The 125,432-nt window shown below is 47.1% G+C and overlaps 1 protein-coding gene across 1 annotated transcript; it reads right to left on the bottom strand.

Moving 5' to 3' along the window:
* Positions 1-6,776: 6,776 nt before the first annotated feature.
* On the bottom strand, positions 6,777-96,824 carry LOC147117081 (patched domain-containing protein 3-like). The gene is made up of 4 exons (XM_085987701.1): positions 95,914-96,824; positions 73,707-73,828; positions 73,463-73,608; positions 6,777-12,256 (listed from the first exon to the last, which is right to left on the bottom strand). Exons 1-4 carry the CDS (start codon positions 96,631-96,633, stop codon positions 10,725-10,727), a joined length of 2,520 nt encoding a protein of 839 aa, XP_085843827.1. The 5' UTR covers positions 96,634-96,824; the 3' UTR covers positions 6,777-10,724.
* Between the last annotated feature and the right edge of the window lie 28,608 nt (positions 96,825-125,432).

Below are 125,432 nucleotides of genomic sequence, written 5' to 3'. Positions count from 1 at the left end.
AGTAGAAATAGAAGGATATTTCAGATGAATACGTGGCTAGAGGAATGGTGCAAGGGGGAGGGATTCAAATTCCTGGGACATTGGAACCGGTTCTGGGGAGGTGGGACCAGTACAAAATGGACGGTTTGCACCTGGGCAGGGCCGGGACCGATGTCCTAGAGGAAGTGTTTGCTAGTGCTCTGGGGGAGGGTTTAAACTAAAATGGCAGGGGCTTGGGAACCTGAGCGGGGAGACAGAGGAAAGGGAAACAAGGATAAAAGCAAAAGACAGGAAGGAGAAAAACAAAAGTGGCAGTCAGAGAAATCAAGGGTTTAAATCAAACATGGCCACAGTAAATAATAATTCTAAAAGATCTAAGAGCGTTAAAAAAACAAGCCTGAAGGCTTTGTGTCTTAATGCGAGGAGCATTCGTAATAAGGTGGATGAATTAGCTGCGCAAATAGAGGTAAACGAATATGATATGATCGGGATTATGGAAACATGGCTCCAGGGTGGCCAAGGCTGGGAACTCAACATCCAGGGGTATTCAATATTCAGGAAAGATAGGCAAAAAGGAAAAGGAGGTGGGGTAGCATTGCTGGTTAAAGAGGTGATTAACACAATTGTAAGGAAGGATATTAGCTCTGATGATGTGGAATCTGTATGGGTAGAACTGAGAAATACCAAGGGGCAGAAAACGTTAGTGGGAGTGGTATATAGACCTCCAAACAGTAATGCCGAGGTCGGGGATGGCATTAAAAGGGAAATTAGAGAAGCGTGCAATAAGGGCACGGCAGTTATCATGGGTGACTTTAATCTACATATAGTTTGGGCTAACCAAATTAGTAACAATACTGTGGAGGAGGAATTCCTGGAGTGTATACGGGATGGTTTCTTGGACCAATATGTCGAGGAACCAATTAGAGATCAGGCTATCTTGGACTGGGTATTACATAATGAGAAAGGATTAATTAGCAATCTTGTTGTGTGAGGCCCCTTGGGTCGGAGCAATCATAATATGATAGAATTCTTCATTAAGATGGAGAGTGAAGTAGTTGACTCAGAGACTAGGGTCCTGAATTTAAATAAAGGAAACTACGTTGGTATGAGGCGCGAGTTGGGTAGGATTGATTGGGGAATGTCACTCAAAGGGTTGACGGTGGATAGGCAATGGCAAACATTCAAAGATCGCATGGATGAACTACAGAATTTGTTCATCCCAGTTTGGCATAAAAATAAAACAAAAAAGTGTCTCAACCATGGCTAACAAGGGAAATTAGGGATAGCATAAGATCCAAGGAGAGGACATATAAATTGACCAGAAAAAGCAGTAAACCTGAGGATTGGGAGCAGTTTAGGATTCAACAAAGGAGGACAAAGGGATTAATTAAGAGGGGGAAACTAGAGTATGAGAGTAAGCTTGCAGGGAACATAACAACTGACTGTAAAAGCTTTTATAGATATGTGAAGAGAAAAAGATTGGTGAAGTCAAGCGTAGGTCCCTTGCAGTCAGAATCAGGGGAATTTATAATGGGGAACAAAGAAATGGCAGACCAATTAAATACATACTTTGGTTCTGTCTTCACAAAGGAGGACACAAATAACCTCCCAGTGATGTCAGGGAAAATAGGGTCTAATGAAAGGGAGGAACTGATAGAAATCAGTATTTGTAGGGAAATGATGTTAGGGAAATTGACGGGATTGAAGGCCAATAAATCCCCAGGGCCTGATAATCTACATCCTAGGGTACTTAAGGAAGTGGCCCTAGAAATAGTAGATGCATTGCTGGTCATCTTCCAAAATTCGATAGACTCTGGAACAGTACCCATGGATTGGCGGGTAGCTAATGTTACCCCACTATTCAAAAAAGGTGGTAGAGAGAAAACGGGGAATTACAGACCGGTAAGCCTGACATCGGTAGTGGGGAAAATGCTAGAGTCCATTATAAAAGATGTAATAGCAGAGCACTTGGAAAACTGACCGGATCGGACAAAGTCAACATGGATTTACAAAAGGTAAATCGTGCTTGACTAATCTACTGGAATTTTTTGAGGATGTAACTGGTAAAATAGATAAGGGAGAACCAGTGGATGTGGTGTATTTGGACTTTCAAAAGGCTTTCGATAAGGTCCCGCATAAGAGATTGGTGTGAAAAGTTAAGGCACATGGGATTGGGGGCAAGGTATTGATTTGGATAGAGAACTGGTTAGCAGACAGAAAGCAAAGAGTTGGAATAAACGGGTCTTTTTCCGAGTGGCAGGCAGTGACTAGTGGGGTACCGCAGGGATCGGTCCTTGGACCCCAGCTATTCACAATATATATTAATGATCTGGACAAGGGTACTAGGTGTAATATCGCCAAGTCTGCAGATGACACAAAGCTGGGTGGGCGTGTGTGCTGTGAGGAGGATGCCGAGAAACTCCAGTATGATTTGGACAGGTTGGGTGATTGGGCAGAAGCATGGCAGATGCAATATAACGTGGATAAATGTGAGGTTATCCACTTTGGTGTCAAAAACAGGAAGGCAGATTATCGTCTGAATGGCAATAGATTGGGAGAAGGGGAAGTGCAACGAGACCTGGGCGTCCTTGTGCACCAGTCGCCGAAGGTAAGCATGCAGGTGCAGCAGGCGGTTAAGAAGGCAAATGGTAGGTTGGCCTTCGTAGCGAGAGGGTTTGAGTACAGGAACAAGGATGTCTTGCTGCAGTTGTACAGGGCCTTGGTGAGGCCACATCTTGAGTATTGTGTGCAGTTTTGGTCTCCTTATCTGAGGAAAGATGTTCTTGCCATGGAAGGAGTGCAGCGAAGATTCACCAAGCTGATACCTGGGATGGCAGGAATGACGTATGAGGAGAGATTGGGTCGATTGGGCTTGTACTCGCTGGAGTTTAGAAGAATGAGAGGAGATCTCATTGAAACTTATAAAATTCTAACAGGACTAGACAGACTAGATGCAGGAAGGATGTTCCCGATGGTCGGGGAGTCCAGAACCAGGGGTCACAGTCGAAGGATAAGGGGTAAGCCATTTAGGACAGAGATGAGGAGGAATTTCTTCACCCAGAGAGTGGTGAACTTGTGGAATTCTCTACTGAAGAAGGCAATAGAGTCCAATTCATTAATTATATTCAAGAAGGAGTTAGATATATTTCTTAAGGCTAAGGGGATCAAGGGATATGGAGAGAAGGCAGGAACAGGGTACTGAATTTGGATGATCAGCCATGATCTCGTTGAATGGCGGAGCAGGCTTGAGGGGCTGAATGGCCTACTCCTGCTCCTATCTTCTATGTTTCTATGTTACCCGCCTCCTGAATGAAAATCCATCCCTTTGAGTCCAACTCCAGAATACGATTTTGGACTGAGCTGATGAATAGATAAATATAGGCTACGAGTTGATGTCCTGTGGCATTACACATGGGGAGTCAAAACTGAGTGCAGTATTTAGGTCATGCAGGGTTAGAGGGTGGTGGGGCAGGGTGCGATAACTGGTCTCAGATGTTGGAAGGGAAAGGGAAAAGGCAAGGGGAGGGCAGGGACTACGGTACAGGAAGGGGAGCGGGAAGAAGAAGGATAGGGAGAAAGGGGAGAAGAGAAAAGAGGGGAGGGGGAGAGAATGAGGTAGGTAGAGGGGAGGAGAAAATGTTGGGAGAACGGAGGCTGGGGAGAGAAAAGGGAGGAAGGTAGAGCGGGAGTGGGTGGAGGATGTTTGATTAGTGGTGATGGAACAGTTTCTGAGGGCCTGTTTTCAATTCAGTGCAGGGAGGGCCCAGCGGAGCAGCTGATGTGAGGGAAGGTGATAGCTGCCAACACAGGGATAGAAGAGCAAATACTGTGGATGCTGGAAATCTGAAATAAAATGGTGTTGCTATGGGAACCCGCATGAGTCCTAGCTATGCCTGCCTTTTCGTGGGATATATGGAACAGTCTTTGTTCCGGTTCTACTCAGGTCCCCTCCCTCACCTCTTTTTCTGGTACATTGATGACTGTATCGATGCCGTTTCTTGTTCTCGCCCTGAACTAGAATATTTCATTGAATTTGCTTCCAATTTCCACCCTTCCCTCACCTTCGCATGGTCCATCTCTGACTCTTCCCTTCCTCGACTTCTCTGTCTCCATTTCTGGGGATAGGCTATCAACAAACATTTACTATAAGCCCACTGACTCCCAGAGCTACCTGGACTACACTTCCTCCCACGCTGCTTCCTGTAAGGACTCTATTCCATTCTCCCAGTTTCTCTGTCTCCGTTGCATCTGCTCTGACAATGCCTCCTTCCATACTAGTGCTTCCAATATGGGTTCCATTTTCCTCAACCGAGGATTGACCTCTACCGTGGTTGACATGGCCCTCAACCATGTTCGTTCCATTTCCCGCCCTTCTGCTCTCACCCCTTCCCCTCCTTCCCAGAACCACGATAGGGTTCGCCTTGTCCTCACCTTTCACCCCACCAGCCATCACATTCAATGGATCATGCTCCACCATTTCCGCCACCTCCAGCGTGATCCCACCACCAAACACGTCTTCCCATCCCCTCCCCTTTCAGCATTCCGAAGGGACTGCTCCCTCTGCGACACCCTGGAAAACTTCTCAATCACCCCCAACACCCCCTCCCCTTCCCACAGCACCTTCCCGTGCAAGCGCAGGAGATGCAATACCTGTCCTTTTACCTCCTCCCTTCCCACTGTCTAGGGCCCCAAACACTCCTTCCAGGTGAAACATCGATTTACTTGTATTTCTTGCAATTTAGTATACTGTATTCACTGCTCACAATGTGGTCTCCTCGACATTGGTGAGAACAAACGCAGATTGGGTGACCGCTTTGTGGAACACCTCTGTTCAGTCTGTAAATATGACCCTGAGCTTCCAGTCGCCTGTCACTTTAATTCTCCACTCCACTCCCACTCTGACCTCTCCGTCCTTGGCCTCTTACACTGTTCCAACGAAACTTAAGGACCAGCACCTCATCTTTCGATTAGGCACTTTACAGACTTCTGAACTCAACGTCGAGTTCAACAATTATACAGCATAACCTCTGCCCCTATTTTTTCACATGGCAGCTGTTGATGATTCTGCCATTCCCATTTACACCTCTTCTAGACTCATCTTTTGTTTCTTTACTTGTCCCATTACCATCTCCTTTTGCTTTGTATTATCACACCTTTTGTCATTTACTCACTCCTGCCTTCCACCCTATCACAGACCTTCCCTTTTGATCTTTCCTCACCCCGCTTTCCCTGCCCCTGTTTAAAATCTGTTACATCCCTAACTTTTTCCAGTTCTAACGAAAGGTCATCGACCTGAAATATTAACTCTGCTTCTCTCTTCACAGATGCTGCCTGACCTGCTGAGTATTTCCAACATTTTTTGTTTTTTTAACAGGGATAGAAGAGTCATGGGGGATAATGGCCAAGACGTTGCTCAGTTGGTGGGGGTTAAATTCCCAAATTACTGTTTAGTGTGGGGTAGACTGTGCTTTTTTTTTATTCGTTTATGGGATGTAGGTGTCGCTGTCAAAGCCAGCATTTATTGCCCATCCCTAATTGCCCTTGAGGTGGTGGTGAGCTGCCTTCTTGAACCGCTGCAGTCCATGTGGTGAAGGTACTCCCACAGTGCTGTTAGATAGGGAGTTCCAGGATTTTGACTCAGCGATGATGAAGGATCGGCGATATACTTCTAAGTCAGGATGGTGTATGACTTGGAGGGGAACTTGGAGATGGTGGTATTCCCATGCGTCTGCTGCCCTTGTCCTTCTAGGTGGAAGAGGTCTTGGGTTTGGGATGTGCTGCCGAAGAAGCCTTGGCAAGTTGCTGCAGTGCATCTTGTAGATGGTACACTGCAGCCACGGTACGCCGGTGGTGGAGGGAGTGAATGTTTAAGGTAGTAGATGGGGTGCCAATCAAGTGGGCTGCTTTGTCCTGGATTGTGTCGAGCTTCTTGAGTGTTATTGGAGCTGCACTCATCCAGGCAAGTGGAGAGTATTCCATCACACTCCTTACTTGTGCCTTGTATATGGTAGAAAGGCTTTGTGGAGTCAGGAGGTGAGACACTCGCTGCAGAATACCTAGCCTCTGACCTGCTCTTGTTGCCACAGTATTTATGTGGCTGGTCCAGTTAAGTTTCTGGTCAATGGTGACCCCCAGGATGTTGATGGTGGGGGATTCAGCGATGGTAATTCCGTTGAATATCAAGGGGTGATTCTTAGACTCTCGCTTGTTGGAGATAGTCATTGCCTGGCAATTGTGTGTCGTGAATGTTACTTGCCACTTATCAGCCCAAGCCTGAATGTCATCCAGGCACTGGACAGGGGCTCCCAACATTAGGAACATTATAGGTTCTGGGGCCTGGCTACACTGCGGAAGTCAGGAGAGAAAAACTGCTTTCTGGTTTCATTAACCTCACCACCCCATTGTGTTCCCTTCACAACCCACCTCTCCTAGATTATTACACTAGTCTAATCTCACAAGGCAGCTCCAGTATTTCCTCTGCTTTTCTACTCCTGCCATTGTTTTCTCAGATCACTAGTGGCAGTTGCCCACCAAGTGGGATATGGGGCTAGGGTCATGGTGAGTGAGGTGTGCAGATAATGGTGTGTGGCATCATACCTGCCTCCCAGCATTGTAGTGGCTCAAAGTAATGATGCACTAACATGATTTGCCACCGTGCAGCCACACACTACTTGTCTTATTTTTCATCTTTAATGACAAATTAAACATAATGAAAATGCCAAATCAGCAATTTTCATGAATCTATGAAGTATTGGATTAAGAAGAAATAAGGTATTTTTTCCTCAGAGTATTCAAAATATATATTCTCAGAGGCTGGCAAGTTTTTATTTGGCAAATTTAAGAACATGTTCATGACATATGGCTTCAAAATATACAAAACTGCAGTGGACACAGATCTTCCTGATGTGCACAGGCAGTGGCTGAGACATCCCACTGGTTGTATGCATTTGGAAAATCAGCCCTATATAACAATACTGTTCAGTGGGTAAGAAATAAATGGAAGTCTTTATATTAGGCATCATTAATGTACATGTAATTCAAGTGGGATGAGTTTTAGGGAAAGCTGTTACAAATTTCAAAATTTCAGTAGTATCTGAATTCAATGCTAAATACTTTACAAGGTTACCAAACCTCTGCAAACTGAAATACAGAAATTTGCTTTCTCTTTGCAATTTTCAATGCTTATAAAAGGTGAGAGTGGGGGAGTAAAACACTTTCCATTTAGGGTACTAGCATCAGCACCAAGCAATCCCAGCTTAGGTATATCCTACGTCAGACATAGCATGATTCTGATGAAGGGTCCCAGACCTGAAACGTTAACTCTGTTTCTCTCTCCAAGAATGCTGCCTGGCCTGCTGAGTATTTCCAGCATTTTCTGTTGTTATTTTAGCATGATTAGATGTTGAACAAAGCTCCCTTTACTATTCCAGCAATGTAGCTCAGCCCTAATTGCTGTACCCAATGTGATAATTTCCATTCCCCACATTCACCATTTTATGACCTCCCATTGAGATTATCAATTAGTGCCAAATTAAGGCTAGTTTTGTGTTGGTGGCTGGATTGAGACTGCCCAAACATTCCTGTATGACCCTTACAGCTAGTACACAGGGAGACTCTCATTTCATCTCATCAGTCTGGGCTAGACTGAACCCAGATTCCAAGATGACTCACTGTGGCATCCATCCCGCAAGTTCAGAATCTGGTTACAGTTTTATTTCTGCTAACTGTTTAATCATGCAAACAAAAAGGCTCATGCTTGACAAAGTTTAATATCATTCACTAAAATTTCTTAATTTTTGTAGCTTTAATGCATAAGAATTAGCATTGTTTACAGATGCTAATTACTATTTATCCACAGAAACTGTAAATCCAAAAATGAATGCATTTATTACGGATTTAAATGAATGTGTATACAATTAGTATTTTGTAATAGTTATGCCCACTGAAAATGTATGAATGTGGTATATTAAATTAATATGTTCCTGCTAACAGTATTATATATAAAATCATATTACTATTAACACTGTGAAATTGATCATATGCAACAATGTTAAATGTTTGAAAAATTTACTTTAAAACATTAGGCGCTATGAAAATTTTAGTAAATAAAGCTGGATAGTGAGAAACTTTGAAAACCCAGTTATATCAGTTAATAAACGTTTAATGATCAAATGATGGGATGATTAGATCCTTTTTGTATTCTGCATTTAACACAAGAAATGAGCAAACATGAAATAACTTGTAAGTTAAAAAACACAACTTTGGTAATCAATTTAATAATTCATGTGGCACACACATCATTATACATATCTCCCCTCCTCCCCCAGAAACCATGACTAAGTTTATGTAAAGAAAGTAGTTGGATGGTGACAAGTGGACTGTAGGCTCTCTCTGGATGAATGAGCTAAAATGGCCATCCTCATGTGTATCTCTTTTGTGATCTTGTGTGAAATTAAAACACAATGGCCTAGAAATTCACTTGGGCGCGGGCAGCTCGCTCGCGCCCAAAAGTTAGCGCTGGGCGGGGAGGCATTAGCGCACGCCGTATATTCGTCTTCTGCACCCCAATTCGGAAGCGGGCGCTATACCAGGGTGTGCCCGCCTCCGTTTGGGGCGCTGCAACTGAATATCGGCGCGCTAGTTGCCGCAGCGCCACCCGATGCGGTGCGGCAGGCTGCGGTACTGCAGGCCTCCCCCTTCTCTTAAGGGGGAGGTGCCTGCAACGGCCGGAGCCCCGATCGCGAGTGCCGGCAAAAGAGCCTGGCACAACGGAGAAGTGCCGGGCTCCATGGAAACCAGCCGGCAATGCCGCGGGGGGGGGGTGGAGGAGGCCGGGGAAGGAGGTGCGGGCAGGCGGCCGCCGAAAAAGCGGCCGGCTGCACCTTCAGCTTTAAAGCGCCCCACTATGGCAGCAGGATGGCCCCGTTTTCTGTTCGCTGTTTGTGCCCGCTTCGGAGGAGGCGGGCGCAAATAAATATGGGGATCGGCGCGGTTTCGGGGCGTTACGGGCCACCGCGCACACCGATGACGTCATCGGTCCCGGCGCAGCGCTAACGGCTACCGCCGCCAATACCGCTGCAGTCAATTTCAGTGCTACCACCCCGCCGGCGCAAAAGACCTCTTTAGGCGCTAAGTGGGCGCAAGGCCCACTGAATTTCTAGGCCAATGCATCTTTTCATTTCATTGAAAAGTAAACATTAAGCATATGTACTATAAATTATAAATGTAAAGCAGAATGTACAAAACTAAACTAGCACACAATAGTGTAGTGGTTATGGTTCTGCACTAGCAACCATGAAGCACTAGAAAAAATGACGATGAAAGCTTCTAGATTGTTGTTAAAAAACCCAATTGATTCAATACTGTCCTTCATCCCTACTTGATCCAGTATACATGCATCTCCAGTCCCACATTACATGGTTAACTTTTAATGCTCTCATGGCACCAGTAACGGGCAATAAATGCTGCTTTGCCAACATCACACAGGTCATAACAAATAGAAATTCTCAGAACGAAAGAAGTCAATAAGAAAACAGATGTCAGAATCATTAAGTCCATGCCCTGAACCTGACCGAGAATGGTGGACGGGGCAGTGTAGAGGGAGATTAGTCTAAAGAGGAGAGAACTATAAAAGCCCTAGGTAATTAAATGCGTTACTTGTAGTTTGTGCAAAGAACAAGCTTGGAGGCCAAGAGCCCTTTTCTTGTTCCATGCTTTATGTCCAAAAGGGAAGGAAAATAATTTATGCCCAACAGATGGATAATGGTTATTAGAAAGAGAAAAATTCACAAAGGTTGTGGAATTGTATGAGAATGTTGGCTTTGTATGCAAATGTAGTGAGATTTTTGTTTCCTGATTTATTCTCCCAAGTGCATGGTATAAAAAAAGAAAAACTGTTATGTACTAAAAAAAACATAATTACTAGAAGTAATCTGGGTTAATAATTTTTAAAAAAACAATTTGGTTCTCAGCATGTGCGCCACATTTATTGCCCATTCCTAAACCAAGTGATTTGCAAGGCACTTCAGAGGGCATGAATAATTAACCACATATTTCAACAATGTCTCAGCAGCTTTTGTGGTCATTACCAGATTTATTCAATTCAATTTCACAACTTGTTATGGTGGGATTTAAAACTCACCAGTGCTAGGTTGTTAGTCCAGTTTCGTAACCACAACACTATTGTACCCTACTTTGTTTTTGTACATGCCACATTCCTTTTAATATAATGAAAAGAATAAAAGTAAGACATTAAGCTTAATTTTTGCCTTTTAATGTAATGAAAAAAATAAATGCATTGTGTTTTAACATACTAACCTCCACAAAAGATCACAAAATAAACACACAGGAAGGTGGCCATTTGGCCAATTTTAGCTTATCTATCCAGAAAAAGTCTACAATCTACTTGTCACCATCCAACTGTTTTCTTTACATAAACTCAGTCTTGACTGCTGGGGTAGGAGAGGAGATACACACAATCATGCCAATCCAGCATTGTTCAGGGCCATTGCCTGCTGCTAGCCTATCAATTACCAGTTTATTGAATTCAATTTCATAACTTGGCATGGTGGCTCTGTGGTGCTGGTGTACTAACATAACCACTAGACTACCATACCCAATATTAATCTGAACTGTTTTGGTTGTAGCTGAAATATAGTGGGTTTACCATTTCTGATTTGAATGCATACAGTTCTACTCTGGTTCTTCCCTTTACTATCCTCTATTTTGTTTTATAGTTTGTCACATTACAACTTTGGCTTGATTTGAAAAAATGTCATAAATATTGGCATTAACACAACTCCATGAATTGCACCAAAAGTTATGACAAGAAACATGATTTTAAAAAATGTCCTGAATATGTAACTTGCTGCAGCGGCCAATGCAATAACACCCGTTATAGTTGAAAGAGCTCCCTGGACAATAGGATATCCAATAGTATACAATGCATCAATAGTTCGCTCATTGGCACTTTCTCTCTCACTTGAAACAAATGCATATGAAATATGAGCTGTAAAGTCCACTGAAAAACCAATACAAATGACAAGATTAATCATAGATATAGAATCTAAATTGACACCCCAGCATGCCATAAAACCAGCCACACCCACTAAAACTGATACAATAGCAAATGTTACCCACAGACAACAGATTGGATTAGGTATTAACAATAAGGCAACAATTAGCATAGCACCAGTAGCCGCAGCTACATTCTGTATTGTGATGGATATTATAACAAGATATTGATCAAAATAGATGAATGCAGGATGGTACACTAGCAAAGGGATTTTACAGTCCTTTGCCAGCTTCCTTAATTCAATAAGCATGTTTTTCTCAGCAATTGAAGTAGTGACATCAATGGTCTGAATGAAAAAACGTGAAGCTTTAATGTTTTCGTCATTTTCTGAAAATTCAACATCTTGTTTAAATGGAGGGACAAACTGAAACAATTTAGGTAAATTTCCTATGAATGCATTTTTCTCCTTTATATCTAACCGCATCTGTTTGGAAATGTCAATGTACGCACGAAGCCAGGACTCTGACTGGTCACTATCTACATACGAGAGGTTTTCAAATCTATCCATACAGGCTTCAATTTCATCCTGAATGGTGGAATCCCAATATTCCACAGGTTCAGTGACAGCAACCATGACTCGTGGTCCATACTTTGAGAAAAAATCACTATCGTCATAGTATTTAATCACATATGAATAATCATGGGCCAGATTTCTGAGATCTATTCCTTCTTTGAGGTTTAAACAGCCATACATACTGCCAAACAAATACCCTATATACAGGACCACCACAACTCCCTTGGTCCATCGATTGGTAAGAAATGGACCGTAATAATTGTTGATAAAGGTACAAGCTTGATGTTCTAGTTCTGCACCCGTTTCTTCATTGTAAGCCCCACCTACACAACACATTGCATAGCATTTAGATTCTCCTGGTATATGATCACTTTTAACTTTTTTCAATGTCAGCCAATGCCTGTTATCATCTTCTCTTCTCCCATTCAATGCGAGAACAGCGCCAAAAAATGTAACGTTGTAAATGAAGCAAAATAGAACAGTTGTACCTGTGTAAACACAAAATGACTGCACAGATGGAAAAGGTGTCATGATGCCAATATAAAAGGCTAAAACATCAGTCAGAGTGGTGATTGTGATGGAAACAGCTGCTTCAGCGTATGCGGTCCCTACACGATCTTCAACAACATCATTAAGATTCGTTTTCTGCCAGCTGGAGAGCATAATGAACATATCGTCTACACCGATACCTGCAGATTAAAACTGTGAGCTACATTAAATCAGTCTTACATGTCATGGCTTAACACCCTTAATTGTAACCTTTTCAACATTTAAATAACTTCCAAACACACACATACACAATGGCCACACATACACAATGGCCACACATACACAATGACCACACATACACAATGACCACACATTCAACAAAGGAGGACAAAGGGATTAATTAAGAAAGGGAAAATAGAATATGAGAGTAAGCTTGCAGAGAACATAAAAACTGACTGTAAAAGCTTTTATAGATATGTGAAGAGAAAAAGATTGGTGAAGTCAAGCGTAGGTCCCTTGCAGTCAGAATCGGGGGAATTTATAATGGGGAACAAAGAAATGGCAGACCAACTAAATACATATTTTGGTTCTGTCTTCACAAAGGAGGACACAAATAACCTCCCAGAGATGCCGGGGAACATAGGGTCTGATGAAAGGGTGGAACTGAAAGAAATCAGTATTTGTAGGGAAATGGTGTTAGGAAAATTGATGGGACTGAAGGCCGATAAATCCCCAGGGCCTGATAATCTACATCCCAGGGTACTTAAGGAAGTGGCCCTAGAAATAGTAGATGCATTGCTGGTCATCTTCCAGAACTCGATAGACTCTGGAACGGTACCCATGGATTGGCGGGTAGCTAATGTTACCCCACTATTCAAAAAAGGTGGTAGAGAAAAGGCGGGGAATTATAGACTGGTAAGCTTGACATCGGTAGTGGGGAAAATGCTAGAATCCATTATAAAAGATGTAATAGCAGAGCACTTGGAAAGCAGTGACTGGATCGGACAAAGTCAACATGGATTTACAAAAGGTAAATCATGCTTGACTAATCTACTGGAATTTTTTGAGGATGTAACTGGTTAAATAGATAAAGGAGAACCAGTGGATGTGGTGTATTTGGACTTTCAGAAGGCTTTCGATAAGGTCCCGCATAAGAGATTAGCGTGCAAAATTAAGGCACATGGGATTGGGGGCAAGGTATTGACTTGGATAGAGAACTGGTTGGCGGACAGAAAGCAAAGAGTTGGAATAAACGGGTCGTTTTCCGAGTGGCAGGCAGTGACTAGTGGGGTACCGCAAGGATCGGTCCTAGGACCCCAGCTGTTCACAATATATATTAATGATCTGGACGAGGGAATTGGATGTAATATCTCCAAATTTGCAGACGACATAAAGCTGGGTGGGAGGGTATGCTGTGAGGAGGATGTCGTGAAACTCCAGCATGATTTGGACAGGTTGGGTGATTGGGCAGAAACATGGCAAATGCACTATAATGTGGATAAATGTGAGGTTATCCACTTTGGTGGCAAAAACAGGAAGGCAGATTACTATTTGAATGGTAATAGATTGGGAGAAGGGGAAGTGCAAAGAGACCTGGGTGTTCTTGTACACCAGTCGCTGAAGGTAAGCATGCAGGTGCAGCAGGCGGTTAAGAAGGCAAATGGTATGTTGGCCTTCGTAGCAAGAGGGTTCGAGTACAAGAACAAGGATGTCTTGCTGCAGTTGTACAGGGCCTTGGTGAGACCACACCTTGAGTATTGTGTGCAGTTTTGGTCGCCTTACCTGAGGAAGGACGTTCTTGCCATGGAAGGAGTGCAGCGAAGATTCACCAGGCTGATACCTGGGATGGCAGGAATGACGTATGAGGAGAGATTGTGTCGATTGGGCTTATACTCACTGGAGTTTAGAAGATTGAGAGGGGATCTCATCGAAACCTATAAAATTCTGTCAGGCCTGGACAGACTAGATGCAGGAAGGATGTTTCTGATGGCCGGGGAGTCCAGAACCAGGGGTCATAGTCTAAGGATAAGGGGTAAGCCATTTAGGACTGAAATGAGGAGGAATTTCTTCACCCAGAGAGTGGTGAACCTGTGGAATTCTCTGCCACAGAGGGCGGTGGAGGCCAGTTCATTAAGTATATTCAAGAAAGAGTTGGATATATTTCTTAAGGCTAAAGGGATCAAGGGATATGGGGAGAAGGCAGGGACCGGGTACTGAATTTGGATGATCAGCCATGATCTCATTGAATGGCGGAGCAGGCTCGAAGGGCCGAATGGCCTACTCCTGCTCCTATCTTCTATGTTTCTATGTTCATATAGAAAGGACAATGCGAGAGGCCTTACCTTACTTTTGTTTTTGATGTATTTTTTGAACCTCCTCCTTTCTCTGCTATATTGCTATTGTTTGACAAACAAAAGCTTTCCTAACAATGTCTTAAAGCTGCAGGGCATTTGTCATCTGTGCCTGTTCGCTCATCAAACAATAGTAGTTTGCTGATTTGAGAGACACAATGGGTATCCCGATGGGCATACCTCTCTATGTGCAGCAGGTTTTAGGGGAGGAGGATCTGAAAAGCCATGCCAGATGTGTTTTTGCACCTTTGACACTTCATCAGGACCCATCCTTATGCAGCCATCCATTTGTACAGGGCCAGGATATGTATCTGGACACACAAAAAAATGAAAGAACATAAAAAATAGGAGCAGGAGTAGTCCATATGGCCCCTCGAGCCTGCTCCGCCATTCAATAAGGTCATGGCTGATCCTCGACCTCACACTGCACTTTCCCGCCCGATCCCGATATCCATTGATTCCCTTAGAGTCCAAAAATCTATTGATCCCAGCCTTGAATATACTTAACGACTGAGCATCCACAGCCTTCTGGGGTAGAGAATTCCAAAGATTCGCAACACTCAGTGAAGAAATTTCTCCTCATCTTAGTCCTAAATGGCTGACCCCTTATCCTGAGACTATGCCCCCTAGTTCTAGACTCTCCAGCCAGGGGAAACAGCCCCTCAGCATCTACCCTTTCAAGCCCTCTCAGAATCTTATATGTTTCAATGAGATCACCTCTCATTCTTCTAAATTCCAGAGAGTAAAGGCCCATGTAGACCTGGGGTCCTTGTACATGAATCAAAGAAAGTTATCAAGTAGGTACAGCAAGCAATTAGGAAAGCAAATGGTATGTTAGCCTTCATTACAAAGGGATTGGAGTACAAGGGTAAAGAAGTCTTATTGCAATTATATAGAGCCTTGGTGCGACCACACCTGGAGTACTGTGTTCAGTTTTGGTCTCCTTACCTAAGGAAGGATAGACTTGCCTTAGAAGGAGTGCAACATAGGTTTACGAGACTAATTGCTGGGATGAGGGGATTGTCCTATGAGTAGACTCGGCATATATTCTCTGGAGTTTAGAAGAATGAGAGGTGATTTCATGGAAACATAAAATTCTTCAGGGGCTTGACAGGGAGGAGGTTTCTCCTGGCGGGGGGAGTCTAGAACTAAGGGTCACAGTCTCAGAATGAGGGGTTGACTGAGATGAGTAGAAAATTCTTCACTCAAAGGGTTGTGAATCTTTGGAATTCTCTACTCAGAGAGCTGTAAATGCTCAGTCTTTGAGTATATTTAAGGTAGAGATCGACTGATTTTTGGACTCTATAAGGGAATCAAGGGATACGGGGATAGTGCGGGAAGGCAGAGTTGAGGTTGAAGATCAGCCATGATCTTATTAAATGACAGAGCAGGCTCAAAGGGCCGAAAGGCCTACCCCTGCTCCTATTTCTTACATTCTTATGTTCATTCTACACAATCTCTCCTCATTAAGACAACCCTTTCACCCTAGGAATTAATCTAGTTAGCCTTCATTGCACCTCCTCTAAGGCAAGTATATCCTTCTTCATATAAGGAGACCAAAATTGTACAGTACTCCAGGTGTGGTTTCACCAAAGCCTGTACAACTGTAGTAAGACTTCCTTACTCGTGTACTCCAACCCCCTTGCAATAAAGGCCAATGTACCATTTTCCTAATTGCTTGCTGTACCTGCATGTTAACTTTCTGTGTTTCATGTACAAGGACACCCAAATCCCTCTGAACACCAACATTTAATAGTTTCTCACCATTTAGAAAATATTCTGTTTTTCTATTCTTCCTACCAAAGTGAATAGCCTCACATGTCCCCACATTATACTCCATCTGCCACCTTCTTGCCCATTCACTTAACCTGCATATATCCCTTTGCAGACTCTGTCCTCCTCAAAGCTTACTTTCCCAACTAGCTTTGTATCATCAGCAAATAAAGAAAATAACATAAGAACATACGAATTAGGAGCAGAGTAGGCCATACGGCCCTTTGAGCCTGCTCCACCATTCAATAAGATCAAGGCCGATCTTTGTCCTCAACTGCACTTTCCTACCTGATCCCCATATCCCTCGATTCCCCTAGAGTCCAAAAATCTATCTATTTCAGCCTTGAATATACTCAATGACTCAACATCCACAATCCTTTTGGGTAGAGAATTCCAAAGATTCACAACCCTCTGAGTGAAGAAATTCCTCCTCATCTCAGTCTCAAATGGTCAACTCCTTATCCTGAGACTATGCCCCCTAGTTCGAGAATCTCCAGCCAAGGGAAACAACCTCTCAGCATCTACCCTACAATCCCCTTCAGAATCTTAAATAACAACAGAAAATGCTGGAAATACTCAGCAGGCCAGGCAGCATCCGTGGAGAGAGAAACAGAGTTAACGTTTCAGGTCTGGGACCCTTCATCAGAACTGGAAAAAGCTAGAGATGTAACAGATATTAAGCAGGTGCAGGGACTGGGGGGGGGGGGGGGGGTGGTTAGGAGGGGAGGAAGGAATTGAAAGAACATATTGTAAGAGGCAGGAAAGATAAAATGTTGCAAATGTGAATGGCAAAATAATATAGCATGAAAAATGGGGGCAGGGGTTATTGTCTGAAATTGTTGAACTCGATGTTGAGCCCGAAAGGCTGTAAAATGCCTAATCGAAAGATGAGGTGCTGTTCCTCGAGCTTACGGGAGCTTCATTGGAACAATGTAATAGGCCGAGGACAGAGAGATCAGAGTGGGAGTGAAGCAGAGAATTAAAGTGACAGGCGACCAGAAGCTCAGGGTCACCCTTACGGACTGAACGGAGGTGTTCCGCAAAGCAGTTGCCCAATCTGCATGTGTTGCATCTCCTGCGCTTGCACGGGAAGGTGCCAAGCAAAGGAGAAGGGCTGTTAGGGGTGATTGAGGAGTGGACCAGGGTGTCGCGGAGGGAGCGGTCCCTTCGGAATGCTGAAAGGGGAGGTGAGGGGAAAATGTGTTTAGTGGTGGTCATTAAATCACTTTCGCCATTCAATCCACAAGCGTGGCATCATGCTCCTGCTGCTGACCTCATGGACAACCTTCAGCCACGCCTTCTTTGTTTCCCCTGCAGGTTTCTTCTTCCCATCAGTAGGGAAGAGAATTTCCCTGAGGGCCCTTACAGCCCCCAGCAGCACATGCAGGGAGGCATCACTAAAATGAGGCGCAGCCTTTGAATGTCTGGACTCCATTCTGCCAATTCTTTCTATAATACTCCCAGCTCCAAACTCCACCAAATTGCATGTTTGGCGTGTGCTTTAAATACTGGAGTTGAAATCGCCTCATGCGAGTCGTCAACACGACCGCTCACGTTAACTGGTCAAGAAACCCGGAAATTATATGGTAATGCAGTGGCTGGGTTAAAAAGCCACTGGCAAACGCGCTGCACTTACTTCCGGCCATGATACCAGCTGCCCCCCTGCTCCCAGTGCGTTACTAAATTAAAATCCAGTCCATCATATGGAGTCAGGGGTCAAGTAGCAGAATGGATAGTAAGCTGGCTACCAGACAGAAAACAGAGAGTAGGGGTTAAGGGTAGTTACTCAGACTGGCAAAAGGTGGGAAGTAGTGTTCCACAAGGATCAGTGCAGAGACCACTGTTGTTCACTATTTAAAAAAATTATTTGGACTTGGGAAACGCAAGTACCAACTCAAAATTTGCCGATGACACCAAATTGGGGGGTATAGTTAATACTGAGGAAGTCTGCGACAAAATATAGACATTAATAAACTTGCAGAATGGGTGTGTAATTGGCAAATGAATTTCAATATAGGTAAGTGTGGGGTGGTGTATTTTGGTAGGAAGAATAAGGAGGCCACGTACTCCTTGGAAAGTAAGTGTCTATATGGGGTAGCGGAACAAAGGGATTTAGGGTACACATCCACAAATCATTAAAAGTGGCGATAATAGTTAATAAGGCCATTAACAAAGCAAACAAAGCACCATGGTTCATTTCTAGATGGATAGAATTGAATAGCAGGGAAGTTATGTTAAACTTGTATAGAATCTTGGTTAGACCACACCGAGTACTGTGTACAGTTCTGGTCCCAATATTATAAAAAGAATATAGAGGCACTGTAAAAGGTGTAAAAAATATTTACAAAGATGATACCAGAACTGAGAGGTTCTAACTATCAGAAAAGACTGAACAGGCTGGGCTCTTTTCTCTAGAAAAAAAAGACGGCTAAGGGGTAACCTGATCAAAGTCTTTAAGAATATGAAGTGGTTTGATAGGATAGATGTAGAGAAGATGATTCCACCTGTGGCGGAGAACAAAACTAGGGGCCAGTTACTAATAAATCCAATACGGAATTCAGGAGAACCTTCTTTACCTAGAGAGTGTTTAAAATGTGGAACTTGTTACTTCAAGGAGTAGTTGAGGCGAATAGTATAGAGGCATTTAAGGAAATACTAGATAAGTACAGAAAGGGATAAGGGAGAAAGGAATAGAAGGTTATGCTGATAGGGTTAGATGAAGTAGGGTGGGAGGAGTCTCGTGTGGAGCATAAACACCAGCATGGACCAGTTGGTCCAAATGGCTTGTTGCTGTGCTGTAATTTCTATGCAATATAAACATTCCTGCATGTTGAAACTAAGATTCCCAAAGAACATGTAAAATCTTGCAGCCACTTCCAGGATAGGAATGGCCGTCAGTGGCTGTGAAGGGTACAATAGTGCAGCAAGCACAGAGTGAACAACTGGGAGTTTGGTAAGTTCGGTGAGTTCGGTGAAGTGGGGGAAGGAGGTGCTTGCTTTTCCTAACATCTCCCGCAGAGCTGCGGCGGACCTGAGCAGGAGCAGACCGAGGCCCGAGAGCGGGGATAAAAACAGCAGCAGACCTGCATTAACAAGAGAAAACGGCAGTGTGACGTCACAGGTAAGGCAGGTAAGTGATTGGTAGTGACTGTGGGCTAAGTTTTAAGTTAACATATAGCATATAACTAAATTTTAAAAACTAAACTTAATTTAATTAATTTAATAAACTAAACGAGGTAAATAATTTGATTAACACTAAACGACTTAATTAAATAAATAAAATAATGGGAGAACAGGAGATGTGTTGCTGTTGCAATATGTGGGAGCTTGTGGACATTTTTGTCCAGGGCAACATCTGCGGTAAGTGTCTGCGGCTCGAGGAACTTCGTCTCCGAGTTGAGGAGCTGACGTCCGAGCTGCAGACATTGCGAGACATCAGGGAGGGAGAAAGTTACCTTTTGCTCCAGGAGGCAGCCACACCCCTTAGATTAAATACTTTAGAATTGACACATGGTCAGGGACAGGAGGGTGTGACTGCGAGTGAGGCAGGTACGGGGATCCAGGAGGTAGTACTGCAGGAGCCTCAGTCGCTACAATTGTCCAATAGATTCGAGGTTCTTGCAACCTTTGTTTACAAGTGTGGGACTGCGGAGAGGACGAGCAAACTGACCTCGGCACCGTGGTACAGGAAGCCGCTCAAGTGGGGGGAGTAAAAGGAAGGTGGTTGTAGTAGGTGACAGTATAGTTAGGGGGATAGACACTGTTCTGCAGCCAGAAGCGTGAGTCCCAAAGGCTATGTTGCCTACCCAGTGCCAGGGTAAAGGACATCTCCTCCAGGCTGGAGAAGAACTTGGAGTGGGAGGGGGAGGATCCAGTTGTCGTGGTCCACGTAGGTACCAACGACATAGATAGGATTAAAAAAAAGGTTCTGCTGAGAGAGTTTGAGCAGCTAGGGACTATTATAAAAAGCAGAACCACAAAGGCCATAATCTCTGGATTATTACCTGAGCCACGAGCAAATTGGCATAGAGTCAATAGGATCATGGAGGTGAATGCGCGGCTCAAAGATTGGTGTGGGAGAAGTGGGTTTCGATTCGTGGGGCACTGGCACCAGTACTGGGGAAAGAGAGAGCTGTTCCATTGGGGCGGACTACACCCGAACCATGCTGGGACCAGAGTTTTAGCAAATCGAATAATTAGGGAGGTAGATAGGGCTTCAAACTAAATAAGGTGGGGGGGGGGCGGTGGGGGAGGGTCCCGGTGGAAAGAAATCTAGAATGCTAAAGAGAAAAGACAAGGAAGCAGTGCAGGAAAGTGATTGGGGTAAGGATAACCAAATTGTGTTAGGAAGGGACAGAGCGTAGAAACAAAAGAGTGCACTGTGGCGGAGCCACCAAAGGACTCAGATCGTTTGTACATAATTCCTTTAACAACATGTTAGCTACAGTCTGAGTCTGTACCTTTATTTATGCTGTTTAACTGTACAGATGTGGTTGCTTTAACAGCGCGGTTAAAACGTGATGATGTCACGCCGTTCATGACGTGATCACCGACTGGTGGGAAAACGTGATGACGTCATGACGTCAGCCACAGGACTGCAGGGGCAGTCCTCGTGGAGCCTCCAGAGAGAACAGACCTACATTCGATGTTATCCTGCAGTTTATTGTTAAAGCCTGTTTGTTTCATTAAAGTTCATTTTGTTTGATCGCCTGAGTAGAACTCAGTCTTTTAGTTAGGAACCCACGTTCCTACATTGGTGACCCCGACTTTCGTGAACAGTTTTCGCGGAAGATCTTCAGCATGGACACGAACGCCGTGACTCTGAAATTGCCACAGTTCTGGGAGCAACAACCAGACGCCTGGTTTATCCAGGCTGAAGCCCAGTTCGCCATCAGGAACATCGTCGCGGATCAGACCCGTTATTACTATGTGGTCTCCACCCTCGACAGCGCAACTGCTTCACGGATCGTCAGCCTCCTCGGTAGTCCTCCTACTGACAGCAAGTATGATACGATAAAGGCGCGGTTGCTACAGGTCTTTGGGCTCTCGAAGTCAGAGCGCGCTTGCCAGCTCATCACGGTGCCTGGGCTTGGGGACTTCAAACCGTCCGAGCTCATGAGCCAAATGCTCACGCTCTTGGGTGCCGAACCGGAATGCTTCCTCTTCCGGGAGCTTTTCCTCTGCCAACTGCCGGAGCAGGTACAGGCTGCCCTAGCCAGATCCGAGATTACAGACTGCGCCGAGCTTGTTGCCGAAGCAGATAAGATTTTCACTGTAACCCAGCAGTGCTGCGCGGCCACGAGGCTCCCATCCCCCACAGACGCGGTTCCAGCTCCTCCTGCAGCGGGCTGGTGCTCCTACCACGCCTGTTTTGGCGCGAAAGCACGATGCTGCTGCTCTCCCTGCAGTTTCTCGCCCCCCAAAAAAACAAAGCTCCTGCAGCGTTCCTGGCGAAGGAGGACCGGGTCGAACGGGCGCTCCGCGGTTGCGATGGCCGTCGGATCTACGGGGAAACTTCTTTATATCACCGATTCTCTATCGGGTCGATGTTTCCTTTGTGACACCGGGGCGCAGTGTAGCATTCTACCTGCGTCGAATCTCGGTATGCAAGCTGGGAGCCACGGTTTTTCCTTCGTGGCGGCTAATGGCGCAGCAATTTGAACTTTCCGAAAGCGGCGGGTCCAAGTCTGTTTCGGCGGTCAGCGCTTCTGTTGGGAATTCGTCACGGCCACAGTCTCGCAGGCCATCCTAGGGGCAGATTTTCTGTGTGCCAACGGCCTCCTTGTCGATGTCCGGCACCGCCGGTTGATCAACGCGGCCACCTTCCACTCGATTCCGTGCTACCACGGTACCACCGTGGCGCGCTCTATTGCCTGCACTTTCCCTCCTCCGGATGACTTCACTCGGCTCCTTGGAGAGTTTCCGGAGCTGACAAGGCCCACTTTCTCCTCCTCGGCTACGAAGCATGGTGTTGAACATCATATCACCACTACTGACTCCCCGGTTTATGCATGGGCTAGAAGGCTCGAACCCGGCAAGCTCGCGGCTGCGAAAGCGGAGTTCAACACGATGGAGCGGCTTGGGATTATTCACCGATCCAATAGTCCCTGGTCTTCGCCTCTCCACATTGTTCCAAAACCGGGCGGCGGCTGGCGGCCATGCGGTGACTACCGACGCCTGAATGACGCCACTACTCCTGATCGGTACCCGATCCCGCATATTCTGGATTTCTCAGCCCATTTGGCGGGAAATTCTATCTTTTCTAAAGTCGACCTCATTCGGGGGTATCACCAGGTTCCCGTGCACCCGCAAGATGTCCTGAAAACCGCAGTCATCACCCCTTTCGGCCTCTTTGAGTTCCTGCGGATGCCGTTTGGCTTGAAGAACGCGGCACAGGCTTTCCAGCGCTTAATGGACTCCGTGCTCCGAGACCTAAGCTTTATCTTCGTCTACCTTGACGACATTCTCATCGCCAGTGCTAGCAAGGAAGAGCACATCTCCCATTTGCGTACCCTTTACACGCCTCAGCCAGCATGGTTTAATCATCAACCCGGCCAAGTGCCAGTTCGGCCTGCAGCAGATCGATTTCTTGGGACACCGCATAACATTAGACGGCGCCGTCCCCTTACTGATGAAGGTGGAAGCTGTTACTTCTTTCCCGCGCCCGCCAACCGTCAAGGCCCTGCAAGAGTTCCTGGGGATGGTCAACTTCTATCACCGATTCGTCCCTAAGGCGGCTCAGCTTATGCAACCCTTGTACGGGGCCCTCAAGGGCAAGTCCGGTAAGGAGCCAATCAGCTGGACAGCCGAGATAGACCAGGCATTTGTCAACACCAAGAGCGCTTTGGCCAACGCAACCATGCTGGCGCACCCACTTCCAGGTGCCACCATCGCCCTTACCGCGGACGCCACAGACTACGCCATCGGTGCAGTGCAAGAGCAGTGGGTCAACGGCACGTGGCAACCGCTGGCGTTTTTCAGCCGTCAACTACGGAAAAATGAAAAAAAATACAGCACCTTCGATCGGGAGTTACTGGCCCTTTTCCTAGCCATTCGCCATTTCCGGTTCTTATTGGAAGGACGTCCCTTCACGGCTTTTGTCGACCACAAGCCTCTAACGTTCGCCATGGCCAAGACCGCCGAACCGTGGTCCGCTCGTCAACAACGTCACCTGACGTTTATTTCTGAATTTACCACGGACATTCAACATGTGTCTGGTAAGGACAACCCGGTGGCGGATTGCCTCTCCCGTGCGACGGTCCACGCGGTTCACCTGGGGATCGATTACGCCCTCATGGCTGCAGATCAGGCCTCGGATTCTGAGGTCCAATCATACAGAACCGTCCCCTTAGTTTCCAAGCGACCGACGTCACTTTCCAGGCCGCAGGTGCCACGCTCCTTTGCGACATCTCCATGGGCATTCCCTGACCTATCGTGCCAGTCGCATGGCGCCGGAAGGTGTTTGATGCCATACACGGGTTGTCGCACCCTGGTATGAAGGCTTCACAACGGCTTATGTCGGCGAAGTTCGTCTGGAAAGGTATGCACCTCGATGTCCGTGGCTGGGCCAATACCTGCGTAGCCTGCCAGAAGGCCAAGGTCCAGCGTCATGTTAAAGCTCCAGTGGCTATGTTCGCTGTTCCGGAGCGTCGTTTCGACCACGTGCATGTGGACCTTGTGGGGCCGCTTCCGCCTTCTCATGGTTATACGCATCTCCTCACCATGGTGGACCACACCACTAGGTTGCCAGAGGCAATTCCTTTGGTTTCCACCACTTTGGCAGACGTCGCTAGAGCTTTCATCTCCTGTTGGGTTGCCTGTTTCGGGGTACCAGCGGACATCTCTTCCGACCGTGGGCCACAACTTTCCTCAGAGCTTTGGAACGCTGTAGCTCAGGGGCTCGGCCCCAAAATGCATCGCACCACCGCCTATCATCCACAGGCGAACGGCCTTTGCGAGCGATTCCACAGGTCGCTTAAAGCCGCCCTTCGGGCCAGTCTTCAAGGTGCAGGATGGGTGGACAGACTTCCATGGGTCCTTTTGGGTCTTCGTACGGCACCCAAAGACCTGCAATCGTCCTCAGCCGAACTCGTCTATGGCCAGCCTCTCCGAGAACCAGGGGATTTCCTCCCTTCTCCCACAGAGCCATGGTCCGCCTCCCAGCAACTCGTCTGCCACCAGGAAGCGGCCAGATGCTTCGCTCCGGTGCCTACATCAAATCATGGCTTACAGAACTCCCACGTGCCAGCGGAGCTGAAGAATGCTGAGTATGTATTTACCCGCCACGACGCTCACTGGGATCCGCTCAAGCCCCCTTACACTGGTCCTTTCCGCGTCATCGAACCAGGAGACAAATCCTTTTCGGTCGACATCGAAGGAAAACCGGATCACATTTCGGTGGACCGATTGAAGCCGGCTCACCTGGACCCAGACCGCCCAGTCGTCGTCGCTCAACCGCCAAAACGTAGCCGACCGCCCGCAGCCGCTGCGCCAGATCAACCAAAGCTGCCCGCCAACTCGACCACGCTCGCCGTGCCAGCTCAACCACAACCGCCCGCCAGCTCGACCACCGTCCATCAGCTTCCTCCGCCAGGTTACCGAAGTCGCTCGGACAGACTTGTCAGGCCTCCTCGGCGGCTCACTTTTGCTGTTAAAGACAGTTCTGGGGGGGCGCATGTGGCGGAGCCACCAAAGGACTCAGATCGTTTGTACATAATTCCTTTAACAACATGTTAGCTACAGTCTGAGTCTGTACCTTTATTTATGCTGCTCAACTGTACAGAGTGTGGTTGCTTTAACAGCGCGGTTAAAACGTGATGACGTCACGCCGTTCATCACATGATCACCGACTGGCGGGAAAACGTGATGACGTCAGCCACAGGACTACAGGGGCAGTCCTCGTGGAGCCTCCAGAGAGAACAGACCTACATTCGATGTTATCCTGCAGTTTATTGTTAAAGCCTGTTTGTTTCATTAAAGTTCATTTTGTTTGATCGCCTGAGTAGAACTCAGTCTTTTAGTTAGGAACCCACGTTCCTACAGCACTAACAAACACTGGGTAAGAAAAAATGGTAATAAGATAAACAGGGCCATAGTACAAAAAATGTTAAGATGTCTAAAAATGTGAAAAAGACAAATCTGAAGGCACTGTATCTGAATGCACAAAGGTAGATGAATTAACAGTGCAAATAGATGTAAACGGATACGATATAATTGCAATTACGGAGACATGGCTGCAGGGTGACCAAGGCTGGGAGCTGAATATCCAAGGATATTCGATATTTAGGAAGGACAAGCAAAAAAGAAAAGGAGGTGGGGTGGCGTTGTTAGTAAAGGATTAAATCAGAGCAATAGTGAGAAAGGACATTGGCTCAGAAAATCAAGATGTAGAATCAGTCTGGGTAGAGTCAAGAAGCACCAAGGGGCAGAAAACATTGGTGGGAGTTGTCTATAGGCCTCCAAAAAGTAGTGGTAATGTCGGGGACGGCATCAAACAGGAAATTAGAGATGCATGTAACAAGGGTACTACAGTAATCATGGATTACTTTAATCTACATCTAGACTGGCCAAACCAAATTAGCAATAACACTGTGGAGGATGAATTGCTGTACGAGATGGTTTTTTTAGACCAGTACGTTGAGGAGCCAACTAGGGAACAAGTTATCCTAGATAGGGTATTGTGCAATGAGAAGGGGTTAATTAATAATCTTGTTCTGCGGGGTCCTTTAGGGAAGAGTGACCATAACATGATATACTTCACTTTTCATCTTAATGAAGAATTCTAAGGCACAAGTAAGGAGTGTGATGGAATACTCGCCACTTGCCTGGATGATTGCAGCTCCAACAACACTCAAGAAGTTCGACACCATCCAGGACCATCCAGCCCGCTTGATTGGCACCCCCTTAAACATTCACTCCCTCCACCACCGGCGTACCGTGGCTGCAGTGTGTACCATCTACAAGATGCACTGCAGCAACTCGCCAAGGCTTCTTCGGGATGGGCAATAAATGCTGGCCTTGCCAGCGACGCCCACATCCCATAAAAACGAATAAAAAAAAAAGTTCAATCCAAAACTAGGGTCCTAAATCTAAACAAAGGAAACTGCAAAGGTCTAAGGAGTGAGTTTGCTATGATAGATTGGGGAGCTTCATTAAAAGGCATGACGGTGGATAGGCAATGGCTAACATTTAAGGAACGAATGCATGAATTGCAACAGTTATACATTTCTTTCTGGCGCAAAAGGAAAAACAGCTCAACCATGGCTAACAAATGAAATTAAGGATAGTATTAGATCCAAAGAGGAGTCATATAAAGTTGCCAGAAAAAGTAGCAAGCCTGAAGATTGGGAGCAGTTTAGAGTTCAGCAAAAAAGGATCAAGAATTGATTAAGAGGGGAAAAATAGAGTGAGAGTAAACTTGCAAGAAACATAAAAGCGGATTGTAAAAGCTTCTACAAGTATGTAAAAAGAAAACAATTAGTGAAGACAAATGTAAGTCCCTTACAGTCAGAAACGGGAGAATTGATAATGGGGAACAAGGAAATGGCAGAACAATTAAACAAATACTTTGGTTCTGTCTTCACGGAAGAGGACACAAATAACTTCCCAGAAATTCTAGGGAACCAAGGGTCTAGTGAGAAGGCGGAATTAAAGGAAATTAGTATTAGTAAAAATATAGCGCTAGAGAAATTAATGGGACTGAAAGCCGATAAATCCCCAGGGCCTGATAATCTGCATCCCAGAGTACTAAAAGAGGTAGCCATGGAAATAGTGGATGAATTGGTTGTCATCTTCCAAAATTCTGCAGATTGGAGGGTCATAGAGTCATAGAGTTTTACAGCACAGAAAGAGGCCCTTCGGCCCATCGTGTCTGCGTCGTCCATCAATCCCTGTCCAGTCTAATCCCATTTTCCAGCATTTGGTCCATAGCCTTGTATGCAATGGCATTTCAAGTGCTCATCCAAATGCTTCTTGAATGTTGTGAGGGTTCCTGCCTCTACCACCCTTTCAGGCAGAGAGTTCCAGATTCCAACCACCTTCTGGGTGAAAAAGTTCCTCCTCAAATCCCCTCTAAATCTCCTGCCCCTTACCTTGAATCTATGCCCCCTTGTTATTGACCCCCCTACTAAGGGGAAAGGTTCCTCTTTATCTACCCTATCTATGCCCCTCATCATTTTGTACACCTCAATCAGGTCCCCCCTCAGCCTTCTTTGCTCCAATGAAAACAACCCCAGCCTGTTTAGTCTTTCTTCATAGCTGAGGCGCTCCATCCCAGGTAACATCCTGGTGAATCTTCTCTGCACCCTCTCTAAAGCAATCACATCCTTCCTATAGTGAGGCGACCAGAACTGCACACAGTACTCCAGCTGTGGCCTCACCAGCGTTTTGTACAGCTCCATCATAACCTCCCTGCTCTTATATTCTATGCCTCGGCTAATGAAGGCAAGTATCCCATATGCCTTTTTAACCACCTTATCTACCTGTTCCGCTGCCTTCAGGGATCTATGTACATGCACACCAAGGTCCCTCTGACCCTCTGTACTTCCTAGGGTCCTACCACTCATTGTGTACTCCCTTGCCTTATTTGTCCGTCCAAAATGCATCACCTCGCACTTTTCAGGGTTAAATTCCATTTGCCACTTTTCCGCCCATCTGACCAACTCGTTTATATCTTCCTGTAGCCTGAGGCTTTCCTCCTCACAATTTACCACCCCACCAATTTTCGTGTCATCTGCGAACTTACTGATCATACCTTTTACATTCTCATCCAAATCATTTATGTAGATCACAAACAGCAAGGGACCCAGCACCGATCCCTGAGGTACCCCACTAGACACAGGCTTCCAGTCACAAAAGCAACCTTCGACCATCACCCTCTGCCTCCTGTCACTCAGCCAGTTTAGGATCCAACGCGCCAAGGCACCCTGGATCCCATGGGCTCTTACCTTCTTGACCAGTCTCCTATGCGAGACTTTGTCAAAAGCTTTACTGAAGTCCATGTAAACCACATCCACAGCATTTCCCTCATCCACACACCTAGTCACCCCCTCGAAAAATTCAATCAGATTTGTCAGACATGATTTACCCTTGACAAAGCCATGCTGACTATCCCCGATTAATCCTTGCCTGTCCAAGTGGAGACTAATTTTGTCCCTCAGAATTTTTTCCAATAATTTCCCTACCACAGATGTTAGGCTCACTGGCCTGTAATTCCCTGGTTTATCCCTGCTACCCTTCTTGAATAATGGTACTACGTTAGCTGTTCTCCAGTCCTCTGGTACATCCCCTGTGGCCAGAGAGGTTCTGAAAATTTGTGTCAGAGCCCCTGCAATCTCCTCCCTTGCCTCACACAACAGCCTGGGATACATCTCGTCTGGGCCTGGGGATTTATCCACTTTTTGGCCTGCTAAAACCGCTAGTACCTCCTCCCTCTCGATGCTAATATGTTCAAGTATGTCACAGTCCCCTTGCCCGATTTCTATGTCTACATCATCTTTCTCCATAGTGAACACAGATGCAAAAAATTCATTTAAAACCCCGCCTACATCATCTGGCTCTACACACAGATTGCCACTTTGGTCCCTAATGGGCCCTACCCTTTCCCTGGTTATCCTCTTGCCCTTAATATACTTATAAAAATCTTAGGATTTTCCTTTATTTTGCTCACCAGTGTTATTTCATGGCCCCTCCTCGCCCTCCTAATTTCTTTTTTAAGTATGCCCCTGCACTTTTTATACTCCTCTAGGGCTTCCTCCGTCTTTAGTCTTTTGTAACTGCCAAAAGCCCCCCTTTTCTTCCTAATGCATTTTTGTATATCCCTTGTCATCCAAGGTTCCCTTTGCTTGTTGGTCCCACCCTTGACCTTTACAGGAACATGTTGGCGTTGTACTCTCTCTATTTCCCTTCTGAAAGCCTCCCACTGCTTTGATGTGGATTTTCCTATAAGTAGCTGCTCCCAGTCCACTTTGGCCAGATCCTGCCTTATCATATTAAAATCGGCCATCCCCCAATTTAGAACCCTTATTTCCGGGCCGTCATTGTCTTTTTCCATGACCACCTTAAATCTCACCGAATTATGGTCACTGTCGCCAAAATGCTCTCCTACTGACACTTCCACCACTTGCCCGGCTACATTCCCTAGAATTAGGTCCAGTACCGCCCCCTCTCTTGTAGGACTTTCTACATGTTGGCTCAAAAAGCTCTCCTGGATGCACTTTAAGAATTCTGCACCCTCTAAGCCTTTCACACTCTGACTATCCCAATTAATATTGGGGAAGTTGAAATCCCCCACTATTATTACCCTATTATTTTCGCACTTCTCTGAGATTTGCCTACATATCTGTTCCTCTATCTCCCCCTGACTGTTTGGGGGCCTATAGTACACTCCCAGCAAGGTGCTTGCCCCCTTTTTGTTTTTAAGTTCTACCCATATGGCCTCATTAGAGGAACCCGCTAATATATCATCCCTCCTTACAGCAGTAATCAACTCCTTAATTAATATTGCAACACCCCCTCCCCTTTTACACCCCCCTCTGTCTCTCCTGAAGATTCTGTACCCCGGAATATTGAGCTGCCAGTCCTGACCCTCCCTCAACCATGTCTCCATGATAGCAACAATATTGTACTCCCATGTGTTCAACAACAACTTCAGTTCATCCACCTTATTTGCAAGACTCCTTGCATTAAAATAAATGCCTTCCAGCCTTGCCATATTTCCTTTTGCCCTCACATATTTTCTCTGCCTTCCCAGCTGACTTGTTTTTTCCTCTGTATTTGGCTGTAAATCACCCCCTACTATAGCGCCACTCTGTATCCCATCCCCCTGCCAAGTTAGTTTAAACCCCCCCCAGCAGTGCTAGCAAACCTCCCCGCAAGGATATTGGTCCCACTCTGGTGGCAAATGTAACCCCACTATTTAAAAAAAGGAGGGGAGAGAGAAAACAGGGAACTACTAGCCTAACATCAGTAGTAGGGAAAATGCTAGAGTCTATTATAAAGGGTGTGATAACAGGACACTTAGAAATTATCAACCGCATTAGACAAAGTCAACATGGATTTATGAAAGGGAAATTGTGTTTGACAAACCTACTGGAGTTTTTTGAGGATGTAACTGGTAGAATAGATAAGGGAGAACCAATGGATGTGGTGTATTTGGATTTTCAGAGGGCCTTTGATAAAGTCCCACATAAGAGGTTAGTGTGCAAAATTAAAGCACATGGGATTGGGGGTAATATACTGGCATTGATCGAAAATTGGTTAACAGATAGGAAACAGAGAGTAGGAATAAATGGGTCTTTTTTGGGGTGGCAGGTGGTGACTAGTGGGGTACCGCGGGGATCAGTGCTTGTACCCCAGCTATTCACAATATATATCAATGATTTGGATGAGGGAACCAAATGTAATATTTCCAAGTTTGCTGACGACACAAAACTAGGTGGGATTGTCAGTTGTGAGGAGGAAGCAAAGAGGCTTCAAGGCAAGTTGAGTAAGTGGGCAAATACATGGCAGATGCAGTATAATGTGGATAAATGTGAAGTTATCCACTTTGGTAGGAAAAACAGAAAGGCAGAGTATTATTTAAATGGTGATAGATTGGGAAATGTTGATGTACAGAGGGACCTGGGTGTCCTTGTATACCAGTCGCTGAAAGCAAACATGCAGGTGCAGCAAGCAGTTAGGAAGGCAAATGGTATGTTGGCCTTCATTGCAAGGGGATTTGAGTATAGAATCAAGGATGTCTTACTACAGTTATACAGGGCCTTGGTGAGACCACACCTGGAGTACTGTGTGCAGTTTTGGTCTCCTTACCCAAGAAAGGATATATTTGCCATTGAGGGGGTGCAGCGAAGGTTCACCAGACTGATTTCTGAGATGGCAGGACTGTCGTTTGAGGAGAGATTGGGTCGACTAGGCCTGTATTCACTAAAGTTTAGAAGAATGAGAGGGGATCTCATTGAAATGTATAAAATTCTGACAGGGCTAGACAGACTGGATGCAGGGAGGATGTTTCCCCTGGCTGGGTGGGTCTAAAACGAGGGGTCACAGTCTCAGGATACGGGGTAGGCCATTTAGGACTGAGGTGAGGAGAAATTTCTTCACTCAGAGGGTGGTGAACCTGTGGAATTCTCTACCACAGAAGGCTGTGGAGGCCAAGTCACTGAATATATTTAAGGAGATAGATAGATTTCTAGACACAAAAGGCATCAAGGGGTATGGGGAGAGAGCGGGAATATGGTATTGAGATAGAGAATTATCCATGATCATAATGAGTGGCGGAGCAGGCTTGAACGGCCGAATGGGCTACTCCTGCTCCTATTTTTCTTTTTTTTCTATGTTTCTACAGCTGCATTGAACTTTTATATGGCAGGCTCCTTCCAGCAACTGTGGGAAGTCTCAGTTGCATCTCAGTTTTAAAGGCACACTTTTATCATGTTGGTCACTGGCGTATTGCAAGCTAGAGGCAATGAACTCATTCATTATACTTTGGAAAACAACCAGCAGCAGGAAAGAACTCTGCTATTGGGCGTTCCTCGGCACAACCACAGGCTTAATATACATTAATGCAGCAACATTGCACATTGCTCTGGGATAAGATGAGCATGCCTGTACATTTAGAAAGATGAATAGTTGGCAAAGTGCAGAGCATTCTTCCTCTGCAATAGTGCACCAAGTTTTGAGTGAAATGCAATTAAGATGCATTGTATGGCAACATTATAAAATGAGGCCACAAGTTAGCATGCTTATCTTGACAAACTTGTATAGCCTAGCAACTTTCTTCCTCACCTACTCCCAAGTTTGGACCACAGGTGAGACAGAATTTACTCTCTCCCTAAGATCTACTGCTCTGGCGCTGTTCTTTATTGCAAGGTGACTCCCACCACCAAGGAGCCACCCTTTCCTGCAGGACCTCCTACAGCAGGACCTCCAGAGTGGCGTCACTGAATGGTGGAATTGTCCCTTTTACCTGCATTCACCCATTTTTTCCCCACTCAGCTGCAGGACAGCTTTAAGTGTAACCTGCAGCCCTTTAAGGCCAGCAGCATGGCTAATTCATTCCAAACCCATGGTGTTCCCAGTGCATCTCTGTCTCCTGGGAGTGCCGAATGTTTATTTTACTATAAGCATTAAACTGGGTGGTCAGCAAGGAGCACGGTAGTCACGCACACTGCCTAAACAGCTGCTGTGCCAGGACCAAATTGTCCATTCCTAGAGAGAGAAATAGAGGTATACATTACTAATGCCCATCGACTTTACCAACTACTTGAAAATGGGCTTACTGTTAACATGAAAAATACTCAACTTTACAATTATTTAGCAGTTCCATTTATCCATATAAATATGAATGTTGTAGATTAACATGACAATCACGTTATTCATATTTTCTTTACTAAAGGGAATTCACATTTTCACAAAGGCAAGTTTTCCGAGGATATTGCGTTTGATTCGGTCCACTAAAGTTCACATACTTCATCTGTTGCTGCTGTACAGCAGCACAAGCAATGTGTGACAGTTATAGCTTCTTCACATCTTCAAATAATTAAATACATACCCTTCATCATCTCCACAGAATAGCAGTAATCACAAGGCCAACATTTCTGAGGAACAACAATGACACACATACAAAATAGAGAATACAGATTAAGTAACACTTAGAGAGACATGAATGGCACAAAAATAGAAAGTTTACTGAGGTGCATGAAACTAGCTGGATTCATGTTATGTATATGTCACACAAACTCATATTATTATTCTTCATACAGTATCAACTATTACAAGATTATCCTACTTTATCTGTCACAGTCCCTGTGAAATTAAAGAACAAAGGTAGCATAGTAATTTCAGGAAAGAAAGAGGACATTTGATTATGCCGGTGCCATCGTCCCTGTGAAACTAAAGAGCAAAGGTAGCAAAGTAATTTCAGGACAGAAGGAGGCCATTTAATTATGCTGATGCTAGCTCTTCCGGAACTACCAACTGATTCCAGTTCCCAGGCTTTTCTCTGTATCCTTTTATATTGTTCCTTTAAAAATATCATACCTTCTTCTTAGGCAGTCCCTTGGAACCGAGGATGACTTGCTTCCACATTAAAAATGAGTACTCAGGTGACTGATGAGTCCAATGCGGGACCTACAGTCTCTGTCACAGGCGGGGCAGACGGTGGTTGAAGGGGCCGGTGGGTGGGGTGCTTGAGTTGACGTGCGCTCCTCGCGCTTGGCTTCTGGTTGCTCCCGGCGAAGAGACTCGAGGTGTTTGGTGCCTTCCCGGATGCTTCTCTTCCACTTTGCGCGGTCTTGGGCTAGGTGTCGATGGGGATGTTGCACTTTTTCAAGGAGGCTTTGAGGGTGTCCTTGAAGCGTTTCCTCTGCCCACCTGGGGCTCTCTTGCCGTGTCAGAGCTCCAAGTAGAGCGCTTGTTTTGGGAGTCTCATATCGGGCATGTGGACGATGTGACCCATCCATCAGAGCTGATCGAGCGTAGTCAAAGCTTCGATGCTGGGGATGTTGGCCTGAGCGAGAACACTGACGTTGGTGCGTCTATCCTGCCAATGGATTTGCAGGATCTTGCAGAGGCAGTGGTGGTGGTACCTCTCCAGTGCTTTGAGGTGCCTGCTGTACATGGTCCGTGTCTCTGAGGCATACAGCAGGGCGGGTATCACTGCTGCTCTGTAGACCATGAGCTTAGTGCCGGGTTTGAGGTCCTGGTCTTCAAACACTCTCTTCCTCAGGCGACCGAAGGCTGCACTGGCACACTGAAGGTGGTGTTGGACTTCGTCATCGGCATCTGCCCTTGTTAACAGTAGGCTCCCGAGGTATGGAAAGTGGTCCACGTTGTCCAAGGCCTTGTTGTGGATTTTGATAATCGGGGGCCAGTACTGTGTGGCGGGGGCAGATTGCTAGAGGACCTTTGCCGTACGGATGTTTAGTGTAAGGCCTATGCTCTCATAGGTGTTGACGATGATTTGGAGTTCGACCTCTGAGTGAGTGCAGACGCAAGCGCGTCTGCATGCTGTAATTCGACGACAGAGGATGGGACGACCTTGGATCTGGGCTGGAGGCGAAGGAGGTTGAACAGTTTCCCGTTTGTTCTGTAAATTAGCTCCACTCCAGCGGGGAGCTTATTGAGGGCGGGATGGAGCATTGCAGCAAGGAAGATCAAGAACAGCGTTGGTGCGATGAGACAGCCTTGCTTGACCCTGGTCCGTACGTGAATTGGGTCTGTGGTGGAACCATTGGTCAGGATCGCAGCTTGCATGTCGTCATGAAGCAGGCGGAGGATGGTGACAAACTTTTGAGGGCAGCCGAATTTGAGGAGGACACTCCATAATCCCTCACGGTTGACAGTGTCGAAGGCCTTTGTGAGATCAAAGGCAGCCATGTGCAGCGGTTGGTGCTGTTCCCTGCATTTCTCTTGTAATTGACGCACGGTGAAGATCATGTCCATTGTGCCCCTTAGTGGGCGGAATCCGCATTGCGACTCTGGGAGGAGCTCTTTGGCCACTGGGAGAAGGCGATTGAGGAGGATTCTTGCAATGACTTTCCCTGTGGCAGACAGCAGGGAAACTCCTCTGTAATTACCGCAATCGGACTTGTCACCTTTCTTGAAGATGGTCACGATTATGGCATCTCTGAGATCCCCTGGCATGCTCTTCTTCTTCCAGATAAGAGAAATGAGTTCATGAATTCACACCAGTAGTGCTTCTCCGCTGTGCTTTAGTGCCTCGGCAGGGATTCCATCTGCTCCTAAGGCCTTGTTGTTCTTCAGTTGTCAGATGGCCTTTTCAACCTCTAGCCGGGCTGGGATTGTGCCGAGATGGTGACGGGTAGCATGCTACGGGATGGAGTTGAGGACACTCACGTCGAAGACAGGGTCTCGGTTAAGGAGATTGTTGTGTATTTTGAATGTTGTATTTGAATTGTCCCACATAGCTTACCATAGTTGTGATGTGCAATGCACTATGGGAAATAGAGTGCATTTAGTTGAGAAGATTCTTTGGAAAGTGATGGCTGTTAGCTGAACTCTCTCCTGCGTACTCTTTTAATTGTTATATAAGCAAGGTTATTAAACTTACTTTTTTAATTGTTATACAAGCAAGGTTATTAAACTCTCGAGATTTAACAAAAGTGGCGAGGAGGACGTCTGAACTTATGTGGCTCTGCTGTGCGGAAGATAGTCGGGTTTTACGTGTTTAAAACTGTTATTTTTGCCGTGGACAGTTAATTAAAGTGAGTCTGACTCGAGGATAAAGGAGCTTGCAATGGCGGGAAGACGAGACGGCGTATAAGGTACTAACGACTTGAGGAAGGGGAGGAAAAGCAGTGAGTAAATCGGGAAGGACATTTATTCAACTGTGAAACGATCTGTGAATTGAAGCACTAAATAACTGATAGTGATTTTAGTTGAGTTCAACATTGGAAGGATCCTTAGTGAATGATAATTAGGAGCCTGAGAGAAGGAAAATGGCTGGAATTATCAGTAACATTGGACCGTTTGATGAGAATGTCGAACAATGGAGCTCATACACAGAACGATTTGAATACTTCACACAAGCAAATGACATTGGAGGGAACAAAGTAGTACCCACATTGTTAAGTGTGATGGGACCAAAGACTTTCAATCTTTTGCATACTTTAGTGCATCCAGATAAACCAGGGACTAAACAATATAGCGAAATTGTGGAGATACTAAAAGGGCATTTTTCACCCAAACCCCTAGTCATAGCTGAGAGGTTTAGGTTCCACAGGCGTAACCAGGAAGGAGAAACGGTGACCATGTTTGTAGCTGCACTAAAAAGACTATCAGAGCACTGTGAGTTTAATGACGTGCTAAATGATACTATAAGAGACAGGCTCGTGTGCGGTATGAGAACTGATGCCATACAGAAGAGATTATTAACGGAGAGTAATCTGACTCTACAAAAGGCCATTGAAATCAGTATTTCCATGGAATTGGCAGCTAAGGAAGCTCAACAGTTGGGTGCAACAGAAAAAGTGCACAAAGTAAGAACAGAGAGCCAAGGGCCATGCTTCCGTTGTGGCAAAACGGGGCATCTTGCGTCTGCATGCTGGTGTGTGGACATGGATTGCCACAGCTGTGGTAAAAAGGGACATATTCAGCACGCATGCAGAAATAAAAAGGATACAGAGAAAACGTTAAAGACGGAAGGAATAAAAAAAAACATTCAGACAAAAGATAAAGAAGCATGTCCGCTCTGTAGAACAGGGCAAAACAGAGGCAAGTGACACTTCAGAGGAGGAACTATCACTGAACGTGCTGACTGTAGCTGGGGATTCGCATGGCTACTGGGTCTCACCCTTGCTAGGGGGGCAGCCTGTGCGAATGCAGATTGATACCGGGGCAGCAGTATCTCTTATGTCAGAGACAATCTACAAAAAGACATTAAAGCACCTTCCACTTCAGCCAGCTAACATAGCGTTAAAAACATATACCGGTGAAAGAGTAACCGTGAGAGGTATCACTGAGGTCACAGTTCAGTTGAATGGACAAACTAGGAAGTTACCACTCTACGTAGTTAAAGGAGACTACCCCTCCCTGCTGGGACGTTCGTGGATGGAGAGAATAAAATTAGACTGGTCACCAGTCTACATGATGTCACACAATGATCCAGGCTTACCTGCCATCTTAAAGAAACATGCAGAAGTCTTTAATGGAGAACTGGGTAGCATGAAAGATATTCAATTCAATTCAATTCAATTCAAATCGCTTTATTGGCATGACAAGTTACATCTTATGTTGCCAAAGCATCGGAAAACATTCATGTTTGTTCACAAAAATACAGATCTATCCATACAGTGTATAAACAGATATATCCCTGAGTGTATAAATATATACTTTCATATAATTTATATATACTCTTTTCTTATATTTACTGGTTGTCCCTCTGTTTATGGCAAGCTGTAACATAGTGTGCCGCTAGTGTTATGCAATTTCTCTCTTCCCCTAGTAGGTATGGGAGTTTTTGGTCGTCATTCAAATTTCTGAATTCCGGGCATATTTTTGTGAATTTTGGGTAGAAATTCTCCCTTATGCCCTGATATTTTCTACAAGCTGTGAGGAAGTGCATATTACTGTGAAGCTTCGTATTAAGCAGGATAGCAAACCCAAGTTCATGAAGGCACGACCCGTACCTTATGCCATCAGACCAAAAGTCGAGGCTGACTTAGAAGCCCTAGTTGAAAGCAGAGTACTAGAACCAGTCAGCGTGAGTGAATGGGCAACGCCCATCGTACCAGTGCTCAAGAAAGGGGGTGGAGTTAGGATATGTGGCGATTTTAAAGTAACTGTTAACCCTGTATTGTCAGTGGAGCAATATCCGCTCCTCCATACTGATGATTTGTTTGCGGGACTTGCTGGGGTCCAGAAGTTTAGCAAAATCGACCTCTGCCAAGCCTACCTGCAAATGCATGTGGATGAACAGTCACGAGAAATGCTGACTATTGTGACGCACAAGGGCCTATTTAGGTATCGTCGACTTCCTTTCGGAATTACATCAGCTCCAGCGCTTTTCCAACGTGCTATGGACCAGATCCTTAGTGGATTGCCTGGAGTCCAGTGCTACTTAGATGATATCTTAGTTACTGGGTGTGATGACCAAGACCATCTGCGTAACTTGGATGCAACGCTACAGAGACTGAGGGATTACGGACTCAGAGTTCGCAGGGATAAATGCGATTTTTTTCAGGCATCAGTTGAGTACCTCGGTCATGTGATCGATGCCACAGGCCTTCACAAGGCACCGTCCAAGACCAAGGCAATCGTGGATGCCCCAGCACCCGAAAATATCAGCCAGTTGCGTTCTTTTCTAGGGTTACTGAACTACTATGGATGGTTCATACCGAACCTGGCCTCGATGCTAAGGCCGCTGCATTGGTTGCTATGTAAAGACAAGAAGTGGGAATGGACTAACAAGTGCCAGGAGGCGTTCATGACAGCAAAGGACACGCTCCTGAAGTCAGAGACTTTGATGCATTTTAACCCTTCATTACCAATACAGTTAGCTTGCGATGCATCGTCATATGTTGTGGGAGCGGTCGTTTCTCATATCATGCCAAACGGAGAAGAGAAGCCGATAGCATTCGCATCTAAGACTTTGAACAGAGCTGAAACTAACTATGCCCAAATAGAATGAGAAGCACTGAGCATCGTTTTTGGCGTTTGCAAGTTTCACCAATATTTGCTTGGGAGACAGTTCACCCTACTAACAGATCACTGCCCTCTCACGACCATCTTCGGGCCACATACAGGGATTCCATCACTTGCTGCAAGCAGAATGTAAAGGTGGGCGCTGCTGTTGTCTGCACACACATTTGATATTAGATATCGCAAGTCTGACCTGCACGGCAACACCGACGGTCTTTCCAGGTTGCCGCTGCCTGTCACCAAGCCTATGACGCGTAGCATGGACATCTGCTATTTTAGGCAGGTGGAGAATGCGCCTGTTACTTCGACACGGGTCCGACGAAACACCAGAAACGACCCAGTGTTGTCTGTAGTGCTGGACATTATCGTCAGCGGCAAGCTGGACAGCGATGACCCAAACCTGAAACCATGGCCTAGAAATTCAGTATAGCCACGTTTGGGGCGCTACAGCATGGCGTTCGCTAACTTTTGCGCCCGGCGCAACTTAGCGCCACCTTAGCCGATATTCAGTTGCATCACCCCAAGAGGTTGCTGCTGCGCTAAAGCAAGTGATGCACGACTATCATTAGGCGCTAAGCCAGCGATCCGGGGCGCAAACACCGAAGGCAGGCGCAGCGCAGGTGCGGCGAGGTGCTCATTGAGGGCAGACAGTCAGGCGCCAGTCAGCACTTAAAGGGGGAGGGTAGAATTGCTTGGCTGCCACGCCCTGCACACTGCAGCCCTAAGGCAAGGCCTCAACACTGCTTCTGGAACAGCTCCACGCCCAGGAGAATGGAGAAGGCCAGGGAGAGAGCGCAGCGCTTCGGTGAGGGTGACCTGAGGCTGCTGGTTGGCGCAGTGGACCGCAGGTGCCATATCCTCTTCCCTGAGGGTGGCAGGAGGCCGCTGCCCGCCGAATATCAGAAAGCATGGAAGGATGTGGCAAACAGGGTCACGTCCAACAGCGTGGTTGGCAGGACACCAACCCAGTGCTGGAAAAAATTCAACGACCTCACTCGGGTTGTCAGGGTGAGTACCCTTTCCAGTATCCTCCTCATCCCTGCATGTGCACCTCACTTTATGGCCAAACAGGTCTGAAAGCCCTAATGGCCAGCCCTCATCCAGCAGCTATGGGACTGTCATGAAAAACACTTGCGCTATCAGGACTTTAGACATTGTCAGGGCTATTCGACCATGGGAGGCAGTGCGGGCAAGATCAGGGCTTGACACTGTCAGGGCTAATCGAACATGGGAGGCAGTGCGGGCAAGATCAGGGCTTGACACTGTACTTAGAGGCGGTCCTTTCTCTTGCAGGCCAAGCTGGCGCATAACAGAAGACAGCAGCGACGGACAGGAGGCCGTCCTGACCTGAAACAGCTGAGCGACCTCGAGCAGCGAGTGGAGCGGATCATGGCAGGCCGGCTGAGTGGCCCCGTCGCCACTGGAGATGCTGACCCTGTTCTGGGCACCAATGGTAAGGTCATCACCTTTTTGACCTCTCCCTTTCCACTTGCGCCTCACACCAGCATCCTTTGCCACTATCGAACCAATGCAGTGCACAGCAGCACTCATGCCTCCCTCGCTGCCGCCCTGTCCTCACTCTAAAGCAACTCTTGTGCCTCCCTGCTTTCAGATGGTGACTCGCCAGGTGAGGAGGCGGCCCCTCAAGCTGGCGCTGTGTCCAAGTCAGACATAGAGGAGGAGGAAGAGGAAGCCAGCCCATCAGGGATACCCTCAGCCGAGGCAGCCCATGGCCATGATGGTGACACGTCTTCCCTGGAGGGGAGCAGGGGGGAAGGGTCAGAGGATAGTGAAGCTCCGGGGACCAGTGGGCTGCAGCAACGCAGGAGGGGTGGGGAAGCTCGGCGGCCTTCTCCCCGGAGGGTGAGTGCGGCCTCCAGTCCTGCTACGGTGAGCGCAGAGGAGGTGCGGCTCCTAGCGGAAATGGGCGCCCAGGCTGAGCGCAGGCACACTGAGCTCATGGCTGCAGTGGCAAGGATGCCTGACTCCATAGAGTCACTGGCAAGGAGTGTGCAGGAATTCGGGGCAGCACAGGCCAGGAGTCTGCAACAATTCAGTGCAGCACAGGCCAGGAGTCTGCAACAATTCAGTGCAGCACAGGCCAGGAGTCTGCAGGACATCGCGGCAGCACAGGCTAGGAGTCAGCAGGACTTCGCTGCTTCACAGGCGGCTTCTAGCCAAGTGCTCAGTCGTGCCGTGCATTCACTGGCTGCTGTCATGCAGACACAGACCAGGGCCACACGGGCACTAACTGCTGCCACACTCGCTGGATCGGCCAGGCATCACCGGGGCACTCGCTGTGCCACAGCAGCCCAGCAGTCTGTGCCTCAGCAGATTGCTGCGCATGCTGCAGTGCTGGCCCGTGCGCGTGCCAATGTATCAGCCGACCAGGGAGTGCCTGCGATCTGTCAGGTTGGCAGCATTCCTGCAGCCAACACCGTCACTCCTCCATTGCAGCTGCCACCAGCTGTTGGACAGACTGCTGCCGCCCAAGCAGAGTTGGAGCAGTCAGCAGCCGGCCCCTCCAGTCCCAGAGCTGGTCCAGGCCGACCCCCAAGGGCATCTGCCGTCTCATCATCTGACCCTCAGCAGCCTTCCCCCAGCCTTGCTGCAGCTACTGGGGTCCCATTGAGGAGGAGCTGCAGGGCGGGTAGGGGCCAGTCACGGAAGCGAAACGGATCACCCTCGCAGGGGAAAAAGTAGAAGGTGTGGCCAAATGTTTTGTTTTACTGATAAAAGCCGAGACTGGTGTATTTGTTTTACTTGTAAAGGCCGAGACTGGTGTATTTGTGTTTTTGGGGGGGGTTTCTCTCCATTAGTTTGTCATGTGGGAAGGGCACAGAGGTATCACAGTAAAAAAAATTCTTAAATCGCACTGTCCATGCTTTCTTTTGGAAGTCCTGGTTGCCCTGCTCGGCTGAGGGCTTGTGGAGCGGCTACATTCATCTTCTGCCATTGGCACAAGCCATTCCCTGAGAGGGGGCCTAGAACCGACTTGCAATAAGCCGCCGACGGGCAGCCCTTGCACTTTCTGCCTCCCTCCTGTGCTGGTCCTCCTCCTCCTCCTCCTCTGGTGGTCCTCCAATGTCTGCTGGCAGTGGCTGAGTCCTGCGGATAGCCAGGTTGTGCAGCATGCAGCACACGACAACAAAATGGGAGACTCACTCAGGCGAGTACTGTAGGGCTCCCCTGGAACGATCCAGACAGCGGAACCGTTGCTTCAGCACACCGATTGTTTGCTCAATGATGTTCCTGGTTGCTTGATGGCTGTCATTGTATCGCTCTTCAGCAGGGGTGCTGGGTGCACGGAGCGGGGTCATCAGCCAGGTGCACAAAGGATAGCCTTTGTCCCCGAGAAGCCATCCTCGTGGGTGAGGCTGGACCTCGAACATGTCTGCCACAGAAGTCTGGCGCAGGATGAAGGCATCGTGGCTGCTGCCTGGAAAGCGGGCATTGACAGCTAGGATGAGCTGCCTGTGGTCACACACCAACTGCACGTTGAGCGAATGGTAGCCCTTCCGGTTGCGGTAATCCTCGGCATTCTGTAGAGGTGCCGGCAAAGCCACATGCGTGCAGTCAATGGCGCCCTGCACCATGGGGAAGCCCGCTAATGCTGCAAAGCCCATTGCACGCTGTTGCTGCTTGTCAACGGTCATGGGGAAGGAGATGAACTGACGTCTCCTTCTGAAAAGGGCATTGGTCACCTGGCGGATGCAGCAATGTACCGCAAACTGGGAGATGTTGGAAATGTCCCCAGTAGCGGATTGGAAGGAGCCGGTGGCATAGAAGTTGAGAGCCACCGTCACCTTCACTGCCACCGACAGAGACGTCCTGCTCCTCAGCTGTGGCTGCAGATCTCCGTGAAGCAGGTGGCAGATCTCAGTGACCACCGCCCTTCTGAATCGTAGCCTCCGAACACACTGCTCCTCAGACATGTTCAGATATGAGAACTGCTGGGTGGGTAAGGCCTCCTTTGCCGACGCCTGTTGCCCCTTCTCCGTCTGGCCATGACTGGCACTCTCTGACAGCGTCTCTCAGCCCTTTGAATGCAATGGAGAAGCCCGTTTCCACCCATTGCAGCCCCCATTATATGTTTCCAATCAATGCTATGACACTGAAGTTAAAGACAAGTGCAAAGCTGTGGCCTGAAGCCACAAGTACCTGTGCGAGTGTTGAGCCAAACCAGAAAGCTCTCTACCTTTGTCTCTCACAAAGAAGGAGTGGTGCAAAATGGCTGCCATTTATACTGCAGGAGGAGTCCCCTTTAATTAGCGCCCCCCACACCCCGCAGTGACTGGGAACCGTTCCCCTCTACCAGTCGCTAGGGGCGCTAGGCGCACAATAGGCCGGCGCCACTGAATTTCCGGTTCGGGGCGCACAAAGGGCGTTGCACCATGAAATGACGTCAGGATCTGCGCGTGCAGCTGAGCACACGCAAAGGTTTTGCGCCGTCACTAAATCTTAACTGAAGTTCGCGAGAGGTGCAGATCGCGCTGCGCCCGGGCGTTAGCCGCTTAGCACCCCACTTCTCCTCCTCCTAAGGTGCTAGCGGCTGGCGCAAACAACTGAATTTCTAGGCCCATATCTCTTAAGGAGAAATGAACTGTCGGTGCAGTCTGGATGTTTGCTGTGGGGGAGGAGAGTGGTTATTCCACCATCGCTACAGAAACCAGTGTTACAGCAACTACACTCCGGACACTGCGGAATGGTTCGTATGAAAGAAATAGCGAGGAGCTACTTCTGGTGGCCGGGTATGGATGGAAAGATTGAGGACAAAGCTAAAACCTGTTCCTCATGTCAGAGAGTTCGTAATGTGCCACAGCTTGCACCTCTTCACCCCTGGGACTTTCCGGAGGAAGCATGGCACCGCATTCATGTAGACTTTGCAGGTCCATTCGAGGAGAGAATGTTCCTGGTGGCTGTTGACGTGCACAGTAAGTGGCCAGAGGTTGTTATAATGAGGTCCACCACCACTGAGAAGACCATCGAGAAGTTAGGTGAGGTGTTCAGCCGATTTGGATCTCCGATGCAACTTGTCTCTGACAACGGTCCACAGTGGGTGTCACAAGAAATGGCTACATTCCTGCAGGTGAATGGTGTACAACATATCAGGGCTGCACCATATACCACCCTGTAACCAATGGTCTAGCTGAGAGGTTTGTTCAGACCATGAAACACTCTCTAAAGGCATCGCAAGGCCAGGGAACGCTTCATCAGCACCTGAATAGTTTCCTGTTGAGTTACAGGAACACACCACATGCGACCACAAAAGCATCACCTGCCACTCTACTGCTCAAAAGAGAGCTATGAACCAACTTCGACCTGCTGAAACCGCCAAAGGTGAAAGACGTGGTACAGTATCAGCAGGACAAGCAGATCAGGCGACGTGAACAATGCTCCAAAGACAGAGTCTTCAGTCCAGGTGAACATGTGTTGGCACAGAACTACAGTGGTGGACCTAAGTGGGTTCCTGGGGGAGAGCAGCATCGAGGTGGCAGTTTAAAAGCGGCGGCAGCGAACGAGGCCCGACCACAGTGGCTGGACCTGGGGGAGAGCAGCATCGAGGCGGCAGTTTAAAAGTGGTGGCAGCGAACGAGGCCCGACCACAGCGACTGGACCTGGGGGAGAGCAGCATTGAGGTGGCAGTTTAAAAGCGGTGGCAGCGAATGAGACCCGACCACAGCGGCTGGACCTGGGGGAGCGCAGCATCGAGGTGGCAGTTTAAAAGCGGCGGCAGCGAACGAGGCTTACCAACTCAGCAGCGGGGAGAGAGGTAAAAAGTAATCAGAGTGTGACGTCACCAGGGAGCAGGTAAGTGATTGGTTGGTGAGTATTTTCTCTATTTTTTAAACTTTAACTCTGCGGTTTATAGTTGCTAAGGTCTTTCTGGTGTAGCGGGGACTGTTGGTAAACCATACAAGCGCCCTAGTGTATATCTTTAATTGGTGGTATTGAATTAATTTAAATTAATTAAAGGGTAAGTCATGTCAGGACAGCCCAGCCCGTGTTATGCTCCTCTTGCTCTATGTGGGAATTCAGGGACACTGCCTGTGTCCCTGACGACCACGTGTGCCAGAAATGTATCCAGCTGCAGCTGCTAGTAGACCACATTGTGGCGCTGGAGCTGCGGATGGATGAGTTTTGGAGCATTCACGATGCTGAGAGGGTCGTGCATAGCACATTTAGTGAGTTGGTCACACCGCAGGTAAGGGCTGCACAGGCAGAAGGGAAATGGGTGACCATCAGGCAGAGCAGTAGAGGCAGGCAGGTAGTGCAGGGGACCCCTGTGGCCATCCCCCTCTCAAACAGGTATACCGATTTGGATACTGTTGAGGGGGATGACTTACCAGAGGAAGGCAGCAGCAGCCAACTTCCTGGCACCAGGGGTACTTCTGCTGCTCAGGAAGGGAGGAAAAAGAGTGGGAGAGCAATAGTGGTAGGGGATTCTATCGTAAGGGGAACAGGTAGGCATTTCTGTGGCCGTTGACGCGACTCCAGGGTGGTTTGTTGCCTCCCTGGTGCCAGGGTCAAGGATGTCACTGAATGGCTGCAGGGCATTCTGAAGGGGGAGGGTGAACAGTCAGAGGTTGTGGTTCACATTGGGACCAATGACATGGGTAGGAAGAGGGATGAGGTCCTGCAGCAAGAATTTAGGGAGCTAGGTAGCAGATTAAAGAGCAGGACCTCGAAGGTTGTAATCTCTGGATTACTCCTGGTGTCACGTGCTAGTGAGTATAGGAATAGGAGGATAGAGCAGATGAATGCGTGGCTAAAGAGTTGGTGCAGGAGGGAGGGCTTTAGTTTCCTGGATCACTGGGCCTGCTTCTGGGGAAGGTGGGACTTGTACAAGTCGGACGGGTTGCACCTGAACCAGAACGGGACAAATATCCTTGCGGGGAGGTTTGCTAGCACTGTTCGGGGGGGGGGTTTAAACTAACTTGGCAGGGGATGCGAGACAGAGTGGAGCTATAATAGGGGGTGATGTACAGCCAAATATAGAGGAAAAAACAAGTCAGACTGGAAGGCAGAGCAAATATGTAACGGCACAAGGGAGTAGGGCAAGGCTGAATGGCATTTATTTTAATGCAAGGAGTCTTACGAATAAGGTGGATGAACTGAAGTTGTTGATGAACACATGGGAGTATGATATTGTTGCTATCACGGAAACATGGTTGAGGGAAGGGGCAAGACTGGCAGCTCAATATTCCAGGGTATAGAATCTTCAGGCGAGACAGAGGGGGGTGTAAAAGAGGAGGGGGGTGTCGCAATATTAATTAAGGAGTCAATTACTGCTGTGAGGAGGGATGATATATTAACAGGTTCCTCTAATGAGGCCATATGGGTTGAACTTAAAAACAAAAAGGGGGCAAGCACTTTGCTAGGAGTGTACTATAGGCCCTCTAACAGTCAGGGGGAGATAGAGGAACAGATATGTAGGCAAATCTCAGAGAAGTGTGCAAATAATAGGGTAATAATAGTGGGGGATTTCAACTTCCCCAATATTAACTGGGATAGTCAGAGCGTGTAAGGCTTAGAGGGTGCAGAATTCTTAAAGTGCATCCAGGAGAGCTTTTTGAGCCAGCATGTAGAAAGTCCTACAAGAGAGGGGGTGGTACTGGACCTAATTCTAGGGAATGTGGCCAGGCAAGTGGTAGAAGTGTTAGTAGGTGAGCACTTTGGTGACAGTGACCATAATTCAGTGAGATTTAAGGTAGTCATGGAAAAGGACAAGGATGGACCGGAAATAAAGGTTCTAAATTGGGGGAAGGCCGATTTTAATATGATAAGGCATGATCTGGCTAATATGGACTGGGATCAGCTACTTGAAGGAAAATCCACATCAGAGCAATGGGAGTCTTTCAGAAAAGAAATTGAGAGAGTACAATGGCAACATGTTCCCGTAAGGGTCAAGGGTGGGACCAAGAAGCCCAGGGAACCTTGGATGTCAAGGGATATACCAGAATGGATTAGGAAAAAAAGGGGGGCTTTTGGCAGATACAAAGGACTAAAGACAGAGGAAGCCCTAGAGGAGTATAAAAAGTGCAGGGGGATACTTAAAAATTAAATTAGGAGAGCGAGGAGGGGCCATGAAATAACACTGGCGAGCAAAATAAAGGAAAATCCTAAGGTGTTTTATAAGTATATTAAGGGCAAGAGGATAACTAGGGAAAGAGTAGGGCCCATTAGGGACCAAAGTGGCAAGCTGTGTGTAGAGCCAGATGATGTAGGTGGGGTTTTAAATGAATTTTTTGCATCTGTGTTCACTATGGAGAAGGACGATGTAGACATAGAAATCGGGCAGGGGCACTGTGATATACTTGAACATATTAGCATCAAGAGGGAGGAGGTACTAGCGGTTTTAGCGGGCTTAAAAGTGGATAAATCCCCAGGCCCGGACGAGATATATCCCAGGCTACTATGTGAGGCAAAGGAGGAGATTGCAGGGGCTCTGACACAAATTTTCAGAACCTCTCTGGCCACAGGGGATGTGCCAGAGGACTGGAGAACAGGTAACGTAGTACCATTATTCAAGAAGAGAAGTAGGGATAAACCAGGGAATTACAGGCCAGTGAGCCTAACATCAGTGGTAGGGAAATTATTGGAAAAAATTCTGAGGGACAGAATTAGTCTCCACTTGGAGGGGTAGCCAGCATGGCTTTGTCAAGGGAAGATCATGTCTGACCAATTTGATTGAATTTTTCGAGGGGGTGACTAGGTGTGTGGATGAGGGTAGTGCAGTGGATGTGGTTTACATGGATTTCAGTAAGGCTTTTGATAAAGTCCCGCATAGGAGACTGGTCAGGAAGGTAAGAGCCCATGGGATCCAGGGTGCCTTGGCACATTGGATCCAAAACTGGCTTAGTGGCAGAAGGCAGAGGGTGATGGTGGAAGGTTGTTCTTGTGACTGGAAGCCTGTGTCCAGTGGGGTACCACAGGGATCGGTGCTGGGTCCCTTGCTGTTTGTGGTCTACATTAATGATTTGGATGTGAATGTAAAGGGTATGATCAGTAAGTTCGCAGATGACATGAAAATTGGTGGGGTGGTAAATAGTGAGGAGGGAAGCCTCAGGTTACAGGACGATATAGATGGGTTGATCAGATGGGCGGAACAGTGGCAAATGGAATTTAACCCTGAAAAGTGTGAGGTGATGCATTTTGGACGGACTAACAAGGCAAGGGAATACACAATGAATGGTAAGACCCTAGGAAAGACAGAGGATCAGAGGGACCTTGGTGTGCATGTACATAGATCCCTGAAGGCAGCAGAACAGGTGGATAAGGTGGTTAAAAAGGCATATGGGATACTTGCCTTCATTAGCCAAGGCATAGAATATAAGAGCAGGGAGGTTATGATGGAGCTGTACAAAACGCTGGTAAGGCCACAGCTGGAGTACTGTGTGCTGTTCTGGTCACCTCACTATAGGAAGGATGTGATTGCTTTGGAGAGGGTGCAGAGGAGATTTACCAGGATGTTACCTGGGCTGGAGCGCTTCAGCTATGAAGAAAGACTGGACAGGCTGGGGTTGTTTTCCTTGGAGCAGAGAAGGCTGAGGGGGGACCTGATTGAGGTGTACAAAATTATGAGGGGCATAGATAGGGTAGATAGCAAGGAACTTTTCCCCTTAGTAGAGGGGTCAATAACAAGGGGGCATAGATTCAAGGTAAGGGGCAGGAGGTTCAGAGGGGATTTGAGGAAAAACTTTTTCACCCAGAGGGTGGTTGGAATCTGGAACTCACTGCCTGAAAGGGTGGTAGAGGCAGGAACCCTCACAACATTCAAGAAGCATTTGGATGAGCTCTTGAAATGCCATAGCATACAAGGCTACGGACCAAATGCTGGAAAATGGGATTAGATTAGACAGGGCTTGATGGCCGACGCGGGCGCGATGGGCCAAAGGGCCTCTTTCTGTGCTGTATAACTCTATGACTCTATGTCATTGCACAGACTGGTCCAGTATCCTACACTGTACAGACACATAGAAACATAGAAACATAGAGATAGGAACAGGAGTAGGCCATTCGGCCCTTCGAGCCTGCTCCGCCATTCAATGAGATCATGGCTGATCTTCGTCTGAGATCATAGCTGATCTTACCAGTTCAGTACCCCGTCCCCGCCTTTTCTCCGTAACCCTTAATCCCCTTAGCCTTCAGAAATATATCCAATTCTCTCTTGAAAATATTTATTGAATTAGCCTTCACAGCCCTCTGTGGCAGGGAATTCCACAGGCTCACCACTCTTTGAGTGAAGAAATTCTTCCTCATCTCTGTTTTAAATGATTTGCCCGCTATTTTTAGACTGTGGCCCCTGGTTCTGTGCTCCCCTGCCATTGGAAACATTCTCTCTGAATTCAGCCTGTCCAGGCCTGCCATAATTTTATATGTTTCGATGAGATCCCCTCTCAATCTTCTAAACTCCAGTGAGTACAAGCCCAAACTATTCAATCTCTCCTCGTAGGTCATTCCCGCCATTCCAGGTATCAGCCTGGTGAATCGCCGCTGCACTCTTTCCATGGCAAGAACATCCTTCCGCAGATGGGGCGACCAAAACTGTACACAATACTCCAGATGCGGTCTCACCAGCACCTTGTACAGCTGTAGTAAGGTATCCCTATTCCTATACTCGAACCCCCTTGATATGAAGGCCAACATACCATTTGCCTTCTTAATCGCCTGTTGCACCTGCATGCTCTCCTTCAGTGACTGGTGCACAAGAACACCCAGGTCCCTCTGCACTTCCCCATCTCCCAATCTATTGCCATTTAGATAATAATCCACCCTCCTGTTTTTACCCCCAAAGTGGATAACCTCGCATTTATCCACATTATAGTGCATCTGCCACGTATCCGCCCATTCCCCCAACCTGTCCAAATCGCACTGTAGCCTCCTGACATCCTCATCAGAGCCCACCCCTCCTCCTAGTTTAGTGTCGTCAGCGAATTTGGAAATATTGCATCCAATTCCCTGATCCAGATCATTTATATATATTGTGAACAGCTGGGGTCCCAGGACAGATCCTTGCGGCACCCCGCTGGTCACTGCCTGCCACTCCGAAAACGAGCCGTTTATTCCAACTCTCTGTTTTCTATCCGCCAGCCAGTTCTCTATCCACGTTAATACTTTGCCCCCAATCCCATGAGCCTTAATTTTGCATGATAATCTTTTGTGTGGAACCTTATCGAAGGCTTTCTGGAAGTCAAGGTACACCACATCCACTGGCTCTCCCCCATCTATTTTACCAGTTACTTCCTCAAAAAATTCCAGCAGATTAGTCAAACACGATTTACCCTTTGTAAATCCATGTTGACTCTGTCCGATCCTTTCCCCATTTGTCAAGTGCTCCGCTATTTTATCCTTAATAATGGACTCTAGCATTTTGCCCACAACCGATGTAAGGCTTACTGGTCTATAATTCCCTGCTTTCTCTCTACCCCCCTTTTTAAATATTGGGGTAACATTAGCTACCCTCCAATCCACGGGTACTGTTCCCGAGTCAATGGAGTTCCGGAAGATGATCCTTAGAGCATCTGCTATCTCCAGGGCCACCTCCTTAAGTACCCTAGGATGTAGTTTATCAGGCCCCGGGGATTTGTCGGCCTTCAGTCCCCTCAACTTACCCAACACCATATCCCTAGAGATACTAATTTCTGTCAGCTCCTCCCTCTCATTAGTCCCTATGTTTGCCGATATTCCTGGGAGGTTATTTGTGTCCTCCTTTGTGAATACAGAACCAAAGTATGAGTTTAATTGGTCTGCCATTTCCTTATTCTCCATTATATATTCTCCCGAATCGGACTGCAAGGGACCGACTTGGGATTTTACCAGTCTTTTCCTCCTGATATACCGATAAAAGCTTTTGCAGTCTGTCTTTATGTTTGCTGCAAGTTTACTTTCGTATTCTATTTTCCCCTTCCTGATTAATCCCTTTGTCCTCTTTTGCTGTATCCTGTACTGCCCCCAATCTTCCGGTCTGGTGCTTTTTTTTGCCAGTTGATATGCCCTTTTTTTTGATTTTATGCTGTCCCTAATTTCCCTCGTTATCCACGGTTGAGTCACCTTTTTAGGTTTATTTTTATGCCAAACCGGTATAAACATGTTCTGGAATTCTTCCATTCTATCTTTGAATGCTTGCCATTGTCTATCCACTGTCAATCCCCCCAGAAACACCACCCAATCAATCTTACCCAATTCCCGTCTCATACCCTCGTAATTCCCTTTATTTAAGTTCTGGACCTTAGTCTCTGATTCAATTTCCTCACTCTCCATCTCGACTGAGAGCGCGATCATATTATGATCGCTCTGACCCAAGGGGCCTCGTACAAGAAGATTGCTGATAAGTCCCTTCTCATTGCACAATACCCAGTCTAAAATGGCCTGATCTCGAGTCGGCTCCTCGACATATTGGTCCAGATAACTGTCCCGAAAACATTCCAGGAATTCCTCCTCCTCAGAATTTTTACTAATTTGGGTAGTCCAATCAATATGTAAATTAAAGTCACCCATGATGACAGCTGTGCTCTTATCGCACGCTTCTCTAATTTCCCTTTTTATGCCTTCCCTCACCTCCATATTACTATTTGGAGGCCTATATATCACACCCACTAACGTTTTCCTCCCCTTGCTATTTCTCATTTCTACCCATACAGATTCCGTTTCATCCGAGTTAATATCCTTCCTTTCCATTGCATTAATCCCCTCCTTTACCAGCAATGCTACCCCCACCTCCCCTACCTTTTTGCCGATCCTTCCTAAATATTGTATATCCCTGGATGTTAAGTTCCCAGCCTTGCCCACCCTGCAGCCACGTTTCTGTAATCCCAATCAAATCATACTTGTTTACCTCTATTTCCACAACTAATTCATCCACCTTGTTCCTAATGCTTCTAGCATTAAGATACAAAGCCTTCAGGCTTGCTTTTTTCACACTCTCATTATGAATTAGTTTGGCCCTTTGTGTTTCTCTCCTTTGCTTATTGCTTCTCACCTTTCTACCATCTATTTCTAACTTCATATGACTTCCCTCTTTTCCACTACCTAGGTTCCCATCCCCCTGCCAAATTAGTTTAAATCCTCCCGAACCGCCCTAGAAAATATTACCCCGAGGACATCGGCTCCCTCACAGTTCAGGTGTAGACCGTCCCCTTGGTACAGGTCACTCCTCCCCAAGAACTGGTTCCAATGCCTCAAGAATTTAAATCCCTCTCCCTTGCACCACTGCTCAAGCCACGTATTTAGCTTATCTATCTTACTCTCTCTAAACTTATTAGCTCGTGGCACTGGTAGCAATCCAGAGATTACTACCTTTGAGGTCCTACTTTTCAATTTAGCTCCTAACTCCCTAAATTCAGCTTGTAGGACCTCCTCCCTCTTTTTACCTACATCGTTGGTACCTACATGTACCACGACAACTGGCTGATCCCCCTCCCCCTTCAGAATGCTCTGCACCCGCTCCGAGACATCCTTGACCCTTGCACCAGGGAGGCAACATACCATCTTGGAGTCTCGGTCTCGGCCACAGAAACTCCTATCTATCCCCCTTACAATTGAATCCCCTATCACTATAGCCCTATCCCTCTTTTTCCCGCCCTTCTGTGCAGCAGAGCCAGTCATGGTGCCCTGAACCTGGCTGCTGGTGCCTTCCCCTGATAAGTCATCTCCCCCAACAGTACCCAAAACGGTAAACCTGTTTTGGAGGGAGATGACCGCAGGTGACTCCTGCACTACCTTCCTGCCTTTACCCTGCCTTTTGGTCACCCATTTACTGTCTGAGCTAGCCTTTACCTGCGGTGTGACCAACTCACTGAATGTGCTATCCACAACATCCTCAGCATCGCGTATGCTCCAGAGTGAGTCCATTCGCAGCTCCAGCGCCGCCATGCGGTCTGCTAGGAGCTGCAGCTGGACACACTTCCTGCACACATAGTTGTCAGGGACAGTGTCCCTGATTTCCCACATGGCACAGGAGAAGCATGACACGGGTCCGAGCTGCCCTTCCATGACTTAACCCTTACAATACCCTTTTATTTACTACGATTTAGCTTAATTATTGAATTCTACTTAGAATAAGTTTGTGAAAGTACTCACCAACCAGTCACACCCGAGGACATTGTCTGGAAGACACACTGATCAGCTTCTACGAAGTGCAGCAACACCCACTGAACCACCAACAGCAGTTTGTCTGCCATTGGGTGACGCTGTGGGTCATCCGCCTTCTACACCGAGAGGCTCACCTTCTGAGGAAGATGCCACTTCAACCCTTATCTCATCAGCAAGGGAGACCTATATACAGGCACCTCAGCTGCCTACACCTGTGTTGACGTCACCTGTGAAAGACAATGAACTGGAGAGCCAGGTTGACCGCCGGTATCCTACCAGAGAGCGGCGGGCCCCTATACGTTTGAACTTATAGTTCAGAGGCTTACCCTTTATCTGGGGCAGAATAACCCCCATGGGTATAGCCATGGTTGGAGGAAGTCTACCTCACTCCCAGGTTATTGTGTTTTAAAAGTGTTGTGGTTCTATTGGGACATCTAATGGAAGAGGGGAGATATTGTGTATTTTGAATGTTGTATTTGAATTGTCCCACATAGCTTACTGTAGTTGTGATGTGCAATGCACTATGGTAAATAGAGTGCATTTAGTTGAGAAGATTCTTTGGAAAGTGATGGCTGTTAACTGAACTCTGTCTCCTGCGTACTCTTTTAATTGTTATACAAGCAAGGTTATTAAATTCTTGAGATTTAACAGAGATATTCGAAGTGCTCCTTCCAGCGGGCACTGACTGTCCTTGATAAGTACCGCTCCATTCTTGGCCCGCGTTGGTGTAGGACCTTGGGTGCTTGGGCCGTAGATGGTCTTGACTGCGCTAAAGAATCCACGCATGTCATGGTTGTCGGCTAGCTGCTGGATCTCCTGCGCTTTCTCCACCCACCATCTGTTCTTCAGGTCGCGAGTTTTTTGTTGGACCTCGGCCTTCAGGCGTCTGTAGAGCTGTTTTCTTGCTCTCGAGTTCTGTTGCTGTTTCCAGATCAGGAATGCCTTGCGCTTGTGGCTTATTAGCTCCTGGATCTCCTGGTCGGTCTCGTTGAACCAGTCTTGGTGTTTCCTGGTCGAGTGACCGAGCCTCTCTTCACAGGTGCTGATTATGGAGGCCTTGAGTGCAGACCAGGCACTGTGGACACTCTGTGTCTCTGCATCACTGGGAGTCGTCAGGTTGTTTGTGAGGTGCAGGCTGAATAGGGCTTTCTTAGCGGGGTCGTTTAGTGTTCCAGCGTTGATTTTCCTGCGGCATTGTTTCTGTTGCCACCGCTGTTTTGGGGCTACATTGATGGAGATGACAGAGCGGATTAGGCGGTGGTCTGTCCAGCAGTCGTCAGCTCCTGTTATGGCGCGGGTGATGCGGACGTCCTTGTGGTCCCTCGCTCGGACGATGACGTAGTCCAGCAGATGCCACTGCTTGGAGCGAGGGTGCTGCCATGAAGCCTTGTACTTGTCTCTCTGATGGAACAAGGTGTTGGTTATGACAAGGCCATGTTCTGAGCATTTCGACAGGAGGGTACCGTTGGAGTTGGCTTTCCCTACCCCCTCTCTGCTGATCACACCTCCCCAGCGGTCTGTGTCCTTTCCAACTCTAGCGTTAAAGTCACCGAGGAAGATCAGCTTGTTGCCCGTTGGGACTCGGGACAGGGATTGTTTGAGGCTGGAGTAGAATTTCTCTTTGGTCTCGTCTGTGGCTTCCAGTGTTAGGGCGTACACACTGAAAACCGTAGCGCACTGGTTCCGGCCTAGGTTGAGCCGAAGAGTCATGAGGCACTCGGTTATACCGCTAGGAGAGTCTCTGAAACGTCCAACTAGTTCATTTTTTATGGTGAAGCCTACCCCATGGAGGCGGCGTTCTTCTTCAGGTTTGCCTTTCCAGAAGGTGTAGCCACTGCTTTGCTCCTTGATCTGGCCTTCCACTGCCCGCCGGGTCTCACTTAGGGTGGCGATGTCAATGAATAAATGTCTGAGCTCCCGGGCAACAATAACAGTACGGCGTTCCGGTCTGTCACTGTTGGGGTTGTCCATGAGGGTCCCGACTTTCCAGGTCCCGAACTTCATTTTAAAGGGTGGAAGATGCCTGTGCGTGAATTATTTTAACATGGGGTGGTCATTGCATACCAACTACCACTTGGTCCAATGGCAAGGGGATCTAAGATGATTGGAGACCAGGCTCTGCTACAATGGCCTAGCGCATACACACAAACATACTGCTACTGTCCTCCTCCCTCCGTCCCGCAGGTCCTCTCTGCCTGGGTTTCGTAGGATGCATTGTGGTCCCCCCGACCTCGCTGTTGGCCCGTGCTGCACCTTCCCTGGGACCCGACCCTGCTGTTGGTCCATGCTGCGCCACTCTTGGGCCTTGAGCTTGCTGCTGGGCTTGTTCTCGCTCTTGGGTCCCAGCCTCAGACATGAATGACGTTGTCTCTCACAGGATCAAATTAGCACTGATATTCTCGCGATCCCTGGCCCCAAGCTCCACTCGCGATCCACTGGTCACTGGATCACTAGTCCAGTGGAGAAGCGTAGTCTTGACAGCAGAGAGGTCTGGGAATTTGGAAGCTAAGTTGAGAACAAAGAACAGGCATGGTCGGGGGATGGGCAGCGGGCTCAGGTAACTTTAACCTTGCAGGTTGAACTTGCAGTTAGGGATAAAATGTACCCACTATTAGAGCCAGGAGAACGTAAACAGCAGGAGAGAGTAGACTGGGGGAGAAAGAGCAAAGGATGGCAACGTTTTAAGCGGTGTTATGGGGCTGAAATTGTGGCGCTGAGAGATTCCCATTGTAACACTGGTGGGAGTCTGGTGGAAAACCCATGAATTCCAGCAGAATCCGGATATGTCAGTCATGGCTTTGGACAGGAGTTCCCACGGGACCTAGTAAGGGGCAGAACCTTTGTCTGCCTCTTAGATGGGCATCTGCGCTGAAGAGTCAGGGACTCCCAACACATACGCAGCTTACAGGGGACCAGCCGTAAGAATCGTGGCCAGTACACTGAAGTGTACCAGCCTCCATTCCAGCATAGAAGGGCCTCACTGGGGTATGGGAGAAATGGGTCTAGGCTGGGATCGAGGCCTAGACCTCTGAAGATGAGGGGAACTTTTATTTTGAAAATGGAAGGACGTTGGGGTGGTCAGGGGCACTAGGCACACAAGCTCAGTTCCTCGTAGGAGGGACTGTTTGCACCCCGGGAGCTACAGAAGACTTTTCTCCCCTCTGAGATGATTATTTTTTGAGTGGGGCTGATGTGGGGTGGAGGGGGTAATGTTTAGCCAATACAAACCCACCCACCTACAATGAGCATCTTCAGGGCCTGTTGGTGAAGGGAGTTAAAATTTCCCTCCCTTCCACAAAACCTCTCCAATTAAAACCTGCCTCTTCCTGCTGAGATAACCTCCCTGCCATTATTCTCCCCATCCACCTCAGCTACTCTTTCTTCCCTCTTCTGCATCCTCTTCTACACTAATCCTCCCCTTTCCCTCCTCGCTTCTCCACTTCCTACCTTGTCAGCCCCCCTCTCCTCCTGCTCCCCTCCCCCCCAGTTATTCTGCCTGGGTCCTTGCTCTCTAACCCTGCTTGGTTTGAAAACTGCACTTGGCCATCAGTCTGAGTGAGTGAGTCAGTCTGTGTAACTATATATATTAAAATCAAACTTTTTTTAAACATAAGAATCAAGACAGAATGCGAGATTTTGAAATGGGGGCTGAATTCTGTATGTAAGCTTTATCAGTTCATAAATATTTATTCATTTCATTAATACAAATTTTTAATTCATTTTAATTTACAATTTCATTAAACTGTAATCATTTGCAATTAATTTAAAAAAATAATTCTCAGAGTATGCCATCATACCGCCTTTGGAATTGATTGCAAGTTCGGGATTTCCGCATGCGCTAAATTCTGAACTTGTGATCTGTCAAGCTCTGACTCCGCATTGGCTTTGCTGCACGTTTCACCTACCTACTGAAATCAATGTGCTGGCGAAAAGTTGGGCTAATTGCCCACCTACTGCGTATTAATTACGCTGGAAATGTTTACGGCTGGTGCAAACAGGCGCAAGAGCCTGTTTGCACCGCATAAGGTGGGGGGGGTGGAGAATGAGAAAATTGTATAGGTATTACCTTGAAATTAAATTAACAATGCCTTCTCAGTTTACCTCGCCTCTTTTGTCAAAACCCACTAGAATAAGCATTAAGAACAATGCTGACTGAATAACCTTACCCTCAGCAAGTTAGTTCACCATTCCTTTCATCTTTTAGTGATTTTTTTTAAACGGACAGGTTTTCCATTATATTAATGCTATACATTATTTGAAATATTAATTGGGATATAAAATTATGAATCCAACATGGCATAAATCTGTCGCTGTTCACATAGCTTTAATTTAACAATCCTTTCAGTTTCCAGTTTTAACGGAATAGGAAAATTCAATGTTTTTGGTATTTGATTACGCAAGCACAGGGATAAATTTGTTTCACTTTTGTTGTGTGTAAGGTAAATATTTAAATACCAATAACATCCTCTTTACAGTGGGTCTTTACAAGTGAATGCTACACAAAAAACTGGGAACATTTACAACCACAAACAATAGCAATCTCTGTTTCCTGATTGGCTAAGAGTCAGAAAGTGAAAGGAGCACCGCTCCATGTGATTCCAGGTTCACATACGCACAATGGTGCACTCCTGAGATCCATGGGCCACTATGCTGCGCACAACTCCGCAGCGAAACAACGCAAGTTCTCGAAGGGGGAGTTCGCACTAGGTAAGTGCAGATTCCCTATGGATGTTGGCTGTGTACTCCTTAGTTACTCTGCCAACCGCAAATTCAGGGCCAATATTTTGCTAAATAATATTTCATCATTTCCATATTTTATTCAAATACTGTAAATTATTTCAATTTTTACTAGTCAGTGTCATTAAATTGTGATTTCAATTTTCCATTTGTTAATTCTAGGTGACATTTTTAATTATTTCTATTGTTTTAGGATGTTGCCATTTTCAAGGCAACATTGGAACATCATGTAGTGCCACTTCAGCATCATATAGGATACAGTGCAGCAGACAGCATCATCAGCTATATGACAGTAACAGATTGTATCCTCCAACTCACTGCCATAGGACAGAGGTTTTATAAATACACTAGCTGAAGTGCCCGGCGGTGCCGAGGGATTTTTGAGGGCATGTTGTTGTTGGGAGAGAGAGAGAGAGCGCGACTGGGGGGGGGGGGGAAGAGAGAGTGCGACTGGGGGGGAAGAGAGAGAGCGACTGGGGGGAAGAGAGAGAGTGACTGGGGGGAAGAGAGCGCGCGACTGGGGGGAAGGGGGGGAAGAGAGAGCGTGACTGGGGGGGAAGAGAGAGCGCGACTGGGGGGAGGGAAAGGGGAAGGGAGGGGGAGGAGGAGGAGGGGAGGGGGGGGAGGAAGGGGGAGGGGGGAGGGAGGGGAGGAAGGGAGGGAGGGGGGAGGAAGGGGAGGGGGCGAGGAGGGGAGAAGGGGAGGGGAGGCGGAAGGAGGGGGGAGGAAGGGAGGGAGGGGGGAGAAAGGGAGGGAGGGGGGGAGCCAGCAGACCCTCTCCCCTCTGCCGGCGATAGCTCCGCTGAGCTCCGTGCCGCCCCACGCACTGACATGCCGAGCGCAGCGCCCCGGTGAGCCCAAGCCCCGCCCTCCCGAGGCCGGGCCGAGGCGGCTTGAGACGGCCGATTGCGGCTGGCCGGGCCCGGTTGCCTTGGTAACCCTCCTCCCCTCTCCGCCTCATGATCTCCGGGACCGGGCCTGAGCGGCTTAAGACGGCCGATTGCGGCTGGCGAGCCCAGTTGCCGGGGTAACCCTCTCTGTTCCCCCTCCCCTCCCGAGCCCCGCCCCCCCGCTAACCTGCTCGCTTCCCACTGGCCGCGCTCTGCGTGGAGGTGCGCGTGCGCCGTGCAGCGCGAGGAGCTTGCAGTGAGCCCAGCCAGCCTTTACCAAGATGGCTGGCCACTGGTTCGGAATCGGGCCCAGCGGGATGGCCGGTGCGTGGCTTGGGCGTGGCTGGGCAACAGACGCCCAGGCTTCGAGGCCTGCCTTCAAAAACGGTGAAAGGTAGGAAAATTATAGAGGTTAGAAAAAAGATTTACAAATGAATTAACTTTTTTAAAAACAATGTGTGTTTTAAAAGCAACTTTTTTTTTGGTGGAAATGTAGATTTGAAAAGAAACACGCAGAAAGCGGGAAAAAGAAATGAAAAGTTTGGAATCAAGATGGCGGCGACTCACCTCGGTTCAGAACGCTAAGGCCCGCCCACACATTGGTCGACCGTCAGGTCACCGAAGCGTAGGATTGGTCAATCGTCCCGTCACTCGACTCTAGGAGAGCCCGCCCGCACGTGCCAGGAACCCGCCCCGCCACGCAGCGATTGGTCGACCATCGGCTTGCTCGACCGTACGATTGGTCGACCTCGACGTCACTCAATGCTAATGAGCAGATAATGAGCGGAAATCTGAACGTTTTTTGGATACCGTGGGCGCAATTTTTGTCTCACCGAAATGTAAATACGCTTACAACCATTCTGGAATCGTAAGCTTTCTTTTGATGTAACACACGTGTAGGTACGCTCTGTAACTTTTGATTGTATAGCCGGACAGAGAGACAGAAAGACAGACAGAGAGACATACCATTTTATATATATAGCTAAAGAGCAAGAGGATAACTAAAGAAAGAGTAGGGCCTATTACAGACCAAAAAGGTAACCTCTGTGTGGAGGTGGAAGACCTGGGTATAGTTCTTAATGAATACTTTGCACCTGTCTTCACAAGAGAGGGATGATGCAGACATTGTAGTTAAGGAGGAAGAGTATTTAATATTAGAGATAAACCTAGTGAGAGAGGAAATATTAAGGGGTTTAGCAGCTTTGAAAGTAGATAAATCGCCAGGCCCGGATGAAATGTATCCCAGGCTGTTAGAAGCAAGGGAGGAAATGGCGGAGGCTCTGACCATCATTTTCCAATCCTCTCTGGCTACAGGTGTGGTGCCGGAGGACTGCTAGCGTTGTACCATTGTTTAAAAAGGGAGAAAGGAATAGACCGAGTACTTACAGGCCAGTCAACCTAACCTCCGTGGTGAGAAAATTATTGGAAAAAATTCTGAGGAACAGTATTAATCTTCATTTAGAAAGGCATGGATTAATCAAGGACAATCAGCATGGATTTGTTAAGGGAAGGTCGTGTCTGACTAACTTGATTGAACTTTTTGAGGAGGTAACAAAGAGGGTCGATGAGGGTAGCATGTTTGATTTAGGCTACATGGATTTTAGCAAGGCTTTTGACAAGGTCCCACATGGCAGACTGGTCAGAAAAGTAAAAGCCCATGGTATCCAAGGGAAAGTGGCAAGTTGGATCCAAAATTGGCTCAGTGGCAGGAAGCAAAGGGTAATGGCCGACGGGTGTTTTTGTGACTGGAAGGCTGCTTCCAGTGGGGTTCTGCAGGGCTCAGTACTGGATTTCACAGGGCTCAGTACTGGGCCCCTTGTTTTTTTGTGGTATATATCAATGATTTAGACTTTAATGTAGGGGGCATGATTAAGAAGTTTCCAGATGATACAAAAATTGGTCATGTGGTGGATAGTGAGGAAGAAAGCTGTAGACTGCAGGAAGATATCAATGGACTGGTCAGGTGGGCAGAAAAATGGCAAATGGAATTCAATCCGGAGAAGTGTGAGGTAATGCATTGGGGGTGGGGGGAGGGGGGGGCTAATAAGGCAAGGGAATATACAATAAATGGTAGGATACTGAGAAGTGTAGAGGAACAGAGGGACCTTGGAGCCCACAGATCCCTGAAGGTTATTAGCCGAGGCACAGACTGCAAGAGCAGAGAGGTTATGCGAGAACCGTATAAAATACTAGTTAGGCCACAGCTAGAGTACCGTGTACAATTCTGGTCACCACATTACAGGAAAGATGTGATTGCACTAGAGAGGGTACTGAGGAGATTTGCGAGGATGTTGCCTGGACTGGAGAATTTTAGCTGAGGAAAGATTGGATAGGCTGAGGTTGTTTTGGTTGGAAAGGAGGATGAGGAGAGACTTAATTAAGGTGTATAAAATTATGACGCGCCTAGGAAGGACCTATTTCCCTTAGCAGAGAGGCCAATAACCAGGGGGCATAGATTTAAAGTAACTGGTAAACAGATTAGAGGGTAGTGGAGAACTTTTTTCACCCAGAAGGTGCTGGGGATCTGGAACTCACTGCCTGAATGGTGGCAGAGGCAGATACCCTCATCGCATTTAAAAAGTACTTGGATATGCACTTGAAGTGCCGTAACCTGCAGAGCTATGGACCAAGAGCTGGAAAATGGGATTAGGCTGGACAGCTCTTTTTCGACCGGCACAGACATGATGGGTCATATGACCTCTTTCAGTGCCGTAAATTGCTATGATTGTATGATGCAACCAGGAGTCCGGGACCCCCTAGAAGATTTCAAGGTGTCCGCAATAGGGGGAGGGAGAGAAGAAGTCGTCACTGTACCCTTGGCATTTGCAAAGGCTCCACTCGTTGGGTCCAGACTGCCTCCTCCTCTGCGACAGAGACCGCTTTAGCCTTGGCTTCTATCCGCAATGCACTGCTGAAGCCGAGCCACACGGTGGGGGCCGGCTTGCTCTGCGCCTCCCTCCCTCACTATTGGCCACTCGCACCCTCCCCGGCTATTGTGTCAGGTGTTGTGAGGAGAAGCAGCGCTGTCGGGACATTGCCAACCGCCACCAACAGAGTCACTCCTGCTGTGGCTGACGGCGAGGGGGATTAAATATAACACACCGAGAATGGGCTTTGAGTGAAATTAAACTTATTTTGAAATTAAAATGACACTAAAGCAGTTTTAAATATAAATGGGCCTAGTGCGAAAAAAACCCGAACCTAAATAGAAAAGGGGGAGGGGCTGAAAGGTCCAACCTTCCCTTTGATAGACAGTAACGCGGTCCAATGAGAACGTGCATCATTTTGTGACGGGAACCAGAGGCATACTGGGAGCAATTGAACACCTGACAGATACTGTTGTCACGTGAATGTCTGGGATCTGATAAACATTGGCCACACTGGAACGCCCACGAACCCTTCATGTTCTGTTACAAGGGCAAGGAAGCAATGCCTCGGGTGTGCAGGCGTTGCCAGAAAAACAATCGGTGCTTTGCACTCAGTTGTGCACACAAGGGCACCCGTTTTCCAGTGTGCTCTATGATCGAGCAGGTTTTTCTCAGGCTGGTTGTATTTTGCATACAAAAAAAATACTTGTGTTGTGTTACGGGGGCCCTGGAATTTTTATAACACGAGAGGGGGGCCTCAGAAGCAAAAAGGTTGAGTTCCCCTCCATAGGAGGCTAACTAGTATTTCTTTTTTTAAATTCAGATGCATCCATCACACTTCAGGTATCACCCTTCAGACATATGCAAATTTCTGTTATACACAAGAGCAAAGTACAAAAATGCAAAAGAAATCCAATTTCCTTGTAGAGACATTTTCACGCAAACAATAAATATCTTCTAATTGCCTTTAGCAATCGAACTTAAAATACAATTAAAAAACAAAGCCAGTTGAACCTCTAATTGATCTAAACGTCTGTTAAGAGCAATGAGCTTCTAATTGCCTAGGAAGGCATCGTAATTAGAGCTAGTGGCCTTAAAGGGACACTAAGGCCAGAATTTTCATTACCTGGGTGGGTCTGGTGCGGGCGGTCAGAACGCTTGAGCATTTCCCGGCCCTATTAAATAGTGCAGGTCTGATGATGTCAAAGACTCGTTTCCAGCGGGGATATTTAAAGGAACCTTGGCCACATTGCATTTGGAGGTTCATCTAGGACTGTGCAGGCAGTACATATCACCAGCTGATTATTGCACAGTCTTGCAGAGATGGCTTCACAGAGACAGAGGGCTGCACCCAGCTTTTCAGATGACTCCCTACATATTTTTGTGGAGGGAGTCAGAGCATGCAGGGAGGACCTCTTCCCTGCTGATGGGTGCAAGAGACCTCCCCAGGAGACAAAAAGAGCCTGGCTCCAAATTGCAGAGGAGGTGAACAGCAGGGATGTGATAAGGGAGACCTGGGTGCAGTGTTGGAAGCACTTCAATGATCTCATGAGATCAGGAAAGGTGAGTGCAAAGCCACACTCAACTTCATCCTGCTATGCCTGTCATCACATCCCCATCACTCTGCCTTCCCAAGCCGACTCCTGCACATCATTACTCACACCACCATACCTTGCAGGTCCACCCATCCCTCTATGTACATACTCACATCCCCATCTGACTAACCACCCCTCACACTCACCCTCATCCTAATCTATATCAACTCATCATACCAACTAACACCACACAAGGAGGCCATTTGGAAAGAGGGCGATCCTGGAGGTGCAGGAAAAGTGCAGGCGGCTCAGACAGGTTTTACAGCTGCGATATCTGCAAATGCGCTGAGAATGGAGGAGTCCATCTCCAACATGAGCACCACCATGTCGCAGGCAATGACGACGGTAAGCTCTTCAGTGGATAGGATGGCCACCTGCATGGAGCAACTAATGCGCCACTCACATGAGCATATGCTCTCTATGGAGAACAGATGGCAGAAGCTCATAGTCCTCCTCTCTAGGAGGGATGTCAATATAGACTTGGGTCCTCATGGCCCCACTGCTGTGCAGCAAGGTGCTCTCCAACTTCTTGCTAGCAGGGAAGTGTGGGTGGTCCATGAGAAGGATGATGGTGAGAGGGGACATGGAAGTGGGGGCTCCTCTCAAAGTGCTCACACTTCTCCCCCATTGCCTCCCCATCAGTCAGAGCCCCAGATGCCTCCTTGGATTGCGATTGCCGAGGATGCAGGAGGAGCAGAGTCCAAAACCCAGAGAACGTCTGCCAAAAGGGTCTATGCAATTGCAGCAGGAAAGTGAGAAGGCTGCCTCTACCTTTGCAGAAGCCACAGGGGTTACACCTCATAGAAGCACACGTAAACGAAAAATGACACAGTAGATGCACAAGGGTAAGCACATGGGTGTTTAAAGAAGTATTTTTGTTAAGGTTCCGTTACTGTTATGTCACATATAAAACTATTTATTTTCACCACTTTCCAGTCATGCCCATTTCTGTCTGCTACTTTGGAAATGGCTTAGCAAGTTGGAGTGAATGGTGAGACAAAATGTTACCTCCTCCAGCAATGGGGGTCAGTGTCTTGGTCATTGTAGGGATGCTTTATGGTGTTGTTGGGGCCGAGGGGGGGGGGTGTTGGTGGTGGAACCTGGCACAGCATGTGGCAGCCATATTGGTGTAATGCAGGAAGTTAAGTAAATTTGGCCATGATGAGGCCATTCCTGGCCTCCCGGACAGCAATGTGCTCGGGTGCTGCTGTCAACTGGATCTCAGGTTCCTCCCGCTCCTCCTCATCTTCCAGCTGATGCGCCTCTTCCACCTCCTCTGAACAGGCTGTGCGCTCTGCACCTTGCTTCTCATGCAGCGCTAATCCTTGTTGCTGCGCTGTTGTGCAGTGTGCAGCAATGACGCTGATTCTGGATACCCTGGCTGGTGCGTACTGAAGGGCTCCTCCAGATCTGTCCAGGCATCTGAAGTGCATTTTCAGCATGCCTATTGTATGCTCTATGACACATCTGGTGGACATTTGGCTTTCATTATATCGCTCCTTGGCCTCAGTACTTGGCCTCCTCAAGGGTGTCATGAGCTACGTCTTCAGTGGATAGCCCTCGTCTCCAAGCAGGCAGCCGGTAAGTGTGTTTGGTGGTGCAAAGAGCCGAGGGAGGCTGGACTGGCGCAGGACAAAAGAATCATGACAGCTGTCAGGGGATTTGGCACACATATGCTTGATGATCTTACTATGGTTACAGACCAGCTGCACATTGAGGAAGTGAAAGCCCTTGTGGTTCACAAACACTCCTGGGTGATGATGCTGAGGCGCCCTGCTGGCCACATGTGTGCAGTCGATGACGACCTGCACCCGTGGGAAGTCAGCCAGAGCGGCAAAGCCCAGCGCCCGCTCAGTAACACTGGCGACATCAGTGGCAAAGTTGATATAATTGGCTGACTTGTCAAACATGGCATTGGTGACCTGTGTGATGCATCTGTGGGCAGTTGACTGCGAGATGCCGCAAATGTCTGCTGCAGATTCCTGGAAGAAGCCCAAGGCAAAGAGGTTGAGGACCCTGGTGACATTGACAGCCAGGCCTGTCCACCAGGTGCTCTGGACTGCAGGTTACATGATATGCTCATATCCTCGTAAAGGAGCACATCCAACAACCTACCATAAGTAATAAAGATAATTACGGGTAAGGAAGGCCATTTGATCCAGTTTCATTTTTTCCTAAAGTCTCTATCTTGTAGGATCCAATTATTTAAATTCATTGGTATTTAAAGTCAATTTTTTAATGAAGCCAAAATTGTATATAAAATCTGCATGTATTGGCATAAAATTCAACAAATAAATATGAAGCTGTACTTTTATATTAATTCTGACCATGGTCTTAATTATTTAAAAGTAGGTCCCTTTGCGAAACTGTATCTTCACATCACAAACAAATCATTTTATATTACTCATTTCTACCGAATTTGAAAACTAAGTGATACTAATCATACTAACATACCGGCGGCAGCAGCGAGAGCAGCCCTGGGTGGAGACCGAGGAGTTACGGAGCAGGTAGAGAGCAGCCCAGACTCACCGGCGGCAGCAGAGAGAGCGGCCCTGGGTGGAGACTGAGCGTGGAGACCGAGGAGTTAAGGAGCGGGGAGAGAGAGCGCGGCCCAGACTCACCGGCGGCAGCAGCGAGAAGTAAAAAGTAATCGAAGTGTGACGTCACCAGAAAACAGGTAAGTGATTGGTTGGTGAGTATTTCTCTCTCGCTTTTTTTCCAAACTTAATTTTTGTGGTTTATAGTTTCTAGGGTCTCTGTTGTGTAGCGGGGAGTGCTAGTAAACAAGGGCCCTTGAGTATATCATTTAATTGTAGTGTAATTAGTGGTATTGATTTGATTTAATTTGAATTAATTAAAGGGCATGGCAGCACAGTTCGGCCCCGTGGCATGCTCCTCCTGCACTATGTGGGAAATCAGGGACACTTCCCGTGTCCCTGACGACCATGTGTGTGGCAAGTGTATCCAGCTGCAGCTACTGACAGACCGCATTGCGGAACTGGAGCTGCGAATGGATACATACTGGAGCATTCATGATGCTGAGGGCATCGTGGATAGCACATTTAGGGAGTTGGTCACACCGCAGGTAAAGGCTGCACAGGCAGGAAGGGAATGGGTGACCACCAGGTAGAGTCATTGGTGCAGGCAGGTAGTGTAGGGGTCCCCTGTGGCCATCCCCCTTTCAAACAGATATACCACTTTGGATATTGTTGAGAGAGATGGCTTATCAGGGGAAGGCAGCAGCAGCCAACTTCCTGGCACCATGGGTGGTCCTGCTGCACAGGACGGGAGGAAAAAGAGTGGGAAAGCTATAGTGATAGGGGATTCTATTGTAAGGGGAATAGATAAGCGTTTCTGCGGCCGCAAACGAGACTCCAGGATGGTATGTTGCCTCCCTGGGGCAAGGGTCAAGGGTCAAGGATGTCTCGGGGCAGCTGCAGGGGGAGGGTGAATAGCCAGTTGTCGTGGTGCATATAGGTAACAACGATATAGGGAAAAAATGGGATGAGGTCCTAAATGCTGAATATAGGGAGTTAGGAGGTAAATTAAAAAATAGGACCTCAAAAGGTAGTAATCTCAGGATTGTTACCAGTGCCATGTGCTAGTCAGAGTAGAAATAGAAGGATATTTCAGATGAATACGTGACTAGAGGAATGGTGCAAGGGGGAGGGATTCAAATTCCTGGGACATTGGAACCGGTTCTGGGGGAGGTGGGACCAGTACAAACTGGATGGTTTACACCTGGGCGGGACCGGAACTGATGTCCTTAGGGGAGTGTTTGCTAGTGCTGTTGGGGAGGGTTTAAACTAAAATGGCAGGAGGTTGGGAACCTGTGCAGGGAGACAGAGGAAAGGGAAGCAAAGATAGAAACAAAAGACAGGAAGGAGAAAAGCAAAGGTGGCAGTCAGAGAAATCAAGGGTTTAAATCAAACATGGCCACAGTAAATAATAATTCTAAAAGGACATAGAGTGTTAAAAAATCAAGCCTGAAGGTTTTGTGTCTTAATGCGAGGAGCATTTGTAATAAGGTGGATGAATTAGCTGCGCAAGTAGATGTAAACGGATATGATATAATTGGGATCACGGAGACATGGCTCCAGGGTGACCAAGACTGGGAATTCAACATCCAGGGGTATTCAATATTCAGGAAGGACAAGAAAAAAGGAAAAGGAGGTGGGGTAGCATTGCTGGTTAAAGAGATTAACACAATAGTAAGGAAGGATATTAGCTCTGATGATGTGGAATCTGTATGGGCAGAGCTGAGAATTACCAAAGGGCAGAAAACGTTAGTGGGAGTTGTATACAGACCCCCAAACAGTAATGCTGAGGTTGGGGATGGCATTAAACGGGAAATTAGAGATGCGTGCAATAAGGGCACAGCAGTTATCATGGGTGACTTTAATCTACATATAGATTGGGCTAACCAAATTAGTAACAATACTGTGGAGGAGGAATTCGTAGAGTGTATACGGGATGGTTTCCTGGGTCAATATGTCGAGGAACCAACTAGAGATCAGGCCATCTTAGACTGGGTATTATGCAGTGAGAAAGGATTAATTAGCAATCTTGTTGTGCGAGACCCCTTGGGGAGGAGCGACCATAACATGTAGAATTCTTCATTAAGATGGAGAGTGAAGTAGTTGACTCAGAGACTAGGGTCCTGAATTTAAATAAAGGAAACTACGATGGTATGAGGTACGAGTTGGCTAGGATGGATTGGGGAACGTTACTTAAAGGGTTGACGGTGGATAGGCAATGGCAAACATTTAAAGATCGCACGGATGAACTACAGAATTTGTTCATCCCCGTTTGGCATAAAAATAAAACAAAAAAGGTGACTCAACCGTGACTAACAAGGGAAATAAGGATAGCATAAGATCCAAGGAGAGGACATATAATTTGGCCAGAAAAAGCAGCAAACCTGAGGATTGGGAGCAGTTTAGGATTCAGCAAAGGAGGACAAAGGGATTAATTAAGAGGGGTAAAATAGATTATGAGTGTAAGCTTTCAGGGAACATAAAAACTGACTGTAAAAGCTTCTTGATGTGCCTTCAATAACCACAAAACTAGAAGTTATAGACTTAAACAAGTTGGCTTTTAATCACTAAGATCAGAGCTAACATCTCAACACGCCGACTGGTTCACAGGAATGAGTCATACAGATCCTGGGATCTTTATGTAAGAGAAATCAGGGGCTGAGCCAAGAGCCAAGACCTGGAACCTTCCAGGTTAGTCAGAAAGAGGAAGTGAAACTATACACCGTGTGGGGGAGGGTAATATACATGAGTGCAAAACGAATACAGGATCAAGACAAACAGATTTCATTACATTCACCCCTTCTTTAGATTTAGTCCATCGGGGTGATGTTTCTTAAAAGTCCCAAGGGAGCGAGGTCTTTTATGGAAACAGTGTCCTCTCGCCCGTCAGAGTATTTGATGTAGGCATACTGAGGGTTTGCATGCAGGAGCTGTACCTTTTCCACAAGGGGGTCCGTTTTATGGCCTCTCATGTGCTTCCGCAATAGTACTGTCCCCGGAGACGTCAGCCACGCGGGTAGAGATATGCCCGAGGTGGATTTCCGGGGGAAAACGAACATCTTTTCGTGAGGGGTAGCGTTAGTGGCTGTACATAACAGAGACCTTATGGAGTGGAGCACGTCTGGGAGGACTTCCTGCCAGCGGGAGGTCAGAAGGCCTTTTGACTTTAGGGCTAACGTGACAGCCTTCCAAACAGTAGCATTCTCCCTTTCCACTTGCCCATTACCCCGGGGGTTGTAGCTAGTGGTTCTGCTAGTGGCTATCCCCTTTGAGAGCAAGAACTGGCGCAGTTCGTCACTCATGAATGACGTCCCCCTATCGCTGTGTATGTAGTTCGGCATGCCAAACACGCAGAGTAGATTACAGAGACACTTGATGACCGTGGCACTGGTCATGTCTGGGCAGGGAATGGCGAAGGGGAAGCAGGAATATTCATCAATGATATTGAGGAAGTATACGTTACGGTCGGCAGAGGGAAGGGGTCCCTTGAAGTCCAGACTTAGGCGCTCGAATGGCCGTGTGGCTTTGATAAGGTGTGCACGGTCAGGCCTGTAGAAGCGAGGCTTGCATTGGGCACAGATGCGGCAGGCTCTGGTCATTGCCCTGACCTCCTCGATGGAGTGGGGCAGATTGCGGGACTTTATAAAATGGTATAGTCAGGTGACCCCTGGGTGACAGAGGTCGTTGTGGAGACCCTGTAATTTGTCTGTATGAATGCTGGCACACATTCCCCGCGATAGGGCGTCTGGGGGTTCATTAAGGGCTCCCGGCCTGTACATAATATCATAGTCGAACGTGGATAGTTCGATCCTCCACCTGAGTATTTTGTCATTCTTGATTTTCCCCCTTTGTTTGTTATTAAACATGAAAGCCACCGACCGCTGGTCGGTGAGCAGGGTGAAACGTTTGCTGGCTAGGTAGTGTCTCCAGTGCCGCACTGCCTCCACTATAGCCTGTGCCTCCTTCTCGACAGAAGAGTGCCTGATTTCAGGTCCCTGAAGGGTTCGGGAGAAGAAGGCCACAGGTCTCCCAGCCTGATTGAGGGTCGCAGCTAAGGCAAAGTTTGACGCATCGCTTTCGACTTGAAAGGGAATGCGTTCGTCCACTGCACACACTGCAGCCCTTTCAATGTCCTGTTTGATACTGGTGAAAGCCTCCAGAGCTTCAGCTGATAGTGGGAAGGACGTCGATTTAATGAGGGGTCGGGCCTTATCAGAGTAATTGGGCACCCATTGGGCATAATACGAAAAAAATCCCAGGCACCTTTTTAAAGCTTTGGGATTGTGTGGCAGGGGCAGTTCCTTTAGGGGGCGTAATCGGTCAGGGTCTGGTCCAATTACCCCATCTTCCACCACACAGCCGAGGATACAGAGACGGGTTGTGTTGAAGACACATTTGTCTTCGTTGTAGGTTAGATTCAGCTTTAGGGCAGTTTTTAAAAATCTCGCAAGATTTAGATCGTGGTCTTGCTGGTTGTGCCCGCAGATAGTGACATTGTCCAGATAGGGGTAGGTAGCTTGTAGTTTATTCTCGTCAACCATGCGGTCCATCTCACGTTGGAAGACCGAGACCCCATTTGTTACCCCGAAGGGCACTCTGAGAAAATGGTAGAGGCGTCCGTTCGCCTCAAAGGCGGTGTATGGGCGGTCCTCCGTTCTAATGGGGAGCTGGTGATACGCGGATTTGAGGTCGATAGTCGAGAAGACTCGGTATTGCGCAATCTGGTTGACCATTTCTGATATGCGGGGTAAAGGGTAGGCGTCCAGCTGGGTATAAATATTAACAGTCTGGCTGTAGTCAATTACCATCCGTTTCTTTTCGCTATTTTTAACTATGACTACTTGGGCACGCCACGGACTGGTACTGCATTCAATAATGCCTTCCCGCAGGAGTCTGTCCACTTCCGCCTTGATAAAGTGTCTGTCTTCCAGACTGTACCGTCTACTTTTGGTCGCTATGGGCCTACAGTTCGGAGCGAGATTAGCGAATAAAGAGGGCGGGCTGATTTTTAAGGTTGATAGGCCACAGACTGTGAATGGCGGCTGGGACCCGCCATATGCTAGCGTGACACTTTCGTGGTGGCACTGGAAGTCCAGGCCCAAGATTACATTAACACAGAGTTCTGGCATCACGAGGAGTTTAAAATCCTTGTAGTCCGTGCCTTTTACAGTCAGTGTTACCACACAGTAGCCCAAAATGTCCGAAGTGTGGGGCTTAGCAGCCATAGCAATTCTGGTCCGTGTAGGGGTTACCGTTAATGAGTGCCGCCGTACCAGGCTAGGGTGGATAAAACTCTCGGTACTCCCACAGTCAATTAAACATTTCGTTAAATTCCCGTTTACCTGTATGTCCATCATGGATTTTGTCAACGGGTGTGGCCTGGATTGATCCACCGTGATCGAAGCCACTGTAGGGCTCTGGGCGGCCGTTGAGTCGGGAAAAGATGGCGGATCCCAAGATGGCGGCCCGCACGGCACACACGAGGCGGTGACGGAGTTGGAAATCGGATTCTCCCTGCAGACTTTGCTAAAATGCCCCTTTTTCTTACATTTGAAGCATGTAGCGTCCTTCGCTGGGCATCGTTGTCTGGGGTGCTTGGCCTGGCCGCAGAAGTAGCATTTCGGGCCTCGAGACATTGCCGCTGTAGTAGGACTCCTGGGTGGACTTCTGTGTGGGGACTCCGGCGGCGTAGAGCTGGTCTGAGACCTGGATGGGGAAGATGGCTGATTCCAAGATGGCGGCCCGCTCGGCGCGCACGAGGCGGTGAGGGCCGCATGGCCGGAAGAATAAGAGTCAGAGTTTTTCTGGGCCACGTCCAGCGATCGCGCAGTGGCCACTGCCTTTTTTAAGTCCAGGACCTCCTTCTCCAGGAGTCTCTGCCGGATATAATTCGATTTGAGGCCCGTGATGAAGGAATCGCGGACCAATTCGTCAGAGTACACGTTGGCCGTCACGGCCTTGCAGTTACAGTCCCGGACCAAGTCCTTTAGGCCCTGTAAGAAATCGTCCATTGATTCCTCAGGTCGCTGCCTGCGTGTAGCCAGCAGATGTCTGGCGTACACTTCATTTACCGGCCTCTGGTATTGGGCCTTCAGGATAGTGATGGCCTCCGTGTAAGAGGTGGCGTCCCGGATGAACGAATAAATCCGATGACTAACGCGAGTAGTCAGTAGACTCAGTTTATCTACCTCGCTAGCGGATGAGGCCCCCGCGAAGAGTGCGAAGCATTTGAGCCAGTGTCCAAATTGATTTGATGCTTCAGCAGAATGTGGATCCAAGTCCAGACGCTCTGGTTTTAGGAGTCGATCCATCCTAGTATTCTTTAGTGATTAAAATTGATGTGCCTTCAATAACCACAAAACTAGAAGTTATAGACTTAAACAAGTTGGCTTTTAATCACTAAGATCAGAGCTAACATCTCAACACGCCGACTGGTTCACAGGAATGAGTCATACAGATCCTGGGATCTTTATGTAAGAGAAGTCAGGGGCGGAGCCAAGAGCCAAGACCTGGAACCTTCCAGGTTAGTCAGGAAAGAGGAAGTGAAACTATACACCGTGTGGGGGAGGGTAATATACATGAGTGCAAAACGAATACAGGAAATACAGGATCAAGACAAACAGATTTCATTACACTTCTATAGATATGCAAAGAGAAAAGATTGGTGAAGTCAAGCGTAGGTCCCTTGCAGTCAGAATCAGGGGAATTTATAATGGGGAACAAAGAAATGGCAGACCAATTAAATACATACTTTGGTTCTGTCTTCACAAAGGAGGACACAAATAACCTCCCAGCGATGTTGGGAACATAGGGTCTAATGAGAGGGAAGAATTGAAAGAAATCAGTATTTGTAGGGAAATGGTGTTAGGGAAATTGACGGGATTGAAGGCTGATAAATCCCCAGGGCCTGATAATCTACATCTTACGGTAGTTAAGGAAGTGGCCCTAGAAATAGTAGGTGCATTGCTGGTTATCTTCCAAAATTCAATAGACTCTGGAACAGTTCCCATGGATTGGAGGATAGCGAATGTAACCCCACTATTTAAAAAAGGTGGTAGAGAGAAAATGGGGAATTATAGACCGGTAAGCCTGACATCGGTAGTGGGGAAAATGCTAAAGTCCATTATAAAAGATGTAATAGCAGAGCACTTGGAAAACAGTGACAGGATCGGACAAAGTTAACATGGATTTACAAAAGGTAAATCATGCTTGACTAATCTACTGGAATTTTTTGAGGATGTAACTGGTAGAATAGATAAGGGAGAACCAGCGGATGTGGTGTATTTGGACTTTCAGAAGGCTTTCAATAAGGTCCTGCAAAGTTAAAGCACATGGGATTGGGGGGGAAGGTACTGTCTTGGATAGAGAACTGGTTGGCAGACAGGATGCAAAGAGTTGGAATAAACGGGTCTTTTTCTGAGTGGCAGGCAGTGACTAGTGGGGTACCGCAGGGATCAGTGGTAGGACCCCAGCTATTCACAATATATATATATCAGAGAAACTCCAGTATTATTTGGACAGGTTGGGTGATTATACTGCATTTGCCATGCATCTGCCCAATGTGGATAAATGCGAGGTTATCCACTTCGGTGGCAAAAACAGGAAGACAGGTTTTTATCTGAACGGCAATAGATTGGGAAAAGGGGAAGTGCAACGAGACCTGGGTGTCCTTGTGCACCAGTCGCTGAAGGTAAGCATGCAGGTGCAGCAGGCGGTTAAGAAGGCAAATGGTATGTTGGCCTTCATAGCGAGAGGGTTCGAGTACAGGAGCAAGGATGTCTTGCTGCAGTTGTACAGGGCCTTGGTTAAACCACACCTTGAGTATTGTGTGCAGTTTTGGTCGCCTCATCTGAGGAAGGATGTTCTTGCCATGGAGAGAGTGCAGCGAAGATTCACCAGACTGATACCTGGGATAGCAGGAATGATGTATGAGGAGAGATTGGGTCGATTAGGCGTATATTCGCTAGAGTTTAGAAGAATGAGAGGGGATCTCATTGAAACTTATAAAATTCTAACAGGACTAGACAGACTAGATGCAGGAAGGATCTTCCCGATGGCAGGGGAGTCCAGAACCAGGGGTCATAGCCTAAGGATAAGGGGTAAGTCATTTAGGACTGAGATGAGGAGGAACTTCTTCACTCAGAGAGTGGTGGGCCTGTGGAATTCTCTACCACAAAAGGCAGTTGAGGCCAATTCATTAAATATATTCAAGAAGGAGTTAGATATATTTCCTAAGGCTAAAGGGATCAAGGGATATGGGGTGAAAGCAGAGACAGGGTACTGAATTCGGATTATCAGCCATGATCTCATTAAATGGCGGAACAGGCTCGAGGGGCCGAATGGCCTACTCCTGCTCCAATCTTCTATGTTTCTATGTTTAAAAAAAAATACCATAAGTACCGACCTAGAATCAGAAAGGGTGCATTGGCAGTATTGATGGCAAATGACATCCCAATATACATCAGTATTCCAAAGCCGGTTAGTACGGCTAATCCAGCTGATATAACTCCCAGAGTAGCGACCCAGATCTTATTCCTCACACAGTCAAGCCTGAAATAAAGACGTACCTTCTGTAACCTATTTTAGGTTTTCTGTTAGTTACACAGAAAAAAATGAGTTGGTACATTCAAGTGAAAAAATGACTTTACCTCATACAGGATACAATAGAAAAAGTTATTGTAAGGAAGTAAGTGACTGAAAAAAGTGGAACTATTATTTTGGCATTTCCTTCAAACTCTTCTTGTCTTGATATGGAAGTGAAATATGAACCCTGTAATTCAGGAAAAAGTTGAATAGGTTATTTGATGAAATTTTCATCAACACTACCAAAAAAGGAAAAAAAGCTGTTCCTCTAACATACTTATGTCTAAGTGATACTTGTTACTAGTGCTTTGTTGCAGTACAAAAAAATACCAAAATACTAAAACTAACAATTAATCAGAATGGTTACAGCACAGAAGGAGGCCATTCGACCTATCGAGCCCACGCGCCTCTCTGCAAGAGCACTTCAGCTAGTCTCACTCCCCTGGCCCTATCCCCGTAACCCTGCAAAAATTTTTCCTTCAGATACTTATCTAATTCCCTTTTGAAATCCACGATTGTGTCTGCCTCCACCACCCTTTTAGGCAGTGCATTCCAGGTCCTAATCACTCGCTGCGTAAAAAAGTTTTTCTCATGTCGCCTTTGGATCTTTTACCAATCACCGTAGAAGTTTGCAGCACAGAAGGAGGTCAGGAGACGACCTTAAATCTGTGTCCTCTGGTTCTCGATCCTTCCGCCAATGGGAACAATTTCTCTCTATCTACTCTGTCCAGACCCCTCATGATTTTGAACACCTCTATCAAATCTCCTCTCAACCTTCTCTGCTCTAAGGAGAACAACCCCAGCTTCTCCAGTCGATCCACATAACTGAAGTCCCTCATCCCTGGAATCATTCTTGTAAATCTTTTCTGCACCCTCTCTATGGCCTTCACATCCTTTCTAAAGTGCGGTGCCCAGAATTGGACCTATTTTAGATTTTCTGTTAGGTACACAGAAAAAAATGAGTTGGTACATTCAAGTGAAAAAATGACTTTACCTCATACAGGATACAAGACTCAGACAAGGGTCCTCAATTTAAATAAAGGAAACTACGATGGTCTGAGGAGCGAGTTGGGTAGGATTGATTGGGGAATGTCACTCAAAGGGTTGACGGTGGATAGGCAATGGCAAACATTCAAAGACCGAATGGATGAGCTACAGAATTTGTTCATCCCAGTTTGGCATAAAAATAAAACAAAAAAGGTGACTCAACCGTGGCTAACAAGGGAAATTAGGGATAGCATAAGATCCAAGGAGAGGACATATAAATTGGCTAGAAAAAGCAATAATCCTGAGGATTGGGAGCAGTTTAGGAGTCAACAAAGGAGGACAAAGGGATTAATTAAGAAAGGGAAAATAGAATATGAGAGTAAGCAAGCAGGGAACATAAAAACTGACTGTAAAAGCTTTTATAGATATGTGAAGAGAAAAAGATTGGTGAAGTCAAGCGTAGGTCCCTTACAGTCAGAATCAGGGAATTTATAATGGGAAACAAGGAAATGGCAGACCAACTAAATACATACTTTGGTTCTGTCTTCACAAAGGAGGACACAAATAACCTCCCAGAGATGCCGGGGAACATAGGGTCTGATGAAAGGGAAGAACTGAAAGAAATCAGTATTTGTAGGGAAATGGTGTTAGGAAAATTGATGGGACTGAAGGCCGATAAATCCCCAGGGCCTGATGGTCTACATCCCAGGGTACTTAAAGAGGTGGTCCTAGAGATAGTAGATGCATTGCTGGTCATCTTCCAGAACTCGATAGACTCTGGAACGGTACCCATGGATTGGAGGGTAGCTAATGTTACCCCACTATTCAAAAAAGGTGGTAGAGAAAAACCACCTTTTCTCTACCACCTGACATCGGTAGTGGGGAAAATGCTAGAGTCTATTATAAAAGATGTAATAGCAGAGCACTTGGAAAGCAGTGACAGGATCGGACAAAGTCAACATGGATTTACAAAAGGTAAATCATGCTTGACTAATCTACTGGAATTTTTTGAGCATGTAACTGGTAAAATAGATAAAGGAGAACCAGTGGATGTGGTGTATTTGGACTTTCAGAAGGCTTTCGATAAGGTCCCACATAAGAGATTAGCGTGCAAAATTAAGGCACATGGGATTGGGGGCAAGGTATTGACTTGGATAGAGAACTGGTTGGCGGACAGAAAGCAAAGAGTTGGAATAAATGGGTCGTTTTCCGAGTGGCAGGCAGTGACTAGTGGGGTACCGCAAGGATCGGTCCCAGGACCCCAGCTGTTCACAATATATATTAATGATCTGGATGAGGGAATTGGATGTAATATCTCCAAATTTGCAGACGACACAAAGCTGGGTGGGAGGGTAAGCTGTGAGGAGGATGTCGTGAAACTCCAGTACGATTTGGGCAGGTTGGGTGATTGGGCAGAAACATGGCAAATGCACTATAATGTGGATAAATGTGAGGTTATCCACTTTGGTGGCAAAAACAGGAAGACAGATTATTTGAATGGCAATAGATTGGGAGAAGGGGAAGTGCAAAGGGACCTGGGTGTTATTGTGCACCAGTCGCTGAAGGTAAGCATGCAGGTGCAGCAGGAGGTTAAGAAGGCAAATGGTATGTTGGCCTTCGTAGCAAGAGGGTTCGAGTACAGGAACAAGGATGTCTTGCTACAGTTGTACAGGGCCTTGGTGAGACCGCACCTTGAGTATTGTGTGCAGCTTTGGTCACCTTACCTGAGGAAGGACGTTCTTGCCATGGAGGGAGTGCAGCGAAGATTCACCAGGCTGATACCTGGGATGGCAGGAATGACGTATGAGGAGAGATTGTGTCGATTGGGCTTATACTGACTGGAGTTTAGAAGATTGAGAGGGGATCTCATCGAAACCTATAAAATTCTGTCAGGTCTGGACAGACTAGATGCAGGAAGGATGTTTCGGTTGGCCTGGGAGTCCAGAACCAGGGGTCATAGTCTAAGGATAAGGGGTAAGCCATTTAGGACTGAAATGAGGAGGAATTTCTTCACCCAGAGAGTGGTGAACCTGTGGAATTCTCTGCCACAGAGGGCGGTGGAGGCCAGTTCATTAAATATATTCAAGAAAGAATTGGATATATTTCTTGAGGCTAAAGGGATCAAGGGATATGGGGAGAAGGCAGGGACAGGGTACTGAATTTGTATGATCAGCCATGATCTCATTAAATGACGGAGCAGGCTCGAAGGGCTAATGGCCTGCTCCTGCTCCTATCTTCTATGTTTCTATGTAATACTCCAGTTAAGGCCGAACCAGTGTTTTATAAAGGTTAATCATAACTTCCTTGCTTTTGTACTCTATGAAGCCCAGGATCCCATATGCTTTTTTAACCGCTTTCTCAACCTGCTCTGCCACCTTCAACGATTTGTGCACATATACCCCCAGGTCTCTCTGTTCATGCACCCCCTTTAGGATTGTACCCTTTAGTTTATATTGCCTCTCCTCGTTGTTCCTACCAAAATGTATCACTTCGCACTTTTCTGCATTAAATTTCATCTGCCATGTGTCTGCCCATTCCACCAGCCTGTCTATGTCCTCTTGAAGTTTATCACTATCTTCCTCATTGGTCACTATACTTCCAAGTTTTGTGTCATCTGCAAATTCAGTACATCCAAGTCTAAGTCATTAATAAATATCAAGAAAAGCAGTGGTCCGAGTACCGACCCCTTGGGAACACCGTGTCCCTTTCTTCAGTCCCATAAACAACCGTTCACCACTACACTCTGTTTCCTGTCACTTAGCCAATTTTATATCCATGCTGCCACTGTCCCTTTTATTCCATGGGCTTCAACTTTGCTGGCAAGTCTATTATGTGGCACTTTATCAAACGCCTTTTGGAAGTCCACATCAACCACATTGCCCTCATCAATCCTCTCTGTTACCTCATTAAAAAACTCGATCAAGTTAGTTAAACACGATTTGCCTTTAACAAATCTGTGCTGGCTTTCCTTAATTAATCCACACTTGTCCAATTGACTGTTAATTTTGTCCCTGATTATTGTTTCTAAAAGCTTCCCCACTACCGAGGTTAAACTGACTGACCTGCAGATACTGGGTTTATCCTAACACCCTTTTTTGGACAAGGGTGTAACATTTGCAATTCTCCTGTCCTCTGGCACCACCCCCTTATCCAGGTGTAGGATGTTAATGTGTCATTCTAATGGCGCGACTTTACAGCAATTTCTAGCGCATTGCGTTTTCAAATATTTAACTAACATTTGTCACCCATTGTGTTAAAAGAATATCACATAAGTCCTTGTATGACATTACATATGAACAAGTGGTTAACCTCAGTGGACATAACAGACACGGTCCCTATCTCTAACCTCATCCAGCCCTACAGCATTCCGAGATATCTGCGCTCCTCCAATTCTGGCCTCTTGTGCATCACCAATTTTAATCGCGCCACCATTTCTGGCCATGCCTTCAGCTTCGTAGGCCCCAAGCTCTAGAGTGGCACGGTAGCACCACTACTGACCGAGCTGCCAGACTGGGCCTGCGGCAGGTGGCGAGAGAAACAACACGAGGGAAAAAACTTTTGACCTCGTCCTCACCAATCTACCTATTGCAGATGCATCTGTCAACGACAGCATTGGTAGCAGTGACCACCGCACAGTCCTTGTGGAGATGAAGTCCCGTCTTCACACCGAGGACACCCTCCATCGTGTTATGTGGCACTACCACCATGCTAAATGGGCTATATTCAGAACAGATCTAGCAGCTCAAAACTGGGCATCCATGAGGCACTGTGGGCCATCAGCAGAATTGTATTGCACCACAATCTGTAACCTCATGGCCCGGCATATCCCGCATTCTACCATCAAGCCAGGAGACCAACCCTGGTTCAATGAGGAGTGCAGAAGAGCATGGCACGAGCAGCACCACGAGTACCTAAAAATGAGGTGCCAACCTGGGGAAGCTGCAACACAGGACTACATGCATACTAAATAGCGGAAGTAGCATGCTATAGACAGAGCTAAGCAATCCCACAGTCAACGGATCAGATGAAAGCTCTGCAGTTCTACCACATCCAGTTGTGAATGGTGGTGGACAATTAAACTAACAGGATGAGGAGGCTCCATGAATATCCCCATCCTCAATGATGGCAGAGCCCAGCACACAGTGCAAAAGACAAGGCTGAAGCGTTTGCAACCATATTCAGTCAGAACTGCCGAGTGGATGATACATATCGGCCTCCTCCCGAGGTCCCCACCACCACGAAGCCAGTCTTCAGCCTATTCGATTCACTCCACGTGATATTAATAAACGGCTGAGTGCACTGGGTAGAGCAAAGGCTATGGGCCCTGACAACATCCCGGCTGTCATGTTGAAGACTTGTTCTCCAGAACTAGCTACACCTCTAGCCAAGCTGCTCCAGTACAGCTACAACACTGGCATCTACCCGACAATATGCAAAACTGCCCAGGTATGTCCTGTCTACAAAAAGCAGGACAAATCCAATCTGGCCAATTACTGCTCCATCAGTCTACTCTCAATCATCAGCAAAGTGATGGAAAGTGTCGTCGACAGTGCTATCATGCGACGCTTACTCACCAATAACCTGCTCACCGATGCTCTGTTTGGGTTCTGCCAGGACCACTCAGCTCCAGACCTCATTACAGCCTTGGTCCAAACATGGACAAAAGAGCTGAATTCCAGAGGCGAGGTGAGAATGACTGCCCTTGACATCAAGACAGCGTTTGACCGAGAGTGGCATCAAGAAGCCCTAGTAAAATTGAAGTCAATGAGAATCAGGAGGAAAACTCTCCACTGGCTGGAGTCATACCTAATACAAAGGAAGATGGTTGTGGTTTTTAAAAAACTTTTTTTATTCATTTATGGGATGTGGGCGTTGCTGGCAAGGCCAGCATTTATTGTCCTTCCCTAATTGCCCTTGAGAAGGTGGTGGTGAGCCGCCTTCTTGAACCGCTGCAGTCAGTGTGGTGAAGGTACTCCCACAGTGCTGTTAGGTAGGGAGTTCCAGGATTTTGACCCAGCGACGATGAAGGATCGGCGATATACTTCTAAGTCAGGATGGTGTGTGACTTGGAGGGGAACTTGGAGGTGGTGGTGTTCCCATGCGCTTGCTGCCCTTGTCCTTCTATGTGGAAGAGTTCGCGAGTTTGGGAGGTGCTGCCGAAGAAGCCTAGGTGAGTTGCTGCAGTGCATCTTGTACATGGTACACACTGCTGCCACGGTACGCCGGTGGTGGAGGGAGTGAATGTTAAAGGTGGTGGATGGGGTGCCAATCAAGCTTTATCCTGGATGTTGGAGGTCAATCATCTCAGCCCCGGGACATCGCTGCAGGAGTTCCTCAAGGCAGTGTCCTGGGCCCAAACATCTTCAGCTGCTTCATCAATGACCTTCCCTCCATCATAAGGTCAAAAGTGGGGATGGTCGCTGATGATTGCAGAGTGTTCAGTTCCATTCACAACTCCTCAGATAATGAAGCCATCCATGCCCGCATGCAGCAAAACCTGGACGACATTCAAACTTGGGCTGATAGGTGGCAAGTAACATTCACGACACACAAGTGCCAGGCAATGACTATCTCCAACAAGCGAGAGTCTAAGCATTGCCGCTTGATATTCAACGGAATTACCATCGCTGAATCCCCCACCATCAACATTCTGGGGGTCACCGTTGACCAGAAACTTAACTGGGCCAGCCACATAAATACTGTGGCAACAAGAGCAGATCAGAGGCTGAGTATTCTGCAGTGAGTGTCTCACCTCGTGACTCCCCAAAGCCTTTCCACCATCTACAAGGCACAAGTCAGGAGTGTGATGGAATACTCTTCACTTGCCTAGATGAGTGCATCTCCAACAACACTCAAGAAGCTCAACATCATCCGGGACAAAGCAGCCCGCTTGATTGGCACCCCATCCACCACCTTAAAATCTCACTCCCTCCTCCACTGGTGCAACGTGGCTGCAGTGTGTACCATCTACAAGATGCACTGCAGCAACTCGCCAAGGCTTCTTTGATACCCCTCCCAAACCTGCGACCTCTACCACCTAGAAGGACAAGGGCAGCAGGCGCATAGGAACACCATCACCTCCAGGTTCCCCTCCAAGTTACACACCATGCTGATTAAAAATATATCACCATTCTTTCATCGTCACTGGGTCAAAATCCTGGAACTCCCTCCGTAACAGCACTGTGGGAGTACCTTCACCACAAGGACTGCAGCGGTTCAAGAAGGGGGCTCATGACCACCTTCTCAAGGGCAATAAAGAAAGTTGCAATAAATGCTGGCCATGCCAGCGACGCCAATCCCAGGAACGAATAAAAAAAAGCTCTGGAATGCCCTCCCTAAACCTCTCCGCGTCTCTCTCCTCCTTGCAAGATGCTCCTTAAACCTACCTCTTCTGTCCTAATATATCCAATGTGTCTCAGTGTAAAATTTTGTTTGATAACGCGCCTGTGAAGCGCCTTGGGACATTTTACAACATCAAAGGCACTATACAAATGCAAGTTGTTTTTGTTGCAAGTACAATGACACAGTTGACTGGGACTGCATTTTAGAACATAAGAAATAGGAGCAGGAGTAGGCCAATCGGCCCCTCGAGTCTGCTCCGCCATTCAATAAGATCATGGCTGATCTGATCCTAACCGCCAATCTACTATCACAGAACCATCTCCTGAATCTAACAGAATTAGACACACGAAATAGGAGCAGGATCAGGCTACACGGCCCCTGGACCCACTCCGCTACCCACAGGGCCATGTCCGATCCGAACCTAGACTCATGTCCAAATTCCTGCCCGCTCCCCGTAGCCCTTAATTCCCTTTACTTCTAGGAAACTGTCTATTTCTGTTTTAAATTTATGTAATGATGTAGCTTCTACAGCTTTTTGGGGCAGCATATTCCATGGACCTACCACCCTCTGAGTGAAGTAGTTCCTCCTCATCTCAGTTTTGAAAGAGCAGCCCCTTATTCTAAGACTATGCCCCCTAGTTCTAGTTTCACCCATCATTGGGAACATCCTCCCCGCATCCACCCGATCCAACCCCTTCACAATCTTATATGTTTCAATAAGATCGCCTCTCATTCTTCTGAACTCCAATGAGTAGAGTCCCAATCTACTCAACCTCTCCTCATATGTCCATCCCCTCACCCTCGGGATTAACCGAGTGAACCTTCTTTGTACTGAGTCGAGAGCAAGTATGTCTTTTCTTAAGTATGGACACCAAAACTGTATGCAGTATTCCAGGTGCGGTCTCACCAATACCCTGTACAACTGAAGCAATACCTCCCTATTTTTATATTCTATCCCCCTAGCAATGAAAGCCAACATTCCATTGGCCTTCTTAATCACTTGCTGCACCTGCATACTAACCTTTTGAGTTTCGTGCACCAGGACCCCCAGATCCCTTTGTACTTCAGTACTTTCCAGTTTCTTGCCATTAAGATAATAACTTGCTCTACGATTTTTCCTGCCAAAGTGCATAACCTCACACTTTCCAGTATTTTATTCCATCTGCCAAATCTCTGCCCACTTACTTAGCCTGTCTATGTCCCCTTGCAGGTTTTTTATGTCCTCCTCACTCACTACTTTCCCTCCCATCTTAGTATCATCTGCAAACTTTGATATGTTACACTCGGTCCCCTCCTCCAAATCGTTAATATAGATTGTAAAGAGTTGGGGACCCAGCACTGACCCCTGCGGAACACCACTAGTTACTGATTGCCAGTCTGAGAATGAACCATTTATCCCAACTCTCTGCCTTCTGTTAGATAGCCAATCCTCTATCCATGCCAGAATATTACCCCCAATCCCGTGATTTTTTATCTTAAGCAATAATCTTTTGTGTGGCACCTTGTCAAATGCCTTTTGGAAGTCTAAATACACTACGTCCACTGGTTCCCCTTTATCCACCCTATATGTTACTTCCTCAAAGAACTCCAGCAAATTTATCAAACATGACTTCCCCTTCATAAAACCATGCTGACTTTGTCCTATTAAATTATGATTATCCAAATGTCCTGTTACTGTCTCCTTAATAATGGACTCCAAAATTTTACCTACCACAGATGTTAGGCTAACCGGTCTATAGTTTCCAGCCTTCTGTCTACTGCCCTTTTTAAATAAGGGTGTTACATTAGCAGTTTTCCAGTCTGCCGGGACCTTTGCCGAGTCCAGGGAGTTTTGGAAAATTATTACCAATGCATCCACAATCCCTACCGCCACTTCCCTCAAGACCCTAGGATGTAAGCCATCAGGTCCAGGTGATTTATCCGCCTTGAGTCCCATTATTTTACCGAGTACCACTTCCTTAGTGATTTTGATCGTGTTTAGCTCCTCCCCCCCCATAGCCCCCTGTTTGTCCAGTGTTGGGATATTCTTAGTGTCCTCTACTGTAAAGACCGATACAAAATATTCATTCAGTGTTTTTGCCATCTCCATATTTCCCACCATTAATTTCCCGGTCTCATCCTCTAAAGGGACCAACATTTACTTTAGCCACCCTTTTTCTTTTTATATAACTATAAAAACTCTTACTATCTGTTTTTATATTTTTTGCTAATTTACTTTCATAATCTATCTTCCCTTTCTTAATCAATCTTTTTGTTATTTTTTGCTGTCTTTTAAAGTTTTCCCAATCCTCTATCCTCCCACTAGATTTGGCTACCTTATATGCCCTTGTTTTTAGTCGAATACTATCCTTAATTTCTTTACTTAGCCACGGATGGCTGTCTTTTCTTTTACACCCTTTTCTTCTCAGTGGAATATATATTTTTTGGAAGTTGTAAAATAACTCCTTAAATGTACACCACTGATCATGTATCGTCTTACCCTTTAATCTATTTTCCCAATCCACTCTACTCAATTCCGCTGAATTAGCCTCCAATGTCCGAATGGAAAGTGGTGGTACAGGACAGAATATGAACTGGAATAAGTGACCCACTGAGATACGTTTGGTGTAAATGTAAGAGCATCTAAAGTCTCACTACAGAATGACAGCTCAATTGATCTTAAAATCATCATATTGGAAAGTCTCACAACTACCCCAAGGTGGCATTGAAAAATCACTGAGTTAGCCTTTATTACAAAAGGATCAGAGTATAAATCAACTTATGACTGAGCTTCCACAGCCCTCTGGGGTAGAGAATTCCAAAGAATCACAACTCTTTGAGTGAAGAAATTGCTACTCATCTCAGTCCTAAATGGCCAACCCCTTGTTCTGAGTCTGTGATCCCTAGTTCTAGACTCCCCAACTAGGGGAAACACCCTCCCAGCATCTACCCTGTCAAGCCCATTAAGAATTTTATATGTTTCAATGAGATCACCTCTCATTCTTCTAAACTCTAGGGAATATAGGCTTAGGCTACTCAATCTCTCCTCATAGGACAATCCCCTCATCCCAGGAATCAGTCTGGTGAGCCTTCGTTGCACTCCTTCTAAGGCAAGTATATACTTCCTTAGGTAAGGAGACCAAAACTGTACACAGTACTCCAAGGTGTGGTCTCATCATGCCCCTTTATAATTGCAGTAAGACTCTTTTACGCCAATCCCTTTGTGAAAAAGTCCAACATACCATTTGCTTTCCTAATTGCTTGCTGTGCCTGTGCAAGTTAACTTTCTGCGATTCGTGTACAAGGACATCCGGGTCCCTCTGAACACCAACATTTCCTACTCTCCAACCTTTTAAAAAATATTCTGCTTTTCAATTTTTCCTACCAAAGTGGATAACTTCAAATTACTCCACATTACATTCCAACCACCATGTTCCTGCCCACTCACTTAACTGGTCTATATCCTTTTGCAGAATCTTTGTGTCCTCCTCACAGCTTACTTTCCCACCTAGCTTTGCATCGTGAGCAAACTTGGATTCATTGCACTTGGTCCCCTCATCTAAGTCATTGATATAGATTGTAAATAGCTGACGGCCAAGCACTGCTCCTTGTGGTACCCCACTAGTTACAGCCGGCCAACCAGAAAAGACACGTTTATTCTTACTCTCTGTTTTCTGTTCGTTAACCAATCCTCCATCCATGCTAATATATTACTCCCAATCCCATGAGCCCTAATAACCTCTAGTGTGGCACTTTATCAAATGTTTTTTGAAAAATCTACATTCACTGGTTCCACCTTATCGACCCGGCTAGTTACACCCTCAAAAAGCTCTAACAGACTTGTCAAACATGATTTCCCTTTCATAAATCCATGTTGACTCTGCCCAATCATATTGGGCCGTATTTTGCGACCCCACAGGTGTGTACGAGGTGCACACATGCCCGTAGGGGCCGCGCAAGTTCCGGGTTTAGGCATTCGAAGTGCATGCGCTGAAACAGGCACTTGATATCTGTCAAGAATCCTCTTGACAGATCCTCCGCATCTGCAGGAGATGGGCCTCTGCGGGTAGAGAGTTGCGCTATTTGCACAACTTCCGCCCACTGAATGCCTGTCAAATTTTTACACTTGGTAAAAGCAGGCATAAGGCCTGCTTTTACCAGCATAAGAGTTTTAAAAAATTAAATTTTATCACTCATTTAGAAATTAAAAATACTCTTCAAAAAGGTAAGTTTATTTTTAGCCCTGTAAAAACATTGAATTTTTTTCCCCACCAAAATTAAATTTTTGTTTAAAATATTTAATTAAATGGCATTTTAATTAATTTTAAATATGTAATAAAAAAAATTTCAGCTGTTGGTGTATTTTTTAAGTGATCCCCATTCATACTTATGACAGTTCCGTAACTGTCAAAAATATGAATGGAGATTCCTTTCTTTAATTGGTTGGGCCAGCCCACGTGATCCCAGGAGCACCTACGAACCGCTTGCGCCCCTGGGATATGTGGGGCTCTACCTGTGCGTATCTGGAGAGGTCTAGGATCGCAAGCCTCCGTACCTCTCGGGCCACCAGGTACTTTCGTAGACACTTTGCAGGTCGGAGGCGTCCGCTCGAGGGAAGCCTCCAATCGCAAATGTTGGCCTATCATGATTTTCTAAATGCCCCGTTACCACATCCCTAATAATAGATTCTAGCATTTTCCCTACTACTGATGTCAGGCTAACTGGCCTATAGTTCCCTGTTTTCTCTCTCCTTCCTTGAATACCGGGTCAGCGTTTGCTACCTTCCAATCTGCGGGGACCATTCTGAAATCTAGGGAAATCTGGAAGATCAAAACCAATGCATCCACTATCTCTGTAGCCACCTCTTTTAAAAACCTAGGATGAAGGCCATCAGGTCCAGAGGTCTTGTCGGCTTTTAGTCCCATTAATTTCTCCAGTATTATTTCTTTACTTATACTAATATCTTTCAGTTCCTCATTCTCACTCGACCCTTGTTTCCCCACTATTTCCGGAATGTTTTTTGTGTCTTCTATCATGAAGACAAATACAAAGTTTTTGTTTAATATCTCTGCCATTTCCTTATTCCCCATTATAATTTCTCCTGTTTTCACAGGTAAGGGACCCATGTTTACTTTCGCTAATCTCTTCCTTTTTAAATATCTATAGAAGTTTTTAAAATCTGATTTTATGTCTCTTGCTAGTTTACTCACATATTCTACTCGCCATTTCTTTATCAATTTCTTGGTCATCTTTTGCTGAATTCTAAAATCCTCCCAATCTTCAGGCTTACTACACTTCTGGCAAGATTATAAGCCTCTTCCTTTAATACTATCTTTAATTTCTCATTAGCCACGATTGGACCACTTTTCCCATGGAGTTTTTATTCCTTAAAAGACTTGCATTTATATAGTGCCTTTCACGAACACCAGACGTCCCAAAGCGCTTTACAGCCAATGAAGTACTTTTTGGAGTGTCGTCACTGTTGTAATGTAGGAACCGCAGCAGCTAATTTGCACACAGCAAGCTCCAACAACCAGCAATGTGATAACGACCCGATAATCTGTTTTTTACATGTTGATTGAGAGATAAATATTAGCTAGGACACCGGGGATAACTCCCCTGCTCGTCTTCGAAATTGTGCCATAGGATCTTTTACATCCACCTGAGAGAGCAGATGGGGCCTTGGTTTAACGTCTCATCTGAAAGACTCGCTGGAGCCTAGATTTTTGTGCTCGAGTCTTTGGAGGGGGACATGAACCCACAACCTTCTGACTCAGAGGTGAGAATGCTACCAACTGACCCACAGCTGACACTGGAATGTAGATTTGTTGTGAATTATGTCTTTAAATGTTTGCCATTGCTGATCTACCATCATTTATTCTAATCTAGTTTCCCAATATACCTTAGCCAACTCGCCCATCAGACCTATATAGTTTGCTTTGTTCAGATTTAAGCTCCTAGTTTTGGACTTAGTTTAATCACTCTCAAACTCAATATAAAATTATAGAATCATAGCACAGCAAGCCATTTGGCCTGCCATGCCCATGCCAGCTCTCTGCAAGAGCACTTCAGCTAGTCCCACTCCCCCGCCCTTTCCCTGTAGCGTTGCAAATTTTTTCCTTCAGGTACTTATCCAATTCCCTTTTGAAAGCCAAGTTTCTACCTCCATCACTCTTTCAGGCAGTACATTCCAAATCAAAACCACTTGCTGTGTACAAAAGCTTTTCCTCATGTCGACTTTGGTTCATTTGCCAATCACCTTAAATCTGTGTCCTCTGGTTCTCGACCCTTCCGCCAATGGGAACAGTTTCTCTCTACTCAGTCTTGACCCCTCATGATTTTTGAATACCCCTATCAAATCTCCTCTCAACCTTCTCTGCTCCAAGGAGAACAACCCTAGCTTCTCTAGTCTATCCACGTAACTGAAGTCCCTCATCCCTGGAATCATTCTCGTAAATCTTTTCTGCACCCTTTCTAAGGCCTTCACATCCTTCTTAAAGTGTGGTGCCCAGAATTGGACACAATACTCCAGTTGAGGCCAAACCAGTGTTTTATAAAAGGCTCATCATAACTTCCTTGCTTTTGTATTCTATGCCTCTATTTATGAAGCCCAGTATCCCGCATGCTTTTTTAACCGCTTTCTCAATCTGCCCTGCCACCTTCAACGATTTATGCATGTATACCCCCAGGTCTCTCTGCTCATGCACCCCCTTTAGTTTATATTGCTTCTCCTCGTTCTTCCTACCAAAATGTATCACTTTGCACTTTCCTGCATTAAATTCCACCAGCCTGTCTATGTACTCTTGAAGTCTATCACTCACTGTTCACTATACTTCCTAGTTTTGTGTCATCTGCAAATTTTGAAATTGTGCCCTGAACTCCCAAGTCCAAGTCAGTAATGTATATCAAGAAAAGCAGTGGTCCTAGTACCGACCCCTGGGGAACATCACTGTATACCTTCCCCCAGTCCGAAAAACACCCGTTCACTGCTACCCTCTGCTTCCTGTCACTAGCTCAATTTTATATCCATGCTGTCACTGTCCCTTTTATTCCATGGGCTTCAACTTTGTTGGCAAGCCTATTATGTGGTACTTTATCAAATGCCTTTTGGAAATCCATATACACCACGTCAACCACATTGCCCTCATCAACCCCCTCGCTGTTTCCTCATCAAAAAACTCGATCAGGTTAGTTAAACACGATTTGCCTTTAACAAATCCATGCTGGCTTTCCTTAATTAATCCACACTTGTCCAAGTGACTGTTAACTTTGTCCCTGATTATCGTTTCTAAAAGCTTCCACACTACCAAGGTTAAACTGATTGGTCTGTAGTTGCTGGGTTTATCCTTGCACCCTTTTTTGAACAAGGGTTTAACATTTGCAGTTCTCCAGTCCTCTGGCACCACCCCCGTATCTAAGGAGGATTGGAAGATTATGGCCAGTACCTCCGTGATTTCCTCCTTAACCTCCCTCAGCATTCTAGGATGCATCCCATCCGATCCTGGTGGCATATTAACTTTAAGTACAGACAGCCTTTCTAGTACTTCCTCTTTATCAATTTTTATCTCATCCAGTATCTCCACTACCTCCTCTTTCACTACGACTTTGGCAGCATCTTCTTCCTTGGTGAAGACAGATGCAACGTACTCATTTAGTACCTCAGCTATGCCCTCTGCCTCCATGCATAGGTCTCCTTTTTGGTCCCACCCCTCCTCTAACTACCCGTTTATTATTTATATGCCTAAAGACTTTTGAATTCCCTTTTATGTTAGTTGGCAATCTATTCTTATACTCTCTCTTTGCCCCTTATTTTCTTTTTCACTTCCCCTCTGAACTTTCTATATTCAGCCTGATCTCACTTGTATTCTCAACCCGACATCTGTCATACGCGCTCTTTTTCGGTTTCATCTTACTCTCGATCTCTTTCATCATCCAGGGAGCTCTGGCTTTTGTTGCCCTACCTTTCCTCTTCGTGGGAATGTACCTCAACTGTACCCGAACCATCTCCTCTTCAAAAGGCAGCCCATTGTTCAATTACAGTTTTGCCTGCCAATCTTTGATTCCATCATATGATGATCACGCTTCCCCAGAGGCTCCTTTACTACAAGGTTATTAATTAAACGTGTTTCATTGCACAATATTAGATCTAAAACAGCCCGTTCCCTAGTTGGTTCCTCGACATACTGATCTAGAAAACTTTCTTGAATGCATTCTATAAACTCGCCCTCCACACTATTACTGCAAATTTGGTTTGCCCAGTCTATAATGAAGATTAAAGTCCCCAATGATTACTGTATTACCCTTGTTACATGCATCTGTAATTTCCTGATTTATACTTTGCCCGATATGACAGCTACTGTTTGGTGGAAGTAGTTTATAGGTCACCTGTGTTTTCTGCCCTTGTTGTTTCTTAGCTCCACCCAAACTGATTCTACATCTTAATTTTCTGAGCCAAGATCCTTTCTCTCTTCTGATTTGATCCCACCTTTCATTATCAGGGCCACCCCCTCCTTTTCCACTTTGCCTATCTCTGCTAAAAGTCAAGTATCCTGAAATATTTAGTTCCCAACCATGTCTCCGTAATAGCCATTAGATGAAACCCATTTATTTCTATCTGTGCTATTAATTCATCTATTTTGTTGCGAGTGCTTCGCGCATTTAGATATAGTGCCTCTAGCTTCAACTTTTTTCTATTTTTCCCCTGATGTCACCTTTGTCACTAATGTCCTATTACCTTTGTTAAGCTCTCTGTCCTTTCCTGACCCACTCTGCTTATTTTTATCCAAATTGCTACTCTGCTCTACAGCCTTGACTTTTCTCTTACTGCTTCTGACTTTACCCTTTCCAGAATCCTCACCACTACCCCCGCCACCACCCCCCCCCCCGACCGTGCCACTTTATTAGTTTAAAACCCTATCTATTTGATTCGCCAGGACACAGATCCCAGCCCACCCCAACAGAACAGCTCCCTCTTTCCCTCAAACTGGTACCAGTGCCCCATGAATCAAAAGCCCTGCCTCCCACGTCACTCTTTTAGCCACGCATTTAACCTTCTAATATGTTTGTCCCTATGCCAATTAAGCGTGCCTCAGCTAACAACCCAGAGATGATTACCTGTGAGGTTCTGAGTTTTAAATTCGGACTCCAGCTCCTCAAACTCTCAGCAGAACCTTGTTTCTAGGTCTACCTATGTTGTTGAGTTCCTACGTGGACCATGACAACTGGATCCTCTCCCTTCCACTCCAAGTTCTTAGAGTCATAGATTTATACAGCACAGAAAGAGGCCCTTCGTGTTCTTGCCAGCCATCAAGCCCCATCTATTCAAATCCCATTTTCCAGCACTTGGTCCGTAGTCTTGTATGCTATGGCGTTTCAAGTGTTCATCTTGAATGTTGTGAGGGTTCCTGCCTCTACCACCCTTTCAGGCAGTGAGTTCCAGATTCCAACCACCCTCTGGGTGAAAAAGTTTTTCCTCAAATCCCCTCTAAACCTCCTGCCCCTTACCTTGAAACTATGCCCCCTGGTTATTGACCCCTCTACTAAGGGGAAAAATTCCTATCTACCCCCCTCATAATTTTGTACACCTCAATCAGGTCCCCCCTCAGCCTTCTCTGCTCTAAGGAAAACAACCCCAGCCTGTCCAGCCTCTCTTCATAGCTGAAGTGCTCCAGCCCAGGTAACATCCTAGTGAATCTCCTCTTCACCCTCTCCAATGCAATCACATCCTTCCTAGTGCGGCAACCAGAACTGCACACAGTATTCCAGCTGTGGCCTAACTAGCGTTTTGTACAGCTCCATCATAACCTCCCTGCTCTTATATTCTATGCCTCGGCTAATAAAGGCAAGTATCCCATATGCCTTTTTAACCACCTTATCTACCTGTCCTGCTGCCTTCAGAGATCTATGTACATGCACACCAAGGTCCCTCTGATCCTCTGTCCTTCCTAGGATCCTACCATTCATTGTGTATTCCCTTGCCTTGTTAGCCCTTCCAAAATGCATCACCTCACACTTTTCAGGGTTAAATTCCATTTGCCACTGTTCTGTCCATGACCAACCCGTCTATATCGTCCTGTAGCCTGAGGCTTCCCTCCTCGCTATTTACCACTCCACCAATTTTTGTGTCATCTGCGAACTTACTGATCATACCTCCTACATTCATATCTAAATCATTAATGTACACTACAAACAGCAAAGGACCCAGCACCGATCCCTGCGGTACACCACTGAACTAGGGTTGTGAAGGGGTGGAAAGTTCCCTCCGGTGAATTTCCAGAAATTTTCCACGGGAAGTTTAGCTTGGGAATTTTGCCCAAAAAGGCATATGCTAGCATAATATTGTTTTTTTTTTGTATTTCTTTCATTTTTTCCCCCCACAGGTCCTCTCTTAAAATTACTAACAGAGATGGAATCTTAATTATTAAGGAATTTCTTTATCAGTATATGTTTATCTTCTTACTTGGCTGGTTTTAATAATTACAAGTTGTGTGTGACTGTACAAATGTGTCCTGATTGGTTGGATGAGTGATTAGCTCCCTCTATTGGTGATGTAGCGTCGTGCAGGCACAGGTTATGCTTCCATCACATGGAGCATCAGGAAAAATTTACTCACCTTGTTGCAATCGTGCTGATCGACCGCAGTTCGACACAGAGATGAATACCCTTTATTTCTCTGCATAGAACAATGCCACGTTTACCGTCGGATGTGTGGAAGCATTTTACCCCAGGCATTAAAGATGGAAAGACTGTACATGCGCAAACACTGTACAAAGCCATATGTAAAGAATGCCACAAAGATGCAGCAGCATTTATCCAAATGCAACAACTTCACTCAAAGCTCACAGCAGTCAGCCTAGCGTTCCTCTACTTCCATTCAAGATGATGATTCACATTCAGCATCAGGCTCCTTATCAGCAGCAACTCCTGGCCCACTTGGAAGGTTCTTTGATACAATGGATAACCATAGCCAGAAGAATGCAGATGCGTGCCTTGCTCGAGCTGTATATGCGACATGCTCACAGCCAATGTGTACTGGAAGAGATTTTTCAATGTTATTCGCCCTGCATACTGTCCTCCCACCAGATATGCTTTGTCTACTTATTTGCTGGAGGTTGAGTATAATAGAGTCCAAGGAAAGCGCAAAGAAACGATAGGGATGGCAGACTGTGTTGCAGTTATCTCAGATGGGTGGTCAAATGTACGAGGGGAGGGCTTAATTAACTACATCGTCGCCACTCCTCTCCCAGTGTTCAAGAGCACAGACATGAAGGACAACAGACACATACATTGCTGATGAGCCGAAAGCGGTCATCACCGATCTTGGATCACAAAAGGTCTTTGCAGTAGTTACTGACAATGCTGCGAATATGAAGGCTGCTTGGGCTCAAGTGGAGGAGGCCTACCCTCATATTACGTCTATTGGGTGCGCAGCTCATGGGCTCAACCTGCTCCTCAAGGACATCATGGGTTTGAGAACCATGGAAACACTGTACAAGAGAGCCAAGCAAGTTGTTAAGTATGTCAGGGGAAAACAGGTAGTTGCAGCAACCTACAACTCCAAGCAAACGACAAAGAACAAGAACACCACACTGAAGCTGCCCAACAACACTAGATGGGGTGGCATTGTCATAATGTGCAACAGCCTTCTGGAGGGTAAGGAGTCACTGCAAGAAATGGCAATATCCCAGTCTGGGGATATGGAAACCACCATCAAGAAAATACTGCTGGATGATGTGTTTTGGGAGCAAGTGGTTAGTAGCCTTAAACTACTCTCACCAGTAGCATCTGCAATTGCTCAGATTGAAGATGACGCTGTCTTGTCAGATGTTCTCAGGCTTTTTGCTGATTTAAAAGAACAAATCAGCATTGCCCTACACACATCCCTGCTGCTCAAAGCAGAGGAGAAGGCAATTGTTCAATTCATACAGACGCATCAAGAATTTTATGTCAAGCCGATTCATGCTGCAGCATACATGCTGGACCCAAAGCATGTTGGGAGACCAATACTTTCTGGAGAACAGATCAACAGCACTTATGGTGTGATTTCTACCCTCTCTTGCCATCTCAATCTGGACGTGGGCAAAGTTTTGGGAAGTCTGGCAAAGTTCTCTACCAAGCAAGGTCTTTGGAATGGGGATGGGATATGGGAATCATGCAAGCATATCAGTGCACATACCTGGTGGAAGGGACTATGTGCATCTGAGGCCCTGTCACCCATTGCATCGGTGATACTCCAAATCCCACCTTCATCAGTGGCCTCTGAACGAAACTTTTGGGGAATACGCATAAAAAGGTGCGCAACAGGCTGACTAACGAGAGAGTGGAGAAACTGGTGGCTATCCGGGTGAACCTACAATTATTGAGCCAGGTACAGAAGTGTCCACCACACAGCTAGACAGTGACACAGAGGAGGAAATGGACACGTCAGAGCCAGAGAATCAGGAGGAGCAATGAGGAGTAAAAGACTCAGAAGACTCATGAGTAGAAGACTCAAGAAGGGACAAAATAAGGACAAATTACAGGCTAAACAAGCCGACGCTCCTTTTATTTTAGATGGATCTTTTTTGTGGGGGTTCAATAATGTTCAAAATTATAACCTAAATAAAGTTTTGAAACCCTGTTTTTAATTGTATGGAACAGTATGTCTATTTTGATGATAAAGATAATATAAGGGTCAGAGGCAAAAACCATCAGTGTGCAAAAAAACTCAAAATTCCCATATAATTCCTATGGAAAGTTTCCTCTTGAAAATTCCCAGAATTTTGCAACCCTCCACTGGACACAGGCTTCCAGTCACAAAACCAACCTTCTTCTCCAGCCGTGAGGAGATGTCCTTAACCCTGGCACTGGATCGGCAACACAGCTTTTGGAACTCCCATCATAGCTGCAGAGAACAGTATCTATCTCCTTGATGATACTGTCCCCTACCACTGCCACATTGCTTTTGATTCCCCCACAACTTGAATGGCCTCTTGTACCACAGTGCTGTGGTCAGTTTGCTCATCCACCCTCCAGACTTCACCATCATCCACACAGGCAGCAAGAACCTTGTACCTGTTGGGTAAGGGCAAAGACCAAGGCTCCTCCCCCTTACCTGCCTGACTCGCAGTTATACCCTCCTGTCCCTGACCACTAACTAGATCTGTACCACTATCTAATTTAAGGGGTGTGACTGCCTCCTGGATGAAAATGTCTAGGTAACTTGCTACATCCCTGATAGCCCGCAATCTCTGCACCTTGTACTCCAGCTCAACAACTCGGAGTTGAAGTTCCTCGAGATGTAGACACTTACTGCAGATGTGGTTCTCCGGGATCACAATGCTCGCCACAACTCCCACATGCTGCACACCACCTGCACTGCCATCCCTTTATAACATTAATTAATTAATTAAATAAAACAAAGTTAACGTATTTAATCAACTTAGCTTATATTGTTTAGTTTTTTAATGAATTATTTGATCTAGTTTAAGTTATAGGTAGATTAAATTAAATATTTACCTGTAACTTACCCCCACTGCCCCATCTTGTGCTGTGACATCACTTTGCAATTTTTTCTTGCGAGCCGCCCTCAGCCTGGCCCTTCTCTCGCCTACCGCCCTCGGCCTGGCCCTTCTCTCGCCTACCGCCCTCGGCCTGGCCCTTCTCTCGCCTACCGCCCTCGGCCTGGCCCTTCTCTCGCCAAAGCAGCTTTTATTTTACTCTTAAGTTTGGCAGAGATTGTTGTTGCTTAACCACAGGAATAGGGGATTTTCCTCAGGAGAGCAAGCACAGGGAGCACGAGTTCCTGTGCTGAACAAGTACACTGAGTGGAAAAGAGCTCGATTTGCATGGGCTATAGTAAAGAGCCACTGCAGTGGAATAATTCAGGTAGGTGAAAATAATCCAGCAATATGGCTCCCCCAGTCCTTGCTATGTCCAATCAGGACAAGACTTGCACCTACCAGTAGGGCATTTCCCTCAATTTGAGAATTTATACTCTAACATTAAGCCATATAAAAATGATTTGGAAGTTAAATCCCTGTCAGACCTATTAACTAAATCTAGTCCCTCTTAACCAGATTGTGTCATCCTCCTCTGAGCCTTTTGCCACACATGATCTTTGGTTTTTATCATGGAAGGCTGGTGACTTTGGGTTCAGTGTGAAGAGACAGCAACATCTAGTTGGGTGCATTGATCAGCCCACTGTAGGTGAGTTTTGATTATTATTTAGCTCAAGAAATTGTTATTCCATTTTGTTACCTTCACCCTTACTCTTCTGTTCTTGAGTAGGTTGCTTTGTGTCAACCGCCATAGGGCATTACACTACGTAATTAAATGCTAGACAATGTACAGGCGTTCTTAAAAACTTCTTGTTTCTTTTCATTCTGAAACCATAGGCCACCCTCTCCTAAAGAATGAATCGCTAACTAATTAGCCAAGTGTATACATCATTAGTACTGCTTATCTAGAAAAAACCCAATGCTCATGCCTGAGGCCACTCCACTAACTCCACAATCGTAAACAGATCTATATTGACAACATATATAAAATATACAAGAACAGCCATACATTTTCCAAGCATTATCCCTTTAATCTGACAGCTGCAGACCAAGAATCCTTTACCCAAACTGTGCTAAATATAGGAGTATCAGGACCACTGCGAGGGCCTGCCTTCAGCTGCTTTGAATACTACGATGTTACATTCTAGTTATATCTGAAGGATGCTGAAGGACAGTTTAGGTAGTTTATAGGGTCTTTCCCATTCTTTGAATGATTACAATCTTCTCGCACATTCCTTAACCTGTGGATAATTTATGCATATGATTTAAGTGTTTTGTCTATTTCTGAGCACAGTTTAGGTAGGTTCAAACAATAAACTGGACTACTTTTAATCGGTAAACACAGTAAATACGTAAACCACAAAAATGTTTGTTTGTGAACTTCAACAGACAAAACACATTGAAATATTTTTGTTTTAAAATTTACCGTAATCCACTTCAAATCCGAGAAGCTCTTCGGAAATTCTTGGATATACATATGAAGTAATAGCTCAGAAGGTACTTTATATTCTTCATCGTCTTCGCTCAAAAAATAAATGAGCCTAACAGCACGTGCCTCTTTAATATTATCTCCATCTAACGTCACTCCTCCCACACCCGTACCAATAAAACTTCCATTAAACGCAGGATAAATCAACGTAGTACTTTCTACTAGATCAGCATTGTGATTTATAGCATCTAAAATGGGATTTGAGAAGCACGAATCACCCACTTTTGCACAAAGATTTGAGTAACTATACTCAACGTTATTGTAAGAAACCTTTAAATCTTTGAACGTTTTATCAAGTGATAAAATCTCTTCAAATGCTCTTTTAGTAAGGATATTATTCTCTTTTGAAAAAGCAATGAAAGAAACAAATGTCCCGTCTGTGTAAAGCCTCGACGGCGAGAATAGCGAAAAATTGGTTGGAAAATGTTCTCGAATAAACGCTCTTTCTTCTTTTGCCCGGCCGTTAGAAGGGGTAAATTGCTCTTGTATGTCATTAGATTCATTTTGCTTAAACAACATCAACCCTGACCCTAGTCCTGCAGAAACGATCATAGGAACGATCAAGAACCACCATGGTTTTCGACCCACGCAAACTCCAAGCTTCCTGAAAACATAAGAGAGAGATTTCTCAACGCAATCCGTTCGACAATGAACCATGGTTCAGCCAAGCACAACCCCTGCAATTTAGAGGACGCTTAATCACAAAAAAAACAGCTCTTTAGAACAAGTTTGAGCGTGTCCCTTAAACGGCTGTACATGCTTATCCTACACTTCTATCAAAGGGGGCAACTACCAATACCCAGCCGCCATCTTGCGACCGCTCCTCTTTTTAAAAAATAATCCGTTGGTTGACGGTTACGTGACGTCACGTGAGTTGCTGATTGGACAGAGGTGCTTGGGAGGAATTTGAAAAATAAAGCGGGACAGCGGCTGGTCCTCAGGCCCTGGCGCGAGTGGGACCACGAGAGGTGCCGGTTTGTCCTCGCTCAGTTGGCGTGGCCTCGAGCCGTGGCTTTTCTGCCAAGAGGTTTGCGAGAACGCACGCTCATTGTTCACTTTCATGCACTTGACTGTTGGAGGAAATGGATTCTGGTTTAAATTTGACGTTCCCTTCATGCACTTCATTAGCATTATACGTCTGTTTGGCGTTGGGATTTTCATCCAGGGACTTGGTCAGGTTTCGGGAAAGGGATAATTGCAATATAAAAAGACTTGGTCCTATTTGATGCATTACTTTAAATGCGCCAGGAATATATACTGTGTGGCATACCGATCACAGAAAGGACACAATCCGCTTTTCGGTCCGTAGACTATAAATCAGGCATCATGCCTTTAAGAAGGATCACACCTTTAAGAAACTCGATCTGCAACATAGTTAAGCCCAGAGCGGGGGAGGAGCAGTCGAAGCTGTGGACTGATGAAAAGCAGTCAGACTTGGTGTAGTCTCTGACGCCATTTTGTGTTCAATATGTAGCCTCAACAATTAAACCTTTTCTGTTGAACCTCTCCGAGTTCAGTATTTTTTGCTAGGAGTACGTAGACTCCTACATTGGTGACCCCGACGCTCAGGACGACTCCTAAGCGTAACCATGGCTGACACAAACGCAGTTTCTGTGAAGCTGCCGGAGTTCTGGGAGAACCTAGCCACCGCCTGGTTCCTTCAAGCCGAATCGCAGTTCCGACTCCGCGGCATCACCGCCGACGCAACGATGTACGACTACCTCCTGGCCTCCCTGGGCGGCTCCACAATCACGAAAGTCTGGACAACACTACAAGACCCTCCGGAGGAAGGCAAGTACGCACATCTCAAGGCCGCGCTCCTTAAAAAATTCACAGCCTCCCAATTTTTGCGTAACTGCCACCTCCTCGACCTCCCGGGCATCGGTGACTCCACGCCGTCAGACTTGCTCTCACACATGCTTGCTCTGACCGATGAGAAACCGCCCGGCTCCCTCTTCCGCGCGCTCTTTATCCGCCAACTACCTCCCAGCATCCGCCCGGCGATCGTGGCGTCCAGCCTCACGGACCTCGAGGTCCTGGCCGACGAAGCCGATAAGCTCCTGTCCGCCGGCTCCAACCACGCTGTCACCCCGACCTGGCCTCCGCAGCGTCGGCGCGCGCTCCACCCTCTATCGCGCGGCCACACAGCTCGGCCACGAGGCCCCCCAGGCCCCCACGTCCCTCAAGCCCTCCGACCCAGGGCTACTGCTACTTCCATACCCGGTTCGGCGCACGGGCACGCCGCTGCAGCCATCCCTGCACGTTTCCAACCGCCCCCACACCGGCCTACACGATGGCCGTGGGGCAAGCAGGCGCGCTGCTGTACGTTACGGACAGCGCCTCCGGACACCGTTTCCTATGCGACACAGGCGCGCAGCGCAGCATCATCCGCGCGTCTGCCCTCGAGATCCAGCAAGGCGGCCGCGGCCCTGCGCTGGCTGCCACCAACGGCACCGACATCCGGACGTACGGCACCCGCACCGTCGCCATCGACCTCGCAGGCCGCCGCTACCATTGGGAGTTTATCACCGCCAAGGTGCTCTCCCCGCTCCTTGGTGCGGATTTCCTGTGCGCCCACGGCCTGTTGGTCGACATGCCTCGGCGCCGCCTCGTGGACATGAACACCATGTCACCTATCCCGGGCACCATGGCCCCCCCCCAACCCGCTGAAATGGCGTGGCAGTGCCGCGCCCGCTCAACGGACGACTACTCAGCACTCCTGGCTGAGTTCCCAGCCCTCACCAACCCGACCTTCTCTGCGAAAGTTGCTAAGCATGGGGTAGAACACTTCATCCCCACCACAGGCCCACCGGTGTAAGCCCACGCCCGCAGGCTGGACCCGGCCAAGCTGGAGATCGCGCGGGCCGACTTCGCCACAATGGAACAGCTCGGCATCATCCGCCGCTCCAACAGCCCCTGGGCCTCCCCACTCCACATCGTCACCAAACCCGACGGGGGATGGCGCCCCTGCAGCGACTACCGGCGCCTAAACGACGCCACCACGCCGGATCGGTACCCCATACCGCACATTCAAGACTTCTCAGCTAGACTGGCCGGCCGCTCAGTCTTCTCCAAAGTCGACCTGGTGCGCGGTTACCATCAGGTGCCAGTCCACCCACGGACGTTCCCAAGACGGCCATAATCACCCCTTTTGGACTATTCGAGTTCCTCCGAATGCCCTTCGGCCTCAAAAACGCGGCCCAGGCCTTCCAGCGGCTCATGCACTTGGTCCTCCGGGACCTGAAGTTCCTCTTTGTCTACCTGGATGACATCCTGGTAGCTAGTTCCTCCAAGCAGGGACACATCGAGCACCACCGCACCCTGTTCCAGCGGCTTAGTGAGCACGGGCTCATCATCAGCCCAGCCAAGTGCCAATTCAGCCTCAGCAGGATCGAATTCCTCGGCCACCACATCACGCAGGATGGAGCCATTCCCCTGCCCGCCAAGGTGCAAGCCATCCAGCAGTTCCCCCGGCCTACCACCATCAAAGGCCTCCAGGAGTTCTTGGGGATGATCAACTTTTACAACCGCTTCATTCCCGGAGCGGCCTCCCTCATGCGGCCCCTATACGAAGCCCTCCGGGGTAAGAAAGACAGAATGGCGATCGAGTGGTCGACGGACAATGTTGACCGCTTTCGACTCGACCAAAAAGGCGCTCGCCGACGCCACCATGCTTGCTCACCCACAGCCCAATGCCAGGGTGGCCCTCACCACGGACGCCTCCGACCCCGCGGTCGGCGCCGTGTACGAACAGTGGGTCGACGGGGCCTGGCAACCGCTGGCCTTTTTCAGCCGCCAACTGCGCCCCCCGGAGGCCAAATACAGCGCCTTTGACCATGAGCTCCTCGCACTGTACCTGGCAGTCCGCCATTTTAGATTTCTTCTGGAGGGCCGCCCCTTCACCGCGTTTGTCGACCACAAACCCCTGACATTCGTGATGGCGAAATCTGCGGACCCGTGGTCAGCCAGGCAACAATGCCAGCTCACCGCGGTGTCCGAATTCACCACGGACATCCGGCACGTCTCCGGTCGAGACAACGTGGTGGCCGACTGCCTATCCCGCCCCGCCGTCCACGGCGCCCACCTGGCATTGGACTATGCTCAACTGGCAGCGGAGCAACGCACCGACCCCGATCTGCTCTCCGCGCCCACAACCCTCCCAGGGCTGCGACTGACCGACGTCGCCTGCGGCCCGTCCGCCGTCACAGTCAAATGCGACACCTCCTTGGCGCAACCCCGCCCCGTAGTCCCGGCGTCCTGGCGAAAACGGGTGTTCGACATCGTCCACGGCCTCTCACACCCCGGCACCCGCGCGTCCATTAGACTGGTGGCCAACCGATTTGTCTGGCGCGGCCTGCGCAAAGATGTGCGCGTCTGGTCCAGATCCTGCATAGCTTGCCAGTGTGCCAAAATCCACCAGCATGTCAAAGCCCCACTCAAGGAGTTCACCGTGCCAGAAAGAAGGTTTGACCACGTCCACATCGACCTCGTCGGCCCCCTGCCGCCATCACAAGGTCACACGCACCTGCTGACAATCGTGGACCATACCACCCGCTGGCCCGAGGCCATTCCACTGACATCCACCACCACCGCCGACATCGCGAGGGCGTTCATCGGTACCTGGGTCGCTCGGTTCGGCGTCCCCTCCGACATGACGTCGGATAGGGGCTCACAGTTCACCTCTGATCTGTGGGCCGCCATCGCCCGAAACCTCGGGGTGGCCGTTCACTGCACCACGGCTTACCACCCCCAAGCCAACGGACTGTGCGAGCGATTCCACAGGTCCATGAAGGCGTCCCTCCGCGCCAGCCTCGAGGACGAGGCTTGGATCGACGGCCTCCCGTGGGTGCTACTTGGCCTACGCTCCACGGTCAAGGAAGACCTGCAAGCCTCGGCGGCGGAACTCGTGTACGGCCAGCCGCTGCGCGTACCCGGAGAGTTCCTGCCCACCGCCACGACCCCCTGGTCGGCTGACCAGCAACGCCGCGCTTTCGCCAACCGAGCACAACAGTTCGCTCCGGTACCCACCGGCTGGCACGGCGAACCAGCAACCCGCGTACCACCTAGCCTGCACATGGCCAAATTTGTTTTCGTGCGCCATGACGCCCACCGAGGACCTCTACGGCCCCCATACGACGAACCCTACAAGGTACTCCAGACGGGGAACAAGTTCTTCCTCCTCGAAGTGGGCGGCAGAACTGACAACGTGTCGGTTGACAGGCTCAAGCTGGCGCACCTAGAGCCCGACGAACCCGTTCAAGTGGGCCAACCCCCACCGCGGGGCAGACCGCCTAAGAGCCCGACGCGTCCGACCGCCCCGCTCCCGACACCAACCACCAAGAGCCGTTCCGGCCGTGCCATCAAGCCGCCACGCCGGTTCGTACACTCCCTACTAGCGGATTCTGGGGGGAGCTGTGTGGCGTACCGATCACAGAAAGGACACAATCCGCTTTTCGGTCCGTAGACTATAAATCAGGCGTCATGCCTTTAAGAAGGATCACACCTTTAAGAAACTCGATCTGCAACATAGTTAAGCCCAGAGCGGGGGAGGAGCAGTCGAAGCTGTGGACTGATGAAAAGCAGTCAGACTTGGTGCAGTCTCTGACGCCATTTTGTGTTCAATATGTAGCCTCAACAATTAAACCTTTTCTGTTGAACCTCTCCGAGTTCAGTATTTTTTGCTAGGAGTACGTAGACTCCTACAACTGTATATAGTTATTCATAAAAACATAACCGTGTAGGAATAGGTGTATTCCTAACAAATAACGGAGCTTGACTCGGAAGAACAACAAACAGGATTTTAATGTTGAATTAGATGAAATGCAGCAAACAACGTAGAACGATGCAGGAGAGTCGTGGAACAGGTCTTTCCCCAGTGGGGACGCCACGAGGACTGACTCGGCAGTCCCGTGGATTGCGTGATGACGTCATCGCGTTTTCCCACGCTTGGGCAGTCACGTGAATGGTGCGATGACGTCATTGCGTTCTCCCGGCACCCGGCACTGCAGCCAGCCGTTGCGGCCGAAGTCGCGGGAGCGGGAGGCCGAGCTGAGCCGGCGATTGCCGCAGGAGTGGGAGGCCGAGCTGGCCCGGCTCGCGTTTAGGTGAGTCACGTGATGCGCGACGTGACGTCATTGCGTTAGGTCGCGTTCTTAAAATGGCAACGCCCCGTACGTGTAAACTATATAAACATAGTTAAAGTTAAAGGGAATTATGTATAATAAGTAAGGGACACTCGGTGGTACCGCTACAACAGAATTAGGAGCAGGAGTAGGCCATATGGCCCTTTGAGCCTGCTCCGCCATTCAATAAGGTCAGGGCTGATCTTCGGTCTCAACTCCATTTTCCTGTCTGATTCCCCATGTCCCTTGATTCCCCATAATTCCAAAAATCTATCTATCTATCTGTCTTGAATATACTCAACGACTCAGCTTCCACAGCCCTTTGGGTTAGAGAATTCCAAAGATTCACAACCCTCTGAGTGAGGAAATTCGTCCTCATCTTGGTCTTAAATGGCTGACCCCTTGTCTAGAATGCCCCCTAGTTCTAGACTCTCCAGCCAGGGGAAACAACCTCTTAGCATCTACCCTGTCAATCCCCCCCAAAATCTTATATGTTTTAATGAGATCACCTCTCATTCTTCTAAACTCCAGAGAGTATATGCCCAATCTACTCAACCTCTCCTCCTAGGACAACCCTCTCATCCCAGGGATCAATCTAGTGAACCTTCATTACACTGCTTCTAAGGCATGTATGTCCTTTCTCAGATAAGGAGAACAAAACTGTGCACGGTACTCCAGGTGTGGTTTCACCAAAGCCCTGTGCAAGTGTAGTAAGACTTCCTTACTCTTGTACTCCAACCCTCTAGCAATAAAGGCCAATATGCCATTTGCCTTCCTGATTGCTTGCTGTTCCTGCATGCTAACTTTCTGTGTTTCCTGTACGAGGACACCTAAATATCTCTGAACACCAAACTCACTCAAACTCCACTTCTGTCCCTCATTGCAGGAAAAGAGAGCCCACAATAAGAGGGAGAAAGCCAGGACAGGAGGAGGGCCACCTTCGATTGCCCAGTTGATCACCGCTGAGGAGGCTACTCTGGACATCGTAGGAGGTGCTGAGGATCTGGAAGTGGGTGACGGTCGCGCAGTAGAGCAAGCTGGTGACAGAATAGATTTGCAGCCCTCTCATTTACATTGCACGAGTTACTGATATGGCATCTGATATTCATGCCGATTGAGTTATGATCATCTGCACAAGTCGATGTGCCAGCTATGTTAATATCACATGTCTAACTCATGCCTTTACTCCCCCACAGGACCATCGAGAGCCACCCTCCCTAGTGTCCAGGAGGAAGAGCCGGAAGATTCCTCAGAGGAAGCTGCAACCTCTGAGGGCGCAGTGTCAGCAGAATTGAGCGCACCCAGCACCAGCGCAGAGACGCACACCTCGGTGGGTCCTTCGCGAGATAGAGTAGTGATGTCACCTGGTGTATCACAGCTCACAGGTGAGCATTAGCAGATGGTGGAGACAGGGACAGCAGTGGAGAGTCCTAGTTGGAGGCCGCAGGGCGCTCCTAGCTCGGCTCAGCTGCATGTGGACCCTGTGCCTCTGGGGCCATCCAGAAAGAGAGCGGTGCTGGAACTCCAGGAACAAGTGCAGGAGTCTCTGACAGGTTTTGCATCCAGGGTAACTGCGAATGTGCAGAGAATGGAGGAGTCCATCTCTAACATGAGCACTGCCTTTGTGAAGGCAATGGCGCATGAATGTTCTGCCATTGAAAGGGTGGCAACCGCCATGGAGGACATAATTCACCAGACTAACGAAAACATGGTCACTCTTCAAAATAGAGGAGGAGAGAAGGACATTATTGAGGAGAGACACTAGAGGTTCATGGACGTCCTTGTTATGAGGACTGTCAATACAGAGACGGGTCCTCATGGCAGCAATCTTAATTAGCAATCTTGTTGTACGAGGCCCCTTGGGTCGGAGCGATCATAATATGATCGAATTCTTCATTAAGATGGAGAATGAAGTAGTTGACTCGGAGACTAGGGTCCTCAATTTAAATAAAGGAAACTACGATGGTCTGAGGAGCGAGTTGGGTAGGGTTGATTGGGGAATTGCACTCAAAGGGTTGGTGGTGGATAGGCAATGGCAAACATTCAAAGACCGAATGGATGAACTACAGAATTTGTTCATCCCAGTTTGGCATAAAAATAAAACAAAAAAGGTGACCCAACCGTGGCTAACAAGGGAAATTAGGGATAGCATAAGGTCCAAGGAGAGGGCATATAAATTGGCCAGAAAAAGCAATAATCCTGAGGATTGGGAGCAGTTTAGGATTCAACAAAGGAGGACAAAGGGATTAATTAAGAAAGGGAAAATAGAATATGAGAGTAAGCAAGCAGGGAACATAAAAACTGACTGTAAAAGCTTTTATAGATATGTGAAGAGAAAAAGATTGGTGAAGTCAAGCGTAGGTCCCTTGCAGTCAGAATCGGGGGAATTTATAATGGGGAACAAAGAAATGGCAGACCAACTAAATACATATTTTGGTTCTGTCTTCACAAAGGAGGACACAAATAACCTCCCAGAGATGCCGGGGAACATAGGGTCTGATGAAAGGGTGGAACTGAAAGAAATCAGTATTTGTAGGGAAATGGTGTTAGGAAAATTGATGGGACTGAAGGCCGATAAATCCCCAGGGCCTGATAATCTACATCCCAGGGTACTTAAGGGAGTGGCCCTAGAAATAGTAGATGCATTGCTGGTCATCTTCCAGAACTCGATAGACTCTGGAACGGTACCCATGGATTGGCGGGTAGCTAATGTTACCCCACTATTCAAAAAAGGTGGTAGAGAAAAGGCGGGGAATTATAGACCGGTAAGCTTGACATCGGTAGTGGGGAAAATGCTAGAGTCCATTATAAAAGATGTAATAGCAGAGCACTTGGAAAGCAGTGACTGGATCGGACAATGTCAACATGGATTTACAAAAGGTAAATCATGCTTGATTAATCTACTGGAATTTTTTGAGGATGTAACTGGTAAAATAGATAAGGGAGAACCAGTGGATGTGGTGTATTTGGACTTTCAGAAGGCTTTCGATAAGGTCCCGCATAAGAGATTAGCATGCAAAATTAAGGCACATGGGATTGGGGGCAAGGTATTGACTTGGATAGAGAACTGGTTGGCGGACAGAAAGCAAAGAGTTGGAATAAACGGGTCATTTTCCGAGTGGCAGGCAGTGACTAGTGGGGTACCGCAAGGATCGGTCCTAGGACCCCAGCTGTTCACAATATATATTAATGATCTGGACGAGGGAATTGGATGTAATATCTCCAAATTTGCAGACGATACAAAGCTGGGTGGGAGGGTATGCTGTGAGGAGGATGTTGTGAAAATCCAGTACGATTTGGACAGGTTGGGTGATTGGGCAGAAACATGGCAAATGCACTATAATGTGGATAAATGTGAGGTTATCCACTTTGGTGGCAAAAACAGGAAGGCAGATTATTATATGAATGGCAATAGATTGGGAGAAGGGGAAGTGCAAAGAGACCTGGGTGTTCTTGTGCACCAGTCGCTGAAGGTAAGCATGCAGGTGCAGCAGGCGGTTAAGAAGGCAAATGGTATGTTGGCCTTCGTAGCAAGAGGGTTCGAGTACAAGAACAAGGATGTCTTGCTGCAGTTGTATAGGGCCTTGGTGAGACCGCACCTTGAGTATTGTGTGCAGTTTTGGTCGCCTTACCTGAGGAAGGACGTTCTTGCCATGGAAGGAGTGCAGCGAAGATTCACCAAGCTGATACCTGGGATGGCAGGAATGACGTATGAGGAGAGATTGTGTCGATTGGGCTTATACTCACTGGAGTTTAGAAGATTGAGAGGGGATCTCATCGAAACCTATAAAATTCTGTCCGGCCTGGACAGACTAGATGCAGGAAGGATGTTTCTGATGGCCGGGGAGTCCAGAACCAGGGGTCATAGTCTAAGGATAAGGGGTAAGCCATTTAGGACTGAAATGAGGAGGAATTTCTTCACCCAGAGAGTGGTGAACCTGTGGAATTCTCTGCCACAGAGGGCGGTGGAGGCCAGTTCATTAAGTGTATTCAAGAAAGAGTTGGATATATTTCTTAAGGCTAAAGGGATCAAGGGATATGGGGAGAAGGCAGGGACAGGGTACTGAATTTGGATGATCAGCCATGATCTCATTGAATGGCGGAGCAGGCTCGAAGGGCCGAATGGCCTGCTCCTGCTCCTATCTTCTATGTTTCTATGTTTCTATGCCCCCCTGATGTGCAGCAAGGTGCTGTCCAGCCACTTGCTAGCACTGAAGTGCGGCTAAACCATGAGAGGGATGTTGGTGGCAGGCAACAAGGAAGTGTGGGCTCCTCTCCAAGCACTCACACTCCCATGCCACTGCGGAGCCCTCGGTCAGAGCCCCACCAGATTCCTCACCCAACTCAGCCGGGCGTCTCAGCCCCTGCACAGCCGCAGGAGGAGCAGACTGTTGCCGAGCCCTCCCAGGCTCGCAAACCTAGAGGACGCCCGCCAAAGGTGTCGAAGCAGGAGCATCATGAAAGTGAGTAAGGTGCCTCCACATCTGCTGAAGCCACAGGGGAAGCACCACGTAGAAGCACGTGTAAGAGAAAGTTAACACACAAATAGTAACAAGGGTAGTTACTTGGGCATTTTGATGTAATACATATTTAAGATAATGATCGGCATTTCAATTGTAATAACGAAATGCGATGGCAAACATTGAAAGAGTTAGCCTATGTGTGCCCAGAAATGGAAGTGTCACAGTGAGGTGTCAGGGCGCCTTTCATCTGTAATGATGGTGGAGAGAGTGATAGGAACCCACAGTTTATTGCACAGATTGGGTATGGTGTGCTAAGAAGGTGGCAGCTACATGTGTTTGCTTTGTAAACTTAAGCGAATCTGGCATAGAGTAGTGCATCCCTTGCATCACGGGCAGCAGTGTGCTCGCGTGCTGGTGGAACTGGCACATCCGCCTCCGCAAGGTCTTCCTCCTGCTCCTCTTCCTCCTCTGAGGAGGAGGCTGTGCGCTGAGCCATTTGTTCCTCAGGCAGCAGTAAGCCACGCTGCTGTGCGATATTGTGTAGTGCACAGCAGACCACAATGATTCTGAAGACCCTGTCTGGTGAGTACTGTAGGGCTCTACCTGATCTGTCGAGGCACCTGAATCGCATTTTGAGCAAGCCGATGGTTTTCTCGATGATGGCTCTGGTGGAAATGTGGCTGGTATTGTAGCGCTCCTCAGCTTTGTTTGATGGCCTCTTCAGTGGTGTCATTAGCCACGTCTTCAGGGGATAGCCCTTGTCTCCAAGTAGCCATCCGGAAAGTTGGGTTGGCGGATTGAAGAGCTGAGGCACAGTAGATTGCCGCAGGATGAACGAGTCATGGCAACTGCCAGGTAACTTCGCGCAAACATGCATAATGTTCTTCCTGTGGTTACACACCTGCTGGACGTTAAGGGAGTGGAAGCCCTTGCGGTTGACAAATACAGCTGGGTTGTGATGGGGTTCCCTAATGGCCACGTGTGCAGTCTACGACGCCCTGCACTCTTGGGAAGCCTGCCATATTTGCAAAGCGGTTACACTTGCTTCACCCATGGAGAAGTGGATGTAATTGTGCGTCTTTGCAAAGAGGCCATTGGTAACCTGCGTGATGCAAGTGTGTGCGGCTGACCGGGAGATGCCGCTGATGCCTGCTGATGATCCCTGGAAGGACTCTGAAGCAAAAAAATTGAGGGCAGTGGTGACTTTGACAGCCACTGGTAAGGGGTGTCCAGCCGCTCCTCTGGGCTCCAGGTGTTGCTGCAACATTGTGCAGATGTCAGGGACTACCTCTCGCGAAAGTCTCAGCCTCCTTTGGCACTGCTGCTCAGTCAAGTTGAGGAAGCTCATCCTCAGCCTGTAAACCCTGTGTTGGGGGGTATCTCCTGCGGCGAGGTGCAGCCCTGCGCTGACACCCTCTGCCCTATGCAGCATCAGGTGGCTGAGGAGGAGGTTGGCGCTTCTGTTGTTGCTGCTGCTGTTGTGCCTGGTTCTGCTGCTGCTGTGGCTGCTCTTCCTCCGATTCTGAGGACCAGGATGATATGGTATAAATGGTTCCTATGCTGCTGGTATATATCTCAGTTGAGGACTAGAAGCTATATGCACTCAGTCAATGTGGGGAGAGGGTTTTCCAAGGAGGCCACAGTGCATATGGATCTCGGCTTCACCAGTTACAAGCTCAGTAGACCTGCAAAAAGTGTTCCAACACCTCAAAAAACAAAGTTCTGTCATCTGAGTCAGCCATGTTAGAGGTACGCTTTTATGCTGGAGCTGCAGCGGTCAAGAAATCAGGTACTTGCTGAACCCGGCGCAATCAGCTGGCGTGGTTTGCGAATGGCGTGGAACACGCTGAAAATGTACTAAAATGGCAAAACCCTGCTAAAATCGGATTATGTAGGCAGTTAACAAGCTGTTAACTGCTTTAAGTGCCTCTCCCGCCGCTTGGTGGTGGGTCCGATCGGGGCTCCCAGAGCCGTCACTTGGCAAAGTTACGCGGAGGCGGGTTGACGGCGGGGTCGGAACCTGCCGTCAATCAAAATGATTTTCATCTCTGACCCGCCTCCAAACCCACCCTCTGAGCGCCGCAAAATCGCGGCCTAGGGAATTTTAGAAGATCACAACAAATGCATCCACTATCTCTGTAGCCAACTCTTTAGAACACTAGGATATACTGATATTAATTACTTTAAGTTCCTCACTCTTATTAGCCCCTTGGCTTCCTACTATTTTTGGTATGCTTATTATGTCTTCCACTGTGAAGACAGATGCAAAATATTTATTTAAAGTCCGCCATTTCCTTATTCCCCAGTATAATTTCACCTGTCTCAGCCCCTAAGGGACCAACGCTTACTTTTGCTACTCTCTTCCTTTTTACATACTTGTAGAAGCTCTTACAATCTGTTTTTATATTTCTTGCTAGTTTACTCTCATTCTATTCTCTCCCTTTTTACCAATTTTTTGGTCATGCTTTGCTGGTTTCTAAAGATCTCCCAATCCCCTGGCTTACTACTATTCATTGCAACATTTATAACCTTTTAATTTAATACTATCCATCTTGTTTTAATTTATATTTGAATGTAGTGAATAGGTAGCAATACAATATGATGCAGTAGTGTGCATCAAGATGTGCTCAAACTGGAGCAAACTGATGTTTGATCTGTTTTATGTTGCAATAGTTATTACTTGTGATATACTAATTTGTATTGATAACGTTTCTGAGCTGGTTCTGTACAATTTTTAAGATACTGAATAACCATCTCTTGTCATTGGCAGTGGTACAGAAAACAATCATGCATTAAATTTACTAGCTCAGATTTAAGACCACTTGAGTATTTCCAGTTTATATTAGGTTGGTTAAAATCATATTCCTATTTGCATATAGCGTTACTTATAGTCTTAATTGAAATCGGGGCTTTAAAGATACCTTTTCACTACTGCCAGTCTAACTAATTCGTTGGCAAGTTTATCCAGCATCAATGCATCTATTTCCTTTACCTCCCAGGTTTTCCTTAATATATACATAGGCCTAGAAATTCACTGGCGCCCTGTTTGGGGCGCCAGTCTCGCCAGGGCGCCGGAAGTACCGCCCCGGAAGGAGTCGCGGCCGCCCGCCGCAAATTCAGTTTGCGCACCTCAGAGGGAAGCACGGCGCTACTTGAGGCGCCCCGCATCCCTCTTGGGACGCTGCAACTGAAAATCGCAGCGCAACAGCGCGCTGCGGTACTGCAGGCCTTCCTCCCCTTCTTAAAGGGGAGGGGCCTGCTGCAGCACGCTCGAAGAGAGCGAGTGCCGGCAAAAGAGCCCGGCACCGAGAAGTGCCGGGCTCTTGGGACACAGCCGGCACAACGCGGGGGGGGGGGTGCTCAGGAGGCCGGGGACGGCGGTGCGGAGAGGTGCTGGCAGGCAGCCAGCAAAAAAAATGGCCGGCCCGCACCTCAGCGCCTCTACCGCCGCAGGTAGGCCCCCTGAACTGGTCGCAAATTGCGACCGGCGTTAAAGCAGGGGGCGCTACCAAATTTCGCGATCGGGGCGGTAGCGGGGCACTGCGCACACCGATGACGTCATCGGTAGCGGCACAGCGCTAACGGCTAGCGCCGCCATTAGCGTCCCACTAAATTTAGCGGGAGGCATGGCCAGTAGCGTAAAACCCACTAAGTGCCCTCTTTGGGCGCTAACGGGTGGCGCAGCCCACTGAATTTCTAGGCCATAGAATTTACAGCACTGAAAGAGGCCATTTGGCCCATCTGGTTTATGCTGCACACGAGCTTCCTCCCACCTTACTTCATCTAACCTATCAGCATATCCTTCTATTCCTTTCTCCCTCATGTGTTTATCTAGCTTCCCCTTAAATGCATCTCTGCTATTCACCTCAACTACTCCCTGTGGTAGCAAGTTCCACATTCTAACCACTAGAATGAAAGAAGTTTCTCCTGAATTCCCTATTGGATTTATTAGTGACTATCTTATATTTATGATGACTACTAGTTTTGGACTCCCTCACAAGTGGAAACATCTTCTCTATGTCGACTCTAGTAAACCCCTTCATAATTTTAAAGACCTCTATTAAGTCACCCACAGCCTTGCATTTCTCACCCCAGCCTGTTCAGTCTTTCCTGATAGTTATAACCTCTCAGTTCTGTTAACATCCTTGTAAAACTTAATTTGCTCCTTCTCCAGTGGCTCTATATCCTTATTGTAATATGGAGACTAGAACTGTGCACAGAACGTGGGCTAACCAAAGTTTAACCTAACATCTCTGCTTTTCAATGCTATTCCTCCGGAAATGAACCCCAGTGCTTTGTTTGCATTTTGATGGCATTGTTATTCTGCGGTGCTCTGCACCCCTAGATCTCTTTGCTCCTCTACCCTATTTAGGGTCTTATTTTCCAAGGAGAATGTGGCCTCCTTATTCTTCCCATCAAAATGCATCACCTCACACTTATCTATATTGAAATTCATTTACTATTTACCCGCCTATTCTGCAAGTTTATTAACCTCTTGTATTTTTCGCAGTCAAGAACAACAGCAACTTACATTTATATTGCGCTTTTAACATTGTAAAACATCCCAAGGTGCTTCACAGGAGTGTTATCAAACACCAATAATAGTATTAACTATACCCCCCCAATTTGATGTCATCCGCAAATTCTGAAATTGTAGTTCCGATTCCCAAGTCCAAATTGTTTATGTAAATAGTGAACAGCAGTGGTCCCAGCACTGATCCCTGTGGAACACCACTTCCCACCTTCCGCCAGCCTGAGTAAATACCTTTAACCCTTACTCTGTTTTCTGTTTTGTAGCCAACTTGCTATCCATTCTGCCACTTGCCCCCTGACTTCACATGCTCTGACCGTAGTCATGAGTCTACAATGCGGTACCTTATCGAAGGCCTTTTGAAAATCCAAGTATATTAGAGCTACTGCATTAACCTTATCTACTCTTTCTGTTACTTCTTCGAAGGATTCAATAAGGTTTGAAATCTGTGCTGACTATTCTTTATTCTATATTTGGTTTCTAGATGTTTTTCTATTACATCTTTGAGTAAAGATTCAATTATCTTTCCTACCACTGACATTGAGTTAACTGGTCTATAGTTCCTTGGACTTGTTCTATCTCGCTTTTTAAATATAGGAATAACATTAGCTGCCTGCCAGTCCTCTGGCACTATTCCATTTTCTAATTAATTTTTTAAATATATATATAATAGTACCTCTGCTATCTCTTCCCTTGCTTTGTTTTAGTATGCGTAGCTGCAATCCATCTGGACCAGAGGTTTTATCCTCTCTAAGTTTGACTAGTTTATCATTGATCTCCCCCTTTCTTAAATATCTTGATATATTTTTTGATCTCTTCTTCTCATGTCATGTCCACCATGTTAATCGCCCTGGTAAATACTGAGGCAAAGTAATTATTCAGTATTTCTGCCATTTTGCTGTCATTACCTGTGAGTTTATCTTGTGCAGCCCTTAGTTGCCCATGCCCTATCCAAATTGTCCTTTTGTCATTTATGTGGTTGTAGAATATTATAGTATTTCTTTTTATATTCCTTGATAATTTAATTTTGTAGTTCCTCTTTGCTTTACTAATTTTTTTTTACTTCTTTCCTAACTTTGTATTCCTTTTTGTCATTTTCTTTATTGTCTATGTACTTAGTGTACGCCTTTTCCTTTAGTTTCAATGTTGCCCCATATCTTTTTACTCCACCATGGTGTTTAATTATTGGTTAGTTTGTTCTTGTCTTTTAACAAAATGTATTTCTCCTGAACTCTATTGATCACCTTTTTAAATATTTCCCACTGCTGTTCTATCTCTTTGTTTGTCAATGGTCCGGATTTTGCGGTCAGCGGCCAGCCATTCATCACGCTGGCCGCTGCCCACAAACTTTTGGTGAGCCTTTGAGCAGCAACTTGCGATAAATGGGGAGTCAGTTCTATGCAGCGTCCTCTCCAGTGGATCTGAGCAGCGTTCGTAACCGCACATGCAAAAGTCTGATCACATGGGACGGTGGAGATAAGACACGCCCAGAAATTCAACCGGGACTGACAGGAGGATAAGGCATGCCCACAAATTCAGGCAGGAATGTCAAAGATAGGTGAGTAGAGTCTTTATATGATCTCTTAAAGTTAGTTTAGTTGCAGATAAACTTTTAAAACCTTTTTATAAAAAGGCAAAGTAAAATGGACAGTTTATAAAAAGCAAAGTAAAATTAACAGTTTTTAAAAAGGTGTGCAAAGTAATTAGCTGTTTTTAAAGAGCCATGCACTTATTCACAGAAAAAAAGATGGCAGTGCAAAAGATAAATGAGAAGAATTTTCGCAACTTTGGTGATGAAGACCTCTGCACACTTCGCAATGAGGTGGAGATAAGGCATCAGTGGCTTCTGTGGAACGAGAAGTGTAGGACGCCATGGAGGGTCAACATGTTGGCATGGAAGGAGATGGTGTGGCGATGCCGGTGTTGGACTGGGGTGGACAAATGTAAGAAATCACACAACACCAGGTTATAGTCCAAGAGCTTTATTTGAAATCACAAGCTTTCGGAGCGCTGCTCCTTCGTCAGGTGAAGTGGAGAGATGCATAAAAACACAGCTTATATAGTCAGAGAATAATGTCAGATGTTTACAGGTAATCTTTCTAACTGCCATTTATCACACCTCGGCAGAGAGATAATCACAGCAATCAAAGGTGTAAATGGTGTCCAAACAGGTCAGTCAGGAGAACAGTACATCAAAGAGCTGATGATGTAATGTTTTCCTGACTGACCTGTTTGGACACCATTTACACCTTTGATTGCTGTGATTATCTCTCTGCCGAGGTGTGATAAATGGCAGTTAGAAAGATTACCTGTAAACATCTGACATTATTCTCTGACTATATAAGCTGTGTTTTTATGCATCTCTCCACTTCACCTGACGAAGGAGCAGCACTCCGAAAGCTTGTGATTTCAAATAAAGCTGTTGGACTATAACCTGGTGTTGTGTGATTTCTTACATGGAAGGAGATGACACAGGTTCTGAGTGCTAACTGTACCGTGTCATGGACAGCGGAACAGTGTCGCAAAAAATTAAACAATTTAACACGATTTGCTAGGGTTTGTACAGATTATTCGAAATTTAAAAATTAAGATTTCTTAATGACCTTACTCGTACTGATGCAATGAATAGCGGAGAGCTTGTTTATGGGTGGGGTGGTCAGGTTTCAATCTAAAATCAACTGGTCGTAAAATTCAGTTGCCATTGTAGGTGAGCCTCACTAAGTGCTTTTAAAGATCTTTTATCTGCCCAACTAGGCTCTCTCACACCAACAGTAAAGCACAAACTAATTTTTATTTTTCATGTCTTTGTAGCGTAAGATGGCTCATAATGCCTGTGAGCAGTCGAGGACCGGCGGAGGTGTGGCCTTTCGAAAGGAGTTCTGTAGTGCTTTCCTCTCTTCCTCCGTTAGCCAGGGAGCTGTCAGGTCATGTTTCGTGCAGATGATGCTCTCTTTCATAGAGCAGTGCCACGTGTGCAATGACCCCAGGCAGCAGAGAGCCAGGACCTTCTACAGGATAGCTGGACTCCCTAGGGTGCACATGGCACTGAAGGCACCAACCGAGCAGCCGCTGACTTCAATGACAGGAAGGGTTTCCAGTCCCAGGACTGCCAGCTCTAAACCCACATTCAGATTGTCTTCGGACAAGGGATGGCTTTCCCCTTAGCATAGCATCCAATGCTAATATAATGGAGGAGGAATATCAGCCAGGAGAATCAGGCAGCATGGCTGAGGACAGCAGTCCTCTCCCATTGATGTATACAGGTCACACTGTTCCTAAGAGGAGCTGTGCCTTTCCAAGGATGCCATTGGGCCTCTTCGTCATGAATAATTTTATACATGCTCCACTGCCACAACTACTCTTGTCTGTGGCAATTAAAGTGACAGTAGCCCTAAACTTTTATGGCTCCACATCCTTGCAGGTTGCCATAGGCTTGCATCCTTGCAGGCCTTGCCTCTAGCCAAGCTGCTCCAGTACAACTACAACACTGGCATCTACCCGACAAAGTGGAAAATTGCCCAGGTATGGCATGTCAACAGAAAGCAGGACGAATCCAATCTGGCCAATTACTGCCCCATCAGTCTACTCTCAGTCATCAGGTGTCGTTGACAGTGCTATTAAGCGGCATTTATTGACCAATAACCTGCCAGGACCACTCTGCTCCAGACCTCATTACAGCCTTGGTCTAAACATGCACAAAATAGCTGAATTCTAGAGGTGAGATGAGAGTGCCTGCCCTTGACATCAAGACAGCATTTGACTGAGTGTGGCATTAAGGAGCCCTAGTAATATTGAAGTCAATGGGAATCGGGGAATACGCTTCCCGAGCTGGAGTCATACCTAGCACAAAGGAAGTTGGCTGTGGTTGTTGGAGGCCAATCATCTCAGCCCCAGGGCATTGCTGCAGACGTTCCTCCGGGTAGTGTCCTAGGCCCAACCATCTTCAGCTGCTTCATAAAGACCTTGCTTGCATCATAAGGTCAGAAGTCGGGAGGTTTGCTGATGATTGCACAGTGTTCAGTTCCATTTGCAACTCCTCAGATAATGAAGCAGTCCATGTCCGCATGCAACAAGACCTGGACAACATTCAGGCTTGGGCTGATAAGCGGCAAGTAACATTCGTATCACACAGGTGCCAGGCAATGACCATCTCCAACAAGAGAGAGTCTAGCCACCTCCCCTTGACATTCAATGGCATTACCATTGCCGAATCCCCCACCATCTACATCCTTGTGGTCATCATTGACCAGAAACTTAACTGGACCAGACACACAAATTCTCTGGCTACAAGAGCCGGTCAGAGATTGGGTATTCTGCAGCGAATGTCTCATCTGATGACTCCCCAAAGGCTTTCCACCATCTACAAGGCACAAGTCAGGAGTGTGATGGAATACTTTCCACTTGCCTGGATGAGTGCAGTTCCAACAACGCTCAAGAAGCTCGACACCATCCAGGACAAAGCAGCCCGCTTGATCAGCACCCCATCCACCATCTTAAACATTCACTCCCTTCACTACTGGTGCACTGTGGCTGCAGTGTGTAACATCTACAAGATGCAGTGCAACAACTCGTTAAGGCTTCTTCGACAGCACTTCCCAAACCCCCGACTTCTACCACGTAGAAGGACAAGGGCAGCAGGCGCATGGGAACACCACCACCTCCAAGTTCCCCACCAAGTCACATGCGATCCTGACTTGGAAATATATCGCCGTTCATCGTCGCTAGATCAAAATGCTGGCACTCCCTCCCTAACTGCACTGTGGGAGTACCTTCACCTCACAGGCTGCTGCGGTTCAAGAAGGCGACTCACCAGCACCTTCTCAAGGACAATTAGGGATAGGCAATAAATGCTGGCCTTGCCAGCGACGCCCACATCCCCTGAATGAATAATAAATAAAAGACTGCTTTAACTTGGAGCCCCAGGTCTGTACATCCACAGTCACTGCATTTATGAGCATAGCTGTGACCTCAGTTAATGGTTGTTCTGCTTCAGAGGGCTCGAGAGGGGCCATGTTTCAATGACAGACTGCAGCTCAGTAAGGGGAGGTGTCAGGCACTATATAGATGTGGGTTATGAGCTCTTCCATTAATGTCCCAAAATGTATACGCTGTTTGTCACAGTTTAAAATGACTGAAGTGCTGATGTTGAGCTACCAAAGTGCATTTGTCGATGGACCTTAATTCCTACAGCCAGCAGGTTATATTTCCTGCAATTGCACCTGCTCCGCTCTTGCTTCACCAAGTGCTGCTTTTTGAAACTCACTGACTGACTCTTCCCTTCTGCAATAGATATATCTGTAATTGTGCTTGCAACTATAGGATTGAGTGAGAAAAGGTGCTGTGATGTGCACAGTTGAGGCTGTGCATTGCGTTTTGGAACCACCTAGAAGAGCAGAGGAATAATATATTTTAGAGCAGAGGAATAATATATCTTATAATGCACGTAGTAAGAAACATAACGTCACGTGGCAAGAGATTGTGTTAGGCTGAAATACTGCCTGTGTGTGAGGAAGTGAATAAGATAAGGAATTAAAAGGAAAGGATACCCATGAGTTTGAGGAAGTTTTCTGACCTCCCCCTCACCCTTCTCTCTATTGCCTCTAGAGCCAGAATTTACATGGCCTTTTCCACATCCCGAGAGCAAATTAAAAAAAAAAACTGCTCCAGGACCCCGCGGACTGAAGTGCCGAGTGATACAATTTGGTAGGAAGAACGAGGAGTCGTAGTATAAACTAAAGGGTATAACCCTAAAGGGGGTACATGAACAGAGAGACCTGGGGGTATATGCACACAAATCATTGAAGGTGGCAGGGCAGGTGGAGAAAGCGGTTAAAAAAGCATACGGGATCCTGGGCTTCATAAATAGAGGCATAGGGCTCGATTATCATTGTGCTGTGGAGTCGGGATTGGAGGCGTGCGGGGGGTTAAAATCCCGAAATCGGGGGTCCCGACCCCATCCCGCCCCCAACCCGCCTCCATGCCAGTTTCAAAGGAGGCGGGTACCTGCCCCGCACTGGGACCCGCCTACCCGAGGCGGGAAGGGATTAATGCCAATTAACTGCCTGTTAACAGGTAGTTAACAGTCAGTTTTTAGCCTAATCCCTATTTTTAAGCTTGAACTGTGGGATTCCCGACGGCTCCAAACCACGCCAAGTTGGAGGAGTCGGGCTGTCGGGTTGAAGGTATTGGAGGGGTCGCGATGTCGGTGTTCAGGTGAGTGATGGGTGCATGAGTGCAAAGGTAAGTGTGTTTGGTGTGTCTAAAGTTATTAAAGAAGTGTAAATGACCTTTTCTTACCTTTTCAGCCTTCCTTTAGGTTCGGAGAGTCCCTCATCTCACCGGCACAGAAAGCAGAATGGCTGCGAACTGTCAAAAGTAACAGCCTGTAGCTTTCTGTGCAGGAGAGATTTCTAATTGAGTCTGTGGCGAAGGACTCAGGTTAGAAGTGAGTCTGTCAGTGTTTGACAGCTTCAAACAGCTGTGAAACACTGATATTTCATCTGTCAAAACGTCTTGACAGATGAAATTTCAGTCTGTGATGTCACCTGTTGCTGGGTGGCCCTTAATTGGTCTGCTGAGCCCGCTGGGTGGGCTCAACAAGATCACTCAAGTTAAAATCGCGTGGATTGGCCGCATCTCGATGGAGGCGGGACTACAACCCCGAAAGTTGTAGTCCCGCCTCCAACCCGACTCCTGAATGAAAATGCAGCCCATAGAGTACAAAAGCAAGGAAGTTATGATGAACCTTTATAAACCACTGGTTCGGCCTCAACTGGAGTATTGTGTCCAATTCTGGGCACCGCACTTTAGGAAGGATATGAAGGCCTTAGAGAGGGTGCAGAAAAGATTTACAAGAATGGTTCCAGGGATGAGGGACTTCAGTTACGTGGATAGACTGGAGAAGCAGGGGTTGTTGTCCTTAGAGCAGAGAAGGTTGAGAGGAGATTTGATAGAGGTGTTCAAAATCATGAGGGATCTAAACAGAGTAGAGAGAGAGAAACTGTTCACATTGGCGGAATGGTCGAGAACCAGAGAACACATTTAAGGTGATTGGCAGAAGAACCAAAGGCAACATGAGGAAAAACTCTTTTATGCAGCGAGTGGTTAGGATCTGGAATTCACTGCCTGAAAGGGTGGTGGAGGAAGATTCAATTGTGGCTTTCAAAAGGGAATTGGATAAGTAACTGAAGAAAGAAAAATGCTGGGCTACAGGGAAAGGGCAGGGGAGTTGGACTAGCTGAACTGCGTTTGCAGAGAGCCGGCACGGGTTCAACGGGCCAACTGGCCTTCTGTGCTGCAACCAATCTATGATTCTAGGGCTGCGATTTTGCCGGCAATCAGAGGGCGGGTTTGGAGGCGGGTCAGCTGTTAAATTTGAAATGATTGACGGCGGGTTGTGAACCCATCGCGAACCCGCCTCCATGTGAGTTTCCATGTGCGATTTCAGAACAGACCCGACACCTAGCGGCAGGGGAGGCATTCAAGATACTTAACTGCTTGTTAGGTGCTTGTTAACTGCTATTTTGCCAGCCTTTTTCTTTCTCACAATTTCAACGGGTTTCACGACGTTTGGAGATCACCTCAGGTAAGTATGTCGGCAGTTCCAACGAGCTGAATAGTTCACAGCTGCAACTGCAGTATAAAAGCTAAACTCTCACATCTGTTCACTTTCCAATGTCAGAGGTTGCTGATTTCAGGATTTGGAAAGAGAGACTTGCATTTATATCACGCCTTTCACGACCACCGGACATCTGAAAGCGCTTTACAGTCAAGGAAGTACTTTTGAAGTGGAGTCATTGTTGTAATGTGGGACACGCGGCAGCCAATTTGCGCACAGCAAGGTCCCACAAACAGCAATGTGATAATGACCAGATTATCTGTTTTTGCTATATTGGTTGAGGGATAAATATTGGCCAGGACACTGGGGATAACTCCCCTACTACTCTTCGAAATAATGCCATGGGAGCTTTTACATCCACCTGAGAGAGCAGACAGGGACTCGGTTTAACGTCTCATCCGAAAGACAGCACCTCCAACAGTTCAGCAGTCCCTCAGCACTGCACTGGAGTGTCAACCTAGCTTTTTATGTGCTCAAGTCCCATTAGTGAGACTTGAACCCACAACCTTTGACTCCGAGGCGAGTGTGCTACCACCTGAGCCACAGCTTACACATTTGATCTGTATTGAGGCTGTAAGTGTGAGTTGTAAACTCTATATGCACCGTCACCTTCTTGGAATAACCTCTCTCCCCATTGGCTGACTGCTTATAACATCTCATCCTCAACTGCCATACATAACAGCAGAATGGGAACGATTTATATTCTGTCATCCCGGTCCTCAGAATCTGAAGAGGATCAACTACAGCAGAACCAGGCACACCAGCATCACCAACAACAAGCGCGCCAACCTTCTCCTCAACCACCTGATGCTGCACAGGGCAGAGGGTGTCAGCGCAGGGCTGCACTGCACCGCAGGAGCTACCCCAACACAGGCAGAGGATGAGCTTCCTCAACATGACTGAGCAGCAGTGCCAAAGGAGACTGAGACTTTCGTGAGAGGTAGTCGCAGACATTTGCACAATGCTCGATCAGGACCTGCAGCCCAGAGGAGCAGGTGGACATGCCTTACCAGTGGCTGTCAAAGTGACCATTGCCCTCAACTTTGCGTCAGTGTCCTTCCAAGGATCGGCAGCAGACATTAGTGGCATTTCCCAGTTGGCCGTCTACAAATGCATCGTGCAGGTTACCCTCTTTGCCAAGTCCGCCAATTACATCCATTTTGATGAGGCAAGTGTTACTAAGTGGGCGCTAGGCTTTGTCAATCTGGCTGGCCTCCCACAGGTGCAGGGCATCATCGACTGCACACGTGGCCATCAGAGCACCCCATCAGGACCCAGCAGTATTTGTCAACCGCAAGGGCTTTCACTCACTTAACGTGCAGCTGGTGTGGAACCATAGGAAGAGCATCATGCATGTGTACGCCAAGTTCGCTGGCAGCTACCATGACTTTTACATCCCGCGCCAGTTCACTGTCACTCAGTTCTTTGCTCCGCCAAACGAACTTTCCGGCTGGCTCCTTGGAGACAAGGGTTATCTCCTGAAGACATGGCTAATGACACCGTTGAGGAGGCTATCAAACGAGTCTGAGGAGCATTACAATCAAAGCCACATTTCCACCAGAAATTCCATAGAGCAAACAATAGGGTTGCTCAAAATGCGCTTCAGATACCTGGACAGGTCTGGTGGAGCCCTACAGTACGCACCAGCCAGGGGCTCGAGAATCATCGTTGTCTGCTGTGCCCTGCACAACATCGCACTGCGGCAAGGATTAGCGCTGCATGAGGAAGAAGGCGCAGAGCGCACAGCATCTTCAGTGGAAGAGGAGGGGGAGGAGGAGGATGAGCAGTATGAGGTTTCAGATGAGGAATACCTGGAGGAGGTGGCTGACCCATTGCGGCCAGCGCACAAGCACATTGCTGCCTATGATGGCAGGGAATGGCCTAATCAATGCCAGATTCACCTAAATCTATGCGGCACAGACATGTGGCTGCCACATGCACATAAAGGTTGGCATGACCACACTTCAGCACCATAGAGCATCTCTACAATGAACTGTGCATTCCTTGCACTGTCACCACCATTACTGGACATAAAAGGCATCCTCGCCCTTCACTGTGCCACTTCAAATTGTGAGCACACATATGGCAATGAATTCAAATATTCACACCACATTACTTGATTACAACAAAATAAAAGAACAGAAACTTAACATTGATTTATAGCAAAACACCCAATTGATTACCTTTGTGACTATTTATGTGGGAGCTTTCTTTTACGCGTGCTTCAAAATGGTGCTACCCCTGTGGCTTCAGCAGATGTAGAGGCAGCCTGTTCACTTCCCTGCTGCACCTGCTTAGACGCCTTTGGCGGTCATCCTCTGGGTTTTGCAGCCTGTGAGGGCCCCGCCAAAGTCTGCTCCTCCTGTTGCTGTGCAAGGACAGACTTGGCCATCACTGTTCGAGGAGGCATCTGGGGCTCTGAGGGGTTGGTAAGGTGATTGCAGTTTGAGCGCTTGGAGAGGAGCCCCCACTTCCATGTCCCTTCTCACCATCATCCTTCTCATGGGCCACCTGCACTTCTCTGCTAGCAAGTAGCTGGAGAGCACCTTGCAGCACATCAGTGGGGCCATGAGGACCCGTGTCTGTACTGACATCCCTCATAACAAGGACGTCCATGAAACTTTGGTTTCTCTCCTCAATAGATGCCCATCTATCCTCCGTAGCTGACCATCTATTTAGAAGCGATTTATGTCCTCCATGAAGGTTGCCATCCTTTCCATGGCAGAACCTACATTTGCCAGTCCTTGTACCATGGCGATGCTCATCTTTGAGATGGACTCCTTCATTCTCTGCACACTCGCAGTCACCGTGGTTGCAAACCCAGTCAGAGCCTCCTGCACTTTTTCCTGAAACTCCAGGACCGCTCTCTTTCTGGATGGCCCCTGAGCTCAGCGTCTACATGCAGCCGAGCAGAGCTAGGAGTGTCCTGCGGCCTCCGACGAGGACTCTCCAGTGCTGTCCCTGTCTCCACCATCTACTCTTGCTCACTTGTGACTTGTGATACACCAGGTGACAACACTACTGTCTTCCATATTATCCACCGAGGTGTGTGTCTTTGCGCTGGTGCTGGGTGCACTCATTTCTGCTGATGCTGCTCCCTCAGAGGCTGGAGCATCCTCTGAGGAGTCCTCTTGCTCTTCTTCCTGGACAGTAGAGAGGGGGGCTCCTGATGGTCCTGTGGGAGAGTAAAGAAATGTGTTAGACATGCGATATGTAGATTGCAGACACATCCTATTGTGCACATGATGAGCATTCAATTTCTATTGACATCAGATCCCATATGAGTCACTCATGAATGCCAAATAAGATGGATGGAAAATAATTATGTCACCTGGTTGTTCTACTGAGCCCCTCTCTCCGTCCCCCACTTCAGGCTGGTCAACTGTTCCTGCAGTGTCGAGAGCTGCCTCCTCAGCGTGGGTGAGCTGAGCCAATGATGTTGGTCCTCCTCCTGTTCTCTTCCCCTTTCTCTTATTGTGGGCTCTCTTTTCCTGCAATGAGGGAAAGAAGTGCAGTTTTAGTGAGAGTGATGGAATTGAGTGTAAAGAATGGATAGGATAGATGTTTAGAGGGAGACTGTGATGGGGTGGGGTGCCAATACCAAGTTTCCTCCTTTTCAGTTGTTAGTTATTGTCATTGCATAACATTGAGGGCGAGTGTAAGGGGTGCAGAGTAAGATGGGGGTGTGATTCTCTACATAGGAAGAGAGGGATGGGTGATGGTGCAAGGGATGTTGGGGTGAGTTAGGATGTGCAGGAGTAGGGTTGGCAATGCAGAGTGATGGGGATGTGATGACAGGCACAGCAGAATTAAGGTAAGTGTGCTTTTATACTCACTTTTCCTGAACACAGGAGATCAATGAATCTCTTCCTGCATTGGACCCAGTTGCGAGTAAACACACACCTTGCATTGACCTCCTCATCTATTTGCAGCCAGGCTGCCTTTGTCTCTGGTGAGGAGGTTTCCTTCTTCCACCCCCAGGGAATAGTACCTCCCTGCGTCTTCTGACTCCCTCCACAAGAACATGGAGGGAATCATCGTTGAAGTGTGGAGCAGCCTTTGGTCTCTGCAGTCATAATTCAAAGCACCAGCACTAAGCAGCATCAAAACCGAAGTGAGAGCAAATGGGGACATGGCCCCTTAAATATACCGGCTGCAAACACGTCATCAGGGGAGCCCAGCAGACCTGCACCTAGTGATTAGGCCGGGTAATGCGCACGGCAGGCTTTACAAACCCAATTAACAGAAAATTGTTTGTGTAGAGCGGCTGGAGCCGGGAGCGGAACCGTAACCTGCAAACTACTTCTCCCGCCGCGAACCCGCCTCCGCTGGGAAAATCCAGTCTATGATTCTACGTGAGTTCCTGGGGCAGTCTGAAGATTAAAGAAGAGTCATAACAATGAAAGTTTAAGTGTTTTCCTCCCTCTCCTCAGGAACTTGCGGTCTTGAGGCCTTTTGCATTCCAGTCAACTATTTACATCGTGTAATTCAATAGATATTTATTCACAGAAATGTGATCATAGTGAGAATTTCCCTTTAATTGTCAATTTTACAAAGCATCTAAGAAGCTTAATATAAAATTTGTAATTAATGTAGCAGGAGAAAGAACATACCTACATTTATGTAGCACCTTTCAGATAATATGTTCAAAGTCCTAAAGCATTTCATAGCTGATGAATTACTTTTGCAAATTCTTTAGGCAAATGTAGCAGCCAGTTTCACACAGCAAAGTCCCACAAACAGGAAATGACGGTTAAACTGTTTTAGTGGTGTTGGTTGAGTGGCGCTGATGGCCAGGAAAACTGTCTGCTTTTCTTCAAATAGTGCGATGGAAATTTTTTGTGTCGATGTACACAGGAAGTCAAGACCTAGGTTTAACACATCATCTGAAAGGCAACACCTCTGACAATGTAACATTCCCTCAATAGTACACTGAACTTTCAGCCTAGATTATGTACTTAAGTCTTGGCCGAGACCCCCATCCAATGTCAGAAAAAGCCAAATGACCTGACTAGGGCAGCTAAGGTAAGATGACCCAGCCAAGTTCCATGAATGCTTTGTCATATCTGCAGTGTATGTCATCAGTCACTGCCCTCAGTGTTCAGTCGCAGCCCTATGAGGGTGCAATGTGCACTATTCATCCATTACTCTCCAAGAAAAGATTATCCTTCACAGCCTGCCATGCTTTCTCATTGAAGCCTCACCTCCCATATCCTTGATCACTTCCAGGTACTATTATTCCACTCCATTTTTGGAATGCTTACATCATGCAAGGAGTAAGATTTGGAGCCTTGTAGTGAAGTTGCACATTGCATTCTTCTTGCAGGGGAAGACGAGAGCGGCAGAGTACGGAGGAGGCCACCCTCACATACAAGTTCTAACCTCATAATAGGGGGAGAAGCTATCACTCCTCAGGACACATTCTATCCTTTTTGTGGGCAATGGAGATGGTGCCTACAGTTAGTTCATGGTGACAATCTACATATTTACTCTAACAGGAAATTGCACAAACTAGGGCTGTATTCCCTGGAATTTAGAAGGTTAAGGGGTAATTTGATCGAAGTTTTCAAAATATGAAGGGGAACTGTTAGGGTAGATAGAGAGAAACTATCTCTGCTGGTTGGGGAGTTTAGGACTACGGGGCATTGTCTAAAAATTAGAGCCAGACCTTTCAGGAGTGAAGTTAGGAAACACTTCTACACGTAAAGGGTGGTAGAAATTTGGAACTCTCCTCCGCAAACGGCAATTGATGCCATGTTAATTGTTAATTATAAATCTGAGATTGATAGATTTTTGTTAACCAAAGGTATTAAGGGATATGGGGCAAAGGTGAGTGTATGGAGTTAGGTCACAGAGCAGCCAGGATCTCATTGAATGGCAGAACAGGCTCGAGAGGCTAAATGGCTTACTCCTGTTCCTATGTTCCTAAAAATAGACAGCTGTTATGCATGAATTCTTCTGTCACTCCTAAATGTGGTGGAGTGGAATCCTACTATGCCCCAACACCTTTTCTAACCTCTGTTCCTCGTCTCTCTTTGCAGAATCTGCACAGCAGGAAATGGAAGAGGAGAACAAAGTACCAGGTCCCTCTAATTCTGGGAACGCAACCACAACCTCACCTGTCCCATCACTCATCCTCTCACTACCACTCGCCAGCTCTGAGAAATCCACCCAGGGGAAAAGGACAGTACAGATGGGGTCTTGGCACTGGATAATGCGAAGAGCATAATGAAGCCAGAGGTGGCAGTAATGACTTTGCTAGATAAGACTTTTGAAAGAAAAGATATATCCACATCAGCATTCTTAGTCAGCATCTGAGTCCTCTGTAGCAGAGCCAGAATGTTCTCTCACCGTAGAGCGAGCTGGCACCCATGGTGTCCTATCACCCTGCCCTAGTTCCTGCACGCTTGTGCCCGATGATTTACCACGTGAAGGCATCTCTCACCTAGCCTTTAAGGCACGTGTAGTGCTAGTATCTGAGCTGGTATTTGTGAGGATGAGATCCAGCGATGCTGCATTATCAGGAAGACTGGCTGCCTCTTCATCAAATGGCAGAGGTATGTCCACATCTTCAGCAGCTGAAATGAAAGAGTGTAAAGGGAGAGCAGGTAGAGAGAAGTGGCTGATGAAAGCTTCTGCAGTTTGTCATGCAGTGTGTGTAGGGTGTGAGAGAAGTAATGAGGGATAAGGTGTGAAGGTGTGCGACATCTCTTCCAGTGTTG

Source organism: Somniosus microcephalus, chromosome 5 (assembly GCF_052327205.1).
Source record: "Somniosus microcephalus isolate GS21.2 chromosome 5, FLI_Smic_1.0, whole genome shotgun sequence".
NCBI lineage: Eukaryota > Metazoa > Chordata > Chondrichthyes > Squaliformes > Somniosidae > Somniosus > Somniosus microcephalus.
Note: the sequence above shows the minus strand (reverse complement) of the source record. Positions and strands in the feature narration are given on the sequence as shown.

Excerpts from the sequence above, each read along its gene's own strand:
- LOC147117081 (XM_085987701.1), bottom strand. The coding sequence starts at position 96,633 with ATGGTTCATTGTCGAACGGATTGCGTTGAGAAATCTCTCTCTTATGTT. Across the intron at positions 73,829-95,913 it reads CGGATTTGAAGTGGATTACG|GGTTCATATTTCACTTCCAT; the intron begins GTAAATTTTAAA and ends CCTGAATTACAG. Across the intron at positions 12,257-73,462 it reads TGCACCCTTTCTGATTCTAG|GTATCGGTGTAGACGATATG; the intron begins GTCGGTACTTAT and ends TTTAATCTGCAG.